General features: G+C 48.1%; 3 protein-coding genes across 4 annotated transcripts; all 3 read right to left on the bottom strand.

The window, feature by feature from the left end:
• Window positions 1-47,157: 47,157 nt before the first annotated feature.
• On the bottom strand, window positions 47,158-94,333 carry Wnt7a (Wnt family member 7A). 2 transcript variants are annotated; one of them, XM_057792875.1, is made up of 4 exons: window positions 93,993-94,333; window positions 91,655-91,881; window positions 77,477-77,748; window positions 47,158-49,458 (listed from the first exon to the last, which is right to left on the bottom strand). In XM_057792875.1, the coding sequence occupies exons 1-4, from the start codon at window positions 94,061-94,063 to the stop codon at window positions 48,979-48,981; spliced, it is 1,050 nt and encodes a 349-aa protein (XP_057648858.1). In that variant the 5' UTR covers window positions 94,064-94,333; the 3' UTR covers window positions 47,158-48,978. The 2 variants fall into 2 exon arrangements, with proteins under 2 accessions (XP_057648858.1, XP_057648868.1); XM_057792885.1 differs by having other exon boundaries at window positions 49,286-49,458; window positions 77,632-77,748.
• Window positions 94,334-116,576: 22,243 nt separating this feature from the next.
• On the bottom strand, window positions 116,577-117,512 carry LOC130872384 (vomeronasal type-1 receptor 54-like). Its single transcript, XM_057766244.1, has one exon. It carries the CDS (start codon window positions 117,510-117,512, stop codon window positions 116,577-116,579), a length of 936 nt encoding a protein of 311 aa, XP_057622227.1.
• Window positions 117,513-129,449: 11,937 nt separating this feature from the next.
• Window positions 129,450-130,419, bottom strand: LOC130882619 (vomeronasal type-1 receptor 94-like). Its single transcript, XM_057782880.1, has one exon. The coding sequence runs from the start codon at window positions 130,380-130,382 to the stop codon at window positions 129,450-129,452; it is 933 nt and encodes a 310-aa protein (XP_057638863.1). The 5' UTR covers window positions 130,383-130,419.
• Between the last annotated feature and the right edge of the window lie 13,466 nt (window positions 130,420-143,885).

The following is a 143,885-nucleotide window of genomic DNA, read 5'->3' as shown; positions in this document are numbered from 1 at the left end:
TGATATTGACGAAACAGCAAGGAAACCCGTAGAACTCAGCCCCATGCTGTCCCTCGGATCTCAAGGTTTATAGCTGGGGTGTTTAGTCTGTCCTTTCAGGGTCTTAATGCTATTTTTTTTATATGAAGCAGCAGTTCACCTGCACTTAGAGAGTATAATGGGCCATGGTTTTTCTCCATTTTGTTCAGTATGAAGAGTTTCTCTTTTGTAGTCCCTTTACTGGCTGCTCCTTTCTGTCCTGTAAGGATGGATCCTTGCTGAGGGCGGAGCCTTGCTGAAGGTGAAGCCTTTCTGAGGGCGGAGCCTTGCTGAAGGTGGAGCTTTGCTGAGGGCGGAGCCATGCTGAGGGTGGAGCCTTGCAGAGAGTGAAGCCTTGCAGAGGGTGGAGCCTTACAGAGAAATGCATTCAACTTCATCACGCGCAGACATCATAGTGTGTGTTTAGGGAAACCAAGAAAGCCACAGCCTCTACCAGCTGTTGGCTGTGGACTGCTCATGCCCCAGAGAAACTATAAACTCAGACCAACACAACATCGCAAACAGCTTAAAACATTGTGAGGTTTGTTTTACTGTAACTTGATTTCTGGATTCCTGAGGCTGAGCTGTGTAGACAATATGATATTGCTGAATCAAAGGTTGGACACTTCTGCTGGAATCACTAGTAACATTGGCAAATGTTGCTATGTGTGTGCTACTACAGTTTTCTCTGGTAACCGTTGTCTGTTGGTAATTTGTCTGTTTTCTCTAACTCACCTACTTTGTTGGCATAGGTTGCTGACAGTTGTGCTGATTGTTCTCCAGAACTGTTCCTAGAAAGACAAGAAGATGTGTCTTCTGAACCCAGTAGATAAGTGTGTTGCTTAATTCCTGAGTGGTTGGGGATTTCCCAGATTCCTCTGTTGTTAATTTCTTCATGGTTAGAAAAGAAAAGTTGTAAGATTTAAGTTTTCAGAATGTTTTGAGATTTGGTTTATTGTCCAGTTGACAATTCTTTCCTGAGGGGCATTCCTTGCTGTTCGGAGGAGTCTTCTGCTATTGTATGTCTATTGGTTTATGATGTTATTCTCTTAGTCCCCATGCCATTGATGACTTGTCCTTCTCTCTTTGTGTTCACGTTGTATTTTGGGCTGTTAGAAGCAACTATATTTATAGTTGCTATATCTTCCTGAAAGACTGACCCATCTGTCTTCAAAAGTGTTTTTATTTGCTTTGAATGTTGTTTTTCTCCAACTATTATTGTAAAATTGTCTATTTTTCTTCTGACGTTGTCATTTTTTTGCTTTTTATATCTTGCTTTTTAGGCTTTTGCTTAGTGTCTACACATTTACAATTATTGTATCTTTTTCTGTAGCCACTGATCGTGTTATCCTGATATGTTCATTTTTCCCTCTGGTAACATTTATTGCCATAGAGTTTATTTTTTCTGATACAGAGATGAAACTTCTCTGCTTTGAGGCTCTACTTCCCGTAGTGTGGCTTTTTCCCGGCCTCGTCCTCCAAAGCCGTGTGTCTTCTGTTGAGGTTCTCTTTTTCTGTCAGTCCAACAGTCTTTGTGTCTGGCATTTAGACTGCTCATTCTGTGTAATTATAATGCATTTGGGGTTAAGTTTGCCACTTTGCTAGTTTCATTAAATTAAAAAAGTTTTATGTGTGCTAATATCTTGCCTGCATGTGTGTCGGTGTACAACATATATGCAGTGGCTGCGGAGACCAGAAGAGCGCTTGGATCCCTTGGAAGTGGTGTTGACCAGTGGTTGTGAGCCACCAAGTGAGTGCTGGGAGTCCAAGCCACATCCTCTGCAAGAGGAACAGGTTGACACCGAGCCATCTCTCCAGCCCCTCAGTCTCATTGGTTTGTGTTTTTTTTGACAGCTTTCATTTGTGTTAGGCAGTTTGTTTTATTTCATTTTACTTTTATTGGTGTACTATTTTAACTTCTCTATGGAGTTTTCCCATTGTAAGCTTTTCTTTCTTTTCTCGAATGTGTGTGTGTGTGTGTGCATATATGTGTGTTTGCATGGGTGTGGGAGTACAAGTGTGTGGAAGCCTGAAGCTGATGTCAGAGGTCTTTCTCCATTGCTCTCCACCGTATCTACTGAGACAGGGTCTCTCTCTGAACCCACAGTTTGCCAATTCTAGCTTCTCTCTAGTGAACCAGGCTTCCCGTTTCTGCCTCCCAAACTTGGGGATTACAGAGAGCTGGCATGTGAGCCTGTTTTTTGTGTGGGTTCTGGGGAGCAAAACTCCAGTCATTCTACTTGTCTAGGAAGTAATTTATCCACAGAGTCATCTCCCCAGTCCCTTGAAGTTGTTTTCTTAATTGCTGCTTAATGAATTTCAGTATGCATCTTTAAATGACTACAATTCACATCAACTTAACACTGGGAAAACACAAACTTTGTTCCCACAGAGATTAGTTTCTTTCTCCCCCTTTACATTAATATTTCCATATAATTCACATAAGAGTTTCTCTATATTTTACACTTTGTACTCATGATTTGGTGTATGTTCTAAGGCAAACAGTACAGTGTTATGGTAGTGAATTTATTATTATTGTTATATAACAATAGTAATATTGTGTGTGCATTGCACTTGTGTGAGTATAAGCACACATGTGTGGAGGTCAAGGGTACAGTTTTGTGAAGATGATTCTCTCCTTCTACTGTTCTAGGGATCCAACTCAGGCCACCAGGCCTGGGTGGTAACTGCCTTTCTTTACCCATGAAGTGTCTCAATGGCCCTAATGATTGCTTTATATAGTTGTTTATTCTTTGATGGTGTTAAAGAAGAAATGAGAGGTGACTCAGTGGCAGCTCTTGTCTAGCATGCACAGGTCCAGTTTCTACCCTCAAAACTAAAAAGAAAGTGAAAAAAGAACTACATATTTGTTGTAAGTCATTTTTTTTTCCTTTTTGCTGTTTTCTTATTGCTTCCTGGCGGGGTTAGTAATTTCTGAAATAATTTCTTTTAGCCTGAAAGGCCCCTTACAGAGCTTCTTTTAAGGAAAATCAGCCAGCCATGAGCTCTCTGGGTTTATGTTTACCTGGGAGTATTTCTATTTTGACTTAAATTTTGGAGGATAGTTTTGCTGGATATAGAAGTCTTGGCTGGCAGCTTTCTGTTTCTATCACTTGGCTGTGGCTCCTGCCCCTCATGGTCTCCTGTTTCTGGGGAGAAGCCAAGCATTGTCTTACTACAGAACAATCCCTTCTTGTTGCATTAAAATTTTCATCTTTTCTCTTTAGGTCATAAGAGTTTGATGATATTTATCTGTGTGGGTCTCTTTGGACACTTCCAGTGGGATGCTGACCTCTTTGGTTATGTAGTGTGTTTGTTCTTTGGATGTTTTGGCCATTTTGTCCTCATTTTCTCAGCCTCTTCTCTCTGTACTGATTGACTCTTTCTACATGCCCACTGGCCTCTGAGATGCTGTTCGTTTCTCTCTGTCTTCATGTGCTCAGTTCTCTCCTGGTCTCTCTCCATACTTGCTGGTTCTTTTATGTGTTGTCCCAATCAGCTGTTAAACTCATACAGTCATTTCAGTTTCTCCAACTAAAGAACCTCATTTTGGTTTTTTTCTTAAAAAGCAATTCATATCTCCCAACCAATATCCATTTCTATTTATTCATTATTGTCATACACTTCTTTAGTTCTTTAAATATACTTTATTTGTATATATTTCTAATATTCTCTTTGAAGTTTTATTTTATTTTCATCTAAGGTAATGCCAGGGACACCCAACTATTTCTATCAAGTTGAGTTTTTTTTTTCCTAGAATGTAGCTCGTACTTTATGATTCTTTTCATACCCTATAGTTTGCTGGACATTTTAGATTATAGAGTAACTCTGTGTATTCATTCAGCTTGGATCACTGTCACTGAGAACATCACCTTAAAATGAGAAAAGAATTATTTGACTCGCAGGTTTGGAAGTTTTGCAAGTTGCAGCCTCGGGCACTGATGTGGGATTTCCCTCTGTGTGCTGTGAATACGACTGGTTAATAAAGAAACTGGCTTGGACTGATAGGGTAGAACAGAGCTAGGCAGGGAAAACTAAATTGAATGCTGGGAGAAAGAAGTACAGAGTCAGGGAGAAGCCATGTATCCCTGCCAGAAACAGACACTGGACAGAACTTTATCCTGTAAGCCACAGCCACGAGGTGATACACAGATTAATGGAGATGAGTTAAATTAATATGTAAGAGCTAACCAATAAGAAGCTAGAGCTAATGGGCCAAGCAGTGATTTAATTCATACAGTTTCTGTGTGGTTATTTCGGGTCTGAGCTGCCAAGTGGCTGGAACGATCAAGCGGCCTTCCCACAACAGGGCACCGGCCCCTCACTTTTGGTAACACATCATGATGGAGGCGTGTGGTTGGCAAAGCTGCTCACTTTATGTCATGGTGGTATCATCTCTGTGTCCAATTGGTTTAAAAGTCATCCAGCATAACTCACTCAGGATAGTGTTTTCTATTTCCGTCCATTTGTATGCAAAATTCAAGAAGTCATTGTTTTTTACTGCTGAGTAGTACTCTAATATGTATATATTCCATACTTTCTTCATCCATTCTTCGATTGAAGGGCATCTAGGTTGTTTCCAGGTTCTGGCTATTACAAACAATGCTGCTATGAACATAGTTAAGCATATACTTTTGTTGTATGTTTGGGCATCTCTTGGGTATATTCCCAATAGTGGTATTGCTGGGTCGAGAGGTAGGTTGAACCCGACTTTCCTGAGAAGCCAGACCCAAAAAGAGGAACATGGGATGTACTCACTCATATTTGGTTTCTAGCCATAAATAAAGGACATTGAGACTATAATTCGTGATTCTAGAGAAGCTAAATAAAAAGTTGAACCCAAAGAAAAACATATAAGCATCCTCCTGAATACTAACCTTCATCAGGCGATGAAAGAAGACAGAGACAGAGACCAACATTGGAGCACTGGACTGAAGTCTCACGATCCAAAGGAGGAGCAGAAGGAGAGAGAGCACGAGCAAGGAACTCAGGACCGTGAGGGGTGCACCCACACACTGAGGCAACGGGGATGTTCTATTGGGAACTCACCAAGGCCAGCTGGCCGGGGTCTGAAAAAGCATGGGACAAAACCGGTCTCGCTGAACATAACGGACAATGAGGACTACTGAGAACTGAAGAACAATGGCAATGGGTTCTTGATCCTATTGCACGTAATGGCTCTGTGGGAGCCCAGGTAGTTTGGATGCTCACCTTAATAGACCTGGATGGAGGTGGGTGGTCCTTGGACCTCCCACAGGGCAGAGAAACCTGCTTGCTCTTTGGGCTGAGGAGGGAGGAAGACTTGATTGGGGGAGGGGGGGAATGGGAGGTGGTGGCGGGGAAGAGGCAGAAATCTTTAATAATTAAATAAATTAATTTATAAAAAAATAAAAAAAATTATCTTTAAAAAAAAAAAAGTCATCCAGCAAAGCCAAACATGGTGGCACAGGCCTGTGGCTTCAGCATTTGAGAGACTGAGACAGGAGGGTTATGAGCTTGAGGTCAGCCTGTGCTACATAGTGAGATTGTCTCAAAAATAAATGGATAAGTAGGAGATAAAGCCTCTTGTTCAGTAATTGGGTAGATTGTTCTGGAGTACAGGGCGCTGTGTTCTGCTACTACCGGTGCTGGCTGCACAGAGTGCGTTAAAGTCAGGATGGTTCAGGTTGGCCTCAATGTTTATTTCCTTCTGATATTTGTTTTCTTGTCTATTTCACACTGCACTTAGACTGGGGGTTGCTCAAGGTGCCCTTCTATCTTCCAAAGACACAACTAAGCCAATAGCAGTACTCTAGGAGCGGAGGCAGTGCTGTGTGACATCACAGGGTCAGAGGCAGTGCTCGGTGACATCACAGGGTCAGAGGAAGTGCTCGGTGACATCACAGGTTCAGAGGTAGCGCTGTGTGACACTGTAAGGGCAGGGATGGGTCTGTGTGACACTCAACGGGCAGGGGTGAGGTTGTCTGATTCTGTAGGGGCAGGGGTGGGGCTTTGTGACACTGTAAGGGCAGGCGTGGGTCTGTGTGACACTCGACGGGCAGGGGTGAGGTTGTGTGATACTGTAGGGGCAGGGGTCGGGCTGTGTGACACTGTAGGGGCAGGGGTGGGGCTGTGTGACACTGTAGGGGCAGGGGTGGGGCTGTGTGACACTGTAGGGGCAGGGGTGGGGCTGTGTGACACTGTAGGGGCAGGGGTGAGGTTGTGTGACACTGTAGGGGCAGGGGTGGGGCTGTGTGACACCGTAGGGGCAGGGGTGGGGCTGTGTGACACTGTAGGGGCAGGGATGAGGCTGTGTGACTCTGTAGGGGAGGGGTGTGTCTGTGTGACTCTGCAGGAGCAGGGGTGGGGCTGTGTGACACTGTAGGGGCAGGGGTGGGGCTGTGTGACACTGTAGGGGCAGGGGTGGGGCTGTGTGACTCTGCAGGAGCAGGGGTGGGGCTGTGTGACACTGTAGGGGCAGGGGTGGGGCTGTGTGACACTGTAGGGGCAGGGGTATCACTTCAGAATAAAGCCAAGGCCCAGGAGTGTGGTGGGTGAATCCTTAGGCAGTTTCAGTTTGGTGTGAGAGAAGACTCCTCCTTGGGCAGCCCAGGGAACTTCCTCGGGACTTGGGAGAAGACATAAGGCAAGGAAGGGTCTCTTTGAATGGAAGACACACAGCACAGACCTTGACTTGACTCTCAGGGTCCAGTAATGCCCATCATCCCAACACCCATCCGCTGCCACTTCGATGTTCAGTTCTTCCCATGTTGGTCTCTCTTGGAGCCTCAGGACCTTTGCCTGTTCTCCTTTCCCACAAAACGAGTTTTCAATTGGCTTTCAATGTTAGAGTTTCAGATTTCTGGTCAGTTGGTTCAGTTGCTTTTAGGCCTGTGGTCTGACAGTGTATGGTGGGGAAAGCCTGTTTTTCTAATGGCTCAGATGAAGGAAAAGGAAAGGAAGACACCAGGGTCCTCGTCCTCCCAGACTCCACACAAGAGCATATCCGGTGACCTCACCTTCTTCTGCTAGATCCCGCCTCTCACAGGTTTCTCTCCTTTCTAGGGGTACCAAGCTGGGGATGAAACCTTCAACACAAGGGCCTTTGCGGGCAGTCCAGATGCAAGCCGTAGCAGATGGTGCCCCAGCTGCTGCCTGCTCCGAATGTCTTCTTCAGCACCCTGTCTAAGAGGGGTCTGCCTGGCTCTGCTTCACACCGTCTCTGGGTTTTGTTGTTTGACACTCTGTGAAGGGAAGCTGCCTGTGTGTTCTCAGGGCACCATCATGCTGGGCACAGCCCCGATGGAGCCGGGAGTGAGTGTGGAGGCCTGCCACCTCAGAACATCTCATATATGGCCCCTTATGGAAGCTTGAGGACTCAGGAACAGATAGGGACATCTTGTGGAAAGGAGACTCAGATCTGTCTAACTACCTATTCTGGCTTGTTTGTTTGTTTTGAGCCAGGAGTGAGCAAAAGTGACTGACTTCCCTACTATTTTGAAAACCACAGATCTACTATAGAATATCCTATTTAAGCCAATGAAGGAACAACATAGGCGCAGGCTGAAAGCGCTGGGAGCAGCAGCCGCTACTTAAAACAATGATATGTCTCCGCAAGGGATTTATGTACAAATGCAGCATGAATATAACATCATATTCATTCATTCTGACAGCACTTCATTTTTAAATAGTTATTTTATTTCATAATTTTTAAAGTTTTTTGTGTGTATGAGTGTTTTGCTTGCATGCGTGTAAGTATCTACGTGCGTGGTTGATTGTTTTGCCTATATGTGTGCAAGCATACTATGTGTGTGCCTGGTACCTGCAGAGGTCAAAGGAGAATGTCAGAGCCCCTGGAACTGGAGTTATAGACAGGTGAAAGCTACCACGTTGGTGCTGGGAACCAAAGCTGGGTCCTCTGAAAGAACAGAAAGTGCTCTTAGCCCTCTCTCTATCCCTTATTTTTTATTTTATTTAGGTGTGTATGCATCTGTGAGTGTGTGTGTGTGTGTGTGTGTGTGTGTGTGCGTACTTCAGAGGCTAGAAGGGTGCATCTGATTCCCTGGAGCTGGAGTCATAGGCAGTTGTGAATTACACAATGAGGAACCAACCTCAGGTCCTCTGGAGAGCAGCAAGTGCTCTTAATTGCAGAGTCCCTTCTCCAGATCCTCTACTACGTTTGTATTGCATGGTCATTCCCCCTGTCTGTGAAGTGTTGGCTTCAGGATCCTCCATGGATTCCAAACCCCACAGCTGCTCAGGTCCCTCCTATAATGAGAGGTCTTTGCACAGAAGCTCTGATGGGCCTTCCACACGCTTGCTAGCAAGCCCAGGTGGCTCGGAGCGTGCAATGCGAGGTAAAGGACTGGCAGATTGTGGTTCTGCTGTATTGATCAGGGAGTGCTGACAAGAAGTCCATGTGTGCTCAGGCCAGAGAGCAGTTTTTAAAAGAGTAGTTTACCAGCAGTTGGGTGAGTGCAGATGCAGAACCCAGGCTGGCTGCTCAGCGTTATATAACTTAGCATGCCCACAGTGTGTGTGATGTGCCATCGGGGGGCAAGGTGTCAGTAATGATAGCCTGTGATTACAGGAAGCATGACGGGCTATAGCAGCTACCTGCAGCCAGCAAGTTGTGACACATGCTCAACCTCCCTTACTCTGATGAACTTCTAACCTCCTTTAAACAGGCAAGTGCCGGCTTCCTGTGCGACGTGAGAGGTGTCTTTGACCCCTGGGACTAAGATGAAGCTCAGCTCTGGCTCCAGTCCTGAGATCATCACTGAGTCTCTGGAACCCAGAGTCTCTGCACAAAGGAGACACAAACTGTGGGTGACAACATAAAAAGGACCAGGGAGGTGACAGTTAACGAGCACCTTTACTGGGACCCTGGGTTTTTACCGTCACAGCATGAGGCCCACTTAACCACCTTGCTACTTCTGTGAAGTAGTGTGGCTTTTGCTTGTAAGCCACACACCCCTTTGTTCAAGTGCATGCTAGACTGCTTACAATGCCGCTGCAGTACACATGCTATGGTAAGTGCTGCTCCCTGCATTGTGTAGTGATAATGACATGGAGAAATGCTGCTAAATGGCTGTTACGCCGCATTGTGTAGATAATGACAAGGAGAAAGGTCTGCACATGCTCAGTGCAGGTGCAGTCTTTCTCAGGCTGATTTTCCAGCCATGGCTGTCCAGGAAACCCTGGGGTATGTGGGTTAGCCTATGCTCGGAGTTCCATAGCCAGGGCCGGTGCAGCCACTCCAATTCAGAACACTTCACGCCTCTCTCTCAGCGGTAGCATTCTGCCACTCGGGCTTTTGGGTGTGTGTGGAGTAGGGGAAAGGCTGGAATCTTGCCAAGGTGATCCTGGACTTTACATATGAGGCCATTCAAAATGTAACAGAAGTGCCAGTGGCCTCTACAGGGAGGGACACTGCCTCCTGGTCCTTGCTGCATGCTGTATTCACCCCTGCACATCAGGAGTGGATCCTGCTGCATGCGGTCAGCTGCTGCCCTGACCCAGGTGTGGAGCCAACACTGCGCTTTCTCTAACATGCCCTCCTCCAGTCTTGCCTTCATGATGTGATTTTTCTTGGACAAACAGGGTCATTTGTTCTATAAACCAACGTGCACTCAAGGAATGAGCAAGTGAGCCATAGCTCGTATGTGGTCATTCTGAGAGCGTCTGAGTAGGGCAAGTTAGAGACTACTGAAGACCACGGTCGCGGCTTGAATCTACTTGGGGCTTGTTTTCGGAAATCGTTACTTCCTGCAGCTCATCTCAGGGGCTGACCTCTGTCAGGAAATGGAGAGATGCTGCCCTGAGCTGTGTCCTGTGAGCATCTGCACCTCCTGGCGCAGTGGGACCTCTCCGGGAGGCTGGCTGTTATTTATGGAGCAGTCTCAGTGACAGGGCGCGTCTGCCCAGGAAGCATTGGTGGTATCAAGCTCCTAACCTGACTGACATCGCAGTGCCTCGGGGAGCATTTCTCCAGGAGAGGATGGGGTCAGGAGCCCCCATGGAGACTTTTCAAAGCCATAATAAAGATATCAGGAGGGCGATCTGTCAGGTGGACGCTGCCAGGCCATTGAGGGGGCTGGCAGATGGTGAGGAGAAGGCTGGGCCAAGAACCAGATGTTCTGTTTCCTGAGAATAGACATGTCAGATCTTCAGGGCTGTCAGGTGCCCCCTCATTAGTCCATCAGCCTTACAGAGCCAAGTACACTGACATCTCACTCAGCATGACACCTGGCAGGGACCCAGGTCCAGACACCCACCCACCGTGGCCAGTGCTTCCCTTTTTGCTGAGGAGGGGGCCCTACAGGGGCATGGCAAGCCTCAGTGGCAGAGACTGGAGCAGGCAACATACCATCAGACTTGGAGCTGTAGAGATCATCTGGCGTCACCACTCATGTGTCCCTGGCCTGCCCTGTGCTGTCCTTGCTTTGTGCTCAACCTTCTTCTAAGCACGTCTTCTTCTTAGCAAATGCAGACTTGATAAACTGTCTTAAAACGCACACAGGCGTGCATGCAAACACCCATCAGCTCATCCTGTGATGCGTGAGAAGTGTCACTAGCAGATCTTAGAAGCAGCTAGGCTGTGATGGTATTTGCTGGCCAACTCCTCTGTCTCTGGGCCTCGCTGTTATCTTCTTGGTTAGTAGGTGGCGGGACCAGTATTGGGGGGGGGGCGCCAGAGACAGACAAGTAACAAATGGGAATTTTCTTGTGCAACAATCAGGACAAAAGATTATCTGCTATGTCAAAGTTATTGAACATCCCAGCCTGTCCCATGAGTACTTGGGCCTAAAGCTATCACCTGCTCAACGCTCACACAGTTGACTCAGCAACGGCCCACTAGGTTTTAGTAACACACACGCATGGTGGAGACACTCGGACAGGCACCTCCTTCTCTTTATCAAGGTGGGTTATAAGAAGATCTTCATGTGCCTATTAAGAATGAAACCCACAGTAGGCACTCAGCAACGGGCCTCCCTTCACTAAGGCCTCTGTGATGTAAAAAGAGTCACGCATTAGTGATTTCTCAGTATCAGCACACAGTAGGTGGGTAGATGCTTCATGTTGCGTGCCTGGGGAATATCCATTTAGCCCTGGGAAACGGAGGCTATAACACATGTCATCTACTCAAGCACCAAGATGTGCTGGGGACAGTCAATAAGCTAGTGGCTTTTCACTAGCACTAGGTGTCAGTGGGATTCAGACTTGGTGTGGGACTAGGGAACAGAGGCCTTGCAAGAACAGCCACATTCAGGGTCACTCAGCCTTCCCATGGTGCCTGCTGGGCATTTAAGATACAGGGAACCAGATCAAGCTCTGAAGAAAGCAAAAGCGGTCTTGCAGGCTCCCCCCCCCAAGTCTGAGTACTGATTCCAGGCCCGCTGAATGTCTCTGTGGAAGAGCAAGAGGGAGGAGGACCACGAGCGCTCCCTACACAGGCCGAGGTTGTTCCTTTCACAGGGCGCTCCTCAGCCTAGACGCTGTAATTAGCCTGGGTAATAACAGGTCCTGTATCTCCTGCGCCTGTCAGGGGGAAGAATCCATCTTATCACTAATTGCAGGGTTGGCGGGCTCTGAACGTCTCTTTCCGCTAGCCTGGGCCTTTCCTGGGGGCAGCTGGCAGGGTTTTGTGAGTTAACACTGCCTGGGCGCAGGCAAAGGGAAGGTTGGAGAAGGGTGAGAGAGGCACACAGGAGTCTCCTTGGTCCTGGTCCCAGCCTGCAGCTCTACCTGAGCTTTTGACACAGCTTCCTCGTCCATCTTCCCTGCTCTGTCCCTTCTTCCACAGTCCAAAAGCACACAGCTGTCCCCTCTGCTCTGTATCCTCACCGCTCCCACTTCTGCGAGGAAGAAGACACAATGCTCACGATGGCTGACAGGCATACGTCATCAGCCCGGACCTGTTAGTGTCCAGCCGCCTTCTGGCCACCCTGCTTCTCCCGGAGTGCCCAACATCCCATGCTTACCCCGGGCCCTGGCATGAGTGTTGTCCCTCCTGTCTGTGCCTCTAGATGGATCTCCTCCACTTCCTGGCATCCCGAGTCCCGGTATGGACGCTCCCTCCTCGGGAATGCACTCCAAAGCCTCCAGGACTCGCTGCCCACCTGCCCTGCTTCAGCTTGTTTTTCTTGTTAGATCATCATCTTCCTACCCACCATATATTTTACTGATTATTGTCTCCCCCACCCCACCAGGCTGTCAGCCTCGTGAGTTCAGAGGCTGCTGTCTGGCTGTTTCGCTGCTGTGCTCCTAGCACCTCAAGCAGTGCCCACCACACAGTGGGTGCATGCTGCTAACCCAACCGGCTTGCCACCCCACTGGCTGCACATCAAGTAGTGCCCACTGCACAGTAGGGGCACGCTGCTAACCCAGCCGGCTTGCCTCACTGGTTCTCCTGTCTCGGCTGAAGGTGTTGCTGCCTAGGAGGCTCTTGCAGGGTCCTTGCCTCCAGGAAACCTGCATGGATCCCACTGCAACTGCCAGGCTCTGATGGAGACTGTTTCTTTCTCTAGCCACTACCTGTGTCAGAATCAGTCACCATGGGCTACTCCAGGGCTGGGTGGCCCTTTGGGTCTCCAAGGACTGCCTGAGGCTAGGGGGTCCCAGTAGGAATGAGGGGAATGAATGACTAGGTGTGTTGAGGGGCAATGCAGTAAGACAATAAATAATAGGCTCTGAATTTAATCCAGAGCCCTTTGTGACAGGACCGTGTGCTGTTCTCCTGCCTGCACCCATTCACCCCATCTGAAAATGACCCCGAGGCCCCAGAAGTCAGTGTCCTCGCCTTCTCCACTGTATCCCACAGCAGTTCTTTTAACCAGCGAGGTCCAGCATTTGTTAGCATAGCATAGTGTGGTTTGAATACGGTCCTTTTTTTTTTTTTTGGTTTTTCGAGACAGGGTTTCTCTGTGGTTTTGGAGCCTGTCCTGGAACTAGCTCTTGTAGACCAGGCTGGTCTCGAACTCACAGAGATCCACCTGCCTCTGTCTCCCGAGTGCTGGGATTAAAGGCGTGCGCCACCATCGCCCGGCCGAATATGGTCCTTTTGAAGGTGTGTGTAAGTGGGTTGAGAGGTGGTGGGACCATGTGAGATGGTGGCTTGGGAGAGATTAATAACATCCTCCTCATGACTGGGTTAGTAACCATGATAATGGGTTGTTTTGAGAGGAGGCTACTCATTGGGCTTTGTTCTTGTCAATGTGTTCACTTGTTTTTCTGCTTCCTGTTGTGTCGTAGCACAGCACAGGGTCACCACCGGGTGTTGCCTTACGTTCTTGGACTTGCAGCTTTAGAACTGTGAGCTTCTTCTTTATAAGCTACCCAGTTTCAAGTGCTCTGTCATAGCTACATAAGATGGACATAATAGGTCCTTGGGGGCGGGGAAGCTCTAGAACTCACTTCCTATAATTTATGCATTTCATTTATAAAGCATGTATTAGTTTTAAAAGCTGTTTGTATTTACTTCTTCAGTGGTAAATACTGAACACTTATCTTTGTAGGGTGTATGGAACATACAGAGAGGGAGAAAGACGGAGACATTGGTGTTCACGTGTGCAGTTCCTTCACACAGCGGTTCCTGCACAGCCTCTGGCATGCCATCCTGAGGCCCAGCCCTCAGTGAGCTGATGGTTTCCGGTGCTGAGAAAGCCGCATGAGCCGTGGATCTCAGCACCCAGGCTGCTTTTGCGTCGCTGTCACTGTGTGTCCTTGGGGAAGCCGCCACATCTCTCTGGGCTATAGCTTTCTCGTTTGTGAAGTGTGGGTGGGGATGTGTGCCAGCCCATCACAGAAAGAGAAAGTTATTCACAAAGCTGAGTATGGGGACGAGAGAGAGGCTCTCAGACCCTCCTGAGGGTAGCAGCTTTTGGGGTATTCGTGGTAGGCATGGGGAAAGCAGACTGGCAGGTAAGTCATCCGAGGTCTGCCTGCAATCAAATGTCACCAGCTGTGACGGTGACAATCTATATTACAGAGGTGTTATCTCCACCTCTAAAATGGGAGGAGGGGCTTTTCTTTTCTTTCCTCTCTCTGTCCTTTCTTGTGGTGTTAGGGACTGAACAAAGGCCCTCATGCATGCTATGCCGAGCACATGCTCTACCACTAGGCTGCACCCCAGCCCCTGAGCTGGTGGAGACATTTCAGGCCAGAGGGATACAGCAAGTTTTATCTGGAGTCACCCTGAGTCCTCAGGGCACTGTGGAAGGGCCAATGAGAGCCAAGCCTGGCGCCTTCAGAGTTGCTTCTTCCCCCAAAGTGGGGCTGACGCGGCCAGTGAGAAAGTCACACCAGGCAGGCCCCTCTGCCACCTGCCCGTGCTGACGTATGCTGGGAGCTTGGGTCTCACTGGGCAGACAGAATGGAGAAAGTGAGCAAACTGATTCCTGTGCTCAGAGTCAACCCTACAGTGTGCAGGGAGGCTGGAGGATGCTGGGGTGTCAGAGGCTGAAAGCTGAGGTCTAGCCCCACCAAGACCTGACTGGCAGGGTGGTTGTCCTCTGTCATCAACACCATTCTGAGCGCTCGTGGTTTGAGTACACGCCAAGTATTTCCTCCAGGACCTTAAATTCAGGTCAGAAAGGAAAGATTTACTCCACCAGATCAGAGCAAAATAGTACTGATTAGCTTGCTAAATGTGTGCCTAGGGCCTTGAAGTGAAGTAGAGTGGCCTCTGTCTTCACACAGGTCTGGTGCCAGAGCCTGTAACTGCCTGGCTTTTGGACAGTGAAAGAATGACTCCACAAACAGGCAAAGGTCATGAACCATACAGCGAAGCCCTGCAGAACAGACCTCCGCCATCTGACATTAGTAGATCCCTGGCCAGAGCACCTCTGGGTTTTAATTGCTCTGGGCTGAATCTCTGGGCTGAGAGGCCTGTCTTTGAGAACACCCTTCCCTCAGTAGGATGCTGTAGGTTGTTGCAATCAGGTGAAGGAGCATCCTGGAGATCCCATGATGGGAACTGCCAATACAGAACATGAGCATAGCATGGGAATCAGGACCTAGGACCCAGAACTGTGGGACTTCAGTCTTTTGGAGGGCTCTGCATTGGAGAAGTCCTGGCAGTTCGCTGTGGGAGGTCCATTAGGCTGTCAGAATAAATATGATTGGGGCAAAAGTACAAAGTGTGTGCTCTAACTGATGTCTCCACAACAACAAAGTGCCCTGGGAATCAGCCTAAGGCCATGGCTCCTGCATCCCATCACCCCGAGGTGACAGGCAGAATCCAATGATTCAAGTCCTTTTGTGACATCATCAAAGTCGATCAACATTTGGCCAAGTATATCTGAAAAGTAGACATGAATTCAAACTCTAATGCTCTCACTCCCTCAGGAGGACAAAGGTGACATCCTGTAGGGGCCAGTCCCCAACTCCAGAAGAACCCCAATGGCCCTTTAGTCTGGGTACCTATCCCATGGCTACCAGTACCCAGTGAATCTTCTCTTAGAATTTTAAAGGTTAAGTAAACCCTCATGGCTTCAGCATGTTAGAGAAATGCAGATCCCAACTCCATGTCTTTAAGACATCCAAGTGCACCCCTCTTCTTTGATCTAGAGCCACCCTAACTGTCCAGCTGTCTGTGGTAACCTCAGCAGCACTTCGCAGAAAGTCCTATGGAGAACCCAAGACACAGGTACTCCGAGTGGGGCCAGGGCCCTGCTGCCGTCCCCGCATCTCCCAGAGAGCAGAGAGCCCAAGGAGCACACTTAGAGACAGCTCTGGGACATGCCTTGCATGTATGTTGGGTGTCCTTAGCCTGTTAGATGTCTGGGGCTGGGCTTTAATATCCCTGCACCTCTGACAGAATGATTTATCACCTTGTAGGTCAGGGAGTGGAGATACCTGCAAACATCTGTGGAATGTCACCAGTGGTGTTTTCAAGGGGCCCCTCACTAATTGAGTGATATGCACAGTAGCATGGTAGTGGCATCAAGCTTACAAGGAGCCCAGTACCCGTCTTGAGACTAGATGAGTGAGGGAGGGCATCTTGGTGACTGGCAAGGCAAGCCTGGCTCGTTTTCTGGCACACCTTGGCTCTTGGCTTTTATTCATTCATAGATTCGTATCTTTTTTCTCTGTTTTTTTTTTTATTGTGATACACCCCACATTCCATCCAACATATTTTGAATTGTATAATCCCATTTATGTTGTAAATACTGCTATAGCTATAGAGAACTTTCTCTCTGAAAGTAACCCCGCTATTAGTGGCAATCCTCATTGCCCCTAGCAATCACGTCTACATAATATTTCATTGTGTAAATCCATCATTCATCAGGGGATGGACATTTGCACCTTTGGGGATGTTTGCACCTCTTGGTTGTTGAGAACAGTGGTGCACTGAACACTTCTGTGCAAGCTTTTGTATGAGCCTAGGTCTTCGGTTCTCTGGAGTGAAGAACAAGTAGTGAATTAGCTGGGTCATATGGCAACTTTAAGCTTTGAGGGATTTCCTGGCCTTTCTGTGGAGGCTGTATCACTTCGTGTTGCTGCAAGGAGAGTGTGAGGTTCTTCTTCCCACGTCCTGGGCAGTGCATGCTATTGTCAGTCTGGGGTGACAGTCACCCTTGTGGGTGTGCTGTGTCTCAGTGTGCTTTGGATTCACGGCTGACGCCGTGCCGTGTATCTTTGCATGTGTTTATTGGCCATCAGTTTATCTTTTTTTGGAGAAGTTTCTCTTCAAACTGTTTACATTTTATTTTGGTTGCTTTTTCTTTTTTTTTCTGTGGAGTTGTGAGAGTTCTTTGTTTTGGATACTAGCCCTCCAGGTAAATGCTTGTGGCTCAGATCTTAAAGGCACAAGTTTGTGATTTTGATCAAGTCTAATTTATTGAAGTTTTCCTTGGGTAACCTGTGGTCAAACAGATCTTGCCTAACCACAGATTACAGCCCTTCTCTAGAATGTTTTTCTTAGGGGTTTTATTTAACTTACACACCTATGGCATTGCTCCATTCTGACTTCATTTTCATATGTGATGTGAAGTTGGTTCCACATCCGTTGGTTTGCAGTGTAGATGGCAGTTGTAAGTAAGTGTGCTCCTTTGTCACCGGACTGTCTCAACATCCTTGCTAGAAGCCCATTGGTGACAGATACAGAGCTTTCCTATTCTGCCCCAGGTTGCTGTATGGGCCCCATACTCACCTGTTACTGGGGATGTGTCTTAAAACTTTCCAGACTGGTTCCTTTTCAGGATCGCACTAGGCGTTCTCAGGAATTTTAGAATCAGCTTGTCAATTTGTGCAAAAGACACAACCAGATATTTTTATCTGGATTGCATTGAAGCAGCCGGCTTTGTTGCCATGGTGACAGCACTGGTTTGCTTTATGGCCACAGGCTTTCTTTTTCCAGTGGTTTGCAGTTCCCAGGGTGCGAGCTTCAACACCGTCTGTTCATGATATATCTATGACTTGTTCTTGTTGTGGCTTATTCTTTTTGGTTCTTTTAATCAGAATTTCTCTAGATTTCCTGTATTTTGGAGGGAAGGGGGAAAGTTTGGCACTAGAACCCCACCCTGGCACATGCTATGGAAGTGCAGTGTCTGGTGCTGGAGCCCCAACTCTGCTCTCTTGCACCCCAGTTGCTCGCTGCTACTGTGTGGGAACACAGCTGAGTTTTGGGTGCTGATCTTGTGTTTTACAGCTTTTCTTAATCACATTACTCTAATCTTCTTCTCCGTCTTCTCTTCCTTCTCCTCCCCAAATAGAATTAAAAATTAGTCTGTCAGAATCACTAGGTAAATTTGTTGGACCTTTGTTTAGAATCGTATTTAGGGTTCAACAAAGACCTTTGCAGCATTAACTATACCTACCCATGATTATGAAGCGTCTCTATACTGGGCTACTGCTAAAACTTCTGCCATCTTGCAGTACACTTAGCTCTGGGGCTGAGGTTCTGACATCTTCCGGGAATTCCTAGGTAGTCTGTACTTGCATATTTTCTGACATTATTGTGGTCTTAGACGATAATCTTTTGGGATGGTTTTCATTCACATGTTACATATAATGGCATTGTCTATATTGAGTGTATAATCAGTAGCTTTTCTCATCTCTTGTGTTGATTTTAGCAATGTGTGCATATTCCAGAACATAGGCCTAAGTGGCTGTGTTCCATGCAACCTTCCAGAAGAAGGGGAAGCCCCAAATGGAGACAGAAAGGGGAGGTATTCTGCTTGGGTTCCCTCGGATGTCCAGGTCTTGGCTCCTCCTAGCTTGTTAACACTTCTCAATTCTTTCAAAAAAAATCACTTCAGATTATATTTGTTTGACCCAGGCTCATGACAAGGAGTTGCTAATACCTGACAAAGGTATTATAATATATACTTGGCTTAAAGTATACACATATATATTATATATATTATATGCATACATATATGTGCATAATACATTACATGTTTATAATATATTAACATAATAATATATTATGCATATACCAATCTATTATGTCTATGTTATATATGTGTATATAATATGTAATACATGTGTATGATATAGAAATATATGTGTGTATATAATATATACATAGACTTAGAGGCAAAGGGAGGCTTCTTTCTGTTTTCACAGGCCTGGCACAGGGCTCAGTGCATGGGTAAGGCTGAGAACATTTACTAGGAATGAAGACCAGTTGATGCCTGTTGCCCTGAATCAGAGAGTGCTTGTGTTTAAAATGCTACAAACACACAAGCCTCACCATGATCCTTTGTGCTAGGTGCGTCTGTGGCTTTCACCCAGAGACCAGGTGCTGAGGCATAGAGAGTGAGGCCATGGCACGGGAAGTGGACAGCCGTGCCAAGGCCTGGCCTCTCCACCTCTGTGTGGACACATATGTACCACGAACTTTCCACCCCCGTGTGTGGACACATATGTCCCACGAACTCTCCACCCCCGTGTGTGGACACATATGTACCACGAACTCTCCACCCGTATGTGGGGGCACATACGTACTATGGGCTCTCCTGCCCGGCCTCTTCACCCCTGTGTGTGGGCACATACATACGTATCACGGGCTCTCCTGCTTTTCTTTTCCTCTTCATTTCAGAGCATGCCCAGCTTGAGAGTCTGCTATGAGGAGGTGGCAGGCACAACAGCGCCCTGCCTCACTTCTCACTCCGGCACTGTGAGTGCTCATTCTCTGTTTCTGAGCTCTGCTGCTCTTTGCCTAGGATATTTGCCACTCTCCCACCTTCTCCATGATGCTTGCGGAAGCAGGGTCTGTCCTCTCTGGGGCCACTACTGCAAGGTAGCTCCCAAGGCAACTTTCCCTTGACTGCTAAGAGAAAACAGTCCCCAGCTCTCCCTTACCCAGCAGGTCCAGTCCCCATGGGTTAAAGTACAATGGTTTCTGTTTCCTGGTGGGATTCTGGCTCTTGGTGACTTGGAACCACCAAGTATGGGTCCAGGGTTCTGGCCCCCATCCATCTCTCCCTGGGGTCACATGCCAGGTGCCCAGCTGTGCAGGCAGAGCTCATAGATATGTGCCTGAGAAGAGTGACTGGGGGTCCATGGAGCTAATTCTCTAGAAAAAAATCTGACTGCTGGAGTTGAGACTGATAAGAGAAACACACAAGGTCAGTGACACAATGTGAGGAAGGAGGTTGCTTTTTAAAAAAAATACATTTAGAATGTTAACAGTAGAAAGATTTGATCTTTCCTATTTCAAGAATCTTTCCTATTTGAAGAATTAGTTGTGACAGTGTAGTGCTTAACTCAGGGGACAGGTTCTGATTGGGTTTGGCTGATCTGAGTATCCTCACGTCCCTTGACCAAGTCTGACCCACGGACAGGTGTGTAACTTTGGTTGTCCTAGAAGATTTAAGGGGAAGACTTCTGGGGACTCCTGGGTATGATTTTCTCCAGAAAGGGGTATGTGTGGATCAAGGTCTTCCTTCCTTCTTCCTTGCTTGACTGTTACCATGACCCGGTGTGATAGTAAAGTGAGGGCAGTTGTCTGTGGCCATGACTGGAGAGGGTTATGGAAAGCAACGAGTGACATCTTTGATCCCTTTAGCTAGCTCAAAGGCCACCCCCATGACCTTGGAACTCCTTTTTATATTGCTGGTTAGTTTTGTCAAGGTGACACAGCCTAGAGTCACCTGAGAAGGGAGTCTCAACTAAGTGATTGCCTAGATCAGATTGGTCGACAGGCATGTCTTGTGGAATTACCTTGATAACTCATGTGCTGTGGGAGAATGCTCTTGTACACTGTGAAAATTTATCATTTGTATTGGTTTAATAAAATGCTGATTGGCCAGTAGCCAGGCAGGAAGTGTAGGCAAGGTGACCAAGCTAGGAGAATTCTGCATAGAAAGGCAGAGACACAGTCACCAACCAAACACAGGAAGCAAGATGAGAATGCTGAATTGAGAAAAGATACCAAGCCATGTGGCTAAATGTAGATAAGAATCATGGGTTAATTAAAGTTGTAAGAACTAGTTAATAATAAGCCTGAGCTAATAGGCCAAATAGTTTATAATTAATATAAGCCTCTGTGTGTTTCTTTGGGACTGAACAGCTGCAGGACCAGGAAGGACAGAAACTTCTGTCTACGCTGATGTATGAGAGCCCAGTCTACTGTGGGTGGCACCTCTTATCTGCCCTTGAATCAGGGTTCCATGCCATGAGCATGGCTCCCTCCCCTCAGCCCTCCGGCAGCTGGAAGGGCCGTGGCTGCCCACTGGTAGGTAGTCTCTGGTTCACTCAGTAGCTTTCATTTCCCACAGGAGCCAACTTCACTATCATCTCTGTACACCACAGAGTGGGGAGTAGAGGCCAGGGATTGCCTGAGACTCTGCAAGCCCGTGTCTCTTCGTGGCTTCCATCTTCAGTGGTCTACCTTCCCCAGTCAGCAGGAACTTATTTCCCAGACTCCTCTGCCTGCTTGTTCTGTGTTTGTCATCCTCTCTGTCTGAATCTCCTGTCTGCTAACTCATTCCACTCTGGAAAACACCTTTTAGCTATCAAACCACAGTGTGAGACCAAATGTCTCTGCAGCGAAGTCGCAACACATCCTTGTGCCTCTCTGTTCCCACAACTCATCCCATTGTCTGGTGATCTGTCTTGTCATCCATCAGGTTATGCAATCTGGGGCCTATGCCTCATTTCTATGATTGACTCCTGTTCCCAATGAGAGGACAGAAGGGCTGAGAGCGAGGTTAACATTCCTCTGAATATTTAAATAAGAAAGGGGAGTGGATGAACTGTGGACGAATCAGTGTTCTCACATACCAGACCCAGGGCACAGGCCAGAAGGGCTCTCTCCATGTAGAGTTTGGTCTTGGTGGTGCTGGTACAGTGGCTGATGCAGGGACACAGCCCACTGCAGAGCTGGGCTGCAGCTTGCTCCTGGAAGGGCAGGTGGAGGCCTGCCCACTGGCCTCCTGCCTCTCTAATCTCCTCTCCCTGCATCTGGGCTGCTGCAGGTCGGCCCGCCCTCCCTTCTCCTTTGCCTCTGCCAGCTGAGTTATCCCCTTTGCCATCTCCTTCTCCAGATGCTTGGGGGCTGGGGCGGGACTCAGGAGGGAGACAGGTGATAGCCCCACCGCTTTGGGAAATTAATTAGCTCGGTTCTGCAAATCGCTTTGAAGATTAAAAAAAGAAAAAAGTAGTGGTTGTGAGAGGGGAAACAGAGAAGAAAAAAATGCTCACTCACCCTTTATCTGGAGGGTCACTACCGGAGGCTTCACCTCTCTCATTGCTAGGGCATGGGTGATGCCCATTCCACTGCATTCCACTGAAAACCCCAGCTTCTAGAGCTGGCACTCCTGTGGACTGTTCAGGGAAAGGGTACTTGTGTCCTCTTTGTTGATCTCCTACTTAAAGGAACTTGCTTCCCTCATCCTGGGCTTGGGCTTCAGACCTACCTGAGGACCTGTCTCGAGACCCTTACCTGCAACTTGCTCTTGCAGCCTGTCATGCAGAACATATAAGTTGGCATGGAGCAGATTCTCTGCAGGCAGAGCTTACAGCCTTTCCTTCCACCATGGACAAGGTAGACAGAGTCCTCACAGCTCAGGTGGAGGCAGGCCTGCAGTCTGGGCCTAGGAACCCAGCTGCCTCCCGAGGGACCACCCAACCAGGCTGACTGTTGCTTCAGGGCAAACTCCTGCTCAGAGCAGCAGAACAGCTGAGAGCCCTGGGTGGGGTGCATGCCAACTTCCTGCACCCTAGGAAAATCCTCATGCTTACTACCAGGCCCCAGGGAGACCACATGGTGGCCCAGAGACTTTCCTCCTCAGACCCCCCCGGGCTACCCTTTGAAATGTCCCGGAATGTCCCCTGCCCTTGCCTTGGGTAGAATCTGAAGCAGCAGAGGCTGACCAGCTTACGGAGACTTAGCTGGGTTTTCAGCTTCAAGCCCAGATGGGCTGGAGGAGGGTGACTGACTGGCTCACAGGTGAGGTTTGGCAGAGCAATGGTCTGGAAGCTTTCATAGCGCTTCAAAAGTTTGGCATAGGCACATGAGGATGGATGATGCTTCCTTTTTGGAGACCCCACCCCCGCAGGTCTTGGCATACATGCCAGGCAACAGGTGGGGCTCAGAACCATCTTGTTTATGGCTCCAGGTGAGCACTCGTGGGCCTCCCACTGAGGGGCGCAGGGGGAGGAGGCTGGGTTTCAGCCAGGGTGCCCCATGTCTACCGCTCTCCAGCTGCAGCATCTTGTGAAACCAAAGTTTTCTTTCCTTCCATCCTGGGCCCTGCACTCTCTGCCTGGGTCTCTTATGCCTAGGTAGATGGATTCCAAGTGTTCAGCAGGGGCCAGACCTCAAGGGACACTGTAGGGTCCTTTGATAGAACGGCCATCCCAGGGCTCGGTTTGTGGAATGAAAGCAGCGGCTCCTGCCAGAGCTGCTGAAGATAGGGAAGAACAGGTAAGACCAGCCATGATGGAGCTCTGCAGTGGGGTCTCACAAGGCCTGGAGTGAGATGGTGAGAGGCTATGGATCTGACCCCCAAAGAGCCTGGATCCTGACTACTTCCTCCTTTGGTCCTCAGACTGGCAGCATCTGTTTGGCAGGCATGGCCCAAGCTGTCTCCACTCTCAGGAGGCATAAAGTTAATACAGGAGATTAAAACATGTTGGCAGGGGTGGGGGCAAAGCTACCATGTGCTGGGCACTTGCTGTATCTCAGACACTCGACAGTTAACTCAGGTGATGCTCTCAACCACCCGAGGCAAGCTTTTATGACCAAGTTCAGTTTTAGGATGGGCCTGAGCGTACATGCACGGCTGGCATGGCTCAGAGCTGGGCTATACCTGGGCTGGTGGGCTCTGGAACCCTCTCTCAGAGCTACTGAACCGTGCTGCCTTTCAGAGAAGGCTGAGATTTCCAGGCAGTAAAGACACATCCTCCTGTCATCAAGGAGAGTGAGGGGACTCTGGAGACACCCAGTATCACTCCTAGACCACACCCCACTGCTCTCACCATCAGTGGTGCCCCAGTGCCTGAGGCCCTTGCTCCCGGCCTTGCCCCCTCTGCAGACCGTTCCTATCTCACGTGTTTCTCTCTACCCACAAACCCAGTTTCCACCTCTGGCTACCATCCCAGCTTTAGGGTAGCCTCAACTCACCAGGGAGTTCTGAGGGGTGCCAGGTTTAAAAATGGGGGCGTGGAATTCCTTCTCTTGACCTTCCTCTTTTAAATCCTGTGTGTATGGTCTGGACAGAAAAAGGACATTACATGGTCCCACCCCTTCCCAAAATGTGGGACTGCTCACAGATGGGGAGCCCGTTACATCAATCATTCCCCCATTTTCTCCCTTCCTTTTCTTAGTAATGCAGAGTTTTCAAAGTATTTGCTTATATTTCTGTAGGCAATGCAGACTATATTTTCTTTTCCAGTTTCAGAGTTTATCCCTCTAGAAGAGATCAGTACACTCTCCCTGAATCTAGCATAAATTCCTTTTGTAATGGACTTCACCAGAGACCACACCCTCCGAAGTGGTACATCTCCTGAGCAACCGCCATCCTGGGGTAGAGAGCAGGTTCTTTCTTGGCATGTTCTCAGAAGACAGGAATCTGGATACCACACAAAATAAGGAATCTGGACACCCCATCAGAATTGGAAAGGCTGATGCCAAGGGAAGGTGACTTTCCCCATGGCTTTCTTTCCATAGCCCCAGCAGTACTGGAGCAAGCAGGTGTTCTGTACGTGTTTGAATGAGTATATTTAGAAGGAGAAGCATGGGCCGAGAGGAGAAGGTCTTGTCCACAGTCCCGTATGAGAGGTGAGGCTATGTGTAGGGTGAAGGTGGGGAGTATGGGGCTGAGATGGGGGCAGGGTGCCTGGGAGAGGACTTCCTAGTAGGATCAGAAGGCCCCTCCCAGCAGCCCTGCTAGTGTGGTCAAAGGAAGCGGAAGCTGCCCAGTGAGATGCCTGAGGGCAGCCTCTCTATAGAGCTGTCCATCACCTGTAGCTAGCTATCCAAGGAATGTGGAGAGTGAGGCCCAAACCAGAGGGAAATGCGGTGGCACAGGGCAGCAAGCCCTTTCCCACAGCATAGAAGCCAAGACCTGGCACTGGGCTGTGACCTGCAAGTCCCCTCCTCCTTTCTTTCCTCCTTCCCTCTCCAGCTGGCCTGGAACTCCCTATGCAGCCTAGGCTAGCCATGATCCTGCTGTCTTGGCTTCTAGGGTGCTGGGATTCTAGGCATGTGCCACCATGCCCAATTTCCACTGGTTAACTTCCACTTTGAAATGACCACCACATGACCTGCAGGATATAGGACATGGCTGTGTGGACCACTGTTGAGCAGCAAAACAAGGCTGCACAGCTAAGAGTCTAGAATAAAACTCTACACTGAGACAATGTGCACTCTCCTTAGAACCCATACCTGTCTGGGGCTCTACTGCCTGGCAGTGCTCTCTCAGAGGAAGAGCCAAAGTTTCTCCAGTGACTGCAGAGCAGACTGGACAATGTGTCTCTGACCTTGTCTCCTCATGGTCATGGTACCTTAGCGGCTGATGAAGGTTGTCCCCTCTGTCTGGATTACTCTTCCCCTAGTTAGCTGTTTGATTCTCCCTTGTCTTTAGGATCCTGCTCAGAAGTCACCTACTCTGGGGGTCTTCCCTGATCCCTCTCCTGTAAGAAACATCGAATTGCCATTGCTCCTAACCCGCATGGTCCTACGGTAGCAACCAGTCAAGTGTGCCTTCTGAATGCTTGATGGAGACTGAACGGGACCCAAACCGACTGTAAGTGGGGAACAGACACAGCTTCAAAGGTCAGGATGCCAGCCTGAGCACCATGGCTCAGGGGTAGTTTTCTCTGTGGCGCGAGGGCAACACAGCTGCCTTTGGACCCGGTGAGATGCCTCATCTTAGCTGCTTTCCCGTGTCCCATTCTGTTTGTCTCACTGAGCCCTCACCCCATTCGTACTGACTTTGAGTCACTGCCACATCCAGATGGCTGTTCATATACTTGGTGTCTGTCCTCCCAGAGATGCCAGCTCCCCAGAGTGGGCTTGTGGGTCAGCTCTCTGCTGTAGCCCAAGAAAACCTATTCCAGAGGGACTCTATGATGGCACAAAGGGGATACATGGTTTGCAGAAATGGTATCTGGAATTCTGAATTTGGGGCGTTTCCAGGCAGTAAACAGACAGCCCCAATGCTGATCAGGGCAGCGGGTACAGCTTGCAGCCAGAGGCTGGGGACCAGTCCTGCGGCATGCTCAACTGTCAACCAGACTTGTGGCGCTATGCACTTAGGACAGAGCCCCTCGGAGATCCAGAAGAGCCACATCTGTGGCAGAAGAGACAACTCCATATTCTGCCGCTCTCAGCACTGTTGAGACTTTGACTTGGATTTGATCATGGGGTGGGTGTGGAGGTGGGAGCGACTGGTTGGGTTTCATCGGAGGATAGGGATGGAAGGTTCAGGTTTTGGTATCTGGGTGCAACTTTGCCTCTGCCGCAGGAGTCTCAGTTTCTCCGTCTGTCCTATGAGGGTCTTACTTACCCTTTGCCGGATATTCAGATGGGTGTCCTTGGAACTTCAGGTAGGAGAGGGTGGGGGAGCCCTTGTCAGACCCTCGCCTGAGTGGAAAAACAAAGGCAGAACTGTACTGAAACAGACAGCACCTTAAACAGCCCAGGAGAGGCTGAGGGTGCTTAGGTCCAAACTGGCTTGGACAGGAGTCCCTGTTCCTTTGGCGTGGTAGCGCTGAGGAGCTTGAGGACACCCAGGTAGACATCAGGTCCATGTCCTTAACAAGGGGTTTTGGACACCAGTGAAATTAAGGGAATGGAAAGGGTCAGGGTGAGGTAGGTGACAGTTGCTATCGTATCCAGAGGAAGGCTGGCTGTGCAGGCTGTCAAAGACTGATTTCTAGAGAAAGGACCCAGAAGTGGCCAGTTGCCTTTAGGGAAGGGCGTGTTTGTGGGAAAGAGAGTTGGCACAGGCACAGAGGAGTCCAAACTGGTTGAGAAGGCATCAGGCTGTAGCACTGGTGTCCTGGGTAGTGGTGGCAGTTGGCATAAGCCTTATTGGGGACCTGGCTGTGTCCAGAAGGACTTGGCATGCTGTCTGGGGTAGAGACCGGGGGGGGGGTCATTGCTGGAGATCCGTTCAGAAGGGACCGACTAGCTAATGGAGCATATGAGTGTCTCTGCTTATACTCATGTCAGGACAGCCAGCCATCACTCCCTGGGTGCCCTGAAACCAGCTGGCCTGCTTCAGTTGGCAAGAGGCTCACCATGAGGACAGACATCCCTTCTAGCCTTCCTCCAGGGAGCCTGGGTTTGTGTGGATGCTGAAGGTAGCGTGCTCTGCCCTTAGAGACTCAGGTACAGAATCCCCATTGCCTTGGATAAGACCCCATACATTAAGCCATTGGGCTGCCACTCACAGTCCTGCCTTGACCTGGTCGCCTCCTCTGCTGATCCCTGCCTATCAGGAAATGAAAAGAGGGACAAAGGCCTGCCCTGAAGGACCAGAGGGAGGAGTGTCCTTGGACCATCTCTGGAGGTGCGACCCCCTTGTATTCAGCCTCAGTGTCTGCTGCAGGAAGTGAGTTTGAGTCACAGAGTTTCCTTCTGAGGACCATGAGGACTGCCCTGTAGATGACACTGGAGTGTGCACCTGGCCTCGGCTTATTGGATGTGTGTCCTTCTGTCTGGGGAGCAGAAATTGAGCATAGGCCATCAGGGAGGTGGGTGAGTGGCCAGGCCTGGTCCATTATGCAGTTCAGGAGCAGCTACTCTGGAATGATATCCCCCCATACACACAAGAGGCAGGATTGGGGCAGTCAGTGTGCCAGCGGCCATTAGCACCTGCATGTAATTAGTGATCACTTCCTGGGAGTTATTTTTATCTTAGTCTTTTATTGGGTTCCAAATAAATTGAGCCAGACCAGTAAGGCCTGGGAAGCGTGTAGTGGGGGCTCTGGCTCTCACTGCCACCTTGTCAGAGCACCTGGCACTGGAGCTCTTCCAACCCAGCTGTTCACTGGGTCTCACAGCCCCCCTGGAAGGCTGGGAACTCTGTCTAAGGCAATGGCAAATGTCCCCAGAAGGGAAGGCGAGAGGGAGCTGCAGAGCATTGAGGTCTTGGCTAGGTGATCTGTGAGCAGGCTCTGTGTCCGTGAGTGAGAGAGGTCAGTAGGGCAGAGTAAATGCATTGTGTCTCTGGGCAGTCTGTGTCTAGCGGGGGATGGGGGGCTGGTCCGCTGGTACAGTGCATGACGGGCCGAACTGTGAAGTCTGTCTGCACTAGGCAGGCATTCGGGGAGGGGGAAAGGTTGCTGGGGGAGCAAAGAGGTTGGGTAAAGAGTGTGTGTCCCTTGGGGATTTAGGAGTGTGGCAAAACTCTGAGTCAGCAGGGAGAGGAGAGTGGGCAACTGTGCACCTGCAGGGCCATAGGGTGCAGGCTGTCCGTGTATGACTGAGTATGACAGCGTGTGTATCTGGTGCGAACTTGGACTATGTGTGCATGGGCAATACATGGGTGATATGTTGTGGATTTTGCAAGAGGCTAGACAGGTGGCCTGGTGAATTAAATGCAAAGCTGAGTGCCTGACAAAGATGGGTCAGAAGCCTAACAAGCAAGTACGGGAGCTCAGAACCCCTTGGATGGATAGGACAACACCCCTTGAGAAAGGACCTTGCTGCATGTCACACATGCAATCATCCCTGACTTCTGATGTCCTGACTTCAGGATGGTCTGAAAGACACTCAGGTTCAGTAGAAGCCATGCTTGATGTGACTTCATTCTGTCTGTGTGACCCCTCTGTAACTTTTGGGATGTCACTCATGCATTTTATGAGACACCCAACACCTGACAACATGCTTTCTTTGTGTTAAGCACATCTGAGCTGGGTTGGGCCATAAACCTCAAGGCCACCCCTCCAAGACACCCAGTTTTCCAGGATGTCCCCACCCTCCCATGGCCACATAATCTCCTAAGCAGCTCCACCAACCTGTGAGGCATCTCCCATCCAAACCATAATATTCCACCCTTTCCCCATAGGCTCAGGTTCATCTCAATGCAAAATTCATTTCATTTAACTTCAAAAATCCCTGTAATTTTATACTGTTCCAGCAGTACTGAAAAGCCCAAGGTCTCTCCTAAGACCCAAGGCACTCCATTCTCTTCACTGTGAACCCAAGTAGACTTTGTTAAGTGAGATACTTCAGATACACAAAGCGCTGGGTATAGACATTTCCATTTCAGTAGGGAGGAGTGAGGGTTCAAAGAGGAAAAATCAGACCACATAGCAGGACTAAAACCCAGCAGGGAGGATATTAGACCACATAGCAGGACTAAAACCCAGCAGGGAGGATACCAAAGGCTGATGTTCTATGTCCAACATCTGGGGCTCATGGTGGAATAGAGTCATCTGTGTTCTGGTGGGCTTGGGTAGCTTTTCCCTACAGCCATCTTGCCTGTGGCACATGTGTCTTCTCTTTCTTGGCAAATATTCCCAGCATATCCAATATCCTGAGGTCCTGATTGAAGCTAAGGCCTTACTTTTCACAACCTCACTCATTGCCAATGCCCAGACTCCATGTAAAGAACCCAGCCCTGGTGCACGTTGCCTGGCCTCGGCACCTTTTCTGGAACCTTGGTGTCAGCCTTTACGGTCCTATTAACCCTCGTGTCCTGCAAAACCAGAACCTCTGGATGACACTTCCACTGCCAGCTCAAACTGTGTTTCACTCACCTTGAACCATGACCATCATGGCCGTTGTGTGTCTTCACAAAGCTGAGCCTATGAACACACTGTCCCACCTTCCCACAATGATGGGCTGTAGCCCTTTAAACCTCGGAGCCCATGTAAAATCCTTCCTTCCTAAAGCTGCCTCTGTCCTGTCACAAAGATACAAGACTGTATTGGGAACCAGGCAAAAGGCCATTTGTGTTCCATCCCACCAAAGCATCTGCCCATGTGCTTCCGTGTCTAAAACATAGAATGAGGCTGAGGTAAAAAGTGAAGGAAATGTGGAGACACCACAGCACCAGGTTGTGGCTTGGTGACTTCTCGTCTCTCTTAATCAGCTTGGCAGTGAGAAAGAGCATCATTAGGTGGACCACAAAGTTCTGGAAAACCTGTAACCACTGCTGGACACCCCGGCGTGCAAGCCTATGGGTCTTTGCATATTCAAATAGCATCACATGGCTGACTGCAGGAAGGGGTTGCAAGAGAGATGTTGAATTTTCTCACAAGGGAAATGCTTGTCTACAGACAGTCCCCAGACTAATGATGGCTCAGTTTACTGTTTTCCCAACCTTACAACTGTGCAAAAATCAGTATGCATTTCATAGAAATTGTACCTCTAATTTTGAGCTTTTGCTTTTATTTCCAAGACTGGCAACATTTCGGTATGGCATTCTTCTGAACAGTGGGCAGAGTAGCAGGTGTCAATCAAATGGTCACTCCAGTGGACTGTGCGCATTTAATTTGCCTCTACTTTAGGGTATTTTCAAGATGTGGGCAGGGGAGGGTGTTGGCTCAAAGCTCACTCTAATTAGAGAAACAGTTGTACATTAACCTGTTACTTTTTACTTTTACCTTTTGTGTCCCCCCCCACACACACACACACCAAATCTGGCAGCAGAAATGGAAACCCTGCTCTTCATGCTGTAGGGGGCATGTGACACAGAGAGGATGAACTGACATGGGACACGTCTCATCCCCAGAGGGGGAGGTGCTTGGTGGACACATGGAGGAGAAATCGGTCGGGTACAATACGGTGCCCTGTGTATCAGAAGTTAAACGTAGCTAGAGCAGATCATGGGCAAAGCGACTGTGCCAGGCTGTCTGCTCAGCCAGACATGGTATCCTGCTGGTCTGTTCTTGAGCTTTCCAGGGAGCAATGTCCATGTGAGAAAAGAGGCAAGGTGTGCTGAGAGCTTGTGCGGCAGGGCCAGATACAATAGCCCAAGCAAGCAGAGAAACTTCCGCTGAGCTGCGGAAGTCCTCATCTTGTGGTCTTTGTTCCTGTAAAGGATTGTCTTGGGCAGCCCTTCTGTTCCTCTTTGCCAGCTGCTTCCCTAACGATGATGGCTGGAACACGTCCCGGGATCTGAGCACACCTTCCCACCTTCCAGTCTATAGATATTTGGACTGGTTCTGAGGCTTGCTGTTGGGTGTCACAACCCACTGTGGCAGGGACCACCACCTAGAACATGACAGATCCTTAAACTGGAGCCAGTCAAGGTGCTCAGAAGGGGCCTTTGGGCCTCTCTGCCTGCGGATAGCTGAGAAAGGGCATCAGAGTCAGGGGAGGAGCAGATCTGATAGCTTTGCCATTAATACCCTGGAACCCAATTCATAAAAGCATCTAATTACAGGGAGCCTGTGTTTCATTGTCGTTTTGGTAATGACCTGCAACTGCATACAAATTACAGGGTAATCCCCTTGGTGGTGCTCAGCTTCCTCTAGTGTGGAACTTTCTAGCTAGTGTCTGAGGCTCAGGTAATGTCGGGGGCAGAGTACGCTCGCTCCTCTCCAAGGCACTCGTGACACTACAGAAAGAAAAATGGCACGAAGCTGGGCACACACTGCCCACTCCCCATGAAGTGTTTTTCTGAAGTCTCCAGACTGGGCTGCAGCAAGGACTTGGGTCACACAGGCTGAGCCTGTTCAGCTAGGATCTGGGATAATCTGGTTGCTTTTGTCCCTGCAGGAGAGTCTTACCAGTGGTCAGAAGCCTGCCCCTTCCCTAAGCTCTCAAAGGACACATGGGAAACCCTAGGGCAGGCTGTATACTTTCTTAACCCTCGGCTTCCTTATCTTGAACCACCTCCTTCCATTGCACCTCATCACTGCCCGGCTGTGCTCTGATGCGTCAGCGTGTTCCAGAGACAATCTTTGCCCAGAGGGACATGGGCTTTAGAGTGGGACAGCCCTGTTGATGTCTACATTCCATCTTTGCCCCGACGTGGGTAAGGAAGGGCTCTCATGTATATCTCCTGTGTGTGTGAGATAGAGAAGATGCCCAGGTGGGATACTCAGGCAAGAGGTCTGTGGCTAGTGCTCAGGCAGGCTGTGGTGTAGACTGCAGGTCTCAGGTCAGGGCCTTCTGGAGCATCCTGCAAATGTTATCGGCCAGAATGTCTTCTTATATGATAGTGGGATGCTTCCCTTCAGAGGGCTGGGCAAGAAGCCCGTGGAGGCGGAGCAGAGGAGTGCCCGCAAAGAGGAGTGCCGGCAGTGAGTGGTACCCACTGAGAGTTTCAGAATGGAAGTCAGGATAAAACCATCTGGAGCTGCTTGTGACTTCGGTAGAACCTTGCCTAGGATGCCTGAGGCTCAGCTCCCATCCTTAGCTCTGTGCACATGTGTACACTCTAAGTACTGTTGGTTTTTGCTGTTTTTTTTTTTTTTTTCTGAATGCATGTGACTTTGCCTAATTGCAAAGACAAAAACCAAAGTGAACCATCACAAATTGGGGACCATCTGTACACAGAGTGGTAAAGAAGCACATAGGTCACAAAGCCAAGATTTCCTCCTCGGCCCCTTGAGTTTTCCAGAAGCAACTGCCCCAGCTCCCGTTCTTCACCGAGGCCTCTAGTGTGGGTTCACACGCTGCATTCCATTCCCTGTGAATGAGCCCTGATAGGCCTCTCCACAGCTGTCCTTGTTCATTTGCTGGTAGTCTTGGATGTTCTGCCACTTCTAATGTCACACTAGGCCTTCATTTTGAGCTGCATGGGCTACGAGGTGCGGAGGATGTATTTAGCCTGCCTCCCCCAATCTGCGGACATGTGGGGTATGCGATCGGCTGTGGGCTTCTGTGTGTGTGTCTCTAGGGTGACATGTTTGGGTGCTGAGCCCCTGACACAGCTGACATTCCTGCCAGTACACCCTCACCTGGTTCTCGGTTACCTTCAGGCAGTCCCCTCCCGCTGTGGCTGCTCTCCGTGGACACTCCCCATGCCAGGAGCTTCGGGCACTGCTCAGACACTGTTAAGCTGTGGGTTCTGACTGTAGTGACATGTGTCTTTGAGGCCATGTGGCACCCCAGACCTTTCTCCACTGTGAGCAGAACAGCTCTGCTTGACATCTGTCACCACCATGGTGCACTGCGCAACCAGAGGCCTAAGGGCTGTGGCTACTAGTCATGGCCTCCAATCTCTGAAATGCTGACCCCAAAGTAAACATTTCCCATTATAAATGCTCCTCTCAGGTATTTTGCTATTGCGCCCAAAAACTCACAGAGGTGCCCCCCACCGAGAATGGAATTCATCCCATCCCACCCACCATGAAACAGCAGTGTTCTGTTCTGTTCTAATTGAGACACCTAAAAATGTGGAGTTTCTTCACTTCAGAATGAAACCCAAGGCACTCGTGTCCCTAACCCCACTGTGTAGCTAGAGACACTAAAATGTGTGTGTGTGTGGGTGGGGGGGGGGCTGTTCTCCCTCAGCGAGGGCTATGGAGAGCTGGTGCATGGCCCAGGCCAGAGGGCAGTGGCCGACACTGGCCTTCGGGGGCCGCCCCCAACAGGCCTTCAGCCGTCCTTGGCCTAATCCCGTTTTCTGCCCAGTTGAGCAGTGGGAAGGCTTAGTTCTCACCCATTTTAATGCAAAGGAGGCTGCCTAGCCAGCTTGTTCTGAGCATGGTGACAGTGGCCATGAATGGGGACCCCAGTAACGGCGACAAAAATGTGACAGGGCCCTCCATCATGGTATTGTGCGACAATTGGGACATTATAGTTAGTCCTGGAACCCACTCAGGAAGGGGCGGGGGCCTCCAGCTCATATGCTAAGCAGGGCCAAGCCCGCCTCAGCCACCTTCTTTGGTCTGGCCAGTGACCCCATTGTGTTAGGCGCTTACACGGGGCTCCTTAACTGCCTTCTTCCTTCCCTCGCTTCCCTCCACCGATGCTTGGACAAAGGTGCTGGTCCTGGTGCCCTGCTGTGTGTCCCTGGATGGCTACTGCCCTCTCAGGGCCTTGACTGGCAGTAATAAAAGTAAGATGGTGACCACATGGGAGTGGGGTCCTGAGTGTTTGCCTTAAATGGTGTATACTCTACCAGCTCTTTTTGCAGCCCCTGGGGAAGGGGCTTTGCTTGATCCGGAGTGCAGATAAGGCCTTTATCTCTGGAAGCTGAGAACCTACACGGTGTGCGAGTGTGCATGCGTACATGCGTGCAACCACTCCAGGCGATTCTCTTGCCTCTGCACACAGCACGGCCATTGTCCTCGAAGCAAGGCAGGAGTCCACGCTCTTGAGCTATAAAGGGTAGCTTAGGATATGGGTGGAGAACACAGACAGGGACTGGCTGAGGCTCCTTCTTCCCTTCTATGCGGTCCTGCCCAAACCAGACCAGACTCCATTGATCAAAGCAGTCTCCTCACCCCTGAGCTATAGGCCAGCCTGCTCACCTAGTCCTCAGCTCCTTTCCATTTGCAGCTGGACAGCTTCCAGGACCAGAGTTGGGACAGGCAGTAATGGACCACAAACTGAGTTATGGAGTCACGGAGGCAACCGCAGCAGTGGAGGCTGGACCCCAGTACAACCGAGCTATGGGACACTTGTCTTTCTGGCCCCTGGACTCTCATCCTCTCTCCATAGCGGAATGGTTCTTTGATCTTATAAACTTTTCAGAGTTGGCATCTGTAGCTCAAAGGACAAAGATGGTTCACCTAAGGTCACATGATAAGTGAACTCCGGAGGCTCAGGCTCTTCTTCCCAAGGCTCTCAGCAGCCTGAGGCATGGTTTCACCCATGGGGTTCCCTACTGTGCCCTCTCTTGGCTGTGTTAGGAGGCTAATGTGGTTATGTGTTTGTGTGGCTTTGAACATGTGACTTCTTGGATTGGAAGTTTCTCCTCAGCCTCATACTTTTGGAGAAGCCTGTGAGATGTCCAGGGGGGCGGGACAGTAGAGAGGTGGGCAGCTAAAACTCGGGTATCATTAATTAAGGTCTGTGCCTAGGACGAGCGTGGTGGGTTTTATGACTTTATTCAAGATGATTCTTGAATCTTGTCCCTGGAGCTGGTGGGGAGGAACCCACTAGCACTGGGAGGCATTTGCAGCTGCTACTGGGCAATGTCCTCCCTATCTAGAGAGCATGGTGCGTGGCAGTTTCTGAAGACTTCCCTGGGACAAGGGGAGGAGTGGGGTTGTGGCCCAGAGGTAGGACTGGGTCCCAGTGTACAGTGTGCCTAGAGATGGGCTACAAACTGGTGAGGAGTGCTGCAGGCACCTCAGAGAGGGGAGGCGAAGCTCAGCCAGCTATGGACGCTGGGGGCAGGACCCTGGAAAGGTGGTACAAAGGGCCTCAGACTTAAGTGGGGGCTCAGTTCTGGGACCCACAGGGCCCTTCCTTCCCAGAGTGCTCTAGCAGGAGCCCCCCACCTCCTGCTGATTACAAATTGCTGTGTGATTTTCTCCCATTACCATGGTGACGGCAGGCCTAGCATCTTAAACAGCAGTAGGATGCAGCTGGATCATTTAAGTCCAGGGCTCTTCAGGCTCCCTCTCTTCCTTTGTCCTCTCTGCCTTCTTTCCTTTGTTCATTCTCTACTCATTCATTCCCTCCTCCATCCCTTTCACTCATTCGTTCCCTCCTCGCACATCCCTCATTAATTCATTTGATCATTCATTTGACCATTCATTCTATCATTCATTTGTTCCCCCTTTCCTCCCTCCCTCCACCATCCCCTCACTTCCCAGCCTCTGGCAGTCTTCAGATTGGTAATGATGGCCAGTGACTAACCAAACATCCAGAATGTCACAACAAGCAAGTCTTTGCCCCTTAGCCGTGTCACCTCAAAACTCCAGCTCCGCTTCATCCTCTGGTGACTCTAAGCTGCAGGGGCCCCTGCTATTCTACTGCACTAGGTCCCACAACTACACACCTTCCCGGTAGCTCTGTCACACCCTGGCCTTGACCACTCCTGGCTCAACATCTCAGAAGCTATACGTACCCTGACCTGGACCTGGTATAAACGGCTTCTCAGGGCTGTTCAGTTGTGCCCTGGGCCAGCGGATTTTCATAGCCCCTCCCACCCCTGCCCTCTCTACTTTGCTCTGCCCCGGGGAGGCATCCACACTGGGGTTTCTCCCTGGGTAGAGCCAGCAGGGAAGGGAGCCTGACCCCTGCCTCCACCTCCCTCTTCTATCTGTACTCATAGATTTTACCCCGAGTCCCTTCCCATCACTCCAGACCTGAGCTCTATGACCCCTTTCTCCTCTGTCCCTGTGGCCCAGGGTGGCAATGGCTATGTGCCACTGTTTCTCAGTCCTGTGGGCTCCCTGCTGTCACATCTCTGTGTCCTTCTTGCATTCATATCCTGCCATCCAAGGCCGGAGCCTGGCCTCGTTCTAGTGAGGCTGACTTTGGTTCCTGCCAGTTTTCAGTGGTTCCCAAAGGTAGGAATTCTGGAGCTAGAGGACTGGGTTCTAATCTCAGCGCTAACAGATCCTGCTCTGCCCCGTCGATGCTGTGTGATCTTGGGGAACATTTTGCCTCTCTGTCCCACTTTTGGTAATTCTAGTGCCCATCACAGGAGGTTGCTGTGAGGACTGAGCCCCTTAACACCATCAGAGACATGAACAGCGTGCACTAGTAGGTAATAGACATCATACAAACACCATCGAACACACGAACAGCGTGCACTAGTAGGTAATAAACGTCACACAAACACCACCGAACACACGAACAGCGTGCACTAGTAGGTAATAAAAGTCACACAAGTACTCAGTGCTTCACAAGCGCCCACCCTGCCGCCCTTAGCAGGCTCTTGTGAGGCTGTGGGGCTGGGTGGAAGTTACAGGCACCACTGGCGCTCTCACAATGGAGATCGGCAAGCCTTTCAGCCCAGAGCACTGGTCTCCAATCCAGGCTGAAGGTCTCTCCGTCCTCCGCTCTTTCACAGCCTCATTCCTCCACATTCTTCCCATCACCCTCTTCTTGACGGCGAGTCACAGGCGATCCTGGGTAGCGTGTGACTTCATGCACAGGACCCTGGGTGACTTGCCACCACCCCTGTGGCCTCACGCCGCTCACCTCTCCGCTTCTTTTCTCTTGCCATGAGTATACTAGAGGGCTGCAGGCCCCCTTGCCTATCCGGCCTGTAACTAGAGCTGCGGTGCTGTGGCTGAGTCCTGGTGGCCAGATCGCACAGGTATCAGTGACTACCAGTGTCCCGTTTTCCTTCACACAGGGACACAGTTAACAATGACTGACAGTCCTTGCAAGAGCCTGGCTTCCCCAGGGAGAGGCCCCAGCATGCTATCAAGCCTCATGATCTTACCCCTTAAAAGGCCTACCCTCTCTGCTGACATATCACACAAATAGGGCCTTCAGCCATTGCCAGGGACTGTCTGCTGCTCTGGGAATGTGGGCCGGAACCTGGGGCCCTGTGCCAACCAGTCCTGTGCAGCTCACCCCTTCCCTCCGTGTGAACCTGCTTCTATGAGCACCTGACCATTTTCCCCTCTCTCAACCTGGATTACATCCCGTGAAAGCCCTTTGTTCCCTGGCTGCCCAGCTTTTGCCAAAGTAGCCATCTGCCCATGGGCAATCACTCAGACCCTGGGCCACTCTCAGGCACCAATGCTGGTCTAGGAGTTAGGTGGCATAGTGGCTGAAGGGATGGCCATGCCACTGTCATGCCAGATAATCCTGAGAGTTGACTCTTGTCCCCAAATGCTAGGTTGTTTACTCTAGAAATTCCCCTGCAGCTGCACTGAAGAGGCTTTATTAGCTTATGGCTAGAGAAGGTCTCCCTTGCTGATGCTCTCCCTTATCTGTAAGATTATGGCAACACCAGCTCCCCTACATGATGGCATCATAAATGCTGATATTAGTGGTGGCAGACCTGGCAGGGCTGGATAGTGAGACAGGGATGGGGCACAGCTTCGAAACTTGGGGCTGAGACCATTACAGATGCAGCTAACAGAAGGAACAAATGGGGGAGGTCAACAAAGTCCCATTTCAGGTGGGGACCTGGGAAGCTTGAGAGATGATTTGCGGCTAACCCTCTTGTCTCAGTCAGGGTGTCTACTGCTGTGACAAAACACCATGATCGAAAAGCAGGGGAGGAACGGGTTTATTTGGCTTACACTTCCATATCACTGTCAGGATGGGAACTCAAGCAGGGCAGGAACCTGGAGGCAGGAGCTGATGCAGAGGTCATAGAGGGGTGCTGCTTAGTGGCTTGCTTGCAAGGTTAGAGGTTCAGTCCATTATCATCGTGATGGAAAGCAAGGTGGCATGGAGCAGACATGGTGCCGGGGAAGGAGCTGAGAGTTCTGAAACCTCAAAGTCCACCCCCAGTGACACACTTTCCCTACTAAAGCCATGCCTACTCCAAGGTCACATGTCCTAATCCACTCCTAATGAGCCTATAGGTGCCATTTTCATTCAAGTCAGCACCCTGCTGACACAGGGGCTGCATCTGTGAGTGGGATACCTGGGTCTTGAGGTAGATCAATTCCAAGTTTTCTGAGGAACTGCCATATTGATTTCCATAGTGGCTGTGCAAGTTTACACTCTCACGGGCAATGGATGTGTGTTCCCCTTAGCCTACAGCATGAAGTGTCACTTGTGTTATTGGTCTTGGCCATTCTGACAGGAGTAAGACGAAATCCCACCGTAGTTTTGATTTGCATTTCTCTGATGGTGAAGGATGTTGAACATTTCTTTCAGTGTTTCTCAGCAAATTGAGCTGAGAATTCTCTGTTTAGATTTGTACCCCATTTGTAATTGGATTATTTGGGTTGGATATCTACTTTATTGGATTCTTTATATATTTTGCATAGAAGTCCTCTATTGGATGTGAAGTTGGGAAAAATAAGTCTATTTCCCTGTGTCTCTTCTATGAAGGTCAGTGTAGCTGGATTTATGTTGAGGTCTTCGATCCACTTGGACTTGAATTTTGTGCAGGGTGGTAAGTATAGCTCTGCTGTTCTTGTTGTTCTTCTATATGCAGACATCCAGTTTGACCAGCACCATTTGTTGAAGATGTTGTCCTTTTTCCAGTGTATTTCTGGCTGGAAATTCACCCAATTTCATGACATTGGGTGCCCATGTATATGTGGATTTATATCTGGGTCTTCAGTTCAATGCCCTTGATCAATGTGTTCGTTTTTATGCCAATACCATGTTGTTTTTATTACTATAACTTTGAAGTGGAGCTTGGAATCAAGAACAGTGAGGCCTCCAGCAGTTCTTTTATTGTGTGGGACTGTATTAGTATCCTGGATTTGTTTGTTTGTCTGTTTTTGCTTTTGTTTTTATTTTTCCATATGAAAATGAGCATTGTTCTTTCAAGGCCTGTAAAGAATTGTGTTGGGATTTTGATGGGGTTTGGATTTTGATGGGGATTGCTTTGAATCTGTAGACTATTTGGGGGAAGATGGCCATGTTTTACTATGTTAGTCCTGCCAATCCATGAACATGGGAGATCTTTCTATCTTCTGATATCTTCTCTGATTTCTTTCTTCAAAGACTTGGATTTTTCTCTTGCAGGTCTTTCACTTGACCTTTCACCTTTCAGGTGCTCTGCAACCACAGGTGACAGCCACTGGCTATCATACTGGACAGTTGGGTTAGTCTGTTTTGTGTCTCTGTAACAAAACATCCAAGGCTAGAAATTACAAAAGAGGCTTAAACCAAGTGCAGTGGTGCAAGCACCCAGGAGGTGGAAGCAGAATGATCAGAAGTTTAGAGTCATCCTCAGCTCCATAGCAAGCTTGAGCCAGCCTGGACTACATGAAACCCTGTCTAAAAGAAAAGTGTCCTGACTAGTTTTAAGTCAACTTGACACAAGCCAGAATCATCTGGAAGAAGGGAACTCAGTTGAGAAAATGCCTGCATAAGATCTGGCCGTAGAAGCCGGGCAGTGGTGGCGCACGCCTTTAATCCCAGCATTCAGGAGGCAGAGGCTGGTGGATCTCTGTAAGTTCGAGGCCAGCCTGGTCTACAAGAGATAGTTCTAGGAAAACTAGTACTGTTACACAGAGAAACCCTGTTTTGAAAAGAACCTGAAAACCCTCCCCCTCCCCCCAAAAAGATCTGGCTGTAGAGCATTTTCTTAATTAGTGATTGACAAGAGCAGGTCCAGCCAGTGGGGTGAGACCGCTCTAGGCTGGTGAATCTGAATCTATGAGAAAACAGACTGAGCACATCCTGGAGAGCAAGCCAGCTGCTCCACGGCCTCTGCATCAGCTCCTGCCTCCAGGTTCCTGCCTTGTTTGAGTTCCAGTCCTGACTTCCTTCAGTGATGAATGGTGACGTGGAAATGTAAGCCAAATAAACCCTTTCCTCTCCCAGTTGCTTTTGGTAATGGTATTTTGTAGTAGTATTTCATTTGTATTTTAATAAATAAAGCTTGCCTGAAGGTCAGAAAAGCAAAACAGCCCCATTGGTCAGGCTTACAGACCAGGCAGTGGTGACACACACTTTTAATCCTAGTAGCCCACTAGTTTGCTATAGAAACCGGGAGGTGCATGCCTTTAATCCCAGACCTAGAGAGGAATGTTAGATGGAGGGAGACAGCTCTCAGACACAGTCTCATTCTGAGAGTCCTGGAGGCAGGATTGCCATTTTGGACTGAGGTAGAGGTAAGAGCCAGTGGCTGGATGTTTTGTTTTTCTGACCTTCAGGTTGAACCCCAATTTCTGTCTCTGGGTTTTTATTAATCATGCTACAATATTTCATCACAGCAATAGTAACCCTGACTAGTACAGAGAGGAAGGAAGGAAGAAAGGAAGGAAGGAGGGAAGGAGAAAGAAAAGAAGCTAATTGCCTTATAATTTTAGAGGCTGGACAGTCAAGATCAGGTGACCTTCAGCTCGGCCTCTGCTCCGGGCCTCAGGTGGATGGCATCATAACAGCAAGAGATCGTACTTCGACAGAGAAGGTCAAAGTGATTTGGGGCCCGCTCTACCTTTTTCTAATAACTACCTGGGCAACTAACTAAAGTCCCAAGAAAACTACCTTAAGCCCTTCCCCGATCCCCCAGAGACCTACTGACCTCATCCAGAAATCTCCCCACGTCCCCCCAGTGACCTACCCACCTCCCCTCAGAAATCTCCCCACTTCCACACAGTGACCTCCCCACCTCCCCCAGTGACCTCCCCCTCCCCCCAGTGATCTCCCCACCTCCCCCAGTGACCTCCCCCAGTGACCTCCCCACCTCCCCCAGTGACCTATCCCCTCCCCCCAGTGACCTCCCCACCTCCCCCAGTGACCTCCCCACCTCCCCTAGTGACCTATCCCCTCCCCCAGTGACCTCCCTCCTCCCCCCAGTGATCTCCCCACCTCCCCCAGTGACCTCCCCACCTCCCCCAGTGACCTCCCCACCTCCCCCAGTGACCTCCCCACCTCCCCCAGTGACCTATCCCCTCCCCCCAGTGACCTCCCCACCTCCCCCAGTGACCTACCTACCTCCCCCAGTGACCTACCCACCTCCATGCAGTGACCTCCCCCCTTCCCCTAGTGACTTACCCACCTCCCCCCATGACCTACCCACCTCCCCCCATGACCTACCCATCTCCCCACAGTTACCTACCAACCTCCCCTTAGTGTCCTAACCTCTTCCCTCAACAATCCATCCCTCTACCCACCACAGGGAGGACCAAGCCTCCAGTATATGAGCCTTGGGGGTCTCACTCAACCCTTCTTCAAACCATAAAGCAGCAGGCCTGTGGCTGTGGAGTGTCACCTGAGAAAGTTCTTGGAAGCCTGTGGCATTAACTGTGGTGCATCTGCAGTGTCCATGGATGACAGCCACACTCTGCTTCCGTCACTTGCTCTTTGCAAGCGCCTGTGTGAGGTGTGACTGTGAGTCAAGGCTGGAGGCAGGTGGGCCTTTCCCCTCTGTGGTGACCTGGGTCTCTGCGGCAGGCCACATGCTAGGGCCTGGTGAGGAGCACACACCCCAGGGAACCAGGGAGGTTCTTATCTCTCCACCTGGAAAGGTGCAAGGTGGGCCCAGAACAAAGCCAGGTCTTCAAGGTGTGATCTCAGAATGGTGAGCCAGGGTGTTCAGGGGGTGGACATGTGCTCACTGCAGCCCTGGTCACAGGACGTAAGGTATGCAGCCAACAGCAAAGGGACAGAGAGAGAAAACAAGAGCATAGACACACAAGGCAGTTCTATTTTATCTAGAGAAGAACAGAATGATGTCATATGTAGGAGCACAGATGCAAATGGGGCTAATCACAGCATGTGAGCTAAGTCCGTCTCAGAAAAACAGAGAGCATCCTTTCATTTGCAGTTCTAGAATGTATAGGCACATAAAAAACATGTGTGTATACATGGAAAAAAGCAAGCCAGCTGTCCTGGATTGCTCATCTTAACCAACCCATCGCAAGGGTCCTTGCTGAGGGACCCACGAGGCCAGAGTCAGAGGTTGATGTGATGTGCTCTGTAGCTGGAGGGAAGGATCACCAGCCAATGGGTGCAGGTGGCTTCTGGGAGCCAAACAAGACAGGAAAGGGTGTGTCCTCTCAGAGCCTCTGGAAAAAGCCAGCCCTCACCTCACCCAGACTCTGACCACCAGGCAAGAGGTGTATGTTATACCAAGACACCAAGTTACTGAGTTTGGTTCAGCAGCGAGAGGAAACTCATATATTAGCAAAGAGGCTAGACTCACTGGTTTGGGCACTGGATGGAAACTTCTTTTGCTAACTGGATAACCTTGGGCAAGTGGCCTCACTTCTCTTGGCTTCCTTTTACTTATCTGAAAATTGGGGCTTATGGAGCTGGGCTGCAGTTTCATGGCAGGGGGCTAATATAAACCTAATCTGTCTGTGGCCCTGGGTTTCAACTCCAGCACTGAAAGAAAAGACTCGGCCTCCCAGGGACACCAAGAGACCCACTATAACTTCTGGCCTTAGGTAGTCTGCAGATGGCACGGAGAATTGTGCTGGGCCTCCTGGGAACACTTTACCAACACTGGCTATGAGTGATTTTTTTATTCCATGGCCCTTTCCTAACACCACACACAGACCTACCCCATGAAAGCAAGGCCTGTGGCCGAAGGCGGGGCATAGGCCAGGGATGAGGGTCGGGGAGTGGTTCCCAGCAGTGCCCTGAGGAGCAGCTGGGAGGCTCGGGCACAAGATGGGGTCTCAGCAGGCACGGGCCTAGATCTGCCTCTCCCCTTTCTCCGCCCACACTCTCCAACAAGCTGTCCAAACACAGGCCAGGCGCCTGAGGTGGTCTCCCAAGGATGGGCCCTGGGAAAGGTTGGCGACAGCAGCGTGCGGCAGGAGGAAGCAGCTTGTTTGCTTTCCTGCAGCCCAGGAGCTTCCTGCCCTCGGTGTGTTTGCTTTGCTTTCTAGCTGCTGCCTGCTGCGGAGGGTTGGCCACCTGGTGGCCCTGAGCCCTGGAGTCCTGGGTGGCTCTGGATTCAGACCTGAAGAAGCATCTGGGACATCTCAATCCCAAAATCTGCTCTTGAACTCGTCAACGCTGAAGCCAAGGGCATGTCTGGTGGCTCATGGCTTGTCAGACCCCTTTTGAGAGGCTATGCAATGCTGTTTGTTCCTCGAATCACATGCACTCAAGACCCCTGTGCTAGCCCCACGTACCACTGTGGAGATGGAGGCACAGAACATGCTGACCCTGGTCCATTTCCGCCCCCCCCCCCCCCCAGGGTACCCCTGCTGAACATCTCAGAGCAGAGGTGTGAGACCAGCACTGGACGATCAAGTCTCACCTGTGTCGTAGGTGCTTGCATCAAATAACACCTGATGCTCTTATTCCCATCATAAGTCCATGACAGAGGAGACCCGTGGTATAGAGTGCCCGTCACCTATGTTCTCATTTCCCCGTGACTTTTAGCTCCAGGTTTGTCACCTTGCTGCCCCAGTGTAGTGGAGCTGCTGTGTCCGGGCTGGGACTATCCCCTGCAGCTGGTTTCAGTTGCCCCTCATCTTCTGCTCTCTCCATGCTCCTCTGCCTTCCTGCTAGCTTGCACACATTAGCACCCCTGCCTCTGATTTCTGGTGAAATGGTGCTACTTCTCAAAAGTTGTGTATTTCTGATGTGCATTTTATTGGAGTCCCTGGGCAGGATGGGGCCGCCCATCTGTTTGATAATAATTTGGGGGCTTCAGTTAATATCTGTGATGGCAACTCATGAAGGTTGGAGCTCTCCTCAGCTTCCAGAAGCCTTGTATGAAAACAAGATCTGCTAGTCGGGACAGGCGAAAAGGTCACTGGGCAATCCAGAACTGGAAAGAGAAACCCATCTGTGGTACCCTGGTGGATGGCATCTACAACCTCCAGCAAGACAAGCTCACTATCCAGGGCTCTCCTGCCTGCTCTGGCCTCCCATTAGGCAAAGAGTTGATGGGGAATTAGCAAAAAGGTCTAGCATTGCTTGACCTGAAAGTCTCACTTCTAAGTTCTGGTCATAGCCAAACTGCGTAATTGCACAGAAAGACAATACTTAGGCTCCTAATGGTGGATAGACAGATGACTTTCCCTAGCAGGCCCTTAGAACTCACTAAATCCAACTGGTTATCTTAACAGCATACAGTTTCTCTGTACCCTGGCAGCTGCTCCCACATAACCACACACAGACTTGTTATTAATTATAAGTGCTCGGCGGACAGCTTAGGACTTGCTACTAACTAACTAGCTCTTGCAACTTAAATTAACCCACATGGTGGTACCTTCTTTCAGCACAGCACGTTCATCTTCCTTCTCTCCATGTCTCCTCCTCCTTCTTCCCAGCATTCTGTTAGTCTGGTTCTCCTGCCTAGCTATAGGCCAGTCAGTTTCTTTATTAAGCCAATCACAGTGACATATATTCAAACAGTGTAAAGAGATGTTCCACAAGCCACTATATGACAGGAGAATAAGGTGCTGTGACTTGTGCTTGCCAAGGTGAATAGGAAGCAACCTGGGCTCATTCAGGTCATCTGCAACATGAATAGTTTTCTATTCCCACTGTCAAGTCTGGCAACAATCACTTTCTTTGGACATCAGAGCCTCCAAGGAATTGTGTGTATTTTCATCTCTCTAAGACACTTCTGTGCATTTTTAAAGCTAGGGAGCATCTGCCATTCACAAGTATAAAGAATGCCTGCTCCCCTGTACCCCTGAGAACACAGGGAGAGGAAACTGTTGTAACCTGCCCTTCTGTCCCTTCTTTCGTGGAGTCTTGGTACTAGCCGCCTCTGCTCCCTCCTTCCTCCTGGCTAGTGAGATTGTCGTGTCTCTGTTTTAGTTGGTCATCCCAGTTGCTTGAGTAGCTAAAGCTTGACTCTTGGTGGTTTGGTACCATTGGCCCCTTGTAATTCACCACTCAGTGAGGGGCAGAGTGAGAGACCCCCAGGTCCCTGCAGACCTAGGCTTTTGCCACCTGGTAGCCTTGCCCCCAAGGTGGCTGCTGAGGAGAGGTAAGTACTACTTATCCAGGCATGGGTGTGACAGGATTCTGCGCCCACCCAGCATTCCTTGCGGGAGAAGCTCCTGCTGAACCATCTTCCAGTTGCATAGGGAAAGGGTCGTAGGAGCCATAGGAAATGGCTCTGGTGTGAAGAAGCCCAAGCACAGTGTTCTTCACCCTTCTGCCTGGGCAACCTATGTCTTTTCGCTTGCTCGTGAAAAGCCGGTAGCGTTCTGGAAAGAAGTGAGGTGAGCCCTCAGAAATGCCAGGATGGACCAGAGTTAACTGCCTTGGACTTTCTTCTAGGAAGGGTTGGGAAGGTGACACATTGTCTCTGCTCTCTTCAGGGGTCCCATCTGGGTGTTGGGCATTGAGAGACTTCCTCACCCCTAAAAGCTAGTAAGCAAGCACATATAATCTACCAGTCAGCTTGGTAAGGGCCAAGAAGACCGATGGAACTGGGCAGGAATTGGGGTATTATGTGGGGACGGCAGTGAGCTGGCATTGAAGGGTGCCTGCCTGGAATAAGAGAGGGTGAGATGAGCATTGAATCTAGTTGACCCAAACAGTCAGGTAACCTAAAAACAGATGCTAAGAGATGCTAGGCGGGGCCACACCATGCGAGAGCCTCTGGTCACTGGGAGGAGTCTGAAAACCATGAAATCCCTTCATGTGAATAGAAGCCAGTGCAGTGGGCAGCTTTGCTCCACCATGCGCGCCAGTACATGTCCCCACCACGTGCCCCACCATGTGTTCCCACCACTACACACCCCATGACACGCTCCATCGTGTGATCCCTTACATGTTCCCATCCCATGTTCCCGCTACGTGCTCCATCATATGTTCCCACCCTGTGTTCCACTACATGCCTCCACATATGCTCCACTACATAGGTCACCATGCTCCCACTACCTGCTCCCACCGCATGCCTCACCATAGGCCTAAAGCATAGAGGCCCAAACCCAAAACCCGGGTGGCGCCTTCCCCCTTTCAAGTCACTGTCTTGGCTGTTCTGTCGCAGGAGAAAAGAGGATGACTCACATGCAAGCCTTTCCAAACCAAGAAAGGGAAGACCTGTGACTGGAGCCCAGACTCTCGGGCTGTGAGCAGGGCCGCTAGGGAGCATACTGCTCTGTGAAGCAAATGCCAAGCTTCAGAAGCTCTTGTCGCTTTAGAACCATATTCCTCCCGTCTGGGTGTGGCCTCCTGAGGCAGGTACCACTGGCTCTCTCTAATCTCACATGAGGACCCTCACTCAGCCATGCACACATACATGAGCACTGAGGGCCTGTTTCTGAGTAAGTACCAGAGACCACAGCGGGAGAGGAAAGCCTGAGGCATGGCTCCTAAGGACAGGTTTGCAGCGTTCCCCGAGCCCTGCCTGGGGTCTGTGCGTGGGTGTGAGCGCATCTTAAGAATACGGCACTACCCACTCTGCTTTCAGAGAGAGGAACTCATCTTCTTGCTTTAGCCCCCCCAAATGCTGGGAACCTGGGCCTCTGCTGCCTTGGCTGATACCCAAGTATGACTGAGGTAGTTAGTGTGTGTGTGTGTGTGTGTGTGTGTGTGTGTGTGTGTGTACTGTAGCTGCTTGTGAAGGTCTGCCTTTAGTCACAGGGCTCTCAAGTCTCTGTCCTCTCCCGTTTAGTCCACGTTCTTGGTGTGACTGTGTGCGCATGCGTTGCAGATTCTTTCTCTGCTGGCTCCGCGCTAAGCTGGGGTGGCTACTGAGCTCGCCCGTTGTCTTCAGTTCATTCTTCTGTGTCCAGGAGCGTTGCTGTGGTAACCAGTGCTGCCTGTTAGTGAAGAAACTGTGTCTGGGGCTGTATCCATAGGCACCAGCCAGCTCCAGTATATTGAAACCTTCAAACATGCTAACCTCTTGTCTTCCAGGTCCTCACCTCTGGTACCCCTCACGAGCCCTCTAGGTCCCACCACGCATTCATTCTTAATCGCCAAGTGTTTATTATCCTAACCACGCACCGGGTACTGGGGACGCAGCCTCAGCTTCACAGATCTCTGCTCCATAACTCTCCCCTTCCAGACTCATAGTGGCCTGTATCACATGTGTTAGTTCGCTGGGTCACTGCCATCTTGTTGCAGCTTCTGAGAAGGATGGGCACAGAGAGGTTAAGTGGGCTGCTCTAGAACACACAGCCAGTTTTGAACCCAGGAAATTCTGTCTGTCTGTCCATCTATCTGCCCATCCACACTCCCATCCACTTGCCCATCCACCCATTCATCTATATATCCATGCATCCATTCATCCACTCCATCTTTCCAGTCACATGCCCACCCACCTAGATACCTAAGTAGAAGGAAAAAATAAAAAAATGCATTCAAGGGAAGAAATCCAGCCGTGTTTATTTGTCATGTTGTAACCCAAGTGGGGAACTGGACATGACCTCAGCACTGAGGGGCTCCCAGCACACAGGCCGCAGGGCTCAGGGCTGTGGTCTCACAGGCATTCGAGTTTCACCAGCAGCTGTGGAGACAGAGTTCAGAGTGGCAGTCTCTTGGTGGCTCAACACCATCAAGGTAGTTCCTTGCTGCCTACCTTGGACCCCGCCCACAAATATAGTCACTGAGTAATACCCCATGGGACCACAGACGCTCCGGCAGACAGCTCCATGCATGTGATCTGATCTCCCAAGCACATTTACATATGAGCGCTCTGCAAGTGCTTCACAGTGCCGTCACGGGAGTGTGTAAATGTGCATGCCTGCACGCAGGTGGAAACGCATGTGACACACATGAAATACCCCCAGCTTTCTGGAGGGCGTTCCTGGTTGAGAGCCTCAGATGCAGTCGGGTCTGCGGCAGAGGGGCCACACCCACCACTTTCACTCTGGTTGGTCAAGGATTCTTGGCTTCCTCCTTCTCCCCGCATTCGGACCCCTTCTCTGAGGATGGCACCTCACCTGTAGGCACATAGGCAGTGGCTGGGCTGGGGTTGGGGGGTCTCAGCATCCCTGAGCTGGCCTTTGCCTGATGATGGATGCAGGTCCCCTGATAATCACAAAGTGTTCAAGACACGGACTCATCTACCACTGTAGTTCATCCTGAGGTCGCCTCCTAAGATTACCATTCCAAGAACCGAGCTTAGCGAGTCAAGGCTCGGGGACGATTCCCTCTCACTTAACGCAGATGATACCCCAGCCCAGGTATCTGGGAACTGCTATGGCCCCCTTGGCAAATGGAACTCCAAAACCCAGCTGTATGAGGGTCCCCAAAGGACCTGCCCACACCCCTGGCCTCGTCCCCCTGCCCCTGAGTGAGTACCAGTGTTAAGAAGAAGCACAGGCCATGGGGCAGTACAGGCAGACTCCATATAAATAAAATATCCATAGAAAAATAGTCTCTTAGAAACCCTTTTATCCAGTGGTTCACTTTCCAGAGATGGGAACTGCTGGGAGCTGATGACTCCTGTCCCCTCGCACGCACTATTCCCAGCGGGACTTTTCTAACAGTGAGGTTTGAACTGAGGAAGGCAGAAGAATTGGGGTAGATCCTGGAGAAGAACAACTCCAGATCTGGACCAGTTTAAATTCTGAATAGGTAGCAGCAAACAGCAAAAACAAAACAAAACAAAAATACAAATGTGTGTGCATATATATCTATATGTGTATAAAGACCGTCTGCTCTTTGTACCTAACATCTAGTGCTGCAGAAGGGTACTTGCAAAATCAACTAGTAGAAACATCTGCATAAAGAATAATTATGTACAGTTGTTCATCGCTCCCAGTCCTGGTGACAAAGTCGTCCCACCAGGACCTCAAGCAGTCCACTTTGATTGCAGAAAACGGATCCTGACGAAGTGGAAGAATTCTCTTTAATTAAATAAATTAATATTATTTCTTATCAGAATAAACTGTTAAATATTGCTATGACGAGGCCCGAGGCTCCAGAGTGCCTGCTGCAGAAAACTTTGCTCCAGCTGTGGAGGGGCCCGGGCGGTGTCAGGGGGAGGGCGGTCGAGCAGCATTCGTGTGGAATAGAATGGGCGAGGCCTCTGAGAGGGTCTTCCTACAGGAGTCTGCAGGAAACCCAGGGTACCCTTCCCCCCTCAGCAGAAAAGACAAGGTCAGTGCTTCCATGGTTCCCTGTGAGTATCCAGGCAGTGGCCAACAGGGAGACTGCGTCCTGCCCGCGGTCTGACCTGGGACCTCCGTTCACTTGCATGTGTACATCTCGGTGCGCTCACTGCACGTGTTACACTTGACGTAGCAGCACCAGTGGAATTTGCAGTTGCATTGCCACACTCGGGCATATTGGTGTGTGTTGTAGCCGCGGCCGCAGCACATGAGGTCACAGCCACTAGCCTGAGGGGCTGTCTTATTGCAGGCACGGCCCTGCGTGCCCACACTGCCTGTCACTGGGTCCTCTTCACAGTAATTGGGTGACTTCTCGATGTACACCAGGTCAGTGTCCATGGGCTTACGGTAGGACAGGGGTTTCTTGATCTTCAGGAAGGTGGGCCTCTTGTTCCGGCTGGCACGCACCGGCTCCACGTGGACGGCCTCATTGTATTTGTCTTTGAGCACGTAGCCGAGCTCTCGGAACTGCGGCAGCGTGGTCCAGCAGGTCTTAGTGGTACAGGAACCTGACACACCATGGCATTTACACTCCAACTTCATGTTCTCCTCCAGAATCTGCAGGGCCAACAGGGAAAACACAGAACTTGTCACTGCGGCTCACGGCCAAGTGCAGGCCCAGCCCACCCTCCAGGCCCTCTCGGCCGGCTATGGCTTTCATTTTCTTCTTTGGTACAGGAAACCTAAGCCTGGACCTCTGCCTCCACAGCCTTGATGCAGCGCTCTCCCAGGGTGTGTGTGCCCTGTTTACTCCCAACTTCTTCACATTCTGCTCTCCCAGTTTGGTGACATTAGCCCAGCTCAGTCCAAATGCACGCCAGTTCTCTTTGGTTTGAGTAGGCCTGAGATCAGTTTTGCACCATGTTTACAACACAGGAAGGTTCAGTTTAAAAGACAGGCTTTTCAAATTCTTTACCAAACCTGTAACATCTGTCAACACTGAGTGAGGACAAAATCCTGCTTGACCTTGACCGGTATAGATGTCAGACCAAAGTCGGCACAGTTTCTCTGGTGTCCTGCAACAGCCATGGCTTATACACTGCCCAGGGGCACCTGGCAGCAGGTCCCTGAGCTGAAGGCTGGTCTCCAAAGCTCTAGGGATATAGTGGCCACCCTGCCTCTCCCATTAGGCCTCTCTTCTCTGCAGTCATTGTTGCCTGGGGCTGTGGTGACCTTGAATGGGCTTTTAATCAGGAGAAGTCTGTCCAAGCTCTGCTAACTCTGCACTCCGAAAGTCTCAGAGATCTCACTGGATTCAGTCACAACTGCCCTGGCCAGGACTGGTCACTCACTAGGCAGCCAGCTGCCTCCCTGAGGCACCGACAGCAGCAGAGGAAACCTATGGAGGTCACATCCTAGCTCCCAGCTCTCGAGGCCGGGCTAGACCCTGGTTTCTGAGCTGCCAGTACTCCTAAGTCCCCTCCCATGATTCAGGTCAGACATGGTGGGGCTTTGAAATCCCTACAGTAACCCGTCTTCAGCACCTTTCCAGGACTAGCCCCCAGCAGGTACTCAGAAGAGGACCATTTGAACTACCTCTATCAGGTCACACTTCTGGGTCCCAGGTTAAAGGAGGGTGGGCAGGCAGGCTAGAGTCTGCCACTCACACCGACACATCACACAAAGGGAAACCCAGGAGAGAATAAATACACATCTGGGTCTAGCCTCAGCTGGCTGGCCCTTTGGAAGATGCTGGGGAGTTACTGCTCCTGCCGGATTCCCGCTGGACTGTATTGGAGCATGTGCCCCCACTGTCCAAAGTAGGACATCGTCTTGTCCTGGGCTCACAGGCCTCCAGTCCCAAGTAGTGGGCCACCCTTTTAGACCACTGATTTCACCCTGTGTATTAAGAAACCTGTTTGAGTAATTCTATTCTGATTCAGCTCATATGCCAGAAAAAAAACTACCTCCTCCAGGAAGCCTCCCCCAATTTTCAAGGTAGTCTCCTTCCATTTGTCCATCCCTGGCCCTGTCTGTCTCCTGAGCAGTGTTGAGCCTCCCATATTATCGTGTTCTCAATTAAGGCAGAGCTCTTTGGGACACAGAGGAACTCTTCCCTAGTGGCCTGTCTCAGGGCACTTAGAGCCAGAGGGACAAGAACCTGGCCATTCCAGCTGAGGCAGTGACACAGGTGGGTAGCACCCACTCCAAAGGTTCCTCAAGGCTTAGTGTCTACCTGTCTCCTACAGAGTTCAGATCTGAATTCCCCTCTCAGCCTCCACTTCCGGAAAGCCCCAAATGGGACAGTCATCAATCCACGACAACTGACCTGCTGTAGCAAAATTGCTGACTTCTGCTTGCAAGGAGGGTGGAGGGCTGTCTGGCCTCAGGGGCATTCTTTCATTCCCTTGTTCATTTCGCAAAGGATGCGCGCTCTATGCTGCTGGCATTGCTTCGGGCAGAGGCAGGAAGCATCCTCTAGGAGGCCTGCTGACAGTGGACACTGGCCCTGCCTGTTCTGAGCTTATGGTTCCAGACTCAAGGTAGCCATGGGATGCACAGAAACTTGTGAGCACTGTGGACTGAAGGAGTAGCAAGGAACACTTGGAGAAGGGTGAGCGTGGGCTTCAGGAAGACAAGATTCGCACAGGACCCAGGGAATAAGAAGGACTGACTTATTGCCTGTGCCCGTGTGGGTGGGATGCAGACTCTGGGAGGTATGGGAAGGAGGTCCTGTGGCTGGAGGGTAGAGGCTCAGGGGGACAGAGCTGAGAAGCTGGCCAGGCTGATTCTTCAGGGCAAGCAGCATCTGGATCACCATGCAGGTAGCCACAAGATCATTAGGTTGGAAGAGACAGAGGCAGGAAAGACACTGTCCTCTGTGCCCAGGTCAGAGATGATGCAGGCAGAAGACACGGGAAAAGAGAAGAGGCAAAATGTATGGTGACTGTGAGTGAACCATCAAAGGGACTGCCGGGTGGGGAATCCTGCGCCGAGTCAGGAGGCCGGAAGCTCGGCTTGAGGAAGAGCGTGTGCCCAGAACACAGGGAGCACATTCAGGCTGAGCCACTGGTCAGGATAAAGGGCCTCTGCAGAGCAGGGGGGTCTTCTGGTACTACTGGACCCTGGCTCCCATCACCTGGCATTCCTAGTGGGGGTCATGTGGAGTCCCAGGAAGAATTCTGTTCCTTCTACAGACTAACATATGATGAGTAAATGTACCAGAAGAGAAGCAAACACCCAAAACTCTTAAACTTAAAATTGGTTACAAAAGCACAGACTTGGAGAGACTGAGAAAGACTGAATGCTTCAATGACCACCAAACTACTAAAAGGCCAGCAGTCTGAGGCCATGTTGACGGATACCTAATGCACACACAGAGAGGAGGGTCATCTCTTATGCTTTCTAGAGTGGAAGAAGAGCAGACAAGCCTGGTGGTACACCCCTGTAACACCAGCACTTGGGAAGCTGGATGAGGAGAATTGCTGGAGTGGGGTCCTGTCTGTCAAAAGGCAGACAACCAGGTTTAACATGACTAGTGGAGGGGTCAATGCAGCTCAGCTGGGAGAAAGCAATGTCCAGGGTCCCTGAGTCTCACAGACTCCACATTCCTGTCCGGGACAGGGCAAGCAGGAAGGATGGTGTGACTAAGGGGCAGGACTTGGACCCTAGTAGGGGGGTCTTCCTGGGTAGCAGAGCATGCTCAGTGGGAGGCTAGCCTTTTCTCCCCAGCGCACCCCTGCTGGGATGGGGCTCAGGAGAACAGGAAAGTTACCTGTCTCAGAGCGTATACAACTAGCTATTGGCTCCACAGAGGGGCTTCCTGCACCCAGTGGGTGGGGCTGCAGCTGAGATCCTTCTCTGTCTCCCAGCAGTGCCCCAAACCTGTCTAAAGCAGCAGGAAGGATTTTCCGCACCGCCGGAGGGAAAGACATCCATCTCTTTCTGACAAGTCCTCCAGGAAGTGCCAACAATGTACCAGGTGCTGCCCAGAGCCCAGAACTCCTCAGGGTGGGGTGCTCAGGTTTGGGAAGGCCTGGGGAGAAATTTGGCTCCAGAAAATTCCCTGACTCATACAAAAAGTCAAGTAGATACTATCAGAGTCTGCCTGCTGGGCCTGCCCCAGCCTCTCACAGTGGCGGTGGCAGTGACACGGAGGACCCGGAGGACAGGATGGGTTTTGAGAGGAAAGAGATTGGACATGATCTCCAGATCCCACTCAGTCCATGCCGTAGGGCACCCGTTACCAAAGTGTGGGTCACGCTCCATCCAGGGGTCATCTCATTTTACATGTTGTTTCCCTATGTTGAACATCACTGTTTCTGTCCATGACCCCCAGTCAGGAGCCACACTGAAGCTATCCGAGCTTCTCAACTAGGATCAGGACTTCCTGCTTGTTGGGCTGGATCACCTCTGCCGAGCCCTCCTCAGGAATGTGCCTCTGTCTAGGAATGCACCACCCTCCAGGACCTCGGGTCTATTCATCTGCACAGGTCTGGCCTACCTCAGCAGGACATTCTTTTTTGGTTCTTTGTTTTCTAGCAAGGCTGACATGGCTAACCCTGACTCCTCAGTGAGGTTTTCCCTGACCACCAAAATGGAAGTCGCCCCACTGGTCACTGTTTCTAGCTGCCAACAGTCCCCTCTCCAGTTCCCACCAGATATCTCCCCAGTTCCTATCAGGCAACTGCTCCAGTTCCTATCAATCCACCCTCCCCAGTTCCTACCAGTCACCTCCCCCAGTTCCCATCAGGCAACCCCCCACCAAGTTCCTCTGAGTCAGCCCCCTAGTTCCCATGGGTCCCTGCTTAGTTACCACGGCCACTCCCCCTTCTGCTCCCACCAGTCAGTACTCCCAGTTCCCACCAGCTACTTCTCCTAGTTCCCACTAGTCATTTCTCCCAGTTCACACCAACCATTGGTAAGGATCAGCGGGTGACTTGATCCAGTCACAGCCAATCAGAGTAAGTCTTGGGAATTAGGTGTACTGAAAATATGTTGGTTGTTTCTCACTAGAGATGAACAAAAGGGAAAGTGAAGCCCACAGCTGTGGACAGACATCTGGCCAGCTCGGGAAGCTGAATCTGGTACCAACTAAGAGAGCGAGATGGGAAGTAGGGATGCATGCAGCTGGAAATACTGTTTGCGCCCAGGATCACGCTGGACCTGGATTCACTGTCAGAGGACCCTTCAGTCCCAGGAATCAGCAAGTTCTCTGTCCTTGAGCCAGCTGGAGTTGTGTTAATACGCTGTGTGTGTGTGTATGTGTGTGCGTGTGTGTGTGTGTGAAATAGTCTCTAGTTGATAGGTTTGGGGCCACAAACAACATGGTGTGGGTTGCTAAGGACTGATTTGAATATTAAAAAGGACTTGGAGGCAAGTCCGGAGGTGCCAGTGGGTAAAGCCTTGCTGTGGGAGTGGAGGACAAGTTTGGATTCCCAGAACTCACACAGAACTGGTCATAGTCACATGTACATCTGAATCTGAGTGCTCCTTTAGCAAGACAGGCTGTGGAGACAGGACACTACCCAGGAGCTAGCAGGCCAGCTAGCCTAGTGTCTGTCACAATGAAGAGCAAAGACACCCTGTCTCAAAGAAGGAGGGAGGTGAGGAACGACACCTGAGGTTGTCCTCCGACCTCCACACACACACACGCCCTACAGCACATGTGTACCTGCACACACATACACAGCACACACACCACCACCACCCCTAAACAATTCAGAGGGTATGGGGAGGTCAGGGCCTTGGGGTTTGAGAATCTGAGTTAGCTGACATTGCCTCTTCTTCCCTGGTCCCCTCTGAGGCATCAACTCTGAGTCATTTGTGCCTCAGGTGGTGAGCAGGGATCCAGGTGATCAGACTCTCTGTGGTAGCATGCTGTAGCAAAACATCCTGAGGCAGGGAGCACTTGCTCTTCCCCACTGCTTCTCCTCCTTCCTGCTCCTCTCCCCACTGCTCCTCCTCCCACTGTTCCTACTCCTCCTGTTGTTCCTCCTCCCCACTGCTCCTCCTCCCACTGCTCATCCTCTCACTGTTCCTACTCCTCCCGTTGTTCCTCCTCCCCACTGCTCCTCCTCCCACTGCTCATCCTCTCACTGTTCCTACTTCCTCCTGTTGTTCCTCCTCCCCACTGCTCCTCCTCCCACTGTTCCTACTCCTCCTGTTGTTCCTCCTCCCCACTGCTCCTCCTCCCACTGCTCATCCTCTCACTGTTCCTACTCCTCCTGTTGTTCCTCCTCCCCACTGCTCCTCCTCCCACTGCTCATCCTCTCACTGTTCCTACTCCTCCTGTTGTTCCTCCTCCCCACTGCTCCTCCTCCCACTGCTCATCCTCTCACTGTTCCTACTCCTCCTGTTGTTCCTCCTCCCCACTGCTCCTCCTCCCACTGCTCATCCTCTCACTGTTCCTACTCCTCCTGTTGTTCCTCCTCCCCACTGCTCCTCCTCCCACTGTTCCTACTCCTCCTGTTGTTCCTCCTCCCCACTGCTCCTCTTCCCACTGTTCCTACTCCTCCTGTTGTTCCTCCTCCCCACTGCTCCTCCTCCCACTGCTCCTCCTCCCACTGTTCCTACTCCTCCTGTTGTTCCTCCTCCCCACTGCTCCTCCTCCCACTGCTCATCCTCTCACTGTTCCTACTCCTCCTGTTGTTCCTCCTCCCCACTGCTCCTCCTCCCACTGTTCCTACTCCTCCTGTTGTTCCTCCTCCCCACTGCTCCTCCTCCCACTGCTCCTCCTCCCACTGTTCCTACTCCTCCTGTTGTTCCTCCTCCCCACTGCTCCTCCTCCCACTGTTCCTACTCCTCCTGTTGTTCTTCCTTCCCACTTCTCCTCCTCCCACTGCTCCTCCCCACTTCTCCTCCTCCCACTTCTCCTCCTACTGCTCCTCCCCACTGCTCCTCCTCTCATTACTGCTCCTCCTCTCATTGCTCTTCCTCCCACTGCTCCTCCTCCCCACTGTTCTTCCTCCCACTGCTCCTCCTTTTCTCACTTTTCCTACTCCTTCTGTTGTTCCTCCTCCTCCCCACTGCTCCTCCTTCTCCCACTGTTCCTACTCCTCCTGTTGTTCCTCTTCCCCACTGCTCCTCCTCCCACTGCTCCTCCTCTGGCTCCCCAGCCTTCACTGTTCCTCCCCATCTCACTCCTCTCCTCCTGCTCCCCTCCCCTCTTCCTCTGGCCCATCCATCATGAGCCAAAAGCTGCCTTGTACTTAGCTGCAGCTGTGTTCCTCTGGGCGACTCAGATGAAAGAGGAAAGCAGTTTTTTTCTGTAAATACTTGGGGTATTTTCTCTTTGGTCGCATTCTTTAAGGCACACTGAGTGCACTCACTTCAAGCCAGCGTCCCTGTCTGGCTCAGGTGGGTGCAGGCATAGCTGCATTCCACAGACTGAGGCCCTACAGCCCTTGTGCTGCAGACCTGCATGGAGGACATGCCCAGGAAAAAGGGCTCTGGGCTCAGCCAGAGAAGTTTTCTGGTGTAAAGCAGATGCCACTGAAAAGCATTGTCTGTGGGTCACAGGGGACCAGAGGCTGTGTGTGACTCTCTGCTGTCCTTGAGCTACTGGACTTGTCTGGAACCTGTCCTCTAACTCTGGGGTCTTATAGGAACTTGTCTTTCAGAAATGACCAGTCTTGTCTCCTCTTAGGTTCACACTCCCTAGGTACACCTGTATGCCTGGCATGGGTCTGCTGTGGTCAAACAGCCAGATGCAACAAGTGTTTACACACACACACACACACACACACACAGCTTCACAGGTTACACACCTTGCATTCACCACCACACAAGCAGTGCCAGGTTTCATCTGCATATATATTCACACCCTCCCTCAAAATCACATGTTCACATGCCTCCACACACCACATGAGACACAATCATGTACTTGTACACTTACACAATGACACAGTCTCACTACACACACATATATACACACACATACACAAACACACACACGTTCAAATTCCCGACACACGCAAGCTTCCATAAACACGAGCATATGCACACCCTCAGACATGGTGTGAGCCCAGCTGAGAGGCCAGCAGAGAGGCTCCTGCATGGCAGTGGGCCTGGGCCAGGCCTCAGTTTCTCCCACTGTAAGCGGAGGCTGCTGTAATCCCTTCACGGAGGTCCCAGGGACACTTAGAGCCATTTCAAAAGGGCAGTAACTGAGCTCTGGGGACAGTAGCTGCTCACAGTCTGCTCACAGACTCCTGCCTGGTGTCTCTCCTGAGCTGATAAACGGATAGCTGTGGCTTCAGGACTGTCCTGTGGTCCAAGCTGAGTAGACTGTGGCTTCAGGTGAGACAGCTGGGGGGCCCTGCCTGTAATGGGAAAGATATAGGGTCGGCAAACCTATATGCTTCCAACAATCTCTGTGGTGTGAGCAGACTTCTGTCTGTCTGCTCTTTTATTTTTTTTCTTTCATTCTCATTCATCTTTGTGCCACATGATTTTATTCCTGGGCCTGGCCTAGAGGCAGGCAGCCAGGTAGGCAGAGAGAGAGAGACTTACGCCGTAGGGTGGGCAGCAGTAGCTCATCGACCACCACGGGCAAGAGGCTGAAGCCAGCTTCCAGCAGTGGTGGCTCTGAAGGAAACAGACTCCCCTCCTACAACCTGTCTGGAAGATACTTGTAAAGTGGAATGCTCCACTTCTGGGGGTTGTCTCAGGGGTAGAACACTTGCCCAGCGTGCAGGACATTCTAGGTTCAATCTCCTGTAGTAGAGCACACTTGTTCTCTCTCTTTCTCCCCCCTCCCCACATCAATCCAGACAAATGAGGTGGTAGCAGCCTTGGGCCATGACTCCCGTCGCTCAAACTGTTAATAACGCTAGGATTGGGCTCTCAAAAGTCTTACTATCCCAGAGGGATTGTGGGTGGGACAATGGATTTCTCTTCAAATCTTTGATTGAGCTATGTTAGGGACCAATGCAAAAAAGCACCCACCAACCTGCTGCTTTGACCAGCCCCTGGAGATCTAGGATATGGATGGTTTATGCAGCCCACTCTTGGAACAGACATCTGTCAATCCCTCCTCCTCTTTTGACTCTAGACCTGTGCCCTTTTGTAGACAGCTCCAAGGTGGCGGAGCCTGGGCACATGGACAGAACTAAAGGCAGATCAGAAGTCACAATGACGGTAGCTGGAGTGGAACAACTCCCAGGGTCCTCAGTGGACAAATTTGCTTTGATAATGTCTTAGAAATGGAGGCTGAGCGGGGCGGTGGTGGCACATGCCTTTAATCCCAGCACTTGGGAGGCAGAGGCTGGCGGATCTCTGTGAGTTCGAGGCCAGCCTGGTCTACAAGAGCTAGTTCCAGGACAGGAACCAAAAGCTACAGAGAAACCTTGTCTCAAAAATCAAATGAATGAAAGAAAGAAAGAGAGAGAGAGAAAGAAAGAAAGAAAAAAAGAAAGGGTGGCAGGGTGGCTGCTTGTCAGAGTCCACTAAAACACAGTCAAGGGGCCACAGGAAGAGGGGGTCAGTCCACGGGACCCATCAGTCCTTAGGGATGAGTGAAAACTCAGCAGCTAACCACCGAATACCACTGTGACCTGAAGACTTGCTTTACATGACAGCCAGAGCTCCTGCTGGCACCTCGAGCTCCAGCAGACCTTATCTCAAAACAAGCTGTGTAGATTTCACTCTCCTAAACCCCCGACTGGCCTTTGTTTCCCCGAAAACCAGAGGCTCAAAGGCATGCACATATGTGTTTCAGATTGCATGACCGTGCTTGGTTTATTTCCCCTAAAAAGATCTGAGCTGGAGATAAATCTCTGTGTTTTGTTTGACTTTGACACTACAAACTGTTGTTCTCTCCATATAATGGAATAGTCTTCTGCCATGAAAAGGAAAGAAATGTTGTTACTCAGATTTCTGTCACCACCACCACATAATTACTGAGGTCACGGGGCGGGGGTGGGGGGGGTAATAGGCTTAGTTGACACATGCGGTGTCTAAAGTCTCTTTCCATGCTTGCTCTGGGGCTGTGGTGTCACAGTGCCTCATGGTGGAAACACCCAGAAGAAAAGCCGCTCATGGCAACCAGGGGGTAGAGACAGACAGAGGGACAGAGAGACTAGAGGTTGGATAGGTAAGGGTCCCGTGCTCCCCTTCAAAGACAGGCTCCCAGACAGCTAACATCCCCTCTCTAAGCTGGCAACTAAGTCTTTAGCAGGTGGGCTTTGTGGGAGAGGCTCCAGGTCCCAGCAGTATGCTACAATATGGAAGTGCCCTACATATGGCAGTCATCAACAAAGCCTGTCATGGGACTACATGCAATATGATCCCACTTACATGAAACATGTAGAATAGGCAAATCCATGGAAACAGAAAATAGATCAGTAGTTACCAGGAAACTGAGGGAGAGGGAGCGACGGGTAAGAGGATGGCTGATGGGTTGACTTTTTTTTTTTTTTTTTTAGATGGGGGGGGGGGTCTCACGTAGACCAGACTAGCCTTGAGCTCCCGGTCCTCCAGTGTATGCCTTCCCTTTACTGGAACACAGGCCTTGTTGGTTTGCTTTTGGCCCGTGGCAGTCAGTAGTTACTAAAACATTTTTGAGTATTGAAGGTTTTAAGTTTATTTTGGTGGTCGGTGTGTATCTCTACGAACCTGTTAGGAACCACTGAACTATACGCTGCAATTGTGTGGCACACGGATGGCTCAATAAAGCTACTGCAAAAATCAACATTAACAACAATTTTAAAAAACCCTTATGGGAAGCCAGGCAGTGGTGCCACACACCTTTAATCTGAGCACTTGGGAGGCAGAGGCAGGCGGATCTTTGTGAGTTTGAGGCCAGCCTGGTCTACAAGAGCTAGCTCCAAGACAGGCTTCAAAGCTACAGAGAAACCCTATATCAAAAAACAAAAACAAAACACAAAACAAAACAAAAAACAAAATAATCAAAAAAACACCCAAAACAATAAAAAACAACCCTATGGGGCCAGCAGCCCTGAGCATAGTTGCTCCTGTGTCTGTGTGTGCAAAGTATGACCCTGGCCTGGTGTGGGGGTGGTGCCTGCTTTTCCTCCCAAGCTTGGCTTCCCAGCCCTGCAGAGTCAATGGGGGCTGAATTTCCAAAAGTCTGGCCTAGGCTCTCATAGGTTCTGATTCGATGTGTTTGTGAGGCTTCCTGGAGGATGGGACTTGTGAGTTTTGAGGCATGCAGAGAAGCTAGTCCAGGGTATTGCCAGTAGCAGAAGTACCTGGGCAGAAATCCAGATGATGCCAAGACCAAAGGGTTAGAGAAACATGAGAGAAGTTGGGTTTGTCTCAGGAACGGCCAGGATAAGAAAGGACGGAGTATGGAGACCCCACAGAACTCTGGATAGACTTGCTGGGAGATTGTGTACTGGGCCATACCTCCTCCTGGAGGCCAGCACACACCTGGGCATACCTGGGTTTCCCTGGAGTGGGGATGTGGGCAGTTATCAGAGGCCACGTGGCAGCCTCTTAAGAAAACAACTTCACCCTGCCCTCCGGGGCCCAGGATACCTGCTGCCTCTCAGCTCTGCCACCCTCAGGGAACAGCTGGTACCAGGCATTCCTGGGAAGCCCTATTTATTCTCACTCAAGACCCTGTGCCTGCGACCGTCTTGCTTGTGGCACTTTCCCCTGGGTCCTCAGCTTCGGCACCCTCCTCTGTCAGACTTTCTTGCACACCCCTGGTTTGGTTCTTCCCAGCCATGGGATTTTAGAGACTTGCTGGTTTCACTGCGCAGAACCCTCTGCTGTGGGGTCCATGAGACATCTGGATTAGGTCTCCTCCTGGGAGATGCTCAGCAGGCATCTGGGAGTTAGAAATGGCTGGTCTCAAGTAGCTGGGACATACACGCTGGGGCATCTCCTCTGAGATAAACCTTTTTAAGCTGGGACTTATATTTCATTTCTGTAGGATGGAACTGGGGTTCTTCGGGTTAAGTGTCTGGTCTTGACCCCACAGCAATTCCCAGTTGAGTACAATGGGCCTCTCCCCCAGGCACAGATGGCAGGCATGGCTGAGGAGACATGGACTCCCTGGTGCTGTTCTAAACTCCAGGATCTGCTGCAGGAGCCAGGACCCAGAGTTCCCAGGGACTTTGGCTCTACCAGCCCTGCCAACCAAAACCATTCTAGAGGCTGTCTGGCTTTAGGGTCCAGGCTACCTCAGCGGATCCACAGAAGTGAAAGTGGCTGAAAGTTCCCCTGAAATCATGTCATGCTAAAAGTAAAAGACTCGGAGTATCTTACTGTGGAGGAGAAAGAGCTTTCACTTCAAGTCCCAGGTCTGTCACCTTCTGGCTGGGTGACTCTGAGGATGTTGCTTAGTGTCTCTGAACCTGGTTCTCTAACCACAAAACCAGGAACTGATAAGAGAAGCTATTGCCGGGCTCTGTGAGCTAAATGAGGTGGAGAGCAGATCCGCTGGCCCACCTGGGAGAGGAAGGGGCTGCGGGACCTAGTACAACCTCCTCCTCGTTTCCCCAGGATTGTCATCTGCTTTAGGGACCTGGGAAGTGAAGCTGCTTCTCCCCAGCCAGTCCTAAGTCGGATTTGGAGTGTACAGTGACAGAGTAGGCATCCTGAAAACAATGTGATGTCCTGCACTAAAAGTTGCTATCAGCACAGACACAAGATCATAGACAATTATCACGGAAAAGCAGCACACGAGACCTCGGTATTCTTATACTAGTTACGTGCTAAAGGATGATAATAGGTTAAATAAAATATATTATTCCCTTAACAGCATCCTTTTTTCCCTCTTCAGTGCTGAGGATCAAACCCAGGGCCTAGTGCATGCTAGACAAGTGCTCTATCCCTGAGCCACATCCCCAGGCCTCTTTTTGTCTTCTTGATGTGGTCACTAGAACACGTTACCCATGTGGCTTATCTTAGATTTCTATCGGATGGCACAGGTCGAGGTCCTTGCTGCCCAGTTGTGGTCCTAAGGCCCATGTCCCAGGCTGTTTTTTGTGGCATAACTGAATATTAGAGAGAAGGCAACTCCTAAAGAACACAGCTTAGTTTTGGAGGCCAAAAGCCTAAACACACGGTGCTCACATCTGGGAGGACCTTGTGCCGTGTCACAACATGGCAGAGAGTGTCTCATGGGAGACAGGATAATGCCGGAGCTCAGGTCTTTCCTCCTCTGCTTCTAAAGCCACCGATGCCATTCCGAGGGCTGACCTCAAACTCTGTCTATCCCTAATCACCTCCCAAAGGCTTCACCTCCAGATCTCCATTTGGTTTTGCAGATTAAGTTTCCAGTACCCAAACTTTTGGCATATACATTCCAGCCCCAGCACCCAGCAGCACTTACCTCGCTGGGGAGGCTGCTGGAGATGTAGAGCTGCGGGCCCTGCCCAGACCTGCCTTAAGTGAGAGGGTGTTTCCAGCCTCCAGGTGGTTTACGGCCATGTGAAGTCTGAGGAGCCATGCAGGATCCTGAGCTTTGGGTTAGGTTGTGTGGTGGGGGGCATGAGGGGTACACCCTCGGACAGAGAGTGGGAGCCCATGCCTGTAGATACACCTGATCTGTGGTAGCCTCCAAAACCACCACTTGGCAGAACGCATGCATTCTCTCAGAGAGAAAAGAAGCAGGGCACTGGACAGTTGTACCCCACATCAGCGGGCACCAGTAACTTAGGGCAGGCTGAGAAATCTTATCTCAGAGGACAACTGAAAAATGGATCGATGCACTTAAATCTCAGACTTAACCCTGCCCCCACATTCCGTTTCTTTTTCTCTCAGAAAACTTGGCCAACTGCACCCAGGGGCACTAAATATAGAAAGGGTGAGGGAGTAAATCACGGAAGTGCCACATGTTGCCCAGGATCTGTTTCACGGTTGGGCTGCAAACCATTGAGAACTGGGAGCTGTAATTAAAATGCTGATGGCCTCCCAACTGGGAACCCTTCCAGGGGAGGAGGGAGGGGGGCCCTCTACAGTAAACCATCCCAGGTTCAGTGGTCTCCACCGGCTTCCAAGACAGCCAGACACAACCTTCCATGTAAACCTTAACACCCAAGAGGCAGGTTGTTCACCTCCCAGACGTGCCTACTCCCAGCAGGCCTTTCACACGCATGTCCTCCAGTGCATCCCTGCTCCCAGTGTTCCTACCTGTGACCTTGTCACCTCTATAGTCACTGCTCACTTGGTGGGGCCACACTGGCCTCTGGGCTATTATTGAATGCTCTGACTCAAGTGGTATTCCCCAGAGGGCTCAGTTTCTGTGCACGGTTCACCTTCTCAGAGGGCTCCTCTATCTACCCCCAATAACATCCCATTCCTGTCATCTCTGCCCCTCACTTTGCTTTATCTTTCTGACATGACATTTATTACTCTTTGACAATGGTCCTCTCTCCATCTATTTGTCGTCTGACTTCCCCCTGGAATGTCAGTTCTATAAAGGCAAGTGCCACACCTAATCCCAGAGCCTGACACAGTACCGGACACACAAATAGGTGCTTGCTGGCATTTGTTGAGTGAATGAATGTGTGGATTTGCAACCCTTTCTTTCAGCTGGTCTGGTGATCTCACTGGGAAAGTGTCCAACTTCCCAGCAATGAGCTCAGCTTTTTACTCATTCATTCAGTCAACTATCTTTCCAAATAACTCTCCATCCACCCACCCACCCATCCATGCATCCTGCTGTCCTTTCCAACCTTACTTGTCCATATTTCAAATATTGATATGTACATTCATCCATGTGCCTATGATCTATCTATCCATTCACCCTCATGCCATCCATCCACCCGCCAACTTTCCCACCCAGTCATTCACATGTTTATCTATCTATCCATCCATGCATCCATCCATGCATGTATGCATGCATGCATCCATCCATCCACTCACCCATCTATCCTCCAACTTTCACACCTAGTAATTCACGTTTATCCATCCATCCATCCATCCATCCATCCATCCATCCATCCACTCACCCATCTATCCTCCAACTTTCACACCCAGTCATTCACATGTTTATCCATCCACCCACCTACCCACCCATCCATCTTCCATCTTTCTCACCTAGCCATTCACATGTTTACCCATTCTATCCATCCATCCATCCATCCATCCATCCATCCATCCATCTATCCATGCACATCTCCATCCATCCATCCCAAATCCCTATTTTCTAACTATATAGCAGACCATCTCTGCATCCATCTGTTCAGCCACCCTTCTAGCCACACACCCATCCCCTGCTTTCCCACATATCTATCCATCTTTCCATCTTCCGCTCACCTACACGGCCATCCACCCACACATCTAGGCGGCCATGCTACCACTTGGCCATCTGTTCCTTTCCACCAGTCCCCACACAAAGACTTCCCCTTCTGGGTTCCCACAATGCCCTATGCTCCTCTGTGTCAGACACGGTTTCTGCTGTCAGGTTTCCATGCAATCGTTCAATTTCTCCCCGCACCACCACACTGCACACCCCTCAAAACCAGCAGCCACGCTTCCTCTCTGCTGTCCAGAACTGACACATTACAGGTGTCAGCACATGTTTCCTGAATGAGACATTTCCCCGTCCCTGTCTTGGCTCAGGATTTCTGACTGGATTGTGGTCTCCCTGAGGGAGGGCAGTATTTTTTAGTCATCTATGTATATGTTCATCTCCAAAGTGCAGTTAACATGAAGTAGGCACGTATAACAAATAAAGTGAGCAGGCACAGAGAGACGTGAGTATAGTGAACATGGGTTCTGGCCCTGCACTTCTGTATGCATGGTCTGGCTATTTATTGGCCATGTAATCTTGATCTTGGGTAAGTCACTGACCCTGCGCCTCGGTTTATAAGGGAAGATCATGAGAGTGGTCATCTCATGGGCTCTTATGAGCACTGTGTAAGATAATATGTACAAAGTACTTAGAGTATTGCCTGCTGTATGATGAGAACTGCATTGAAATAAACCTTGTCCCATTGAGCCAGTGGGACAGGAATGGAGGAGACAGACCCTTGACCATGGGTGGAGGAATCTTCGGGCCTGAGCCCTCCCACTGGAGGCCTTCTACAGCAAGCGCTCTGACTTTTCCCAGTCATGTTGGGATCACTGGCAAACTCCCAATATTATGTCAGGTGGTCGAAAGTGCTATGTGGGAAAACAAAACACAGGCGGGAACAGGAAGTGGTGAGACAGATGGGGGCAGTTTCCAGTGGGGTGGTCAGGAAAACCCTTCTTAGTGATATCTGAGCAAGGACTTGAGGATGTGTGGTGGGGTGAGTGTTGGGGGCGCAGCAATGAGAAACTGGCAAGTGCAAAGGGCCTGAGGCAGGGGAATACCCAGCATATCGGAGATCAGTGAGGAGGGCAGTGGAGGAGGAGGATACCAGGCAAAGGGGAAATAGGATGTTGGGTCGGAACAGAGGAGGACCGAGGCTGGGGAGGGTCTTGTTGGATATTTTGAAGATTTCGGGATCTATGCTGAGATAGAAGGGAAGAGTGTGAGGTTATGACAGAGGGTAGGAGGTGCAATCTACACTTGAAAAGACTGCAGCCTCAAGTCTGGGGGCTGCCAGGAAGAGGTGCCGATGAACCGGAACACCAGGCAGGGGCAGATTCTGCTTGCAGGAGATTTGAACTCAGGGTCTGGTGCACAGGTGACTCCTGGGTATCTGTAGTGAGCAGAAGTAGGGCAGTAGGTGAAGCCCCACCTGTGAGGCATGAAAGGAAGCACATAGCCAGAGGCAAGGCCACGCTCTGTCCTTGGATGGCACCTGCTTCCTGAAGCAGGGCAAGGCTATTCTAGGCCACCAGGCAGCCTGCAGCCGGGAGGAGGGAAGCTGCTGGATGCAGCAGGCAGGAGCGTGGACAGAAGTTCTGCTTGTAGATAAGGCTTTATGGACAAGTTTGCAGGTGCTGGACAGGGCTCTCTACAGAGGAGCTGCTCGGGTATGACTGACTGACCTAGAGACCCATCTCAGGGACCTCAAAGTATCACATTGTGGCCCTGTTCAGAAGTAACGAATCTCAATAACTTCCAGGCAGCTCCTTCTGCCCAGATCTCTCCAACAAGCTGTTTGAACAGGGCTTCAAAGAGGTAAGAGCATAGAGCTAGCAAGAGCTTTAGGAATAGAACAGATTCTAGCCAGGCGTGGTAGTACGGGTCTTTAATCTCACCACTCAGGAGATAGAGGCAGGTGGATCTGTGCGAGCACCAGGCCAGTCAGGGCTACATAGTGAGACCCCGCCTCACCCTCACCTCCCATTTTAAAAAAAATACCTACAACACGACTCTGGCTTTCATGTTACGTCTGCAACCCCTGCTTCTGAGACTCGTGAAGTCTCAGGGTAGCTGCACGGGGCTGCGAGCTTTCCACTGGGGAAGATTGGCCATCCAGGACTTTGCAGGCAGTGGATCCTCTGCTCAAGTGGATCCGAGAAGTCTATTATTGGTGCCTCAACTCCCCCCCTCCAAGGGGGAAAGAAACTGAGCCTCGGAGACAGGCAGCTATTCAAGATCACACAACAAATAAGCAGCCCAATCAAGCCTAGGAGGAAGCTCTTCCCATGCCCAGGCCATTTCTATTGCCAGCACAGAACAAAGGCCCAACTGGAATTCTTGAGAGTTAGAGCGGGGTGTGGCCAGCAACCCCACCTGCCCAGAGGAGAACAGCTTCCTGCAGAGCAACCCTCCTGGTGCACAGAGGCCCACCAGAGCTTCAGGGGCCGTGCCCACTTACAACAGGGGCCCAGGGACTCTGCTCACCTGCACTGAGCTGCAAGGCTTGACCAGGAAAAGGTGTAAATAGTGAAGGTCTTGCAGGAATAAGGTGTGTGTAACTTGTTAGTCATTGTGACTTCAGCATACCAGCGCTGCCATCTAAACACCGTACATGTACACACACAATAGAGGGCTAAGAAACAGGTATACAGCGGATGGACACAGTGTGGCTTGCCAATGCGGGTGACAGGGCTACCTCCTGTGGCAGGATAACAACAGGCCCTTTCTTGTGAGGTGGGAGTAGCCGTGAAACACATTTGGAATGGAACAAGCACACACACACACACACACACACACATCCAGTTTTGAGAGGGGCACATGGTACAGCACAGTGAGCAGCTGAAGCTGGCATTGCCCACAGCCAGTGCCCAGGTCTTGCTGTCTTTAGGGCTCTGGTTATCAGGAGACACCCCCTCCCCATGAGTAGCCTGCTATATTCCCCCATCTGCTGCCTGGACCGCACTCCACCATCCATGCAGTGGGCAGGGGACATCATTCTGTGGGGAGCAGGGAAAGCCTTCCTATGGCCTGGCAGACACTCGCATCCTTAGCCATCTCCCTTGGTTGAGATGTACCCTGCAGGTGAGTCCCCTTGGCTAGGCAGAAAGTCCTCTTCGGTATATTAGCACACCTGAAGTTTTCTGCAAAGGACACAGCTGTCCAGGATTAGCAGAAGTGACAGCTTGGCTTCTAGGAGCCAGTCCTACCTTCCCTGCAGGCCCATGCCATGCCTCTCAGCCCTCTCCATCCCCTTCTGCTGCCCTCCCCTTCACTTATGTGATAACACCCTGAGTTCTAGTCCCCCTCCCGGGGACAAAGAAGGCAATTGTGTGCCCAGTGAAGCCATTTTGACTTGGTCTCACTGTGGCGTAACTGAGCCCCAGCTTTGCCTCACTATGCTGCCCCTCCCTTCTGGTTACTTTCCAGTAAGCTCTTGCCAGGACCAGCCACGTGGGGGATTCTTTCTGGGGGAAATCACGTGGCTGGTCCTGGAGGCCAGGAAGGTGGCCGGCTATGGAGGCCTTCCTAAACTTCGCTATTAATGTTAGGTTCTAAATACCCCATGCTCACCAGTGTCTAGGGGACGTCCTGTACCAGGGAAGTCATGAGCTAACTATGAGCCACACGTGGGCACCGAGTACTAGAATCCTAGGCCAAAGAACTGAGTTTTCCTCATACTCATTTGCAGTTTGCTCAAACAGTCATGCGTGACTTAAGGAAACCGTTCAACAACGTGACCATAAACACTTTCAGTCCATCTGAGCACTCTGAGGTGAGCCCGTTTCCCAGATGGGAAGAGTAGGCACAGGGAAGCAAAGTGACAGGCTAAGGATACCTAGGCCAGAAGCAGCAAGGCCAGGTCCAGCCTAACGCACAGCAGCATACACTGAATGGCTCCAAACTTGCCCTCTGCCCAGCACAAGCCCAGAGCTGTGAAGGCCAAGAACTCTGCTTTAAAAGACATCGGTGCATAAAATCTCTAAATCAGCTGTTTCCTCTGCCGCCCCCCCCCCAGTGTCTTATTCTAGGAGGAAGACAATGCCCAGAGCCCCACAACCAGAGCAAGACAGGACACAGGGCCTGAATGACTGACCCTCAGTTCACAGGTGGCTAGAAAGTGGGAACTTGGTGGCAACCAAAGCTTCTAAATGGCTTCAGAAGGTTCCAGAATTTTTGAATAATATTGTGGAACCACTCGTGGGAGGTCAGGATTGAAAGAGGACAGCCCCAGAACCCTAGTCTGGAGTCAGCTTGAGTTCAGAAGCCTAGGGTAACCTGAGCACTCTGTAGCTTTAGGCCATTTTACCTCTGCCCACCTCCACTTTCCCAAGTGGCAGACTTGGGACCAGGCTGGAGGTTAGCGGTTGTGGGGATTAAGTTGGGATTGCACTGTTGGTGCTGACATTAGAGTTGCCTGTGTCCTCCCGGCAGAGAAGCTTGTGTCTGGCAATATCCACCCCCACCCCCTAACAAGAGCCTATATGTTCTTCACCTGAGCTCGAACATGCCTTTTTCTATGGTGCTTCCTTCTGGGGCATCCTGGCCTGCTGAGGGCCTAGGGGACAGTGGCAGCTGGTTAAAATCACCTTCTTCCTGGATGAATGGTCCAAGTTCCTTTGAGACTAAGGTGTCCAGCCATTTTCTGAGCTATGCCTAGGTTGTCATGTCATCATGGAATTGAGCAGAGGAAGTGTTGGTAGCCCAGAGCAAAGTGACAGCTGGGGACCCATAGGCATTGCCAGTCTCTCTGGGAAGACTGCCCTCTTGGGCCATTGGTTTCCACTCCTCCCTTATCTCATCCTCTTTCCCTGGATACTGGTCCTGCTTATCTCTGTGGCATCAATGGCAGGAGCTGGCTATGTCATTGGATGAAGGGGAAAAAACCCTAACCCGCATAAACACTCTCCACCCTGACCAGGGCCGTTCCCCTTCTGACCTGTCCTCAGTGGCTTTTCTAGTCCATGTCTAGCTCCCTCGGTATCAACAGCCTAGTCTTCTTCCTGAGCTCTCTTCTCCACCATGGTCCCAGCCTCTGCCACAGCTTCTCATCCAGTCTGTTCTACCACAGGGCAGGGGAGCCTCAGCAAGGCTGCGTGCCAAGCCCGGACTGCTTCTCCACCCACGGACCCTCTGAAGAAGTCTCTAGATCCAGAATATACCTACAATTCCTTCTCCTGGACCAATTCCTTCTCAGAGGCTGTACTCCTTGTCTGGGTACCAGGGTTGGGCAGAGGAACCAGACTCAGCCACCATGATAACCAAGCTTAAATAGATATATCATCACATAAGTTAACGTCTACAACATGAGAGCCAGTAAGACATGAGGCCAGTTCATGCCAGACTCAGAAGAAAAACATCCCAGTCTAGCATATGTGAAGTCTCCAGAATGGTCAAACTATGGAAGCAGAGAGGAAAACGATATCATTAGGCTGGGACAGAAGTGGGATTCTATGTTGTGGTTTGTAGCTTCAGTGGAGTGAGAGGAGGCTCTGGGTTGGGATGTTGGGACCAAGGCTGAAGATTTCAAGTTGCTGAAATCAGTGAAATTGATGAAGGCTTTGGCACAGGTGTGGAGATGGAGGCTCTGGCACAGGTGTGGGGATGGAGGCTCTGGCACAGGTGTGGAGATGGAGGCTCTGGTACAGGTGTGGGGATGGAGGCTCTGGCACAGGTGTAGATATGGGGGCTCTGGCACAGGTGTGGGGATGGAGGCTCTGGCACAGGTGTGGGGATGGAGGGTCTGGCACAGGTGTGGGGATGGAGGCTCTGGCACAGGTGTGGGGATGGAGGCTCTGGCACAGGTGTGAGGATGAGGCTCTGGCACAGGTGTGAGGATGAGGCTCTGGCACAGGTGTGGGGATGGAGGGTCTGGTACAGGTGTGGGGATGGAGGCCCTGGCACAGTTTGGGGATGGAGACCCTGGAATAAGTGTAGGAGTGGAGGCTCTGGTATAGGTGTGGGGATGGAGGTTTTGGCATAGGGATGATGATGTCTCTGGCACAAGTGTGCAGATATGATGGAGGACTCTGCACAAGTATAATGGAGTCTGTGCACAGATGTGGTGATGTTTCATGATACTAATGGACTTTGAGCTGCTTAATCATATAAATATATGTATATATGCATAGATAAAGTGGTAAGCTTTATATTAGGCATTTAAAAATAGATTAAAGTTTTAATTAATTTTTAAAAACAATAACTTGTTGGATTAAAACAACTAATTATGAAATGGATGGGCTTAAATGCTTAGTTTTTTTTTTTTAAATCAGAGCTTTACTATATAGATCAGGCTGACCCTACACTCAGTCTACCTGCCTCAGCCCTCTGAGTCCTGGCCTTACAGACACATGCCACCATACCAGGAATTTAAATGCAAAACTTTTAGAAGTAAAGCACCCCAGGGGCCTAGGGTTCAAAGGGTTCTTAGCTAACCTTCCAAGACTTTCATCCCACAAGTTCCAGGCTGGCTGAGCTACAGGGAGATGGTGTATACAATCAAACAGCAGCAACAACAGGCCGACTTTTGCTCTGTGAAAGGTCCTGTCATAGAGATAGAAAGACAAGCTGTAGACTGGGGAAAGGCTTGTAAACCAAGGCCCTGACAAAAGCATCTGAATAGATGAATTAAAAATGTCCAAAACCAACAGTAAAAAAGCAAGCCAGACAGACACGTTCCCACCATGCCCTCTGGGGTATACAGACAGCAGAAACACACAAGAAGAGGCGCTCACCTCATCAGCCACTGGAGGTGTGGCTAGAACCCCAGTGAGTTACGGCACACACCCATCACAATGACAGAAACAAAAACCTGTGCTATCAGCAAGTGTGGGCACGGATGTGGAGGAGCCAGGTCACTCACAGTTGGCTTATGGGAGTGGAAAATGGCAACACCAGTGCTGTAGCTTAACCTGGGATGTCCCCCAGAATCCCATGTAGTAAAGGGCTGGTTCCAAATAGGTCGTGTAGGGGGTTTTCAAGTCATTGAAGGTGCCCTCAAAGGGGAAAGTGAGACATGGTCCACCCCATCCCTGTCTGTCACCTTCCAGACACAAAGTGTGCAGCTTTGCTCCCTCATACATCCTACTATGATGAGCTGCCACTGATCTGAAGCAATAGGACCAAGCCATCATGGAATGAACCCCAACACCACGAGCCAAGGCAACTCTTCCCCTTTACGGTTCAGTGGTCTCGGCAGTTGTCATGCAATGCTGACATCCCTCTGTAGGATGCTTTGCTGCTTTTCATAACGCTAAAATCTCAGCAACAGTATGTTGGCACTCCTGGCATTTAGTAGAGAGAACTAGACATGTACAGTCGTAGAAAAATCTGTACACACACACATTCATCGCAGCTCTATTTACAACGGTCCAAGCTTGCCAACAAACCAGATGTCCTTCAGCGGGGGAACAGATAAGCCAAGTGTGCTGCCTCTGAGCTGTGGACTGTCACGTGGCTGCTGAGAGGCAAGAGCTACTGTGCAAACAGCAATTTGAATGAGTCTAGGAGGTAACACTGAGCAAGAAGGGATTCTAGCAGCGCAGTGGTGGTGCACACCTTTCATCCCTGCACTCGGGAGGCAGAGGCAGGTGGATCTCTGTGAGTTTCAGGCCAGCATGGTCTACAAAGTGAGTTCCAAGACAGCCAGAATGGTTACAGAGAAAGCCTGTCTCAGAAAAAAAGAAAGGATTCTATAGGCTGCACACTTCAGCACTCCTATACAACCTTCCAACATGACAAAATTATAAACATAGGAGGTGGATTAGTGGTGTGTGTCCCGAGGGAGGGAAAGTGGCACACAGCCCTCAGGCTCTGTTTCTCTATGGTATCAATGCTAGAGTCCTGGGTGGCAGCACCCTACAGTTCTATGGGCTGCCACTATGGGGGAACTGAACGGCGGGTTCTTAGAGTCTGTGTTCTTCCTGCTTCATGTGAGCCCATAGTTACTATGACATGAGCTTCATTCAGAATATACAAAACAGTTAAATTCAAAATTGCCATAAACAAAGAAGACATCTAATTGTGTGTCTCATAAAACATTTAGGACACATAGAAAACTGATTTCTTATCTTGAATCCAAATTTAAATGGGAATCTCCAATGACACCTGGCATCCTACTCCCCAGATACTTCCAGGAAAGAGAAGACACTTGCCATTCATTCATGCACTCTATAACCCTTTCTTGAACCCCACTGTGTGCAGGGCACCATTCCAGGCATAGAGGATTCAGCTGTCCTGCCCCCTCATGATGCTGGCCTTGTGGTGGGAGGTGATGGACCATAAAGACATGAAGGGCTGTGCAAAGAGAATAAATTCAAGTGGCGGGTTGCCTTAAAAATTAAAAGTGGAGGCCTGTCACCCAAAGGAAGTCTGTTTCAAATCCCCCCCCACACACACACACAAGAGATAAATTTAAGGCCAGCTTATGCTGGGGAGAAAAGACTTCTTTAGAAGCTGAACTTCACCCTGATGGGCAACTTGTGCAAAAGCCCTGGGTAGGAACAAGATGCTCGGCCCAGGAGCTCAGGACTGGAGGCTAGTGAGCACAGGAGGGCAAGGGCAAGCAAGAGCTCCAAATCTTCTTCCACTCCACATCGGTCCTGGAAAAGTCTCCGTGACCCAAGGCCACCCTCCTTCAGATCCCTTGAGCTCAGGATGCAGGCCTTTCCTGCGTTTTGAAAGTGAGATTCCATATCTGCCCTAAACGTGGAGTGGGACTTGTGAGCACAGCGGCCTGAGGGCTGCTAGCTGGCTTCCGGGGAGGTGGGGCCTGGCCTCTCGGGCACTTGACATGCCACACTGTCCACTCTCTCTGGTCAAGTATGCAAGTGGCTTCCAGCAGCAACGAAGTGGAGCAAGCCTTATCTGGGCCTCGCCCTTGCTGCCAGGGACTGGGTCCCTGCTGTCCCCTGATACACTGGCCTCCCTGCAACCATGCCCAGAGCAGAAAGCCAGCCCCCAGGAGCACCCAGACCAGACAGGGCAGGGCAGGAAGGGACAAGACCAACACCCCTTGTGAGCAAGAGGTGACTCCACACTCAGGTGGAATTCCATCCCCCTTAGCTCACCTCCCTGGAGCAAGGCACATTCCAGCAGGGCTGGCCTGTCCCAGTGGGGGACCCTGTCCTCAGGCTGCGGGTTCCTGGTCTCAACCCTCACTGCAGACAGGAGCTGTTGACAGCCCATCCTTCCCCAGGACCCTCCAGAGCTCCCCAGCACACTTCACCTTCCACAGCCTCTATGCTTGGAAGAAGATACAATGTCAATGTATCTTAGAGGACTTAAAGATAATGTTGCCAGGCCAAGAAACAGCAGAAGCCACTGTCAGATGCAGACTAGGGGGAAAGTTTCCTGTGCAGTGTGGGGTCCCAGGTCCTCCCTGTTCTGGTCACCTCCCTTCCAGCACCTCCCTCCCCAGAACCCTCCTGGTCTTTGTTTAACTCTGTCATGCATCCCTCAGAGGCCTGGCGTCCTTAGCAGTTCCTGCTGCACCCTCCCTCCAGTGTTCCCGGGCCTGCTCCACAGAAGGTGCCAGAACCCTCAGGTATCACCAGTTCTACATCTCCAAGTGCCCTCCTGTGCTCTTCAATACCTGTTTCCTCTGCATAACTTAGTGAGGGGCACACCCCCAAACACTTCCCCAACTCCTGGGTGTCAGCACCTGCTACCTCTCAGGCCTTTCGTAGCTCTCCATTCCGTGCCAGGGAAGGACAGGAACCCACCCAAAGCTCACCCCATTACACCGCTTCTGGCTACTTCTGACAATGAATTTGATTCCAACCTCCTCAGCAACCTCACTACCTGTTCCCAGCCTCGGACCATGGAGCCCCTACCGATCTTTTAGGATTTAACAACTGCCCTCTCTCTCTTTTTTTTTTCAATGCTGGGGATTGATTGGAGGGCATTACGAATGTGGGCACTCCACCCCTGAGTCCCATGCCTGTTTATGCTAACTGCCCTCTTCCTGGAATCCTGCTTCTCCTTCAAGGCCTGACTGAAGATCCTTGTCTCCCATAGGAAACTGCACTGTTGCTGTGTTTTCTGAGCCACCTTTCTCCCCACGTTCAGCCATGAGTCAAAGGTTTGGCCCCTTTATCTGACTCACACTAGCCTGAGTATCATGAGGACACGGGCCATGGAGTAATTAATTCATCTCACTGCCACTCAAAAGATGGGAAAGGGATAATTCAAGGACACAGAGATTGCCATGAGTATTTAATGACCATTCTCCAGACGTCTCTCTCCCTCTAATGTCCTGTGATTTGAACCACTAACCAGAACGAGAGAGTCTAGAACTCCAACAGCCTGAGCAGAGTGGCCTGTGACATCAGTCTAGAAGAAGGATTTCAATTCCCAGCCCCCTTCCCCAGGAGCATCTAAAGCCTTGGGCCTGCCTTTCTGTGACTACCCCTGCCATGGCAGAGGCTAAACACACTGGTCCACCATGCCCTGGCCACCATGGCCTGGGTCTTGAGTCCACTGGAATCACACTGATCCTCCTCCTTTGCAGGGTACACAGTAGGTGTTCCTGTAGCAATGGCCCCTCATTAGCCTGCAGGAGGCATGGATGATGATGGAGGAAGGTCATTGGTTAAATAATAAAGAAACTGCTTGGCCCTCACAGGTTAGAACATAGGTGGGTGGAGTAAACAGAACAGAATGCTGGGAGGAGGAGGAAGTGAGCTCAGATGCAGGGCAGCTCCTCTCAGAGCCAGACTCGATGCAGCTAGCCGCCAGGTCAGACATGCTGAATCTTTCCCGGTAAGACTAGTGCTACACAGATTATTAGAGATGGGTTGATCGGGATATGAGAATTAGCCATTAAGGGCAAGAGCTAATGGGCCAAGCAGTGTTTAAAAGAATACAGTTTGTGTGTTGTTATTTTGGGGCATGAGCTAGCCAGGTGACCAGGAGCTGGGGCGGCAGGAACACAGCCCGCAGCCCCCACAACAGGATGACCTTTCTCCTGGCTCTCCTGCCCCCCCCTTTCCTCTCACACCAACTGTAGAGGTGCTCCAGAGCCTGTGGTCAGGTTGAGTCTTGACTCTGCGAGGCACTGAGTGATCAACAAGACCACGATCCTTCTCAAGTATCCCGACCCATCTCCATCAACTGCTGTGGGCCTTTCCCCCTAGCCACGTGGAGTCCAGGCAAGCCTAGTGTGTGCTGGGGAGTCCTGGGGAGGAGTGTGCTTTATACTTAGTAATATCCTCTGAGATCCAGACCTAGGCCAGGGTCCCCAGATAACTCTCATACTCAGGATAGCACATAGTCCCTAGATGAACTGCTCTTGTGGGGAGACACCCAAAGGTCCTGGGGTAGTTTGAATCAGGGTGGCCTCCAGAGGCTCACATATTTGATGCTTAGTCACCAGGAAGTAGCACTATTTGAAAGGATTAGATGGATTAGGAAGTATGGCTTTGTTGGACAAAATGTGTCACTGGGTGTGGGGGGGCGGAGGCGTTGAGGTTTCAAAAGCCTATGCCAGGCCCAATCTCTCTCTCTCTCTCTCTCTCTCTCTCTCTCTCTCTCTCTCTCTCTCTCTCTCTTTCTCTCTCTGCCTATAGATAGTGATGTAGCTTTCAGCTTTTGCTCCAGTGTGATATGTGCCACCATGCACCCTGCCATGATGACAAAGGACTCTGGAACTATAAGCCAGCCCCCAGTTAAATGCTTTCTTTCATAAGAGTTGCCTTAGTCATGGTGTCTCTTCTCAGCAAGACAGGCCCTCACTATCAAGTGGGGAAAATCCCTCCTTCTGTGCTCCTCACACCTCAGGCAGGCCCAGCCCGTGCTCCATCCATATCCAATGTCTACCTGGACCTTGCTGTCTCCACAGCCTTTTGCCAAGACCTCTGCCCCTTTCTGCTGTGAAGCCAAAGTGCCTCTACCTAGTTGCTCAGGCCCTGATCCATGTGTCCACGTGCAGCATGTCCGTCTCTAGGGTAAGGGGCACCCCAAGGCTGTCCTGAGTGAGGAAGCTATGGAACAAAGCTGCATCCCAGCTGGGAGTTGGGGTTCACTGTGATCTATGGGCTAGCCTCATGTGTTACCTCAGCATAGGCCAAACAGGTATCTGGGGTGAGGAGATAAAGAAGGGAATTTGTTGCCTCTGAGAGCTTCAGGAAGGGGCAGTACCTGCAACCTCTGATCTCCCCTAGGGCTTTGCGGCCATGGAAAGGATGGAACAGCTGAGACCGCCACAGAATGACCCATCTGGACACCTGATTTACCTGGATATCATTCTGGGGAAGACCAGGTTTCTTTTACTTATCAAGGCTGATCAGCGGCTGTGACACTCAGCATGTGGCCAGAGGGACACAAGAAAGGTGGTAGCCCCTCACACCCTTCTGGATACAGGTCTGTCTATGCCCCCACAGTATGTAGGCCTCCACCCACCCTCCTCACTGCGTCCCTCTGCACATGTCCCTGGCTGAGCGCTAAGGATGGTGGGTCAGATCTCAGATCTCCCCTCCTCTCTCAGCCCTGGCAGGACAGCAATGACAGAGCCTGACTGAGCAAAGGGGACCCTGTCGCCGTCTTAGCCACCGCAGCCATGTACACAACTGTTCAGAGAAGGTGAACACTGTGGCCAGACGCCTGGCTCCGGCGCTGGGGGACCCTTAGCACATGACTTCCTGCCTGTGTCTCAGTTTCTTCACCAGGAACAGTATGTTACAGATGACACAAGCTCCTGGGCCTACTTCACCACAGCTCTGTGTCTGTGTCCGCCCTGCCTCACAGAGCATAAACCCCTCCCACTTCGAATCCTTCACAGGCCTTCAGGAGCCCACCCCAGCCTCAGGCCTCAACCAGGGGCACTGCCCACTCAGGTAGCAGTGACCTGGGTATCCCTCAGTGCCTGGTCAGGCTGCTGATGTGTGAATACTTCTGGGATCGGATTCCCAGCCTGTATTGGTGCCTTTCTGCATTTCAACAGCCATGGCTGGTCCTACATGAGCAGGGCCTGCCTCCCTCTGCTACCCCTAGCTCGTGGCTCTTTGCTTTGTCCTCTGGACCTTCGGTCCTATCTGCTTCCCTTCATGGTCTGGGCATCCAGCTCCCCTCCCTTCCCAGCCAGTCTGCTGAAAACAGGAGGAATCCTGCCCCACTCTTCTAGGATTGGCTTAGATCTTGGTTTAGGCGACAGGAAAAGGATAGCTACTCCGAAAGCTGGTCCCTGTGGATGCCTCCGTCAACTGCCTCAGTCCTTCCCCAGAGTCCGTTTATACAGCTGACAGTGGAACCCTGGAGAACTTATCATCCTCTCTCTTACCTCCTTGCTGGGAAGCAGCCATTTTGGTTTTTGTATTCAGCCAATAAGCTTCATGCTTACACTCGAAGCTAGGTGCAGAGCTGGGCTTTCCCAGACACCACCCCTGTCACCAAGGACCTCACTGCAGTGTCCTCCCTGCTGCCTACCTTCCGGCCTGCCTCGTTATTGTGTAAGTTCATGAGGGTACGGGCATTCTGCTTGATCTCCCGGGCATCCACGAAGACCTTGGCGAAGCCGATGCCGTAGCGGATGTCGGCAGAGCAGCCACCCCACTTCCAGCCCTCGTCCCGATGGTACTGGCCTTGCTTCTCCTTGTCGCAGCCACAGTCGCTCAGGTTGCCCTGGGTGCAGGCAGCTGTGATGGCATGGGCCACACCCGCAGCAATAATTGCATAGGTGAAGGCAGCCTCCCGGCTCCCTGGGGGCAGAAGAGCGGAAAGAGCTTTGTAAGAGCTGATCTGGGAGACGCTCCAGTAAAGGCATCTAGGGAGAAGGTGGGATCTGGCCCAGGGGAGAGTGCAGTGGCTCCCTAAGAGTCACCCAGATGTCTCATGCTGACTGTGCAGAGAACTTCTTAGGTGGTGACAATGCCTGGGACCCCAATCAAGTACACACTCACTCTCCTGCAATCCCTGATCCCCAGCAAAGCTGGATTGTGTGTGTGTGTGTGTGTGTGTGTGTGTGTGTGTGTGTGAGAGAGAGAGAGAGAGAGAGAGATCTGCTATCTCATTTCTACCCCCTGCCTCTCCCAGTACACCTGATAGAATCTTGTCACCTGTGCTTGTGTTCACGTCACAGAAAAGTGACATTTATGGAACACTGGTGGAGTGCACAGGCTGAAGGCTGAAGCTGGGGACATTAATCCCTGCCCCCGTGCCTTGACTAGTAATCACCCCTGCCCTGTGCCTTGGTCTCGGCAGCTGTGGCAGAGGTTAGAAGCATCAAGGGTTCTTCTTCAAAGCTATAGCCAGTGCTCAACAAGCGGCACTGATACTACCATGTGACACACTGTTTCATATATCTGTCCTCCACCCTCTCTGTGGCTGCCTTGTAGGAGTAGAAAGCTCTGGGCAACAAGATGCAGCCAACAGAAATATTGAGTGGGCGCAAGTGTCCTGCTGCCTCTTAGCCACTTAGCTTCTCTGGACCTCAGTCTCCCCTTTGCCAAATAGGTTCAAGAGACATGTGTGCACTGCAGGGTGAAGGAGAACAGGATTTGCCCATGATGAGTCCTGAAGGAGCCCTGGACACTGAGCTCTTACAGCCTGGGGGAGTGAGAAAGAAGCTGAAACGGAGCAGGCGCATGGGTGGGAGAACACACCTCAGAAGAACGTGTTTTGGAGCTGGTGCAGAGATGGCAAGGGGCTGCCAGGGAGACTGAGGAAGCAGGTGAGAAACACGCAAGTAACCAGACCTTTGCCCTAGCATCCTGGCCGTCACCTGGGCTTCCCTCAAATCTGCTTCAAGCACCACTTGTCCTACCTTCTCCCCACTGCTGCTTTGGTACCCTACTTGGCTGGACAGAGCCAGTATTGCCCTTGCTTTCAAGAAACCGACCCACAGCACCCCTATCAAGTTGGGCTTATGTTTGGTTCACATCTGCCACTTACTGACTGCTATGGGGCAGTTCCTCTTCTCCAAGACCCGGGTCTCTTCATCCATGAGCCTGGGATAATGCCAATGTCTACCCAGGAAGGAATGTGAGGGCCATGCAAAATGCTGAGGCCAAAATCTTGCTTAACAAATGTCTGAAAATTGGGTCCTCAGAGTGGAGCCCCTGTCTTTCTTCAAAATGGCAGCTCAACACTGTGGCTTGCAGAAGACACTTTGAGTACCTGCTGAGTTCCTCAAAATCATAGAGAGGTAAGGAGGAAGCGCCCTGCCCCCAACATGGACACCGGCTTACTCCAGAAAACAGACACAAGAAACAAAACTCTAGGGGATACATTGCCATCAATGTCAACCCCTCAAGAGCCCAGAGAAACGGACAGTCAGAGGCAACAGTTTTCCAATGCTTTCCAGCTGTGTGACCTCAGGTGAGGCAGCTGTCTCTCTCTGTCTAATCCTGCCCTTGTTAAAGGGGTGATAACAGCTCCCGCTTTCCTATGGAGGTTGTGGGGAACAGAAAACAATTACCAAGGATAAAGCTGGAGAAAGCGTCCCAAGCACTAGTCATTACAGCGTTTGTGGAGGACAGAACTGAAGGTGAAGGGGGTATAGCCGGATGTAGCTGCACACCTGCCCTGGATGCCTCACCTGAATGAGCGCTGTCCTGGGAGTAAATGACCTCAGAGCACAGAGGGGCTCCTTGCTGTCACTGCAGCAGGTGGGAAGAACAGATGTTCCCTTAGCCAGACCAGAAGTGCAATATGCAAACTGAGGGGCGACCAGGAGCCTCGCCCTTCTCGGGCTTCTCCCTGCACGGTGGAGCCCTGACACACCTATGCTTCTTGTGGTAACTTTGGGTGTCTACCTGCCCCCCACTTGATTTCTCTTGAGTCTCCCGAGCCACAGCGTGATGTAGGTAATGAGAGTCAGTTACTGAAGACAGCGGCTACAGAGGTGGCCATGGCCTCAGCTCACACATTCCCTGGGGTGAGGGGAGGGCAGTCAGGCTTCTAGTTTAAGGTGTACCTGACCAGCAAGGAATCTGGTGCTGGACCATGCATGGCCTGACCTCCCTGACAAGTTGGCCCTTAGCATCCACTGCTCTGAAAAGCAAGGAGGGACAGCTTTTCAGATAGTACCGTGCTCCCTGGTCAGGTGCTGTCTGAACCATGTCCAGTTCTCACAACCAACTGTAACTCCAGATTCAAGGGATCTGGTGACCTCTGCAAGCACCAAGCATGCACACGGTACACATACATACATACATGCAGACCAAACACGGATACGCGTAAAATAAAATGAAGTAAAATAAATAAATAAATGGCCCCTCAAGTGAGCTGTGACAGTACCCCACTTTGCAAATGAAGAGAGTGAGGCTTTATAAGGTCTGACCAGGCAGAGGTGGAGCCCATAGTGAACAGGCTGCATGCCTCTCAGCCCATTCTGTCTACCACAACCAGGGAGCCAGCACAGTCATTCCCAGACTCTGCAGACTCACGGGGACAAGGGTAGACAATGAGTAACATTTGTGGTGCACCTACTTGGTGCCAGATCCACACTTGGCTCTTTGGGATGTATTCGCAGCAGCCCCAATGTAAGACACCATTCAATTTTACTGATAAACAGAGGCTTTGAGAAGAAAAGCAATTGCCTAAAGTTTCCTACCTAGACTAGGGTCAGAATTGAGAGTCAAGGTCTTTGTTGGGCATCATTGTTCCTCAGTCCTGCCTTGCTACCCTGCCTTGTCACTACATCTGAAAGCCATGGTTAGAGAGGAGAGGCATCAGCTCTTCCCAGAATGCATTGCTTCTGTCAAGAGACGGCATCTGGTTATCAGTTAATACTTGCCAGTTAATACAGTTAATATAGGTCAGGCCCTGGTGCCCTGAGAAGGAAATGGGGTGATGGCAGATCTAGTAGGGAAGGGTCCTGGAATCTCTTGGTCACCCTGCTGCTCTACCCACCCAAACTTCCTTCCCTGCATTGGGACTGAAGAGCTGAGGCCCATAGAAACATTCCGATGTCACAGGCACAAGTACAAGCAAATTGAGAGGTCACATAGTGTCCCCATTCACGACCTGGACCATTCCTCAATCCTGATGATCCACACTCTTCCCAGAACAGCCTAGGGAAGCCTTCACTGGGACGCTTACTGAGCGCATCTCATGATACTTGCAGGGAATCTGCAGATAAGTTCTGAGTGGTTCCTTCAGCTCCCACAGACAGATGTGGTGGATGGGGCTCCATGGCACTGCATTCATATAGCATGTTCCAAGTCTTCAGAAATGGGCTGCTGGCTAGGCTGTGTTCTGAATACCTTGCTGAGATCAACAGATCAAGGCAACCAACCTGTGAGGGGCAGGCTGACTTGGTCACCTCTTCACAGAGGCCCAGACACAAGAGCTGACCTGATCTGACCTAAAAGTGGACACTAGAATATGCAACTCTTGGCTCTTTGTCCAGGCCACCTCTCCACCAGATCTGACACATGTGTGCGAGCTGCTACCAGCTTGGTGATGAGGAGTCTACACTGAACTATCGGGGGCAAAAGGAAGGTCTTCATTTAAAATTTGACCTCTGTCACCTAGGCCAGGAAGCATGTCCTGAGCACCTACCATGCACTAAGCATGGTGCTGCAGGTCGGATGAACTAAGATATGGGATTCAGGTGTGGCTTTGCTTTTGCAGGAAGGCAGATGGCAAGATTGGGTTTGAAGGGTCTGTGGGAGTGAAGTCTCTAGGACAGGGACACCCAGATCAATGTCCCTGTCTAGTGTGGGCCAGGTAAGACAGGGACATTGACATGAAGGGAAAGGGAGTAGGTATCTGAATCCCAGATCTGAGTCCCAGGATCCTGTCTTGGGCAGAGCCATCTCCTGTTCTTAGAGTCAAAGAACAGATTCCCAGAGCCACAGATAGAAGGATGACCTGTCTGAGGTCCCCTGGGACTCCAGAGACTAGACTGGAACCGGTCCCCAGGCCCCCAGATCTCCAGGTCCCCAGTGAGGAATCCCCTCAACTCCCATCAGTCACATATCAGAACTTTTTACACAGAAGCCCAGGGAACCAATGCCAGGTGTCTTTAGCTCAGTCTGCGTGACAGGGCACTTGCCATCCTCTGTGCCTCAGCCAGTGGGATGACTCCGACCCTACACCCTGCATCCCTGAGCCTCACCCTTCTTATCTGCGAACTGAGAACCCAGGAGGCCACTACCAGGTTGCCCTGTAGACAAGAGACGCTCCTCCGGAGCTTCTAGGGAAATCTCATCAAGGGGGAGGAGGACAAGTGTTAGTACTGAGGTGAAGCCAGAGACTGGTCGACGCCCTCTGTGTTCAGCTCCAGAGCAGTCCCACGGGGACAGAGGAAATGAGCCCTTGTCCAAGCTGGCCCCAAAGATTCCATCCTCCGCCCTTTGCGAATGCTGCCCGTGGTTTGCACCGGAATATTATCTGGGTGTATTTACGGTATCTGACTGGAAACCACAGTGTGCATTGCAGGGTTTTTTTCTCTTTTGCTATTTAAAGCCAATGGGTCAGAGAGTGAGCAGCCCACAGTGACACCAGCAGAAACAAGCGACGACTGGGAAAACAGACAGATGGACAAAGGTTGCTCTCACCAGGCTGGTGTGGTAGCCACTCACAGCCCAGCACTCTGCCACACAGGAGTTAGGAGGCACTCGGGGCATAACCGGAGAGTTAAGGGTTAGGAATAAATAATGTGTGTGGGGGGGTTGAGTTAGATGGAGAGACAGGAGACGGAATGGGGAAGGGCAGGTGCCATTCACCCCACTCTAACTGCTGTCCTGCCTCAGCTCTGTCTGTGGGTCCCTCTTCCCACAGAGTCAAACCACAGCACACTGCTAACTGTCCCCCAGTGGTCACCATCCATTTGTTATGACTTTCTTAAGCTTAGAAAGTCCCTTTCTGTTGCTCTGTGAGGCAGAAATCATGGATGTCCAGACAGTTTTAAAGCAAGCCCCAGAGGCCAGTGAACCTGGGTCCCTGCTTCCCTGCATGGTCAGATGCTGGGCAAGTTAACCTGCCTCTTGGGCCTTGGGGGTCTTCATTTCTAAACTAGGAATCATGAATAATCTTTCTGGAAAGGAGGCCTGACCCACACCTGGCAGGGATCAGCAAACAGCAGCTCAAAATAGAGGCATTGTTAATCATCAAGTTAACAACATGGTATCTACCATGATGTGGCTGTAAATGTCTCCACTTCTGAGGCCCTTCCAGATGTCCCTTCCCTGTATTGATGGCCAGCACCTTATCCATCTGCCTATTATACTGACTTGAGTTTTCTTTCTCTCCCCTTGAAGTTGTGGGGATCTAGATTATTGATCTATGGAGTCTCTGGGTTGAATGAATGACTGTGTGAAAGTGACTGTGTGTGCAAGGGAGTGAGCGTGTGCGTGAGTATGTGTGTGTGTGTGTGTGTGCACTGGACTGTCTACCATGGGGAAGCTGGAAAGACTGTGTAACAAAAAGCTCATCTCAAAGAATAATGTCAGGAGAGCGAAAATCCAGGATGAACTGAGGCTTGCAAAAAAAAAAAAATGCAAACGAGACAAAAAGCCCTTTGTTGGCTGTGTTCTAAGCGAGAATGGGGGAAGAAAAGAGCTTTTGCTTGGGCAAGATGGTGCATTGTTAAGAAAGGCAGAGGGAAAGTGGAGCTGGCCGCCCCTCACTCTATCTCTCTCCCTGGAAAGGACTTCCCATCCATCCTGCCAAGCAGCAGAACACTGCTCCACTTTTCCAAGCTGTGGGTAAAAATACAGAGCATTTTGGGAATTTTAGGGGTTCTAATGCAAGGAATATGGACCCAGATAGTCCTCTAGAATAGGGGAGAGCAAGGCTTAAATGCCTGCCCCAGAGAGAAAGGTAATGCATCAGAATTTCCCTGGCCCTGACGGAGGCGGGTGGACCTGAGGCTGAATCCTAGGTCATGTGTGCCCATCCCTGGAAAAATTCTGCAGGAGGGTACCAAACCGGAGGCCGTGAGCATTTGGAAAGGAATGTGGCACCCCCTGAGCACATGATGGAAACCACCATTTCTTTGTTGATAATGCTGGCGACGTAGCAAATTTCTGTGTGCACAAAGAATGTGATTATCATTCAACCTCCTGATCGAATCTCTTGGACAACTCCCTGCCTGAGCAAAACCTCTGGATGTGATGTGCAAAACCTTTCCATGGGAAATCTGGGAATGATGGAACATGCCTGTAACCCTAGCACTTGGGAGTGTGAAGTTTAATTCCATCTTCAGCAACATAGTGTGTTTGAGGTCAGCCTGGGCTAAATGAGGTCATGTCTCCAAATAAACAAACAAACACAATCATCTGGGATTCTCCATTTCTTTCTGAAGCCTCTCTTCTGACCCTGTCCATCACTCCAGCGTCCTGCTGGCCCATCCTTTCTAGAGTCCAGATCCTGCACAAGTCACAGTACACTGCTGAGCCTTCTGTGCCACCTCTTTGTGTCCTGCAGGCCAGCCCCTACTTCAGGTGGTCCTGCAGGTGACACAGCCCTTCATAGAGAGCACGTCAATCCCAGCTTTATCTGTTCCCATCAGGTGCTGGAAGAGCCATGGACGAACCCGTGGCTGACTAGTGTGTTGCTCACCAGTTTTTATTGTACAGAGATCCTGTCTGTGGGACAGGTGGGTGAGCGTGGGGTTGGCAGGTAGATATGAAGGAATCTGAGCCCATAAACATTTAACAGCCGTGAATTTAACCAAACTCACTCAGAAACTGTAAAACCTCATGGCTGTAGGCTTTGGGTCTGAGCTCTTTATCCTGTACCATGCATTCCCGGATATATGTCCGACATGTCTGTGAATTTCTACTGCCCTTGTGTGGAGAGTCTGGCACCCGAATTTCCTAGGTGCCTTCTGGGAATTGCTGCAGAATGCTGACTGGGCAGACCTGATGGGTCCCAATCACACTGGATGCTAGCAGGCCCCTGTTCTGGACCCATAGAAAAGATGTTAGACCTGAAGTGGATGACCTGAGTGTTGGCCCCAAATAACATTTTGAGTTCAGTTGACTGTAAGGGTATCATAGAGTAGCCATTCCCAATATGCAGGCCTCTGCAGTGCTTTATCACGGAACAGATGCTCAAGTTTTTAGGGCTTTTAGTATACTGGTAGACACATCAGCCCCGTCAGAGCAAAGAGTATTACAAGCTAAGTTCCCCCAATCACTAGCCATGAAACCAAACCCCTCCTGCACAGCATCTGCCAGTGATGGTCAGGGCCAGGCAGGATATGGCAGGGACAAGTCTGCTGAGCAGAACTTGGACACAGCTGCTCTTGAGTGAGGCTACAATCGTCTTTCTTGGCTAGTCAATACTTATCCCCCTGGATGACAAGGAAAGGGAAGGTCACTGAAGAGTGAGCACACTAGCTGGCTATTCTAAAAGGTTTGCCTAATGTACACAAGGTCCTGGGTCCTACACTTGGCACTATAAAAACAAAACAGCTGCCATGATAAGTGCCACAGCATCAAAGGACCCAAACAGATATGTGTGGCAAACAATGTTCAGTCTTGTTTATTTGAAAATGAAATGCTTCATCTTCCCAGCAAGGAAAATAAAGCACTTACAAACTATGTGAGGGACTCCTGGACATGGTGTTCAGGGCTAGCCTGAGCTCCATGGACTCCATGGATCTAAGGCACTGGGGACATAGAGAGGAAAAGAGTGGTCTTTGGGTACTCCATGAAAACCTACGATGTGCCAGGTTCCGGCCTCTACCAGGCCTGGGGGCCCTTGGAGAAGAAGGCAGTTTGGCAGACCCAAGTCCTAAGGAGCCTCAGGCTGGAAGAGATGACTAACTAGAGATGCGTTCTTCCACATGTCCACACATGGTAAGTGCTGTGAATACAGCAGCCCACTGGGCAGGGACAGCTGTCTCAAAGGAGAGCTTCCTGGAGGAGGTGGCTCTTGAGGGGAACCTTGTATAATACCAGGGTGGCAGGCTACTGCAGCAGCTCAGTTGTCTCTCCTGTGTGTGCTCTAGACCCATTCCCTGGTTCAGTATTCTGTGGCGTACCTACATCTACTGAGCTCATGGTGGTCACCAGTTTTCCATGTGCTGGGCATGAAGCAATGACTCCCTACAGAGCTCTGGCTGGAGATATAGAGATGGTCCAGCAACAAAGAGAGACTCACCGGCCTAATCCATCCCCTAGCCACCTGGGAGACAGGCATCCTTATCACTGTGGTCGAGGTCTGTGGCTAGGAGACAGCAGGTAGTTAGGACTAAGGCCTGGAGCTGTCTTGAGCAGCAATGGCATCAGGGAAGAATGGAAAGGGAAAGGGTGGATAGGGATGCACTGCAGGAGTACGATGGGGCATCTCTAAGGGAGTGGGAAGCAGAGAGATGGAGGACGTCTAGGGAGTAGCACGTGGGCAGAGGGGATTGCAGACTGTACCAAGAGAGGACTTGGCCAAAGGAGTAGGGACCATGTCTGCATTTCTTCCGAGAGCAACAGGAAATCACAATAGAGTTTTATGTGGGGACATCCTACTTAGAATGACACTGATGGCTGCATGGACTGGAGGGCCAAGCAGGGTAGAATGCATAAGGAAAGTGACGTTGTCCAGGCACTGACTGTGTGAAGATGCTTTAAACCAGGCGATGAGAATCAGGCAGATTTGGGGACACAATTTAAGTCAATGTAAAGACTTCGGGTTAGTGACCTGATCAATACTTTCTGCCACACAAAAAATAGAACCTGGGCCAGGAGTCAGAGGTAGGTGGATCTGTGTGAGTTCGAGACCTGGCTGGTCCACAGAGTGAGTCCCAGGACAGCTACCCTACCTTAGAGCAAAACAAAACAAAACGAAAAAAACAAAGAATAGAACTTGGGGAATGAGTTCCCAGTTCCTGAGCTGTATCTCTATCAGATCAGCACACAGGCTCCATGAAGAGGGAAAGGGGATCCTCTGAGATCCAGTGCACCAGGTGCCAGTGTCTTACATCCTGTATCATGTATTTCTGCTGCTACCTGGCATGGTGGACCACATCAGATGGGCAGAGTGAGAGGAGAAAGGTCCATGCCCTCCCAAAGTCATCAGCAATATAAGGGTGAGGCAGAATGGAAACCTGGGTGTGACTCAGACTCTGGAGCACATCTAGCTGCCCCAGACAGCTTTCCTGTGGTTCTCAAGTCTGGCTCACACACAGGCAAATCCCTCCAGCAACGGGGAATTCACTACTAAGTCTCAGCTCTGCCCCAAATCAGCCACGGATGCAGCTGACTTTTGCCTCTCTGTAAGACTGGCAAGACAGCACCAAAAGAAAGGACTGTCTCAGCTTCTGGCCACATTTGAGCCTCAGTGAAGAAAAGCAGAGAGTGAGGCTCCCCAACAGTGTCATGACACCATTATCGCCATGCTATCCCAGCCCAACGGGAGAACCTGCGAGACAACGGGCAGAAGGCATGAACAGGCAGCTCAGGCTGAGTAAACACAACCTCCTCCCTTCTCTGGGAAATATAAATCAAGATGGCAGGGAGCTCCATGGGTGGCACCCACTCAACCTGGCAGGAATGTGGAGGTCTGAGAAGTCCCCTTGGGAAGGCATAGTGGCACTATGGAGTGACAGAGAGGTGGAATCTGCCACCGTCATGATTAAACTCAGCTGAAATGAAGTCATTTCACAGGGAGGATATCTGTTATGATGAATAAAATATAAACCCCAGGGCCATGGAAAGCTCTCCATCCCCTCCACCTTCACAACAGGAGAAAGTTTGGCCTGAGAGGGGACAGGTGAAGAAGGAAGTTCCCACTAGGAAGGGCCATCCCTCCTCCATTGGAAAAGGGTTTTAATGACCTAAGAAAGTGTTTTAAGGGGGCAAAGCACTTGCCTAGAAGGCTTAAGGCCCTGAGTTCAATCCCCAATACAGAAGAAAAAGATAGGGATGGTTGGGGCTAGAGCCCTTCTTGGGCCCCCAGAGAGTCTCCCTGGACCAGGTCTCAGCTTATTAAACATATCACATCCTACAGCACACAGAAAGAATCCAGGCACTCTCAGGAAAGCTTTACTTGCTAGAACCCTCTCTTACCTGAGCCCTCTCCCTGTCTCCTAGGACCTTAGACACAGTTCCCTTGGTTTTTCCCACTACCCACGATCCCAGTGACTAGCTAGCAAGCCCCTTACCTTGCTCTTAGATCCAAACTCCTCTTTCTATCTGGGGCTGGGGGTGTCCCACCTCTGAGCCCCTTCCAGCCCTCCAGCATTTCTCTTAAGTCATGGACCATACCACTGCTTGCTGCTGTAGGCTCAGTTATGTCCCCCATAACTCACACTGAAGCCCTGATCCCTAGAACCCCAGATGTGACTGCAATCTGACAGAGGTCTTTAAAGGGGTGGTTGGGTTAAAATAAAGTCATTGGTGGGCCAATTCCCATGAAACTGGTATCTTTTTAAAAGAACCATAAGAGCATCCATGAGGGAAAGGAAGAAGCAGGTGAGGACAAGGCAATCAAACAGCTTCACAGGCAGTGGTAGAGTGATGCCCTAGTAAGTACAAGGTCCTGAATTGGATCCCCAGTACCAAGGGGGAAAAGCTTATGTAAGTCCAAGAGAGAGGCTTCAGAAGAAAGCAAACCTGCTGGGCCTTGGTCTTGAACCTCAAACCTTAGGAACTGGTAGGAATAAATGTCAGCTATTTAAGCCCCAGTTTTGGCATTTTGCTTCTTTTCCATGAGAGATGCCCAGAGTGGAGTTCTTTCGTGGTGGTCAGCAAGGCACCTTGCCCTTGGCATGAACACATGACCCAAAGTCCAGCTTCATTAAGCTGTCAAACCAGAAGAAGCATTGAGGTAGGTCAAGGGTCTTTCCTGAAGTCTTGGACCTGTTGCGGTCCTGGGTCTACAATGACCATTTGGTTGTCCCCATGGCATTGGTGGAAAGCAATGTAACCCCTGGTCCAGCTATTATGAAGGCAGCACCATCCCTAGTTTTCCAGTTCCTTAGGCATTTCAACAGTCCCCTTTTCACCTGGGTGTGTTGGACTTGGTTTCAATTTCTGCTTCCAAGAGGCCTTGTCCAGACATGCTCACAGCCTTCTCAGATCTCTGCATGAAAATCCAGACACTCAGAAGGAAAGGCAAAGCCAGGAAGCTCAGGCGGAACAGAGGACCACAGTAGGAATGGGTGGGAGCAGGTGGGAGGAAGGAAGTCTTCAGACCTCAGCTTGGGGAACTAGAAGCTAGCTACCCTGCCTTATAATCTACCTGAGTATTTCTCACATCCTGAGCTGGTAACATGGTTGCTCTGCATGCAAGACTGCCTTTCACAGCTTCACTTGCAGCTAGGTGAAGCCACGTGACTAAACTCTAGCCAATGGGCTCTACAAAAATGGGCAGGGTGGAGCTTCTGAGAAGTCCCTGCATAGGTGACACATGTGCTCTATGGTTCAGAGTGTCAGAGAAGATCCATACGTCAGAGACTTCACCTCTATGAGAAAAGCTGAAGAATCTTGGGGCGGGGGCAGGGTGAGGATCCCAGGAATCCCAAATTTTAGAGATAACAAGATACTTGTTAACATAAGAGAAAGACTTGATTCATAGGAAGTTGCCATTTTTTTTTTTTTGTGACAATGCTTAAGGTGCAGCCCATACATTGGTAGTCATGGTCATAGTCAGAATATCTCAACAGATTCCAAGTCCTAGAAATTGAGGCTTCTTAGACTGGGCTCCCACATCTCCCAGCTTTGGCTACCACTTTCATCCATGGTACCCCAGCATTGCCATGTTCTGTGCTTACTCATAGTTACCTTTACCTGTCCCAACAGGCATGCCTCTAACCCAGTCCTTTGTTGCCCAGGATACAGGTGGCGTCCCTCCTCCTTAGACTATGTAGGGCTAATCCCACAATATGTAGCCAGGTGTGTGGGGTGCTATAATCCAGGAGTGCCTCCATCCTGGCCCCCTTTGCTACAGCCCAATGGGTCACAGTGTGTCTGTGGGTTGGCTATACTTGTTCTGAAACAGGAAGTTGTAAGAGATGATCTCTGTCCTGGAAGACCCTGTCACCCACTTTGGCCAAGTGGCCACTCACTTCTGAAGCTCAGTTTATTCTTCATAGTCCAGCAAGGCCATTAGGGTCCTTATACCCAGCCTGAGTAGGACGTTTGAGAAGGACAAAGCTGACAGGTGACAAACAGAAGGCTTGGGAGCCTGGGGTTTCAGAGGCTTCGACCGCAGTCTTGGTGTTGCCTGAGCTGAGTTGGTCCGCTCCTCTCTCCTCCACAAGAACATTGATTCTGAGGTTGACATGAGGGAGGGGACAGGTGGGTGTGAAGAGGATCCAGACAGGGAATGCTGGGAAAGGGGCTCTGCAGGAGGGAACCTGCCTGCCCATGTCATACAGACCACAGGACCCGACTCTGCAGTCTATACAGAATCTAGTGACCAAAGTGGACTTGAGCAAGACCTGCCTGGAGGCCGGGGATGGGATGACATATTCATTGTGAGCTGGCTGGGATAGTGTGAGGTTCTGGCTGATATGGAGCCAAGGAGCAGGTAGTGGGAGGCTCCCAGAGACTTGAATGCATGCAGAGGATTTGGGCACTGATCTCCAGAGAGGCACGATGGCCCTTAAGAGGAACCAGTAAAGTGTGTTTGGAAAAGAGGACAAGACTGAGTGGCCCTGAAGAGGCCAAAGTCTCAGCAACAGGTGGGCAATAGTCTCCTGCTGGCTGGAGTGAACGGCCCCTTTAAAGGGTCTTTCGCAGAGTAATACCATGCTCTGATTTCTACTGAACTGTTCCTGGGAGATGGAGCAGCCTGGGAAGCTGGGGAAGCAGCCAGAATGTGAAGGATGCTGGACTGGACAGGGGGTTTTGAGCATCCCGCTGGAATTGCTGGTGCTAGGACTGAAGAGAGCAATTCAAGGGGACCTTTGCAGCAGAGCTGTGTACAAGCCCAGCCCCAAGAGACCTGAATTGCCCTGTGGCTTGGGGAAGGACACAGTAAAGAAGTGAGTCTGTTGCCATCTTGGGCCCCCAAGCCTGGACACATAAAAGTGAGAAGACATCTCCACATCCTCCCCCATGGTCCAGGGCCTCCTGAAGATCAGTGACATTCCCTGCTATCTTCCCATCACACGCCTATCATGATTGCTCTACAAGCTGGATACATGTGTGCACATGCTCAGGCATATATACACGTCTGCACATACCAACCCCCCATCCCTGCCAAGCACTACTGCAGAAATCAGATGGATTGGCAGGACTATCTATGTCACGGGACTGACTATGCATGCTGGTCCACAGTAGGGAGTGCTGGGGACTGTGACAGAGAAAGGGTCACTCAAACCCTACCCTCAGGAGGCTGCATTCTCAGCTCGAACTATCACAATGATGCCAGCCCACACTAAGTGGTCAATGGATCTGCCCATTTCCCAAAAGAAGCTGCAACCCCCTATGATGGGTAAAACACCCCACATTTAAATTGGGACCTCATTTGAAAACACGTTAGATCTGCCAGTGAGTCTTTGGCCCATCTGTTGGTTTGTAGGATTGTCTGTAACCAAAAAGGTGGCATGCATGGCTTCCATCTGCAACCCTGGCCTTCCGTAGACGTTAATCCATACACCCACAACATACAATCAGCAAGGGTACTAGAGCACAATGCTAGTAAAGGGACCACGGAGGGTCCCAAGGGTGGCCCAGAAGGCCCGGCATAGGGTGTCTGATGATCACATACCCACTTTAAGCTCCTTCCCGAAGACAGTGCGCTCTCCCAGAGCTGAGCAGTTCCAACGGCCATTGCGGAACTGAAACTGACACTCGTCCAGGCCCATTTGGGAGCCTTCTCCTATGACGATGATGGCGTCCGGTCGGCTCTGGCAGATTGCCCGCTGTCTGGGAGCCAGACCTGGGATCTTGTTACAGATGATGCTCGCACCCAGAGCGACCACGGAAGAGAAGCCACTGGAGGGGACACAGATACAGGGGGTGAGACCTGGAGGGAGACTATGGGGTCGCAGGTGCTGGAGTGGGCAACCTCATCCCAGATACTCTAGTGGACCTCCCACAGAGTCACGGGGAGGGGGGAGTGTCTGAGGGAGGGCAGGCCAGAAGGATGACATAAAGATCTCACCTACAAGTCCTCTGAACCTCTAACTGGCCCCCAGGATATGTTTGTCCCTACAGAGAGCAATGACACCATGGGACCCAAATTTCAGAGAAGTAATTAGTGCCCAAGGGGGCGGGCCTCTTTTTCATCAAAGCCTTTCTGTTTTCTAACCTGGAGCAAGTTCACAGCCCTCTGTGTATCTCAGAGCCAGTACTGCTTAAGCAAGAGCTTCTGGTAGGCAGTCTGCGCCCAGAAGGGTCGCTGGGAAGCACATATTGAGGTGCCATTTTTAATATTTGGCAACAGTTCCCAGGGGCTGGAGTCATCTGAATAACCCAGGTAAACTTAAAATACACAAAATGGGAGACACAGGAGCCAGTCTTACCAACCAGACTGGGAAACCTCCAGAGGTTTGGGGACCTTAACCCTCGGACCTAGGGGGCAGCGGAGCAGGTCAAAGTCACTGCAAATCTTCACTGGGGCCTCCCTCCAATTGCCCCAAAGAGGAGAAGGCCACGCCCTCCTGACCTCCTCCTCCCTCTAGGGTAACTGGGCCCCTAGTGAGCCAATGAGGTGTCCGATCTCTGAGGTTTAAGCTCTGCTGTTTTCTCCTTCTGCAGTCTTCGGTGTCTCCTCCCCGCTACTAATTAAAAAGAAGATAATACCTAACGCGGCCAGAGCCAGTAGGCCGAACCCGCTTCCTGGATGCTGGATGAGTGGATGAGCGAAGGGCGGCAGTGCACCGGCCAAGATGAAGATTAAAGCAAGTGGGAAAAAGAAAAGCCATCCAGACGCGGGCGAATCAATAACACTTAAAACACACCCGCAGGCAGGCAGCGCGCGAGCCCAGAAGCCGCCTCTTGATCCGCGGTCGGGCTGGAGGCCGCCTAGTCCACTCATCGCACACTTGGTTGCGAAATCCCGTTCCAGAGAGGTGGGGTTGGGGAAGTGGGAGGCCTGAGGGTGGCGATGGAGAAACACAAAGGGTCTGTCACACGCCCCCTGGTCTTGGGTCCAGTCCTCCCCAAAGTGGCGATGTGAGGTTCACAGCAGGTAGAGAGGGTGTGTAGAAAGGCAGGTGTGAAATCTACAAGGGTGGCCCTTTGGCGCCAGCACCTCTGTCCATGACTAAAGCCCCCCACGTCTCCCGAATCCTGCCGCACACAAGTCACTTCCTAAGTACAAAGGGAGACACCATGTAATGCAGCGCAGCGGTATCTGGAGCCGCCTATTTCCACTCTCTAGTAAGAGTGTTGCCTGCCCCACCTCCAGGCACGCCTGGGCTCCTTGGCTCCCAACCCAGCGACCCCAGGGTCGGTCTGTCTCGCTTCCCTTTGCTGGTGTCTAGAGAGCGTTTCTCCTTGGTATCTCTGACCATCTATTGACTATCTGTGGTCTTACTATTTGTTTCTGATTGCTGAGGGTGCTGCCTTCTGGCTTGGGAAGTGGGTCTGAGGGTCGCTGGAAATGGGGCGGTGCCAGGCCTCTGAGAGGTGGTTAATGCTTTTCCAGAGAACGTTCCTCCGCCCCTAGGTCCTTGTTTGCTACCTGGGGAGCCCTGTCTGCAAAAGGGCTGCGCCCGACGCACGGAGTTTCTGCCAGGAACCGAGCTCTCTGGGGTGCTTGTAGTCCTGCTAGACCTACTGTGCTTGTGGCTTGCAGGGTCCTTGGTAAAGATGACCCTGTGGAGCAGCTAGTCTCCTCCAGAGTCCTAGAGCTATCTGTTTCTGAGGGTTTCCAGACTCCGCGATTAGTGGGATGGCCCGATCCCCTGCCCAGGTCTATGGAACAGTAAGCGCTCAGGAGGTGTCCGCTGGCTGGGATCCTTTGTGCCCTCAGGGTTCCCGCACCGCCCACTGCCTCTCTTGAGCTAAGTTGGGCAGCACGCCTCCCTCCCGGACCCAACCAACTTTGCCTGGACCGCACGCTGGAACGCACGCACTAAGAGGACGCGCGCGGCGCTTACCCGATCCGGAGGTAGACCATGCCCAGGCTGAGAAAGAGGTGGCCCAGGCAGCGCCGCGCTTTCCGGGTCATAGTCCCTGCTGGTGGCGGGTGCCACGGGCAGGGCTGTGCTGATCCCGCCGGCCGGGCCCGGCGGGGCAATCCACATAGCCTGCTCAGGGGGCGCGGGCCGAGGCTCCCTGGGCCGTCCGTCAGTACGTCGGTCCGCGCTAGGCGCTGGGGACTGTTCCAGAGCGCGGGAGCCGCGGAGCCAGAGAGAGGGACAAGTGCACAACGCGGGGCGACGCTGCGCGCCAGCGATCGTGGCAAGTGTTTGAGGCGCGGGGACTGCGGGGCGCTGCTGCCGCCCGCCCCCGCCCCTCCCTCTCCGCCCTTCCCCCGCCCGCCTCCCGGAGCGCCCGCCCCGCGCCCGAGCGCCCGCGGGTCGAGGATGTCTGCCCCGAGCGCGCTCCCGCGGTGCTCCTCTGAGCTCGCGGTGGGAGGCGGGGGCGCAGAGCGGAGTTGGGCGTGGGGGGCGGTGGAATCCCGCTCGCCTTCACTAATTCACAGGTTGAGACCAGCAGGTGCCCAAGGGCCATCCTCTGGGTGGAGAGGATACAGGCTCATTCCAGAACCCTCGTGCCTGGTTAGAGTTCTGTCACACGGGCTAGAAACCGGGAACTGGGGTGGCGACCTCATCTAAAGAACTACTACCACACACATTCTTTCCTCACCCTCGTCTGTGCGAGGGACTGGCTTCAGCGAGGACTAGACGTTCCAGGATCCTCCGGAATCTCCTACCAGTGGAGACTTGGAATTGGACTGAAGCCCAATGACCAGAAACAGAACCTGAGAGCTCGCGCAGGTGTAAACTCAGGGCGCTCTCATAGCGACATCTGCTGGAGACGTCAGGTAGTGCATCTGGTCTCGTGTCTTCCTGTTCCTTTGGTAAAACACCTCAATCCAGAGAACAGGGAATATATAAGCCAAGAAGTTTCAACTGAAGAGACTGAGGCTCATTAAGGTAAAGTCAAACTCAAAATCAAAGTCACCATCTGGTGAGTAGCCAGATTGGAACAAGGTAGCCCCAACTCTAGTGAACCCCTACTCTTCTCTCCACTTCAGGATTCCATACACACACTCATTTATGCTCGTGCTCACCCTTCTTCCACGGAGATGACTGTTCATGCATGCACGGGCTACAGATTCCAGCCAGGCACCATGGTGAACACGGTCGATTCAAGGAACAAGGGGACCGTGAAGAGACAGACCTTACAGCTTCAGATTGCACAGGCTGTTAGGAAGATCACAAGAGAAGGTGGTGGGAGAGAGGTTTCTGGGTACTGGAATTCATTTTAGCTCTGAGGAGGTGAGTGGGCTGTCCTAGCAGGTCACAGGATTTAGACACCTGTTATGGTCGAAACTGAGGAGTGAGTGAGGGAATAGCTGGGGTGAAGAGAATGAAAGCCAATGAGGTGGAGGGAAGAGGGGGCGGGGCACTGCAGACTATAAGGCTTAGTAGCGGGGGACACTGGAGAACAATCAGGTGACACATTCGGCGTGTGCATTCCAGAGCATCCTTTGGATGTTCTGTGGAGGCACTGATGGGGGATGGGGAGGAAGCTGGGCACAGGGGAGCCTGATGAGACTCCCTAATGGGTTCGTGGGCAGATGGGATGTGTTGGGCTGGAGAGTGCTTGTATTGCTGTTTTGAGTGTACCCCAGACTGGCTAGGAACTGGCTGGGCTGAGAATAGTCTTGAGCTCTGGGTCCTCCGACTGCCGCTCAGGAGTGCCAGGATTTCAGACTTGTGTGCTTCCACTGTGGTTTATGGGATGCTGGGGGTTGAACCAAGTCCTTTTCTAATGCTAACACAGTACTTTCCCCAAGTGAGCCTTACCCCCAGCCTGGAGCGGTTTTCAAAACATGGCTACTACATTGTTCAACCATTTTTCCCATTACAAAGTGTTCTCTGTGTCCTCCTGGCTTACCTCCTGGCCAGTGATGGCTTCTTCAATGACAGGGGAAAGGTAATGGGGCAGGAGTCACAGGTCTCGGTGGCAGAAGGATACATGCCGGAGCCCTGAGCCGCCCTAGTGGCTGCTGTGCTGTGTGGAAGCCAGGAATATGTAGAGTCATTGCAAACTACTACCGAGTGCCTGGTGCCATCCGTCCTGATTGCTACACAGGTATGTGAAGGCCTCCATATGCCAACAGCCATCCACCAGTCTCCTGGCTTCAGGTTTGCCCCGTTGAGGCATTGTGGACAATGATCTGTGTGTCACTCTGTTTGAACTCTCCACCCACGGAGCATGCTCTTGTGTTGCTCCTCCTCCTCATCTACAAAGGATCAGACCCTTTCCGGTCTTTTCCATAACATTTCTCTGGTTTGTCATTTCCAATGCACACCATTGTCATCTTATAGCAAAAGAGTCATTCGTGCCATGGGTGTCGGAACACTCACTCCCTGGGAGTGTGTGGGAGCTGTGGCGGTAGGGCGGCAGAGCAGGCAAATGCTGAGGGCACCTGCTGGGAAGAGGGAAAGAGAAGGAAGAGGAGGAGGAAGACTACAGATTGGAGAACATTCTGCGGCAGAGGAATGGAGAGAAAGAATAGTCTCTGCCTCCTTGAGCAAGTAGTCGGATGACAGAACGGTCAGGCCCAGAAGCAGCACTGCCCTCGGAGCTGCAGCCTGATAAGTCAGCCCTCTGATGGTCACTTCTCTGGGTATAATACGAGGAATGTGATCCCAGGGGATTAAATAGCCCCACATCCTCACAGGTGGTAGTAGTGGTGGAGCTGAGGTTTGAACTTGGAGAGCATTCTTCATTGTGTGTTTTTTTAAGACAGAGTCTTGTGTAGTCTATGCCGACCTGAACTCACTGTGTAGCCTGAACTCGCTCTGTTGAGCTGATCCTCCTACCTCTGCTTCCTGAACACTAGGCTAGCTCTCATACCTTCCATGGTGGCATTAACTTACAGAAGAAAGAAGACCAAGGCCACCACAACAGAAGAGACTGTTTGGGGAGCTGAGATGACTCTGTGAGCATTCTGTTACTATGACAAATTCCTGAGATAAATAAACTTATAAGAACAAAGTCTTGTTTAGCCTACATTTTCCAGTGTTTCAACCCATGGTACTTGGTTCTACTACCTTTGGTCCTGTGGTAGCTGTGTACATCATGAGGGGCCCACTCAGCAAAGGGGAGTGCTGGGGTTATGGGAGGCAAAGAGGCAGAGAGGGACAGGAGGAGACTGCATGTCCCCTGAAAACTTAATTTCCTCCCATTAGATTCTGTGGTGGATGGAAAGAAAATGGCTCTCAAAGGGAGTGGCATTATTGGGGGATGTGTCTTTGTTGGAGTAGGTATGGCCTTATGGGAGGCAGTGTGTCACTGTGGAGGTGGGCTTAAACTTTGCCCGTGTCACAGGCCATTTCCTGTTCCCTGCATGATGTGGGACTCTAAGCTACTTCTCCAGCACCTTGTCTGCCTGCATGCCACCGTGCTCCCTGCTATGATGATGATGGATTGGGACTCTGAACACTAAGCAAGCCACCCCAATTAAATGTTTTCCTTATAAGAGTTGCCATGGTCGTGGTGTCTCTTCACAGCAACATAAACCCTAACTAAGACAGATACCAACCCTTAAACTACCTCCCAGCAGTTGGGAGGCAGAGGAAGGTGATCTCTGAGTTCAAGGCCAGCCTGCTCTACATAGTGAGAACTTGTCTCAAAAAAAAAAAAAAACATAAAAGTTTCTACAACCCCTCAATGGTGTCACAAGCATCAGTCTTTGGGAACATTTCAGGATCCCAGCTGTGGCATTGTATCGGCTGTCAAGAGCGACTGAGGTCTCTATGGACATGAGTGATCAAATTAGAATATGGGTGAAACATCTCAGTACCTAGGATCAGTGGGGAACCCCAAATCCCCAACACCTCATCCTGATTGGCTGACAGCTGGAAAAGGGAGTCAGTAAAAGTGGCTCCCCTCTTCCCCTCCCTCCTTGTCGCCCATGTGTTGGGTGTAGAATGTGTGTGCATGTGTGCATATATGCGTGTGGGGTGTGTGTGTGTGAGGTACGTGATGCACATTGAATATGGTAGAAGGGGCACCCTGTCCTTCCTCTGTGCATAGCTGGAGAGGGTGCCTTCTGCTCTTTTTCCACATGGCAAACTTGTAGCTCACCCTCCAAAACCTGGCCAAGTCTCTCTCTCTACTCAACTGAAAAGCCTGCCTTGATCCACCTGACTTGTGTCCTCAGTTCTTAACTTTTTCTTCATCCCTTTATTGAATATCTCTCAGTGATTAAATTGCGCCAGGCTCTGTGGCTGTTATAGACACTGAGGGCCAGGTATTCTCTGCAGATCTTTTGAATGAGTCAGATACATCTCCCTACCTAGGACCAGGTCGGTACTGAAGATATCGTGTTTTATTGTAACTCTTCCTTGGGCTTCCACTGCCCCTGGGCTGGTCTTGGGAGAGTCCTTCCCACCCTAAAGAATGTCCAGGCTCACACCATCTCCTCCCATTAGAGGATACTCTCCTTGTGACAAAGCCCCTTCGACTCTGATTACATAACTTGCATTGGGGCTTATGTCAAACCAGGACCATTTCTTGCTGAAGAGATCACACATCTTGGGTGCCGCTAAGCCTGGGATTTGGTCCCAGTTCTACCTCTTATTAACTTCGTTATCCGAGACAGCTTTTCATTTGTTTGTTGGGTGTGCTCTGAAGCTCGTAGCTTCCAGGTCACTTACTCACTACAAGGCTGAGAGTTCTGAAGCGGACACTGAATCTGGTCCATCCCAGGTCCAAAGCCACAGGAGATCGACTGTCCTGGACTGGCTGCAGATTGTCTTTTGCAGATGCCTGTTAGCCCAGGGTCTCTCTCCCCATTTGCCACCTCTATGGGTCCTGGAAAGATTTGTCTCTATGACCCAGTGGATTCCCTGTTACATCTTCTGGCAAAACAAGCCTACCTGGGCAGGAGCACACTTGCTTTTGTGTTTGCCGCCACCTGCTGGAGACAGAAGATATGGTCACCTCAATCCATGTAACAGTTGCTATGAAGGGGCGCCTTGTCTCAAGGGAATAAGGAAGGGAGCGATAAAGTAGGACACCCCAAATCCTTCCCTAGCTTCTGTAGGCTCACACACTAATACACATTCATGCATGTACAATCCCCCCACAAGATATATACACACACACACACCAAAGGAAGAGAAATAAAGGCAAAACCTCATAGACCACAGAAAACCTTTTATTACTGAAGTAACTGCAGCTGCTGGGGTCCTGTGCTATGCGAACCACTGATGATGAATGAAGTCGGCTGTTGCTCAGGGAAAACACAGTAAATGTGACAGGGTGGCTCATGGAGAACCTCAAGTAGCAGCAAAGAAGGCCTCTGATGAGATTCGTGCTGACACAGGGTGATGAAAAGCACCCCAGGGCCACCCTTAGGACCTCCACCAGGACACTTCTCCCCACCACAGTGGCGGGTGTGTGGCATTATCTTGACCTGCATGCTGGCCTGTTCCCCTGACCTGACACGAGCGTCACCAAGATGGGTGGATATGACACCAAGGTGATGCTTCAAGAGCCTGAGCACCCAGCCCATGGAGAATGACAGCTGGAAGCAGTCAGAAGGAAGTGGCCAGAGTGCACCCAAGGGTCTGAGCAGGACTATGGCCCTGTCCTATGTGGGACTGTATAGGTGAGGCGAGTGTCTGCACTTTGTGGCTGTCCAACATGCCACCGCACTGTGACCACCTCCATGTGGACAGCCCCATTGGTATCTGGTGGGAGAACACCAGGCCTCTCTCATGAAGGTGTCTGGCTCTCCTACCCTGGAGCTCTGCCTTCATGCCCTGTCTCAGGTTGGGAGTACGTGGGACAAGATGATGAGGCCTGCAGACTTCATTCCAACATCTAGAGAGCAGAAAAATCTAGAAACCCAGAATCCCCTGACAGTCAGATGCCAGTCACCATGATAAATTACCCCAGGCCTTTGCCTCATAGAAGGAAGGCTTTATTTTGATCTTAGAGGTTTTGGTCTGTGGTTGCTTAGCCCTATTGTAAGGCAGTTTACCATGGCAGGAAGCTGTCAGAGAAAAAACATGCTCCCCTTGTGAAATTCAGGAAGCAAGAGAGGGACATGAAGGAACTGAGGTTCTTCCTGTTCTCTTCTTCAAGGACCTATCCCCAATGACTTCAAGACCCTGTCCTTCCACTGGGTCTTACCTCTTGAAGGTCCAGTTACCTCCCAGGAGCACCACAAGCTGGGGTCCAACCCTTCACATGGGCCTTTGGTGACAACTAAGATCCAAAATAGCACCTTCTGTTATGAAATATTACTTAATTAGATGTGTTACATTTGTTTATGCTGCATTTGTTTAATGATGTAAAGATGTGTTGCTGTTTCCCCTTGCCTGCCTAAGGCACCTGATTGGTCTAATAAAGAGCTAAACAGTCAATAATTAGGAGAAGAAGGGTAGGTGAGACTAGTGGAAAGAGAGAATAAATAGGAGGAGAAATCTAGAACAAGAGAGAAGAGAATGAGGAGAAAGAGGGGGACCCACCTGAGGTCAGAAGCCAGGCAGCTGCCAGCCAGCTAAACATAGAGATAACAGGAAACTAAGACAGACAGACAGACAGAAGGGCAATTAGATGAAGAAAAACAGGTTAATTAAAGAAAAAACAACTAGCCAGAAATGAGCATAAGCCTAGGTCAAGCATTGATAACTAATAATAAGTCTCCATGTCATGATTTGGGAGCTCGTTGGTCCCCCCCCCAACACACACACACTCACAAAAGCCTCCGACAACCTTTTATCTGGTCAAAGGAGAAAACAACCTCCACCTCTGCTCTGTGAACCATGACATTGCCGTCAGGGAGAGCAACCTGCTGCAATTCATGGGGAACTCCTTGCAGAGGAGACAGAGTGGTTTGGGCATAGTTTCTCCTCATACAGGATGGCATCAGAGAATGAGAAAAGGGAGCACAGACACTCAGTGCCCTCTTGGTCCTGATCTCTTCAACTCAGAAATGTGGCCTGGCACGCTAGTAGTGTGACTGCTTCTCCCCAAAGTGCTGTGGTTTTGGGCAAAGAAATGCTCAACTCCCAGAGTGAGACTTTAAAGCATACTTGTTTTCAGACAGACACAAACCCAACACACCCTCCCAGTGCTTCCATGTGTGAATCTGTGCTTGTGAGCATGGTTGTGAGCTAAACCCACTCCAGAGTCTGCGGCTCTTGGGAAGAAAGCAGATGACAGCCTGCACGTTATACTCTGTGGCCCATGCTGTGGAGGAGTCGGGCAAGTGGAGAGGGCTAGGAGAGCTGATTCCCATCAGCACTCGAGGCTGCACAGGGCCAGGAATGCGCTGCCATTTGTCCTGAATAGGCCAACGCTGCTATCAGCCACTTCAAAGCTGGGTTTTGTAGCATTGGCCGCACTTCTTTCTGCTGATTTGAGAGTAGGACAAGATACCATAATGACTAATTTCCATCGTCAACTCTACTGCATCTGGGATTAACGAAAATTCAAGGCACTGGGCACCTTCCCCTTCAGAGCTGTAACACTTGAACTGGGGAAACCTTCCGTGCCGGAGCAGAGTTGTAACACTTCTGTTGGGGAAGCCTTTCCCTTCAGAGCTGCAACACTTTTTGTTTTATTTTGTTTTGTTTTTTTGGTTTTTCGAGACAGGGTTTCTCTGTGGTTTTTGGAGCCTGTCCTGGAACTAGCTCTTGTATACCAGGCTGGTCTCGAACTCACAGAGATTCACCTACTTCTGCCTCCCGAGTGCTGGGATTAAAGGCGTGTGCCACCACCGCCAGGCAAAATGTGTAGCCCAGGCTGGCCTAGAACTCGTGATCCTCCTGCCTCTGCCTCCTTCAGCAAATCCTACCGGCATGCACCACCACAACCGGCCAGAGCTGCAACACTTAAACACCTCTCCTTGTGTGAACTGCTGTATGTTTTATTACTTCTTAAAACTGCCGACCTCCCATGTGACACTAGGTGGCGCCAGAATGTGCGTACTTAAAGCTTTGGCTAAGGCTCCCTTGCACGTTGGCCTGCTGGTCCACTGGCTTGGTTACAGGAACTTTTAGAAAGTCCCAACATTAATTTTATAAGCAGCCTATACTTTTAGTGAAGCTCTCAGTGAACACTGTGAAATTAACTTTCCAGGTATGACAACGGAGGAATCATCAAAGGATTCAGTCCCCAGCACGCTTCAGTACAACAGACCCAACCATACAGTTTCTCTCAGAAACCTGGTGAGGGTCTGAATTCGATTCTGGCTTTCCTAAGGCTACTGTTGCTGGGATGTTTCAGGAACTCTCCTGAGATCCAAGGTGTTTTGTTCCTTCCAAAGACTCTTAACATAATTCAGTCAGAATTTCTCCACCAAAACTCCATTATTTTCTACACAAGCTACTGTTAAGTAAGAATCAGATACTCTGTTCTTGTTTCTCATTAAAATTTATTTTAAGTCAAACGTGTGAGGTTATATTTTCTCTCCATTCTTAGTTATATTCTTCGTATGTGTGTGTATGTACACACACATGTATGTGCATGTGTGTACATGTGTAAAATCCCCATGCTTCACAAACTGGAAACGAATACTCATCATTACCAGCTGGGTAGGCTTGGTGGCTGGAGCACCAGGTTAGCCCATCACATGGTTGCTGGAGCACCAGGTTAGCCCATCACATTGCACTGGTTGCCTAGAAGCAGAGAGGGTGAATGTACCTGCTTGCTCTCAACTGCTCTCTCCTCTGTTCTGCAGATCCGGATCCCTTGCCCACAGGATGGTGGCAGCCGTAGATGGAGGGGTCTCCTAGCTCCCACAGACAAAGCTCACAGGCCAACCTGATCTAGACTCACTGATACCCAACCCTACATGATTCTAGAGTGTGTCAAGTTGACAAAACTAACCTCCACTCTTTGTCAGCTTGACATAAAAACACATCACTTAAAGATATCACTGTTGGGCCCTTTCCCCAAAATCTCATGTTTATCTCATAAATTATACTCCGACTTTCAAAGTCCCCATGGTCCTTAAAAATTCCACTTTAAAAGTCCAAAGTCTCTTTCACAGAAAAAAAAATTCAAGTTACATATTTGCAACATATATTGGCACAAAGTAAATATTCCATTTCACAACAGAAGGATCAGAACATAATCACAATAAGCCCAAACCAAAATCCAGTAGGATAAACACCAAATCCATACAGTTCCATATCCAGCATCAGGAGTTCATGGTATAATAGGCTGGACTCCAAAGGCTTGAATATCCCCACTCTTCCATCTCTGCCTCATGTAAACATAGATTCTCTCTTGGTTTTAAGCTGGCTCCACTCCACTCCCACAGCTGTCCTTGGTAGATGCCCTGGCATTGCCAGTATTTGTGGGTCTTTGCTACTGAAGACAAATGGTAAAAAGAAATCCCATACTAGCTCAAAGTAAAGTCTGAATCTCCTGGCCTATATATATTTCTGGTGATTTCACTGAGACACCTCGCCCCTGGTCTTCATTCTACACATGTGATTCCAAGGTCTGAAGTTTTTCCTTTTAAGATAATACCTCATCCTTGGACATTGTTTGGGTAGCGTGCAGATTGCTTTCATGGAGATATACTCTCTCTGCTAACCTATCATATCTTTTAAACAAATATTAATTGTCAAATTCAACAGTATGAATTCTTTCAGATAATTTCTCAGTACCCTTAGACATGGATTCAGTTTTGTCTGTCAAATTAATGTTACCCTTTTCAATAGTATTAATTTTTCAGGTAACTTATGATTTTTGGTGGTATTAATCCTATCAGCTAGCTGTTCATTATTAGTCTGTAAAGACTGTATTATTTCTAAAAGTGCCTCATTCTTGGCTCTATTATCAAACCATTTTCTTAAAGATATAATATGAAGAAAAAACTGACTCCCAATATCCAATAAATGGATGTCATAATAACCATATAAGCCTTGCAGAATGCAATCCATAGTATCAGCAAAAAGGTTACTAAAATTCTCAATGTAATGTTGTCTGCAATTATATAACTTTCAAGTTATTGATTTATTAATTAATAAAATATTTACCTTGCTATGAGGTTCAATAAATTGTTATAGGTGTAATAATCTTTATTGTCCAGCAGGTGTTGTGTTTGCAGAGTCGTGACCAGCAGCAGCGCAACTGGTGGTGCCATGAACAGTCCTGAGCCACTTTGGTTTTTCACCTTGATGCTGATTGAATACTGAGAAATACACTTTGCTTGACAAATTAAAAGCAATTAAATAAATTCCATACGTGAAGCAAGAAGCCCAGAACTCAGGAGCTGGGAGCACAAATCCATGTGGCAGGGAATGCAACAGTTGGAAGTGGGGGTGGGGGGAGATGTACTGAACTTGGGAAATTTTATGCTATGTCAGGGTTTAACAAAAAAAAAAAAATAATAATTAGTAGGTGAAAGCTAGCCAAGCAGGAGGGGGTGGGAGACTTTCTGGGCTGTGGACCTTTTGAGCCTTTAGGCCTCTTCACCCAGTAAGTGTGGAGTTTGGATCCACGTGGGTAGCAGATGAAGACAGATGTTAAAAAGAAATCCCAAACTAGTTCAGAATTAAATATAATAAAGGATTATTTATTTAGGGGTAGACTCATAGATCACAGTCCTCTGCTCAAACAGGGAACAGCAACTGAATCTTGCAGCTGGAAGAGAGAGAAAACACATGCTTTATATCAGCGTTTATAGTATAAGAGGCAATGCGCAAGTGGGTGGGTAACCTAAAGTTTCCTACAGCACGCTACAGCTTGGGCTTTCCCGACACAGCTTCAGTACACTGGGCTCTTAGGAACCCTCTGCAGGGACTTTGACTCTTGTGGACACAGTGCCTGGCCTCCACCGCTCTCTATGACCCCTTTAGTCTTTCATGTCTTCAAAACCAGTACCCCATGGTCAAAGTTTGTATGTTGCCAGATGGCACCGCTAGCCCACTTGTGCTATGGGTGTAGCTTCTGCATGCTGTCTCTGAGCTAACACTTTCCTGTTGCCCCAGTGCAGTACAGCAGTGCGATACAGCATTGCTGATCTCTTTTATAGCTTCTTTTCTACAAAAGAAAAACAAAACAAAAAACCTCCTTAAGTTTCCATTGTCAGATCAAAAACCAGCACTAGGCGTGTGGTCTTGAGATTTCCACCATGCTGCCTTGAGATTTCCTCTGCCAGAGAAGCTACTCCATCTGATCTCAAATCTCTTTCACTCAAGGTTTTAGGTCACCAGCCAAATGAAGCCACATTTCTTGCTAAAATAGCATACAATTGGCATCTAGCATAGTTTCTGATGGTCCTCGTTCCCTTCTGAAGATGATGAGCTGGGCCTCCACTGACCATGTTTCCCTCAGCATTGTTCCCTTCCAAGCTCCACTAGAATGGTCCATTAAGCTCTGGAACAAAGTGCCATACTCTTCCACATTCCTCCCAGAAAACATTCCTAAAGACCTAAAAACCCACACGGTAGGTTTATCACAGCAAAGACCACATGCCTGGTGCTGGTTTCTGAGTGCTTCTCTTCTGATGCTACGATCAAATACTCTGACAATGGAAACTTAAGAATGAGGAGGGGTTTTTTTTGTTTGTTTTTTCTTTTATGGCTTATAGTTTCAGAGAAGATGTAATCCATCATGTCAGGAAAGACAGCAGCGGGAGCAGAGTGGCAGCAGAGAATGAATGCATGTGTGAGTTCTCTCAGCTCACTTCCCCTATTCATATAGTTCGGATCCCCTGCACAGCGAATGACACCACCTACAGTGGTGGGTGTCCCACCTGTATTAACACAATCCATACAAACACTACAGATGTGCTCACAGGCAACCTGAGTGGAGAAGTCCTTCATTGAGACCCTTCCCAGGTGATTCCAGACCATGTTGAGTTGACAATTCAAACCAACCATCAACTGCTGTATAGAAAGGGTACTGATTACTGTCTGTTAATTTTGTATCCTGCTGTTTTGTTGAAAGCATTGTTCAGATAGATGAGGGTTTTTTTCCCCCAGGCTGTTTGGCTGATAATCCTTCTTTCTTTCTTTTTTTTTTTTTTTTTGTTTTTTGTTTCCTGCATGAGTATTTTTTTTTATTAATTAATTTATTTAATTATTAAAGATTTCTGCCTCTTCCCCGCCACCACCTCCCATTCCCTCCCCCTCCCCCAATCAAGTCTTCCTTCCTCCTCAGCCCAAAAAGCAAGCAGGTTTCTCTGCCCTGTGGGAGGTCCAAGGACCACCCACCTCCATCCAGGTCTATTAAGGTGAGCATCCAAACTACCTGGGCTCCCACAAAGCCATTACGTGCAATAGGATCAAGAACCCATTGCCATTGTTCTTCAGTTCTCAGTAGTCCTCATTGTCCATTATGTTCAGCGAGACCGGTTTTGTCCCATGCTTTTTCAGTCCCCGGCCAGCTGGCCTTGGTGAGTTCCCGATAGAACATCCCCATTGCCTCAGTGTGTGGGTGCACCCCTCGCAGTCCTGAGTTCCTTGCTCGTGCTCACTCTCCTTCTGCTCCTCCTTTGGATCGTGAGACTTCAGTCCAGTGCTCCAATGTTGGTCTCTGTCTCTGTCTTCTTTCATCGCCTGATGAAGGTTAATATTCAGGGGGATGCTTATATGTTTTTCTTTGGGTTCACCTTCTTATTTAGCTTCTCTAGAATCACGAATTATAGTCTCAATGTCCTTTATTTATGGCTAGAAACCAAATATGAGTGAGTACATCCCATGTTCCTCTTTTTGGGTCTGGCTTACCTCACTCAGGATAGTGTTTTCTATTTCCGTCCATTTGTATGCAAAATTCAAGGAGCTAAAAGTATACAATGGAAAAAAGAGAGCATCTTCAACAAATTGTGCTGGCAAAACTGGAAGTCAATCTGTAGAAGAATGAAAATAGATCCATATCTATCACCATGCACAAAACTCAAGTCCAAATGGATTAAAGACCTCAATATCAGTCCAAACACACTGAACCTGATAGAAGAGAAAGTGGGAAGTACTCTACAACACATGGGCACAGGAGAACACTTCCTACGTATAACCCCAGCAGCACAAACACTAAGGACATCATTGAATAAATGGGACCTCCTGAGACTGAGAAGCTTCTGTAAAGCAAAGGACACTGTCACTAAGACAGAAAGGCAACCCACTGACTGGGAGAAGATCTTCACCAACCCCGCAACTGACAAAGGTCTGATATCCAAAATATACAAAGAACTCAAGAAATTAGACCGTAAAAGGTTAATCAATCCAATTATAAAATGGGGCACTGAGCTGAACAGAGACTTTTCAACAGAAGAAGTTCAAATGGCCAAAAGACACTTAAGATCGTGCTCAACTTCCTTAGCAATCAGGGAAATGCAAATCAAGACAACATTAAGATACCATCTTACACCGGTCAGAATGGCTAAAATCAAAAACACCAATGATAGCCTCTGCTGGAGAGGTTGTGGAGAAAGGGGCACTCTCATCCATTACTGGTGGGAATGCAAACTTGTGCAACCACTTTGGAAAGCAGTGTGGCGGTTTCTCAGGAAAGTCGGGTTCAACCTACCTCTCGACCCAGCAATACCACTATTGGGAATATACCCAAGAGATGCCCAAACATACAACAAAAGTATATGCTCAACTATGTTCATAGCAGCATTGTTTGTAATAGCCAGAACCTGGAAACAACCTAGATGTCCTTCAATGGAAGAATGGATGAAGAAAGTATGGAATATATACATATTAGAGTACTACTCAGCAGTAAAAAACAATGACTTCTTGAATTTTGCATACAAATGGACGGAAATAACCCTTCTTTCTTTAGTGAAGGGTTAAGTCACTACATTATTATATTGGGTGTAAGTGGAGAGATGATTCTCCTTTCCTTATTTTAGAGAAAATTCTTTCATATTTTCTTTACTTAATATATCATTGGATGGACATTAATCATACATTGATTTTTCTTATTTTGAAGTGTGTCTGATCTATTTCTGCTTTCTTCAAGCTTTTATTGTGAAGAGAAACAGAATGTTTTCAAAGGCCTTTTTCTGCATCTGTTTAGGTATTCATGTAATTTCTGTCCTTAAATCTCCTTGTATGCTGTGCTGCATTTATGGATTTACCTGTATTGACTTTCTCTTCTATCCCTGGAATGAAATCATATTAATCATAATAAAATCATCTTTGTGATTAAACACTCATTTTTATGTATTCCTGAATTTTGTTTACAAGTATTTTATTGAGAATTTTTCTAATTTCGTCTACATAATTGGTTTGTATATTTTTGTTTTGGTAGTTTTTTTGTATATTTATCTGGTTTGGTGTCAGTGTGATGCTGCCTTTGCATAATGTGCCTGGTGGTGTCCTCTCCTCCATGGTGTGGAAGGGTCCGACGAGCACTGAGACGGCTCTTCTTACACAGTGGGTGAGTTCAGCAGCAAACGCATCTGCCATAGGCTTTTCTCTGTAAAGGAGGAGGACTGCCCCAGTCCACTGCCTGTGGTTGGTGACTGCCCCAGTCCACTGCCTGTGGTTGACGGCGACTGCTCAGTCCACTGCCTGTGGTTGACGACTGCCCCAGTCCACTGTCTGTGGTTGACGACTGCCCCAGTCCACTGCCTGTGGTTGACGGCGACTGCTCAGTCCACTGCCTGTGGTTGACGACTGCCCCAGTCCACTGCCTGTGGTTGACGGCGACTGCTCAGTCCACTGCCTGTGGTTGATAGTGACTGTTCCAATCCTATTACCTGTGGGTATTTTAAGTTGTTCCTATTAACTTTGGTAATTTGCCTGTGTCTAGAAATTTCTCTATTTCTGCTAGATTTTCCAGTTTTGAAAATATAAACCTTAATAGTATTCCCTAAGAGTCCTTTGGATTTCATTGCAATCTGTTGTAACGCCCCCTTTTCATTTCTAATTTTATTAATATTAATCTTCTCTGTCTTTTGAGTAAGTTATTTATGGTTTTGTCAAACTTGCTTCTTTTGTAGCAAATTTTCCTTCAAAATGTGTATAGGTGGTTTGCCTGCCTGTGTCTGGACACCACTTGTGTGTAGTGCCTGGAGAGGCCGTAAGAGAACATTAGATTCCCCGAGACTGGCATTCCAGTAGGCTGCTTACTACCCTGTGGTTTGTAACCAGTGCTCTTAACCTCTGTGTCACCTCTCCAGCTCCCACGACCTAACTGTGGGTTGACCCTATGTATTGCTCTTTATAGTCTCCATTTCTTTAATTTGTGTACCAGACTTCAATATACCCTGTCATCTGCTGTTTTGAGTTTAGTTTCTTCTTGTTTTTCTGAGACCTTGGCGGAGGTGTATCATTGTATTATTTATTTATGATCTCTCTTCTTGTTAAAGATAAGTACTCAAAGCCATGAACTTTCTTCTCTGAGGTACTTTTGCTGTATGTACTTCAAAAATTCTGCTAAGATGTGCTTCATTTTCATTTGAATCTAGAAACTTTAGAATTATTCTGTGGTGTCTTCCATGGCCCAATCTTCACTTAGGGTATATTGGTCAGTCCCCAAGCACTTGTGTAGTTTCTGTTACCAGAGGTTCCTAGTTTTATTCCATTATGATCCAATAATACACAAGAGGTTATTTCAGTTTTTTTCTTCTCTCCAAGATGACGCTTGCTGTCTAGAGTGTGATCTATTCTACAGTAGGTCCATTTGCTGCTGAAAGGTGTTTGGATGGAATGCCCCCTTTACACTGAGTCTAGTTCATCTCTGATGTAGTATAACTCTGCAGATTCTTGACTGATTTTAATTTAGGCAGTCTTTCTAAATATGAGAGGGTATTTAAGTACCCCTCTATGGTTACATTAGGATCTACCTTTGACACTCATTATGGAATTGAACTCACTGCTACACATTTACAATTGTTATATCTCCCTGTGAATTAGTCTCCATGTTAATATGTAATGGCTTCTAGTTTTGAAGTCTGTTTTATCAGATACCAGGATGGCTGCACCAGCTTGCTTTCATCTTCTGCTTGCTTGATACATTGACTTCTACCTTTTGATTCTCTGTCCACGACATCTTTTCTAGTCAAGATTTATTACTATTTATGTGTATGTGTGTATATCTATGTGGAAATATACCACATTAGTGCAGGTGCCCACGGAAGGCCAAAATGAGTGTTGGATCCCCTGTAGATCCCCTGTAGCTGGAGTTACAGGCAGCTGTGAGCCACTTCACATGGAGTCTGGGAACTGAACTAGGATCCTGGGGAAGAGCAGCAACCGCTCCTAACCACTGGGCTAACTTTCTCACCCACATATTTATCGGAGACTAGAGATTCCTGTAGTGTGTGTGTGTGTGTGTGTCTGTGTGTCTGTGTGTCTTTGTGTGTGCATGTGCACACAGATATGGAGGCTAGAGGTATCATCCTTAGGAACTCTGTTCACTTCCTTTGAACCACTGTCTCTCATTGGCATGGAACTCACCAATTATCTGGGCAGCAACCCTAGGATGGCAGGATACGTTGTTTGATTTATTGGTTTCTGCAGAGTCTCACTCTGTAGTTTAGGTTGTCCTAAACTCACTACGTATTCCAAGTCTGAACTTGAACTTGTAAGCGATCCTCCTGCATCAGTATAATTGCTGAGACTATGGCTTGAGCTGCCACAACGTAAGAACATTAACTCCTACCTCAGTAGGAAACTCATTTGCTTCAGAGAATCCATGTTGGCATGGGGTCTCACAGTTTATGTTAACTTTAGATTTATAATTTCAGGAAAAAAAATAGCATCAAAGATCATGTCTGTTTCTTTTATTGAAGACTAAAACTTTGAGAATCACCCTTTGTAATACAAAATTATGTGTGTTATAACAAATGTATAGTCTTGGTGCCTTGTCCCCATCAAAAACAGAACAGTTCATCACCTTGAGATTTCTCGACTGTACCTCTCTTGACCAACCCACCTGTCCCTGCCCCAACCCTCACATCATTCATCCTTTGTTTGCCCTATAAAGCTTCTCATAAAGAATGTTACATGAGTGAAATAAATCCCAGTCTTTGCAGTCTGTCTCCTTCCACGTGGTGCATGTAAGATGCATTTTGTTTTGTAGACATTTGATGTCAACTCCATCCACCTGTGTGTTGCTGTGCTGGAGCCTCCTTATTACCCTTATTACTGTGACTGTGGACAGCTGATGGAGGAGGGTCATTTGTCTATCTGTTGCTTTCATTGGTTAATTAATAAAGAAAACTGTTTGGCCTGATAGGGCAGAATTTAGATAGGTGGAGTAGACCGAACAGAATGCTGGGAATAAGGGAAGTAAAGCAGATGCTATAGCTCTCCTCTCCAAGATGGATGCAGGTTGAGATCCTTCCTGGTAAGCCACCACCTCGTGGTGCTACACAGATTATTAGAAATGGGTTACACAAGATGTGAGAGTTAGCCAATAAGAGACTAGAACTAATGGGCCAGGCAGTGTTTAAAAGAATATAATTTCCATGTAATTATTTTGGGTAAAGCTAGCCAGTGGCCAGGAGCTGGGAGGCGGGAAGTAGCCTGCCACTACAGACAGTGCTGTTGGCAACACTTGCAAGTAGGGGAGAAGGTGTGGGCACATGTTTTCAGAGAGCTTGGATGCAACCTAGACCATTTGTTTATTTATTGTTTATCCAAAAGATCCGTTTTAGAATTACTAGCTACTACATATATAAGAAATTAATTTACAGCGAGGTGATGGCAACACACACCTTTAATCCCAGCACTCAGGAGGCAGAGGAAGTTGATCTCCAAGTTTAAGGTCAGCCTTATCTACAAAGTGAGTTCTGGGACAGTCAGAGCTATCCAGAGAAACACAGTATCAAAAAAATATTAAATTGCCATTCAGGTATACTGGCACAAGCCCATCTTAGGAGGTGAGACAGGAAGATGAGGAGTTCACGGGCACCATTGATGACACAGGAAGTCTGATGCCAGTGTGGGCCAGTGTGGGCCAGTGTGGGCCACTTGAGATGCTGTCCAAAAAAAAAAAGTAAGCAAGCCAACAGTGAAGATTTTGCTGCTGGAGTGACCCCTAAGAGACTGAGCGACCCCCAGGAACACTGAATGACCAACTCCCGTGACTGGAACAGTGGCCCTGATGTACCATGAGGAGCAACCATCTGAGCCTTGGATCCACTGGACCTGGAAGAGTGATCACCAGAGACACAGACAGTCCCAACTACATCAATCAGAGGAAAAGATGGGTAGACAAGGTAAGAACACACACAACACCACAAAGATCAACATGACTCCAATAAAAACTAGTAGCCCTACAGCAGCAAGACTTAAACAACCAACTATAGATGAAGCAGAATAAAAAAGACCTAAAAATAACTTTAGAAGAATGTTTGAATCCTTAAAGAGGAAATAAAAAAATCCCTCATGAAATGGAGGAAAAGACAAATTAAAAAATGGAAGAAATCAACAAATCTCTTAAAGAAAAAGAAAACCAAGAAAAAGCAATCAAATACATAAAAAAAAACTATTCAAGACTTGAAAACTGAAATAGAGATAATAAAGAAAAACAAACTGAGGGAATTACAGAAACAGAAATTATAAGAAAATGATCAGGAATCACAAACTCAAGCATAAATAGCAGAATACAAGAGATGGAAGACAGAGTCTCATGCAGTGAAGACACAAAAGAGGAAATAGAAAACATTAAATATAGCAAAAGCTTAACACAAAATATCAGGAAATATGGCACACAGTGAAAAGACCAAACTTAAGAATAATAGATATAAAAGAAGGAGAAGAAGTCAAACTCAAAAGCACAGAAAATATATTTAACAAAATCATAGAAGAAAATTTTTCCAACCTAAAAAAAGATATGCCTATGAAAATATAAGAAGCTGCCGGGCGGTGGTGGCGCACGCCTTTAATCCCAGCACTCGGGAGGCAGAGACAGGCGGATCTCTGTGAGTTCGAGACCAGCCTGGTCTACAAGACCTAGTTCCAGGACAGACTCCAAAACCACAGAGAAACCCTGTCTCAAAAAACCAAAAAAAAAAAGAAAAAGAAAAAAAAAGAAAATATAAGAAGCTTACAGAACACCAAATAGACTGGATAAAAAAAAAGTCCCCTCACCACATAATAATCAAAACACTAAACATACAGAATAAAGAAAAAGTATTAAGAGCTACAAAGGAAAAAGTAACATTTAAAGGCAAACCTATCAGAATTAAACCTGACTTTTCAATGGAAACAATGAAAGCCAGAAGGTCCTGGTCAAGTGTTATGCAGACATTAAGAGACATGGATACCAGCCAAGACTACTATACCCAGCAATACTATCAATCTCCGTAGATGGACAAAACAAGATATTCCATGACAGAACCAGATTCAACCAATACTTAGCTACAAACCCAGCTTGACACAAAGTAGTAGAAGAAAAACTCCAGCCCAAGGAAGTTGGCTACATCAACAAAAACACAGACAGTTGGTGATCTCACATCAGCAAATCCCAAAGAAGGGAAAAACACACACAATAACATCACCAACAATGAAAACTAAAATAACAGGAGCTGGCAATCACTGGTCATTAATGTCCCTTAATATAAATGGTTTAAACTCACCTATAAACAGACACAGGCTAACAGATTGGATACGAAAACAGAATCCAGCATTCTGCTGCATACAAGAAACACACCTCAACCTCAATGACAGATATTGCCTCAGAGTAAAGGGTTTGGAAAAAAAAATTCCAATCAAGTGGACATAATAAACAAGCTGGTGTAGCTATCCTGATATCTAACAAAATAGACTTCAAACTAAAATCAGTCAAAAGAGACAAAGAATGTCATTTTATATTATTCACAGGAAAATTCCATCAAGAGGAAATTGCAATACTGAACATTTATGCCCCAAATACCAGGGCACCCTCATATGTAAAAGAAAGACTTCTAAATATTAAATCACACAATAAACCTCACACACTAATAGCGGGAGACTTCAACACCCCACTCTCACCACTGGACAGGTCAGTCAGACAGAAAATTAACAGAGAAATAAGGGAACTAATAGATGTTATGACTCAAATAGACTTAACAGACATCCATAGAACATTCAATCCAAACATAAAAGAATATACTTTCTTCTCAGTACCTCATGAAACCTTCTCAAAAATTGACCACATACTAGGCAACAAAGCAAACCTCAACAGATACAAAAAAGTGGACTAACCCCATGAAACTTATTGGATCACCATGGTTTAAAATTAGAATTCAACAGCAACACTAATTCCAGAAAGCCCTAAACACATGGAAATTAAACAATGCTCACCTGAATCATCAATAGGTCAAGGAAGAAATAAAGGAAGAAATTAAAGACTTCCTAAAATTCAGTGAAAATGACCACACAACATACCCAAATTCATGCGACACAATGAAAGCAGTGTTAAGAGGAAAGTTCATAGCACTAAATGCCTACATAAAGAAACTGGAAAAATCCCACACCAGTAAGTTAACAGAACATTTGAAAACTCTAGAACAAAAAGAAGCAAACTCACCCAGGATATCTAGACGACAGAAAATAATCAAATTGAGACCTGAAATCAACAAAATAGAAACAAAGAAAACAATACAAATAATCAATAAGACAAAGAGTTGGTTCTTTGAGAAAATCAGCAAAATAGATAAACCTTTATCCAAACTAACCGAAAGGCATAGAGAGACTATCCAAATTAACAAAATCAGAAATAAAAAGGGGAAATAACAACAGACATGAAGGAAATCCAGAAAGAGAATCATTAGGTCATATTTCGAAAACCTGTACTAGACAAAATTGGAAAACTTAAAGGAAATGGACAACTTTCTGGATAAATATCACTTAACCAAAATTAAATCAAGAGCAGATAAGCAGATTAAAAAGACCTATAACTGCTAAAGAAGTAGAAACAGTCATCAAAATCCCCCCCCCCCCAAAAGGCACAGGTTTCGGCTCAGAATTCTACAAGATTTTCAAAGAAGAACCAATACCGATACTCCTCAAATTGTTCCACACAATAGAAACAAAAAGAACATTGCCAAACTCTTTTTATGGGGCTACAATTACCCTGATACACAAACCACATAAAGACATTACTAAGAAAGAGAATTACAGACCATTCTCTCTCGTGAGCATTGATTCAAAAATACTAAATAAAATACTGGCAAATCAAATCCAAGAACACATCAGAAAAATAATCCACCATGATCAAGTCAGCTTCATCCCAGAGATTCAGGAATGGTTCAACATACAAAAATCTATCAATGTAATCCACCATATAAACAAACTGGAAAAAAATAACCACATGATTATCTTGTTAGATGCTGAAAAAGCCTTCAACAAAATCCACCACATCCCTTCATGATACAGGTCTTGGAGAGAGCCAGGATATAAGGAACATACCTAAATATAATAAAGGCAATATACAGCAAGCCAACAGCCAACATCAAACTAAATAGAGAGAAACTCACAACAATCCCACTGAAATCAGGAATGAGACAAGGTTGTCCACTCTCTCCATATCTGTTCAATATAGTTCTTGAGGTTCTAGCTAGAGCAATAACACAACAAAAGGAGATCAAGGGGATTTACATTTTTACCAACCATTTGTGCCACTTCTTTCCCCCCCACTCAGCCAGTCACTCACGGCCATCCCTCCTGAGCTGAGAACGACCTTCTGCTTTGTCTCTACCTGTGTGAGTCTCTTAGCTCTTCCTCCTCCAAGTAATCCACACAGAATTCACTCTGCATGACTCTTATTCGGTCAGCTTGGTGGCTTCATGCTCATTTGTGTGGTACCATGTGAAGAATCCACTTTCCTTTGAAAGCTGAATAACAACCCAGTGTAGAGAGGCTGCAATTTGTTTAGCCAGCCTTAGGACTGCGTATTATACATAGACTGTGTGTGTGTGTGTGTGTGTGTGTGTGTGTGTTTGTCTCTGTATGTGTGTGTTTCTCTCTGTGTCTCTCTGTCTATCTCAGTCTCTGTTCTGTGTGTGTGTGTCTGTGTGTGGTTTGAATTTTGGTTATATGATTATTATAATAATGTGTTTGTATATCTAATTTGGTAAATCAGAGATCACATCTGTCAGATATTTTAAATTAGTATGGGTGGCCCAGACCATGACAACATGGCAAGTAAGATTCACTTTCCAATATCTCCCTTGAAGATACCCTGGAGAGTATAAAACACTTATATATCCAGCATGTGGCTTTTCTTTTATGTCTGTCAGCCATACATATCAAAGTAAATAGGTTTAACAGCAATAAAAAGTAATAACTCTGGGGGCTGGAAGGATGGCTCAGCAGTTGAGCTTTGGGAGCTCTTCCAGAGATCCTAAGTTCAAATCCCATCAAACACATGGTGGTTCATAGTCATCTATAATGATGCCCTCTTCTGGCACGCAGGCACACATGCATATAGAGCATCATATACATAAAATAAATAAATCTTAATAATTTATAAAAAATAAAAAATAACACTTTAAAATTTTCATTTTAAAGAAAGCGCACATGAGCAATATCACAGCATAGCTCTGGTGGCAGTGTACCGCCTCATCTTAAGGGAACTCAGGTATGCATCCTTCAGCCATACATGTTTACTGTCCTCACGTACATGGATTTAAAAGCGTTAATTAAACTTCTTTCAGTGCTGAGGACCAGAAAAGGACTGACTGTGGCATAGCTATGGCCTATGAGAATCAACATGCAATAAATCACGGGATCATCACTTCTGAGTCTTAAGTAGGCAAGGAAATTGTCCAAGGTATACATCACAACAAAGAAACTCATGAGGTACAGAATGGTCCGTGTGGCTCTTTGTTCTGGGAATGCTTTAAAGGAAAGCCTGGTGCTGTGGAGAAGCTGTGACTGCTTCCTATGTTTATACAGGAAAGTCACCATGTACCCACTGGAGAAGGCCATGAGACCTACAAAGATGGCATCTCTGACAACTAATGATGTATAAAATGTGTGCCGGACAAAGTAGCTCATGGGTACAAGAGAGCAAGATTCGGTGAGGTATATAAGACTAGATGAGGTCAAATTAGGGGTCGCAGTCACGTATGATAAGAGGGGAAAGCTAATGGACGCATAGACGACACTGAGGAAAAGAAGGCAACCTAGCATGTAGCATGGAGATTTACACTTGAACTTTGCTAGACAGGAGTTTCTGGGACTGAGGGTGATGGCCTGGAAGATGCTGAGCAGGCTAGAGGCACAGAGAGAAAGGCTCCTTAAATACCTGTATGAGAACATAATAAATTTGCATGTGATGTCACCCCATCTTCTCCGAGGCATAAAAATGTCTGTAGTTAGAAAACTCATGGCTATCAGCATCAGCATGTGGATTAGAGCTAAGAGACCAATGGGCAGGTCGGTGAGTCTGGACCTCTGCCCATGAACGAGCCTGAGGATGTGGAAGAGAACAAGGAAGCTGTTGCCCGCGACTCCAATTCCAGCTTCGAAATAAATGGTGTTTCTTACCTTAGTGTTATGGGACAGTTTATTGACTTTATTCATTTTGTACCTGAAAGAAGCAGGTAGGAACTGTGCCGGGAGGACAGCAAGAAGATTCCATATCATAAATCCAGCCTTGCCCATCAACTGCAATCAACGACAGCATCTACCTCAGGAAGACTTGTCCATGCTTCACAGTTCAGCCTTATTCCCCTTAACATCGCCTTCCTTCAAACTGTCTGGAAGCCACCCCCCCCTCTCTGCCATTCCAACACTTATGCCCACCACTGTCTAAGCTTCCTTTCACATTAAAAATTGCCATGTGTCATAGAAACATTTCTCTTCCTGTCGCTTCATATTTGAGGTTTCCTGAGGCGAAAGCAACTTGTCTTTCATCTGTATCGTCTTGAGATCAGGCATGTAGAGCTCCACAGGTTTGGATGAAGGTCAGTGAGGGTTACAGGAAAGTAGAAATGAGACCCTGGCATGAAACAGTGTCCTGGGGTCAAACAGGCCCAGAGCCGTTTTATTCCACCTCTCTCTGTCCTGCTCATTTGCTGCAGACCCTAATGCTTTTCGACTGTGGGAACTGAGTCCAGACTGCGTCACATTCTACCCACAGTCTGCCATTTCCTCTGAGTGTGACCGTGAGCACTGTGAGGCCGAGCTGCGCTCACCTTCTCTAGAACAAATGGACAGTCGTGTGCTGTGTCAGGGAAGCCCTAGGCGTGAAAGAAGATGACATCTACATACCGAGCATGGCGGTGTTTCCGGCCCAGGGTGAGCTGTGGAAGTGCCTACTGCTGGCTTTGTTCTCGAGAGGTTCCTTATGTTTATGACTTGGAAGGGTTAATAAAGTTTTTAATACAATTGATCACTCTGCTCTGCCTGAAACAGAGAAGATCAAATATGAAAGCAGTAGAATGTCTGAGCAGTCCCTTCCAGAGCACGCTGGTAGCATTTTAGGCATTTTCTATGAATCCAATTTTGTAACTGCATCTGAGATATATGTTCACTTCACAGCATAGCAAAAGCCTCGGCGAGAAGCATCCAGTTATTATATACTGTCAGGAACATGGTCTGGGGTTTTTCTCCTCCAGTATGCGACAATAAATAAATAGAAGTAGAATTATAATTACAATAGATCCAGAGCCATTCCCATTGTAGTGTTTTAAGGAAAGAAAAATTATCAAGCCCATCCTAAAAGTGGGCTGCACAGGCATCTAGACATCCACACCTCCTTAAGGAAGCAGTGATTTTTCTCAGACTCAGGAAGTCCAAGCCTCAGATGTACGCCAGAAGATTTGATGAAGGATCTTCTGGAAGGTTCTTTCTCATGCAGTGCAAACATTTACTTTAATTCAAGTATCATAGTCCTGAATTGTGTAATACTATAAAATTTTCCTAGTCCTAGCAATTATCATGTGAAATTCAAGGTTGTGTTGATTTTATCTCATTTAGAGCAGGGAACTTGGAAGATGTGAGGGAAAAGCAGAAGTGTCCAAGTTCCTGAACACCGCACCAGCTATGTGCTCAGTGTGCAGATGTCACATGACGGCCGGCTGTCAGTCATGATGTGAGCTTGATTCCTGGGATTTACATTCTGGAAGGGACGAGCCAACTCCGAGGACCCCAACAAGTGTGTTGCAGCAAGCATGCCTCCTTCTCCTTGCCCACAAAATAAATAAATGAAACAGAAAGAAAGAAATCAGAGCTAAGGTAGATGGTCAGTTTAAGCACTTAGAGATGTATCTGGAGAGATTGCTCCATGGTCGTAGCATCTGCTGCTCTTGCAGAGGACCCAGGTTCAGTTCCCAGCACTCACACAGCAGTCCCAATTCACCTGTAGCACCAGTTCTAAGGGATCCAAAAGCTGCTTCTAAGGTCCACAGGCATCAAACATGTATGTAGTGAGAATACATATATGCGTGGAAATTTTCCTAAATAAAATTCTATATAAATCCTTAGGACAAGTTAAACTTTTATAAAATTAATAGTAATAATAATGTAAGAATAATAGCAATAACAGTACAGAGTTTTAAATAAGATTTACTGAATTATTTACTGAATTACCCTTGAGTTATTATTTTCTTTGTATACTATATGGGCTTAATGACATAATCTCAGTCTCAGTCAGCAGAGATCAGAAACAAAATCTACGAGAGAGAGAGAGAGAGAGAGAGAGAGAACCTTCAATCCTTCCACATAGCACATTGTTAAATGCAAACAGCACATTTTCACCACAACAGGACACTGACTCTGTTGTCTATGGTCCTTTGCAAACTGCAGCTGCAAACCCTCATTCAGGAAAATGGGATCTATCTCATGAACACACAACTTCAGTAGATGAGGCCTTGGAGCCACTAGAAAACCTTATTTTTCTGGAGGTGACCACCAGGGAAGCCTCCTTCATCCAGAAGACAGAATGAGAAGGTGGCAGTGCCATCCTGTCATCTCAAGTGCCACCAGGCAGGAGAGACGCAGACGGCGATTCTGCAGCCGTCCTGCTGTCTCCTGCTGTGGCACCACACTTTTGTCAGTCAGACACGCAGATCAAGCACATGCGGTGGAAAGATCTTTAAACTGGGCATGAGTAAAGAAATGTATGCAGTACCCTCTAGACTAATCACAGGGAGCCATCTGGAGAAGGTGAACCCCTCAGTAAGCCATGGAAAGGAATCCTCAGCACCACCCCCTCCCAGGTGAGCCTATCAGCTCACACCAGCCTAGCAGAGCATGGCCTTGGATGTCACGCGACAGGACATAAACAGTCCACCCTCAGCAGCATCATTTAAGTCACATTCCTCAATCAGACAAGTTAAGGGCGACTGCCCTGTGGGCATCTGAGGATGGCCTGTTGTATTGTGAACCCAGATCGCCTTTTGCACAGTGAAAATACCGACTGATTCAGAGACACCTGGCGTTCTGTATATATGGAAATAAGTCACAGGGAAAGTGACATGGGCTTGGGAAATTGTCACACATGACAAGTATGAAAAAGAAAAGGCTTAGTGCACAGACAAGGAAACAATACTCAAGAAGGGAGAAACGACCAGGAGAAACCTGAGGCTCCCTATGAGAGCCAGCTGTAGGGATGTCCCCGAAAGATGATCGAGTTAGCTTGCCTTTCACTGCAGAGTTCATAAAGCCATGACTACAGACACTGTGTCATCCTGAAGTTGCTGCAATCAGGGAGAGCCCTGAAGTACCTGACATTACCAAATGGGCCTCTAACAAGTGACAAGTGCTCAGGAAAGTGGCCCGAACTTGTGATCTGGGAGTGGAATGGGAGGAATAAACCCTTGACAGATGTCACTGCAGAATAGAGTGCTTACGCCCTAGGAAGTGCACTGCTCCAGGGAGAAGCAGGTAGGATGGACACATCTGTTTCCTCCTCAGCATGGCATCAGCGCGCCCATCTCCTGGTGTTGAAAGGAAGGGTAAAGAGCGTGGTTATGTCAGGACTTAACAGTAGCTGTCCACTCTTACGTTCACCAAACAGCATACTTGTGGTTTTCACGCTCATCCTGCTCACCTTGACCATGCTGTTGTCGCTCTTGTCCCCTCTGTGAGTTAATCTAAAATGGACAGAGGGCTGGAAGGGGAACTGGCGCATCTGCCAGGGATTGGGATGAGGTGGAACTGAGCAGTGTTCTCTGCTCGTTGCACAATTCTTTCTGGAAAACCAGGAAGGCTCTAGAGAGATGGCTGGTGTGTCGGGGAAGGAAGGCCATCAGCAAGCAGATGTCAGCGCTGTGTGCAGAGAGGCCATGAGATACAGGTGCTGCAGGAATGCCATGAGGAATGCCAGGAGAATATCTGGGCTAGGAAGTGATGGCTGCTTCTGAAAAGTATCTTGGGAATTAACCCCTACCACCTTTTTCCTGAAACAAGTGTGGGTGCTTCTCTGCATTCAGACTTGTAGCTAGGATGTTACCCAACACTTTTACTACACCCCAAAACATCAGGACAGGAAAGTGCTCTTTTGAAATACAGAAGCAGGAGGCTGCAGAGAAGCCTCATCTCTGATCCTGCTGTAAGCCCAGGACACCTACAGCCTGCAGCAGACTCTGCTTGTCTTCAGCTCAGGAGGAAACATGACCAAGACTTCTCTCTCCTGCATAGCTATCTCTCCCTTCTCCTCTTAGTCTCTGTGTATTAGCAGTAAGAAAGACAACTGCTCATGTCTGTTCTGATGGGTGTATGAAAAGATCCAGACTGAGAAAATCAAACACTAAGCACAGAGCTGGACAGGATGAGGCCCGACTAACATCCTGCATTCTCTTCTGAACAAAAGAGACCACAGCACCTCAGCTGTCAGGGTGTTGGGAAGGGGCACTTTCTCAGTGACTACAGGGGACAGATTAAGGACACAAATGTTGCAGCCCCTCCGCTGTCGAGGTATTGGGAAGGGGCACTTTCTCAGTGAATGGAACACAGGACAGATTAATGGACACAAATGTTCCTCTCAGGCTCTTGGAATTTGGATCTTGGCTCTTTAGACACCAGAGGGAAAATGATCACTGTGTTCACTGTGTAGTTAATATTGAGTGTTCCAGCCACCGAGATCCCCTCTGAGGATATGTCTTACTGTGTAGTGCACAGACAACAAGCCAAGAGCATTGGTGTGAGATTTCTGAAACCAAATCGGGATCAAATGACTTCAGGAGGAAACACCGGTGGAGACCACTAAGTAATGTGATGTCCTCTACTAGATGACGCTGACACAAGGAAGGACATTTCCTTCCAAACACCCTGGAATTGTTTTTAATTACCTAAGTATAGGTGACTTATATAATGAATAGTTTTGTTTTAGTTAAGAATGTAGCAAAAGTATGGATTTTAATGAATACATAAAAGACCTCATTTGTTTAAATACATACAAATAATTTTAAATTATTAAAACATACTACATAAAAGGAAGCATTGATGTAGTTCTTCATTGTGAATCATTTAATTCATACAAAATGTAAATATAAAACACTGATGTCTACTGTGAAAAATTAATTTTAGGAGTTTCAGGAAATATCCTAAGAAGAAAACACACTTGTTGCCATGCAGCAGGTAGTCCCTATGCCAAAGGGCTGATGCCAGAGTCTCCTCTGAAGATGCTGAAAACCTCCCTGAGCTCCACTCCTCTTCCTCCCACTGCCTGCCTGGGACCCGACCACCTTCTGAGTCTGCATTTGGTTGTAGAGCACTTACCCAGATGGATGTGGCAGGGGAGGATTCTGCCTGAGGAGATCTCTACAGGTTTAGGTAGTAGGGGTTTTTAATGCATCTCTGCAGTTTGTAATTTTAGTGTGTGTGAAAGGTGACAAGTTCCCGCTGGAGATCACGGAAATGTGGCATCCCGGAGGAGCATTTTACCTGTTGAGCTGCTCTGCTCTGTCTTGGATAACAACCATCTAGGGAGAGCTAAGCACAAACTTTATCTGAGCTCCCTTGCTGCGGGAGAGATCAGAAAGTTTATGTCATATAGACAACCCTAACTTTTCTCACTTTATTCCTTAGACTTAATTCAAACCAGTTTTATTCACTGGGATGCCTTTCCTGGGCCTCCCGTTACTCCCGATGTTTCCAAGGGTACTTCCCCTACACTGTGTGATAGGCAACCCTCTTCCTGGGTTGCCTATAATTCTCCCCCATGGAACATATATTAACATCAGGGAGCTAATTGGGAGATGGCTCACTGGATAAAATGATTATTATACAAGCATGAGACTCAGAGGTCAGATCCCCAACACAAGTAAAGGTCAGGCATGTAAGCACATGCTTGTAATCCAAGCTCCAAGAGGGGACCTCACTGCCCCACTAGTCTAGCTGAAACAATGACTCTCGGGTTCAGTGAGAGACCTGCTCTCAACAAGCGAGGTGGAGAGAAATAGATGAGACCTGAAGATGACCTCTGGCTGCCCACAAACACACACACGCCTACATCTCTCCCATGCACACAAGAGGGAGTGCCCAGGCCCACAAACACACACATGCCTACAGCTCTCCCTTACACACACACACATGCACACACACACACACACACAATGAAGACCTGGAGAGGTGGACTCTCCTGCCTGTTACCACACAACAAGCTTTAGGAACCTGGCATGTGTGTTCAGACCTCTCCAGCTTCTCCTAAGAGTGATTCTCGGCTCCTCCAAACAGTAGTCTCACCTGCAGATCCCCATCTCAGAGCTTCCCAGGGACTCTGTGGGGACAGAGCACCACATGTACATGGTGACCAATGTGACACACCATGCCACAGTGTAAGGCAGAAGTCTGGTCTGCTACAGCAGAGAAGTTCAGGGTTCAGGATGAGGCTGGACCATGGTGGCCCTGTTTTCCCAGTAGCAACAGGCTGTGGGCTTCCTACTTCCTGGATGAACCCTACTTGGTTAATGTGTTTGAAGCTTCTTCAACACCTTACACTCACCTCATATCAAAATCTTCCATTTAATCCTCCCTTCCTGACAATGGTCACTTGCCACCTTGTTTCCAAGTTCTCTGTAGCTTTCCTCTAGGGTTTCCACCTTCCCAGGCCCATCCAGGCGTGGGTTTTGAGCTTGCCTGGTCAGGGTCCTTTTTTCTTTCATTGCAGCTATGATTTGGGGGGTTTTGATTATTTTCTGGTTTTGCTATTGCTGTTTACATCACGAGAAGTTACTTTTGCTTTCCTGACATTGGTTCTAGTTGTCTGCCTCTCCTCGCCTGTGGTGCTGGACAGCGCCCCCAAGACTGTGTGCTTCAGTGAGAAGACTCCTTAATGCATGTTGTTGGTTCTTTCAGCAGGTAAGCATTAGGACCCCCTTTCTTTCCTTCTTTTGTGTTTTCTGCCATGTTGGTCTTCCCATCCAGTTAGGAAGGCATTTTTTTTCTGTTTCAGTTTGCCCAGCACCCCCACATAAGGGCTGACCCCCCCAGGTGATGGGACCAAGACTCAGCTCCTGAATGCTGAAAAAAAATGGGTAACCTCTCCATGACCTCCACCCCTTCCATGTCTGATCTCTCTTCAGCATTCAATATTGAGGAGGCAGACAGTTCAGTCAAAACCTGCTGAGGAGAGTATGGCCACAGTTAAGACCACATGTGCCACTTCCCCGTCAGTTCCACTCCCGCCATGGGAGGCTACACCTCCGCTCTGGTACCCTTGGGATGAAGTGCCTCCGTGTCCACCTTCCCCCGAAGGCAGAAGATCCTTCACAGTGTGGTATGATCCCCAGTTGCTGCAGACTCCCCGATCTCAGACCTCAAAATCTGGCAGAAGCCTTTCTGCTCAACCTGGGACAAAGTGCCCCTAATGGACCGCTTAACTGATGTTCCAGTGACCCTTGGCATGCTCATTGGATGAGGTAACTTTGTACACCCTGTCCATCAGGCACAGATGGGCCATCAAGCCTAATAGCATCAGGTCTCTGACCTGGCTTTCAAAGCTCTTAAGACATTCACCCCGCAGGAGCCTTCAGCTTACTTCCATAATCTTACTCAACAGCCAGGGGAACTTTTTACTAATTTTCTCACGCATGTCAATGAGTCAGTGGAGCAGAGAGTAGACCTGGGTCCCACTAGGGAAATGTTAATCAAACAATTGGCTTGAGAAGGGATTAATGCCCAAAACACAATGAGATTGCAGGCAATGAGGACATTCACAAGTGGTTACTGGCCACAAGAGATCTTGACCCCAGTAATGGTTCCATCGTTGCCCTCACCGCTTCTCTGGATGCCCTCCTTGCAGACAGGCAGTGCACCAACGACACCCCGAGGGCCTGCAAGTAGATAAATCTTGCTGGGGTGTAGCAAACCCAGGCCACCTGCAATGTGACTGCACCCAGGCACAACCCAGGACCCAGTTCCCCAGATGCGATAAGGGATTTTTCATTGGCAAAGGATTGAGGTCACAGCCTACTAAAGCACCAGCCCCTTTAACCTCCAGGTGGAGTGCTCCTTAGCCCCACCAGTAAGAGGAGGATCTGGTAATCCAAACAATGGCCCTGCCTCTGCCTCTCAACAATTCAATGACTTTCTGGGGTCCTAGAAGATTTCCCATACCACTGGCATCCCCTGCAATCCTTAGGGACAAGACATCATGGAAAGGACCAACAGAGCTCTTATGGAGTTGCTGGACAGGACAATCTCACCACAGGCTATGAGGGATCCTCATCTGGCCTTAACAGAGGTCCTTTTCCATATGAACGCTTTTAGTTTTGATGACAAGGGTCTCAGGCCCTAGGCATCTCTGCCAAGGAGCACACCCCTACCCTTAATGAGATGAAGAGATCCCATTGCCCTCCAATGGCAGACACCATCCCCCCTGCTAACTCATGGGTGAGGGTATGCTTGTGCTTTTCCTCAGACTGCCACAACGCCAATATGGGGTCCAGTAAGAGATGTGCCCTTGGCCATGGATCGGTCTGTTCCATCAAGGAGAGACTAACCCAGGATAGGTAATGTGTATAATCCCCTTCATTGCCCACCCAAACAAACTAATTTATCATTAGAGGAAGAAATTGGCACTTTAAACACCTTGTTGAGCCTCAGTTGTGACCCTCACTTTTCCACATTTTGCAAGATGCCTTTTGAGACACATAGGAAAATGCTCAACATTCTTAGTCATCAGAGAAATGAAAATCAAAACAGCTACGAGATACCATCTAACGCCTACCAGAATGGTCAAGATCAAAACTCTGATAACAGCTTATGCTGGAGAGGATGGAAGGGAAACACTCCTCCCTGGCTGGTAGGAGTGCAAAAATATACAGCCGCTTTGGAAATCAGTATGGTGGTTTCTCAGAAAATTGGGAATCAATCTACCTCAAGACCCAGCAATACCACTTTTGGGAATATATCCAAAGGTTGCATACTCGTACCACAAGGACATTTGCTTAACTATGTTCATAACAGCATTATTTGTAATAGCCAGAACCTGGAAACAACCTCGACGCCTCTCAACCAAAGAGTGGATAAGGAAAATGCGGCACATTTACACAATGGAGTATTATTCAGCTATTAAAAAAACAATATCTTTAAATTTGCAGGCAAATGGACAGAACTAGAAAAGGCCATCCTGAGTGAAATAACCCAAACCCAGAAAGACAAATATAACATGTACTCACTCATAAATAGATATTAGACATAAAGCAAAGGACAACCAGCCTACAGACCACAACTCCAGAGAGCCTAGGGAACAAAAAAAGAACCTGAGAGAGACATGCATGAATCTGCCTAGGAAGGAGAAAAAAAGACAAGATCTCCTAAACAAATTGGGAAAATGGGGGTCAGCATGGAGGGAGGAAGGGGAGGAGAGATGAGGGAAGAGGAGTGGATAAAAATGTACAACACAAAAAAATAAAAACAAATAAATAAAAAGTAAAAATATCTGTTTTGCCTTGAAAACTTACCTAACATACAATTTGATTATTATATATGACTGCTAACCTGCATCTCATAATTATACATTGCATTTTTAAATAAACTGTATAAACACAACACCCTACACAAGAGTATAAACATATATATAGAATAGCAAAAAAAGCCCTAAATTAGTGTCACTATACCAAAATCCATACCAATGTAAAATATTTGAGGTTAATATTTGTCTTTTATCCTATAATTCTTATATTTCCATTACATGATGGTAAACATCCATAACCCATCTAATAATCAAAGATCACCTACCCCACCTCTTGGGAATGTGGGCATTTCATTCTCTAGACTGCTCTTTGTTGTCTGAGGACAATGACATCTTTAGGGAACCTGAGAAAATTGGGATAATGACCAAGTCCTTGGAAAACTAGCCTTAACATTTGTGGTCCAGTCTCTGTGCAATGGGAAAGCGTAAGACTTATCTGTGATTCTAGCTAGAATATTCTGTGAGGCTGGACCATCTCACCCAGCAGCCTTGAAGCTGTTCTGGATTCAGAATGCTGAAGAAACTACAACAGAGGCATTCTGGGAGGCTGAATTACCTGGGTAACCTATTTTCATTGGTGTCTAATCCCCTTGCTCTGAAAACACACAGACTTTCAAAGGTAACACACTTATCTACATTAATACAAGTATAGACTATACATTGTACATAAGCCAGCCAAAAATGATTTGCTTTATGTTTGAACAGGCATAATATACATCACCTGTCTTCCCTGATCAAACCTGATATCTATTAACCTTGATCAAATTCACAGCCTTTCATCTCCTGTGGAAACAAAAGCATAACCTCTTCCCCCAAACAAGACATTGTTTGACTTCCATTTTAAAGTGAAGGCATCCTTAAAGAATCTAGACTGGTTTAATTTAGCAGTCATTTTCACAATCTCGTGTCTCCCAGCAGCTGTTCTTCACTCATCAGCATTCAGAAAATTTAAAGTCGACACAACATACAGGATTGACTCCCTGTGTGTTTCCATCCCTATGCGGCTTATTCTTTTTTATTATTTAGAAACTAATTTTTCTATGACTGTCTATACCCATTTTCTTTACTTTCTTAAACCTACGCACATTTTAAAGCACACTGTAACCTGTTTCGAGTTTTATCTGTCTTTATTGCATATCTCTAGCCTTTTCTGTCTGCAGAAAAAAAACTGTGAAGTTACCACTGGGTCCTTGGCTGCAGCTTTGGTGGCTGGCTCTGCCCCTTTAAGCTCACAGGCCAGGTCTGAGGAGTGTAACCAGAAACTGCATTTAATCCCCCAGCTCTAGGAAATTGGTATGCTGCACTGTGGCAGGCATTTTTACTTAGCTTTTGGTTTCTTCTGAGAATACTGATATGGCAGAGACTCTTAAAGGAGCCATATCCATTTTTTTCCCAGCTATCTCAGGCCCCATGTGGTAATATGGACCCTAACATTGGAATACCAAATGTGCCAAGCTTTTTCATTGGGGCCACCAACCAGCTCCCAAATCATGACAAAGAGACTTTTCATTAGTTTTGAACACTTGCCCTTAACTCTTTTCTGGCTAGCTCTTTTAGCTTAAATTAACCTGTTTCTCTTTATCTACCTTTTGCCTCAGGGATTATGTTTCTGACTTCTGTATGGCTTACTTTTTACTGTTTCTTGTGTCTGGCTGACTGGCAGTGTAAACAAATGTAACATGTCTTTTCCTAGTTAAAATAATATTTTACAACAGTGTGGTTCCTTGTACATAGTTCTGTTTTGAAAGCTATGTAATTCCTTTTCTTTTGGATCATATGACTATTTATGACAAGAAATGTTTTCTTTAATTTGTAAAAATAGATATAAGAGAGAAAGATGAAATATTGAAAGGAGTTAAAAGTAGTCACATACTTAAAAGTTATGTGGGATATCCCAGGCCATGATGTGTTGTAATATGAGCGGCAGGGCTGCATCCCCGGGACCCAGCCGCCCGCATGGCTTATGCCCCAAAATAATTACATGGAAACTGTATTCTTTTAAACACTTCCTGGCCCATTAGTTCTAGCCTCTTATTGGCTAGCTCTTACATATTGATCTAACCCATTTCTAATATTCTGTGTAGCACCATGAGCTGGCTTACCAGGAAAGATCTTAACCTGCATCTGTCTGGAGTGGGAGAATCATGGCGACTCCCTCACTCGGCTTCTTTCTCCCAGCATTCTGTCTGTTTACTCCACCCACCTAAGGGCTGGCCTATAAATGGGCCAAGGCAGTTTCTTTATTAAATGAAAGTAACTCCTCCATCAATGATGTGTAAGAGCCACCTCACAGGACTCCCTTAAAGACTCATTGGTGTGTGTGTGTGTGTGTGTGCGCGCGCACATATGCACACATGTGCATGTACTCCTTATCATATCTCAAAGGGAATGTGGTTTAATTTTCTGTTACATGTTTGCCACCACATGTGTTAAATAATTTCAAGAGAAAAAACACAACTTCATATTTTCTTTTTTCTTTTTTTTTTACAACTTCATATTTTCATGTACAGCAAAGCACATATACACTACACCATGATTGACAGCTCTAATGCTAGCACATTGGCTCTTCTTAAAGGAACTTACCCATCAATGAATATTCAAACATTTATCACCCTCTCACACATAGACCTCAACAAGTTACCTTTATATATTTTAGTACTCATAAACACCAAAGGACTGACAGTGGCATAGATATGGCCCACTAAAAGTTGAATGCAGTAAAATGTTGGATCATCCAGGAACATAGCTCTTGAGCAGGAGACGATGCTGTCCAGGATGGACATCAACACAAAGACACTCAGGAGCAGCAGAATGGACCAGGAGGCCCGTATCTCTGGAGATGCCGTTAGAGAGAGGCTGGTGCTGTGAAGATGCTGGGACAGCTTCTTATGCCTGCACAGGAGAGTCAGCATGTACCCACTGGAGAGGGCCATGAGACTAATAAGAAAGGATTCTCTGAGTGCCAGCAGTGTGGAAAACGTACTTTGCATGAGGTAACTCATGGGTAGAATAGAGCAAAACTGAGTAACAAACATAAAGTTATTCAAGGTCAAATTGGGTGTGGTGATAATGGACACTAAGAGGTGACTACTAATGAACATATAAAAAATACTCAGGAGAAGAAGGGCACATGAGATGTGATAGGGAGATTTCTGCTTGAACTTTGCCAAACAGGAGCTTCTGGGACTGAGGATGATAGCCTGGAGCACACTCAACAGGCTGGTGGTACACAGGGAGAGACCCCTAAAAACTCTGTACAAGTAGACGAGGAATTTACATGTGATGTCATCCCATCCCTGCCAAGAAATAAAAATGTCTGTAGCTGTGACCACCATGACCAGTAGCATCAGTAGGTGGATTAGGGCCAGGAGACCAATGGGCAGGTCAGTGGGTTTGGGCGTGTGCCCACCAAAGAACTTGAGGATGTGAAAGAGAAGAAGGATGCTGTTGGCTGAGATCCCAATGCCAATTTCAGAGAAAAGGGTGTTCCTTAAGTTGGAACTAGTGTGGAGTCCGCTGTTCTCATTCATCTTATGTGGGCACAAACAGTGGCTGAGGAGAAGAGTACAACAATGATTTATCATGAGCACAACCACATGAACCCCTCCTGACACCCGTTCAACCTCACACTCCACAGACCGTCCTCACGCTATCACTTGTCCTAAGCTTCAGAGCCATGGCTTGATGCTGTGCCCCATGGTGGCCGCATCAGTGTGTGAGCTCCTTCCGCATTAAAAACAGCATCCACCAGAAATGTTGTCTTTTCGCATTTCCCATGATTGGGTTTTACTGGAGCAGGAACAGGATCTTGGTTTTCATCCACAGCGTCTTGATTGCCAGGTCCATTATAAATAAACAGAGCTTTACTATTTAGGGCGAGTTTGAATGTGGATGATTGTGTAAAAGAGGAAGTCAGCCCTTTGCAATGACAGAGGGTCCAGGGATCAGGCATGCCCGTGTTCTATTCAAGGCTGTCTTTACTTGGTTTATTTATTGTAAACTCAAATTTCTTAATATATTTTAGTAGCAAATATTGGGAATTGTGAACTATGAATCCAGACATTTTACACCCCACACACAATCAGCAGTTTCATGAGTGTGACCTTTAGCCCGCTAAGGCTGGGTTCCAATCACCTCCTCTGGAACATATGGACAGTTGTGTTCCTGTGCTGTAGGACAGTGGTCTTTTATCCTATCACTTGTATTATTTTTAATAAAATGCTGATTGGCCAGTAGCCAGGCAGGAAGTATAGGTGAGGCAATGGCGACCATGCAGGAAGTAGAGGCGTGGCAACAAGAATTCTGGGAAGAGGAAAAGTCAGTCTGCAGTTGTCATCCAGACACAGAGGAAGCAAGATATGACTGCCTCACTGAAAAAGGTACCAAACCACGTGGTTAACACAGACAAGAATTATGGGCTAATATAAGTTATAAGAGTTAATAAGGAGCCTGAGCTAATAGGCCAACCAGTTTATAATTAATGTATACCTCTGTGTGATTTCTTTGGAACTGAATAACTGCTGGGTGGGACAGAAAGCTCTGTCAACATTCCTGTGTCAGGGAAACACTAGGTGTGTAAGAACATGCTTTATACACACAAAACATGGCAGTGTTCCAGCATATGATCATCCCTGTTAGTGTTTCAAATTTTCTAATGCAGCGCCTTATGTTTGTGCTCCGGGAGAGCTAAGGCTGCTCATAGTGACTGGTCAGCTCTATCCATGCCTGAAACAGAAGAGAAATGAGAAATGAGAAAATAACTGAACACTGGAGCGGAGTCCTCTCCAGAGAACGCTGACGGACAGTTCAGTGTTTGAGCACTGCTCTGCGACCGCGTCCCTCGTGTTTCTAACCCCACCCCAGAGCCGCCTCCATGAGAAAAGCTGTGTGACGTCAGCCGTGCATATTCCAAGTCCTTCTCCTTCAGCCTGGGAAGTCAGGGGAAAAGACTACAGCTCTCAGACTCAGGGCTCCCCATCCCACTTTATGGAACTAATTAAAGGAAAATGGTGCAACTCGGTCTTGAAAGGAGGGCTCCATGGGAGTCTAAGTCCCCATTCTTCTTAAGATGTGATACTGAAATGTGATACTTCTCCAGACTCTGATATGCCAGCCCCAAATTTATTTTAGGAAATGTGGTGCTTTGAATGAGAATGGCCCTCACAGGCTCATGTCTCCGAATGTTTAGTTTTATTTGGTGGAAAAGGTGGAAGGATTAAGGGGTATGACCTTGTTGGAGAAAGTATGTCACTAGGTATGGGCTTTGAGATTTCAAAAACCCACACCAGGCCCTCTCTCTCCTATCCTCTTCCCTTTCCTCTCCTCTCCTCTCTTCTTCCCCGTCTGCCTCCTGCTTGCGGATCAGATGTAAGCTCTCCCTTACTGCTCCAGCACCTGTCTGCCTGCCCGCCCCCCCAGCCTGCCCGCCTCCACATTCCCTGCCATGGTGGTTATGGACTCACTCTCTGAAACTGTAACCAAGCCTTGAACTTAGTGCTTTCTTTTATGAGTTGCCTTGGCAATGGTGTCTCTACATCAGAGAACAATAACTAGGGCAGGCAAGGCAGTGTCACATCTCCTTTAGTTAGACACCTTGTATATAGTATATGCAATACTGCAAAGAAATTCCAATTACACAGTAAAAATATTATCACTGAAAGTCAGCGGTGTAGGGTGAAATTGTTTTATACTTATTGAGATCATGTGACATTATAATGGAAGGTATTATGGAATGACAAAAGAGATAAAATTCACAAGGACAGGGAACCATTGAAGGATTTAGACCCAGGCAGATAGGTGGTGAAAACATTTAACAAAGCAGATTTTCTGAAGTAAAAATTCTATAGCATTGTTAGAAGAAAGTTTTAATCATTTATAAGATTATAGACCATGTATTCTAGATAGCAGCAGGTGTTGATTAAATGAGTGGTGTTTAATTATTCCCATTGAATTGTGACATTCTTTATAAACGCTATGGGTTTGTTTTCCAAATCCCAGTCACAAGAATCAGAACACAGTAAGGGCTTAGGGACGGAGGAGGAGGTAGTGACGTTTTCCAGAGATCAGGTAAAATGGCAGTTTTCTCTACTTTGCACAGCTCTAACATCTGAGTTGTGCCATGATACAGTGGGGAAACAAAGGAGAGACCAATAGGGCTCCATTGTCTCCCAGCTGTATGGGACAGACGACACCAGGAGCACACACTCTGAATGTTGCTTTGTGATCTGTGTGCACTAAGTAGCAAGTGTGTGTTTTATACACTAATTCCATGGAAGAAGGCAGGAACCTGTAGAGTAAAACAGCAGTCTGCATTGGATGCATATCAGCACTGCTACCTAAGAAGTAAGGGAGTCCTAAAATCTTTTCTCTCATGCTGTTTCTAGAAGTGTGCATTTTTCCTTAATTCCACTGAACTAACCAGAAAAGTAAGGGAAGTTGGTCTTCATGAACATATCGCATTGTCAGTCTGCCCAGGTGCTGTGCTGTCAGCTCTGCTGCAGAGCAGGGCATGGGCTGTGCGCCATAGCTCTCCTCTCCAAGATGGATGCAGGTTAAGATCTTAACAGTAAGCTACCACCTCGTGGCATGGTGCTACACAGATTATTAGATATGGATTAATCAAGATGTGAGAGTTAGCCAGTAAGAGGCTAGAGCTAATGGGCCAAGCAGTGTTTAAAAGAATACAGTTTCCGTGTAATTATTTTGGGTAAAGCTAGCTGTGCAGGAGCTGGGTGGCGGGAATGCAGCCCGCCGCTCCTCTTACTACACAGCATCACTTCAGAAACCCAGCCCTGCAATCCTAAAGCACTTAGGAAAGCCAGGCAGGTGCAGAGGCCGTGAATCCTGAGACATTCTCAACCTCATGGCTTCAGGGATCCCTGCTCTGAAGCCACTGGCAAACCTCATCTTCTGGAAGTGGAATTCCACAGTAGCAAAGAGAAAACTGACAGTGACACGGCTGCCTGTCATCGTGAGCATCAGCTTGCCAGGAGACTCAGAGACAGCACCCCTGCACTCACCCACTACCTCCAAATTACATGCACCATACAAATTGATCCGACGTCTACATAATAAGAATCAGTAAGGCACACGGAGGCTAGGATGACAATTTCTATAGAAAATGTTCTGGTATATATGAACCCTTTTCCAGTAAAAGTTGCAAGGAATCCTCTGGCCTGGCCCCTCCCAGATGAACCTCAACAGCTCACACCTTTCTAGCTGAACATGGATTAGGAGACCAGGAAATAAAATCAACACTCTAAGATCTTCAGAATAACTTAAGGGATACTTGTCTAACAGAGAGAGCAGGAGAGACTGAGCTGTGAGGGCCTGGGATAGCCTTTGGGATAGTGAAGGTGCGTAAATGACTGGCAAATTGAATTAATCAGACTAGCTTTAATATAAAATATTCAGCTTTAATAAGGGTAAGAAAAGGGAGGACTTACAATGCCGGAGTTCCCTCGAAGCACAGGAAAAAACAAAGAGAGGGCGGGGAGCACACCCGCCAGATTTATAGGTAAATATTGGCCTAAGGGGCACACGCCCTACAAACAAGGTGGTTGGCTGGGGCTTCCCCTTCAAGATATCTTGGGATTTTTATTATCCATTGTGATTGATTTTACACAATGTAACAAAACAGGCTGCTTTCTAGAGATATGATATGGTGTCAGGAAAGGTCCCAGATTCATGAAGTGGGTCCCATTAGACAAGGCTATATTGGAGAAGAGGAAGAGAAGACATTGAGAAGATTAGGGGAAAAATGCATGGAGCAAGAAATGACAAAGAGGATCTAGGCATTCCTTGGTTAAAGTCAACTGTGAAGGCTGCAACTGCTCAGGACAGAGGAACTGAAACTCCCTGTGCTGTCTGAATCAAGAAAGCCATGACCTTAGCCTTTGTGCCATCCACAATTACCCAAACCATGGACAACCCACAATCCATAGCATCACCAGAGAGATGTGGTAGGTCACACCGGTCATGCTTCATGCACGTGACTTGAGGATGATACTCAGTCAGGATGTTTACCTTTGGCAAAATGCTAACTTTAAAACTAGGAAGACACTGGGGAGAGAAGGCTGGCACACCAGGAAGGGAAACCATCACTAATATGCCAGTGCTGTTTCCAGAGACAACAAAATAAGTGAACTGGAATGTGATGGGCAAATCATGAAGAGCCTTTGGGATACAGAATGACAGCTGTTTCTGAAAGACTGTGAGAATTGTATTTTAAATTGTGAAACCTTGGAAGCCGCATCTCTGGGCTCAGAGTGGCAGCAAGAATGTCACCTGATGTTTCTAAATCACCCTCCAGAATGAGCAGGAGCAGAAGAACAGCCCCAGAAGAACAGCATGGCACAGACTCCAGCCACCAACGTGGGACCCTACACAGTGCTGCACCACAACCTGCTTCCCTCATCACCCAGTGACGCCTGCTGAGAGGCTTGGCTTTGCTGCTGAGGGACTCTGACCTCCCTGCCAGTGCGTTCATTGCCTCTGTGACAAGAGAAGTGAGTTCCTGCCTATCTCTTCACATAAATTCATGAAAAGATGAGGTTTGGGGAAAAATCTGAAAACCAAGTAGAGACAGAAGGACAGAGTAGTCCTGAAATAAAATGAGTTTCAGGTTTTTCCATTATAAAATGATATACAGCGCATGGGAAGAACATAGAAAAAAGATAAAGCCTTCAACCACTCTTCCCAGGACATCCTATTCCTGCTCTCAATGAGTCATGGAAGGAACCTGCCACTGTGTTCAGTGCAATTTAACAATTATTGTCCTGGCAACCTCATCATCATGGCTACTTCATGACAGTTCTGACCAGGTTGGTAGAGGCTAAGGACCAAGACCTCTGATTTTTGGTAAATCAGTAAAACGCTTTGAAACTGACAACTTTTTCAGATATTCATTGTGAGTTACTTATTTCTTAGGAATAAATGTGGATCCAAAATTAATTTTGAGTGTCTGTAAACTGGGGAAAAGAATATCCTAAGAAGAAAACACCCTCGTTGCCCTGCAGCACACAGTCCCTGTGCCGAGGGGCTGACAGAGCTCAGCATTCCCTCTGCAGACACTGAAAACCTCCCTGAGCCCCACTATTCCTCTTTCCACTGCCTGCCTGGGACCTGACCACCTTCTGAGTCTGCACCTATGTGCAGAGCACTTACCCAGATGGACGTGGCAGAGGAGGACTCTGTCTAAGGAGATCTGCCCAGACTCAGGTAGAAGGGGTTTTAATACACCTCTGCTGTTTGTAATTTTAGTGTGTGTCGAGAGTGACAAGTTCCCGCTGGGGAGCACGGAAATGTGGCATCCCAATGGAGCACCACACCTGCCTGTCACAGTACTTACTCTGTGCTGGATAACAGGCATCTAGGGAGGGCTGGGCATAAATGATCTGAGCTCCCTTGCTGTATCTGTGAGAGGGATCAGTTGGCCCCATGATGTAAACAAGCTGACTTTGCTCATTTTGAACTCGAATGTAATCAGTCCCGACCCATTTCATATTTTCTGATGAATCTCACATGGAGCACCTGGTTCCCAGATAGTGTTGTTCTGGTGCCTCAGTTTCCATACTTCCAGCTTCAGTACTCAAGCGGCAAGTGGCTTTTACAAGTACATTTAAAAGGAAGTAACATGATAAAGCAGAGGAAATGGCAGAGCTGGAGCCTGGAGGTGGTGCAGCCACAGGCCGATGAAGGCTACTGATGCCAAGGCCAAGCCCAGGCTAGACTTCAGGCCCCAGAAGCCTGAGTGACCAGCCTCATCTTCACTTATGCAGCAGGAAGACTCACTCCTGAGCTGACAGAAATTCCCAGCAAGGTTTCTCATGCCATTTATACAGAGTTATACAGAACATTAGAAACCTGGGGACAAAATAGAACCCACTGAATTCTACTTACAGCCAAGGTGGCAAAGACCTACATTCCAGGCATTTAGGAGGTGAAGACAGGATTTGTGTTCAAAGCTGCATAGAAATATCCTGTCAATAGAAACAGTTATTTTATTGGACTCAGGAATAGTTCAAGTATTAGAATCGGAAAACCTACTTTAGAACAACAATTGTCAGTGTTAGAGGTTAACACAGATAGAAGGACGAAAAGATTAGTCACTTCCACAGAGAACTAGAAACCTAGAAGGACCTCAGCAGAAACAGAAGAACTGAAGGCTATAGATTTCCAACCTCTAATTCCATGTAGATGGGTCACTGGGGATTGGAGACTGACAGAGCACAGTGGCCTTTAAAGCTTGTTGACAGATGTTGATCGTCATGTACAGTTCACTTCAAGCCAGACCCAAAACTTCTCTACCTCCAGCCCATGGCTGGCATGGCATGGCCATTGAACACCCGCTGCTAGCCAGTTACACGGTTCTGTCCCCGACAGCCCCTGAGAGGGGCTGGGGATGCTGTAGCAGAGGTGGGGCTTCTCTTTTAGGAAACCAAGGATAATACTTTGGAGAAGCCAGTGAGATCTGAGCACACTTTCCTGGTGCCATTGTAGATGCATGTGGCTTTAGGAAAATGACTCACCTCTCTGGGTCTTGGTTTCATGATTTTAAAGAAAAAGGAGTGGAAATTGCACTTTGGTTATGATGATTAAATAAGATAATACAAACATATTGATGTCTGGGTCCTTCCCCCCACCCCACACTGAGTGAAATCAGATGCCTGGAGCAGGTCTTAGAAGAACAGTAACAACACCCTCCCAAACCCTCCAAAAAGAAAAAAGAAACAAAAAACAAAGGTGCAAAACAGTGGTTTTTCAAGACAGAGTTTCCTTGTAGCTTTGGAACCTGTCCTGGAACTTGTTCTATAGATCAGGCTGGCCTCGAACTCACAGCGATAGACCTGTTTCTGAGTCCTGAGTGCTGGGATTAAAGGTTTGCACCACCACTGCCCAGAGAGGACCTGAGTTCTATCCCCAGAACCCAGAGGGAGACAGAGGCAGGCGGATCTTTACAAGTTCAAGGCCAGCCTGGTCTACAAGAGCTAGTTCCAGGACAGACTCCAAAGCTACAGAGAAACCCTGTCTCAAAAAACCAAAAAAAAAAAAAAAGAAAAGAAAAGAAAAGAAAAGAAAAAAATACGACTCTGGATGCCAGAACAACTATAGAAAATTTAAAAAAAAATTTTCAGGAGAAACTATAAAGCAAATATTTTGGCAAACTTCTATAAATGAACAAAGGCAAAAGTTGAAAATACAAATAAGTGGTCTAGAACTTGAGGGTTTGGTAGATACAAGTGCAGATGTCACAATAATTGCACTAAACTCGTAGCATTCGGGTTGGCCTCTGCAGAAGAAACTGTTCAACTTTTAGTGATTGGCAATTTGTCTCAAGTAAAACAAAGAGAAAAATGAGATGAATATATAGGACCAGAAGGACAGATAAGAAAATTGAATCCATATGTGGCTAACATAACAATGAATTATGAGGAGGTAATTTATTGCAGCAATGGAAAAACACAGACTACTATTTCCCCAATCTCAGAAACAAACTATAAAAAATAAGTAATGCTTATGAGGAAATATTAAAAGATACTATCAAGGACAGTCACAGACCATTCAAGATGTACATAAGCATAGCATAAAAGCTGTTTGTATTTCAAGGGTACAACTGCCCTACCTTTAAAATGGTTGACTGACAAGCCTATATGGGTGGAACAATGGCCTTTGACATTAAAAAAAATACAGGACTTAGAACAGCTAGTAAAAGAGCAGTTAAATGCTCAACATTTTGAAGAATCACAAGTCTTTGGAATTCTCCTGTATTTGTTGTTAAAAATAAATCTGGAAAATGGAGGATTGTAACAGATCTAAGAGCCATAAATAAGGTGATTTAGCTGATGGGCTCTTTACAGTCTGGAGCTCCCTTGCCTTCTTTATTACCTAAGGGATAGGCTTTTATAGTGATTGATTTAAAAGACTGCTTTTTTTACTATACAATTAAACAGCCAGATAGATAGAAATGTGCCTTCACAGTCCCAAATTATATTAATTATCAGCCTGTAAAGAGATATCAATAGAAAATTCTCCCATGAGGGATGTTGAACAGTCCCACACTGTGCCAATATTTTATATGACAGTCATTAGAAATAATTTGTGTACATTCTCCAATCTATAATTTACCATGGATGATATCTTATTAGCTGAGTTAAATGCAGATACTTTAGAAAGAATGTTTAAGGAAATAAAGAAAATTTTGCCTTGCTAGGAATTACAAATTGCTTGTGAGCAAATACAAATAGGAGATTCTATTGATTACATAGGAAGTAAAATGCTTACAAAAATTCAACCACAAAAGGTAATAATCAGAGAATATCAATTGTGAACACTTAATGACTTTCAAAATGTTCTGGGAGACATTTCTTATCTTCAATTCACTATTGGAGTAACAACTCAAGAAATGAGTAATTTGTTTCAAACCATAAAAGATGACAAGGACTTAAATAGTCCAAGAGAATTATCAGCTAAAGCCGAGAGAGAATTGACTTTGGTTTAAAACAAATTACAGGTTGCTCGTGTGGATCATTTGGATCTGGAGCTTGATTGAATTTTGGTTATTTTACACTTTATGCATTCCCCTACAGGGATTTTAATGCAGAGAGAAGATACTATCTTAAAATAATTTTTTAGCCAAACAAGTAGAATAAAAATGTAAAGACCTATGTGAAAAAGGTTTTTGAATTGATTCTAAAAGGAAAATTAAGATTTCATCAATTGAAAGAAATGGACCCAGCAGAAATTGTAGTACCTCTTACTGATGCTGAAATTGCTTCATTATGGACAGAAAATAAAAACTGCCAAAGACTAGACTAGAACAATGGAAGGCTAGAACAATGTGGTAAATCAATGAGCTCTACTATCACAAGGTCCAAAAACACTGTTAAACATTTTATCTTACTCATGGAACCATTGTTCTTCTATAATGATCCCTAACTTGAGTTGGAATAAGTGGAGACTACATTCACAAGAGCAGCAGCAAAAAACAGTCCTGTGACTAAGTTCTGGATGGTGGGCTGGTAATTGACAGGAGCATCCCAGCCTTTCTTACCTGTAGCTGACCTAATGCAAAGATGGAGACTGAAGCTGCGTTTAAGGCAAAGGGACAAATGAGTCATCAGAAATTGCAAAGTGCAAAATAAAAGGATTCTGGGTCTCCAATGCCTTGAAAAGCCATGGAACTCATAGTTTTCTGTTGAAAGATAAATATTTATTTTGTTAAAGTCAAAAAATTAAATGAATAAAAACTGCCAAAGAGATTGTGAAGCGCAATTAATAGAAGTTCAGGGTCAGATATTGGGGTTCAACCTGACGATCCAAAAAGTAAAACAGCCAGCTCTTACCTTGACCTCAGTCTGAAAATAGCAAAACTGGCTTTAGGAATCTCAGAAGGAGACTGTCTGAGATCTGCCTCTTTCCATTTTATATTCCTCTCTAGGGCTGGGATTAAAGGTGTGCACTAATGTCATTAAAGGCATGCACTGACCAGTTCTATGGCAACTAGTGTGGCTACTTGGATTAAAGGTGTGTGTTACCATAATCTAATCTATAAGAATAACCAGTTGGACTGCTTTACTCTCAGATCTTCAAGCAGTCTTTATTTATTAAAAAAAAAAAAAAAAGCTGAAATGCCACTACATTTCCCTATTTTTGTCTAAAATAAAAAGAAGGGTTATAACTAATGTAAGAAAACTATATACAGTAAGTACAATGACTATGTATAATATATACAGGCAATAAATACAATAACAATGTCTAGTTCATTTGCATTTGACAAATTCAGAAAAAATATTTTATACCTATCCTATCTTAGTAAGTCCAAAGTCTTACACATAATTTACTTTCTATCATAACTTGCTTTCTGTGTATGATAAACTATAACTATAGCTATCTAATCTTCAACTCCCTCAGAGACCCAAGAAAGAAATAATTTTAATTGGGTAAGCAGGAAGAACAAGCAAGTGACTTCTAAAAAAATGTGAGAAATAACAGAAACACCTGGCTGCATGGGCAGTCACCCAAAATTCCTCTGCAACACTGGGGCATCCATCTTTGGCCTACAAGCCTAGCATATTTGACAGACTTTTCTGTGAAGCAGGATAGTTTGTGTGCTGCTCCTCTAATTAGGATGTTGTAGGAGCTGTGGGCTGTGTTCCTGCCGCCCCAGCTCCTGGTTGCCTGGCTAACTTATGCCCTGAAATAACAACACACAAACTGTATTCTTTTAAACACTACTTGGCCCATTATATCTAGCCTCTTCTCGGCTAACTCTCACACCTGGACTAGCCTATTTCTAATAATGTGTGTAGCACCCCAAGGTGCGCTTACCGGGAAGATTCTAGCCTACGTCCATCCTGGGTCGGAGCTTCATCGCATCTGCCCCAGAGAGGAGAGCTATCAAGTCTGAGCTCACTTCCTCTTCCTCCCAGCATTCTGTTCTGTTTACTCCACCCACCTATGTTCTAACCTATGAGGGCCAAGCAGTTTCTTTATTTTTTAACCAATGATCTTCCTCCATCATTAGGACAGCATACTGTCAGCAGTTGAGACATGGGTATTTTCTTGCCCAGTAGAAAGTAAACTCTATGTGGAGTTTCTTTGATACCCATTATCTTCTCTGAAGTAGATTGGTGCTGCCAGGAGCAGATGTGTTTCATTGTCATAAAAAAGAACTTAGGTTATTAAAATATCTTAAATGCCATATTCTGTAGATCTCTAAAGTGTTTGAAGATGACCTATCTATTTAAATCATATCTTTTTTTGCATTGAAAACATACCTAATGTGACTACAACTTCAATTATACTAAGTGATTAACTACTAACCTATATTTGTTATTATCCTAAACAGTTGATAATAATAATTTTTAAGGAATATAAATTTGCATTACATTGTTAAATGAGCTGAATAGGTACAGTACCTTGAACAAGATTAGAAATGTATGTACAATATGTTTTACAAAATTAATCTAAAATTTGTATCAATATACAAAACTTGTATACAATATACAAAAGTAAAACCAATGTAAAATGTTTAAAATTAAGAGTTGCTTTTAAAAAGTAGATTCAATAACCTAACTTTCTATCTTATCATATTTATATCCTCTTTTTACTTTTTTTTAAAAAAGAAATACCTGAGATTACAAAATTTACACCCTAACCCCCAACCCTATACCACTTATAATCAACTCCTAATTGATGTCCCTAACCCTGAGGACAAACTGTGTTGAGAGAGGTGACATCATCTTCTAGAACGCCTTCTAGCTGTCATGGGGGTGATGTTCTTTCTACTGGATCCTGTAAAACTAAAACGATAATTAAGTTTCAAGATTACTGTCTGGCATATTGCAAATTGTCTCTGAGCAGTTGATATTGTTTTTCGGAAGTTCTTATTTGAAATTCTTATCTGAAGTTCTGGCCAGAATGTTACAAGAAAGTACACAATTTCAGCTAACCATGTTGGAACCACCTTGAGCAGCTGGCACCCATAACTGATCTTAAGGTAGCACTATCAACATCAAGATGTCATAACAGCCAGATGGAATCATTGTGGAGCCCCATCTTCTTCCTGGAAACTTCAAAGATTACTGCAGGAAAATTTATTGTTCATTGTAAAAAACTTAAACATTATTCATATAGACATATATTCAATGAAAGGTGTAAGAGAGACAAAAAATATTTATGGGGAAAAGTAAAATCCTTCCTAAATACTTTCTTCTTTCTGTCACATACCAGATCAGTCCTGATATGAGACAGAAACTCTGAATTTTTTCATTTAACAACATGCTTAGATTTAGAGATGGATAGCCATTGTCCGACTCCAAAGCCAGCTTTGATTTTAAGTGGTTTACACTTTTATTATACTGAGAAGTGCATATATATATATATATATATGTGTGTGTGTGTGTGTGTGTGTGTGTGTGTATGTGTGTGTGTTCAGGTAATGAAATTTTACCTTGTAGAGGATATGGTACAATAAGTCAGATTTCTCTTTGCTTGGTGATTCCTTCTGCATAGTTATATTTTCTTCCTTAGGCATCTAAATATCCAAGGTCTCTTTACTTCTTGAAGATGAGTAGTTTCCTGCAAAGACAAGAAAAGAACCCTGCCTCAACATTTATGAGGCTTTTTTTTACCACCTCATGGATGATTGTGACCTCTGTGGATGAGCTGTCATTTCTCATTTCAAGAGGTCTTTTTCAAATCGAATCATTATTAATTTTTAAGGAATCCACAGCTTTTATTCTCCTGTAGAGACAAGAGTGAAACCTTTCCCCAATGTAGCACATCTCCTGGCTTTCATTCTGAGGTCAACACATCCTTGAAATATACTGGCTGATTTAATTCAGGAGGTTTTTTTCTGTTATCCAATACCACTCTGCTGTCTTTGTTCCTTTCTCATTAATGTTAAGAAAACTCAAAGTTAATAAAGCATTATATGATCTATTTCTGGGGGTATTTTCCATGCCTTTCTGTTTGCTTAACAGTTCAATTTGATCTTTCTATACCTGCCTAACCTATAGGAGTATCTGATATCTCTGTACTATGTTGTGTATTATAATAACCTAAATTGTTTCACTTTATTAGAGACATATGCTAGACCATTATCTGTCTTTATTTGTGCAGGTATACCCATGATGGCAATAAGTTCTAATAAATGCATGATTATCAAATCAGCATTTTCTCAAAGCAGTTGCCCATTGAAAACCTGAATAAGTGTCAATGGTATGGTGATCATGTTTTAAATTTCAAAATTCTGTAAAGTAGAACACATCCATCTGCCAGCTTCATCCCTTTGGGTTACTTCCTGCAGGTAGTGGTGTTTGATTATAAAAAGAACAAATAGGACATCTCCTTATAACCTCCTTAATTTTTGCCATGTAATAGAAAACTCTGTCTTTAAACCTTTGCTATCGACATGATGTTTTTTATGAAATTCTGAGGCCTTCAGTACATTTACAATGATAGATAAATTTCAGAATTACCTTGTGCTAGAAGACCTAGAAATCCTGTATGGGATCAGACGTGTTTTATGT

Source organism: Chionomys nivalis, chromosome 1 (assembly GCF_950005125.1).
Source record: "Chionomys nivalis chromosome 1, mChiNiv1.1, whole genome shotgun sequence".
Lineage (NCBI taxonomy): Eukaryota > Metazoa > Chordata > Mammalia > Rodentia > Cricetidae > Chionomys > Chionomys nivalis.
This window is presented reverse-complemented; position numbering and strand designations above follow the sequence as displayed.

Excerpts from the sequence above, each read along its gene's own strand:
- Wnt7a (XM_057792875.1), bottom strand. The coding sequence starts at position 94,063 with ATGACCCGGAAAGCGCGGCGCTGCCTGGGCCACCTCTTTCTCAGCCTG. Across the intron at positions 91,882-93,992 it reads ATGGTCTACCTCCGGATCGG|TGGCTTCTCTTCCGTGGTCG; the intron begins GTAAGCGCCGCG and ends TGTCCCCTCCAG. Across the intron at positions 77,749-91,654 it reads CGGGAAGGAGCTTAAAGTGG|GGAGCCGGGAGGCTGCCTTC; the intron begins GTATGTGATCAT and ends TTCTGCCCCCAG.
- LOC130872384 (XM_057766244.1), bottom strand. The coding sequence starts at position 117,512 with ATGAATAAAGTCAATAAACTGTCCCATAACACTAAGGTAAGAAACACC.
- LOC130882619 (XM_057782880.1), bottom strand. The coding sequence starts at position 130,382 with ATGAATGAGAACAGCGGACTCCACACTAGTTCCAACTTAAGGAACACC.